This window comes from Helianthus annuus, chromosome 14 (assembly GCF_002127325.2).
Source record: "Helianthus annuus cultivar XRQ/B chromosome 14, HanXRQr2.0-SUNRISE, whole genome shotgun sequence".
NCBI classification, from domain to species: domain Eukaryota; kingdom Viridiplantae; phylum Streptophyta; class Magnoliopsida; order Asterales; family Asteraceae; genus Helianthus; species Helianthus annuus.
Window position 1 is genome coordinate 31169709 of NC_035446.2, and position 144179 is coordinate 31313887.

A 144179-nucleotide genomic window follows, 5' to 3' on the forward strand; every position below is an offset into this window, starting at 1 on the left:
TAATTAAGTCTGCCTAAATAAAGAATCTTAATGGTGAGACCTAGCCTGGTGTCATTATAAGACCCGGCCAAGATGGTGAGACCTGAGTAAAAGGTTCAGCTTCCTGTTAACCTCTGTAAACATGTTAACATTCTTGGCAGATGTGATTCGTTAAAATCATACGCATCATTCTTATATAAGAATCCTTCAAAGGATTCCAAGACCTAAGTTAATGATTTATAAATCATGGGTTAAATCATCCATTAGTGATGTAGTGCCTACGGGCCATACTTATTGTCATATAAGACAACAGACAGTTGTAGTCTATGACTCCCTGTCAGAAAAGGTAAAAGAACTATGGTTCAAACCATCATGCCTTGATTCTCTGAAATGCTGGCTAATAATATATAAAACGTCCATGTGACTAGGCTTTTGTGCCACTAACAATATTGTTTGTAATTAGGATAGGTTATGTTCAAAATCCTAAATAGAAGTGAGTAACAAATTAACCAAATATGGTCTATGTTTACCATGGTTAATGAATTGCCATAAAAGACAATTCCATCATAAACTCCTAAATAAAATTCTGTCATATTCCTTGTAGCAGATCAAGATCTCGATGGCTGACCCAAATGGAGTTAATAGTCAATCAAAGGAGGATGAAAATGATAACGCCCAAATTAATATAACGGGCGCTGAATTGAAAGCTTTAGTAGACGACGCTGTCAAGGCGGCCTTAGATCGACAATATGAGGAGTATAGCGAGTCTCGAAGCAGGACCCGATCTGCACCACACTCTAAACCAAAAACCCATTCTGAGCATCACAGCAAACCACCCTCGACCCAGTCTAAGCCTAAGAAAGATGACGATCGACACTCATCAAATGAGAATAGTGTCCGGCCTAAGAAGAAAGTGTCCAATGATGCACCTCGCGCCAAGGGTTGCACGTATAAATATTTTGTTTCCTGCAAACTCCGAGATTTTACTGGGGAAAAGGGCGCGGTGGATTGCATGACCTGGCTGGACGAAATGGACACAGTTGTGGACATTAGTGGTTGCGCTGAGAGGGATGTGGTGAAGTTTGTATCCCAATCATTTAAGGGTGAAGCCTTAGCGTGGTGGAGATCATTGGTTCAAGCCTCAGGGAAGGCTGTTTTGTATAGCATGTCATGGGAGGAATTTATTGCTCTCATTAAGGAAAACTACTGCCCTCAGCACGAGGTTGAAAAGATAGAATCTGATTTCTTATCATTGGTCATGAAGAACCTGGATTGCCAGGCATACCTCACAAGTTTCAATACCTTGTCAAGATTGGTTTTGTACCTTGTGACCCCGAAACCTAAACGGATCGCGCGTTTCATCGAGGGTCTGGCCCCGGAGATCAAAGCTAGCGTGAAGGCTTCTAGGCCTGCTACATTTAGATCCGTGGCGGATATATCTCTGTCTCTCACACTAGATGCAGTGAGGCAGAGATCTCTGAGAAATGCTGACGGTGAGAAGAGGAAACGTGAAGATGATGATTCACGTAGGTCAAGCAAGAAGCACCGGGGGTATCGTGACCACAAGAAGGGATCAGAGACCAAGAAGAATGATCGACAGTCGGGCGATAGGCCCAAGTGCAATGTTTGCAAGAAGCACCACTTCGGAAAGTGCAGATATGAGCAGAAATCCCAGCCGAAGGCATGTGGGATTTGCAAGTCCTCTGAACATAGGACTCTTGAGTGCAAGAAACTCAAAGATGCAACTTGCTATAGTTGCAACGAAAATGGGCACATCAAGACTAACTGCCCGAAGATAGTGAAGAAGGCTGAAGAAGGGAAAAAGACCAATGCGAGGGTCTTTCAGATGAATGTTCAAGAGGCTATCCAGAACGACAACGTCATAACCGGTACGTTTCTTATCAATGATGTATTCGCAAGAGTATTATTTGAATATGGAGCAGATAAATCCTTCGTGGATAATAAGTTTTGTGAGTGGTTAAAATTGCCTGTTAAAACCTTGAATGTGAAATATGAAGTAGAACTAGCTGATGGGACTATGGGAAAAGTCTCAACTGTTTTAGATGGATGTGTTATATCCATTAGGAATCACTCATTTCCTTTATCCCTGTTACCCTTTAAACTAGCTGGTTTCGACGTAGTATTGGGTATGGATTGGTTATCGCATAACCAAGCCCAAATTATGTGCAACAAGAAGCAAGTGGTAATCAAGACTCCGTCTGGAGAACCACTTACCATTCAGGGAGATACTCGGCATGGATTGCCTGCACAAGTATCTATGCTAAAGGCATCCAGATGTTTGAAGAAAGGATGTGTCATTTATATGGCACAGGTGACATCGGTGAGGAGAAACCCAAGATTGAAGACATCCCAGTCATCTCTGACTATCCTGAAGTTTTCCCGGAAGAACTGCCTGGTTTGCCACCAGATAGGCAAGTGGAATTCAATATCGACATCATTCCAGGAGCCGCGCCTTTTGCAAGAGCACCTTATAGATTGGCACCCACGGAAATGAAAGAATTAAGGACGCAGCTAGATGATCTGCTAGCCAAAGGTTTTGTTAGACCAAGTTCATCTCCTTGGGGAGCACCAATCCTGTTCGTCAAGAAGAAAGATGGTTCGATGCGTCTATGCATCGGTTACCGTGAGCTGAATAAAGTTACAATCAAGAATAGGTATCCTTTGCCCAGGATCGATGATCTGTTCGATCAGTTGCAAGGAGCGAGCTACTTTTCCAAGATTGACCTAAGGTCAGGCTACCATCAATTGAAGATCAAGGACGAAGATGTGCACAAGACTGCATTTAGGACTCGTTATGGTCATTTCGAGTTCCTAGTGATGCCTTTCGGGCTCACTAATGCACCTGCCGCATTCATGGATCTCATGAATCGCGTTTGTAAGCCTTATTTGGATAAATTTGTCATTGTCTTCATCGATGACATCCTCATCTACTAAAAAAGTCAAACTGACCACGAGAAGCATCTTCGATGTATTCTTAAACTACTTCATCAAGAAAAGCTTTACGCCAAATTCTCTAAATGTGAATTTTGGCTACGAGAAGTCCAATTCCTTAGACATGTAGTCAGTGAGCGTGGTATCCAAGTGGATCCCGCCAAGGTTGAAGCCGTCATGAATTGGCAGGAGCCAAAGACGCCTACGGAGATTCGTAGTTTCCTAGGTCTAGCGGGATACTAAAGACGCTTCATCGAAAATTTCTCAAGGATTGTTGCACCCCTAACTTCTTTGACTAGAAAGAATATAAATTTAATTGGGCCCTAAGCAGCAAGAAGCTTTTGATATCCTCAAACAGAAGCTAAGCAATGCTCCTGTGTTGACATTTCCAGAAGGAATGGAAGAATTCGTAGTGTATTGTGACGCATCGCACACCGGGATGGAGTGTGTGCTTATACAGAAGGGCAAGGTGATTGCCTATGCTTCACGACAATTAAAGGTGCATGAAAAGAATTACACCACCCATGACTTGGAGTTGGGTGCCGTTGTATTTGCACTAAAGCTTTGGAGGCATTACTTATATGGCATTAAATTTATGATCTATTCTGATCACAAAAGCCTTCAGCATCTGTTCAATCAGAAAGATTTGAATATGAGGCAGCGATGTTGGATGGAAACTCTGAACGATTATGACTGTGAAATAAGATACCATCCAGGCAAGGCCAACGTAGTCGCAGATGCCTTGAGCAGAAAAGAAAGAGTGAAACCAATAAGGATCAATGCCAAGAGCATTGAAATCAAGAACAGTCTGAATGAACGATTGTTAGCTGCACAGAAGGAAGCTGTGTTAGAAGCTAACTATCCTAACGAAAAGCTAGGAGTAACTGAAGAGCAGTTATCCTATGGCAAAGACGGAATTCTGAGATTAAATGGAAGGATATGGGTTCCTGTTTATGGAGGTCTCCGAGACGTTATCCTTCAGGAAGCCCACAGTTCCTGATATTCCGTTCATCCTAGAGCTGATAAGATGTACCAGGACTTGAAGGCAAACTTTTCGTGGATAGGCTTGAAAAAGTCTATAGCCACCTACGTAGCAAAGTGTTTGACTTGTGCGCAAGTAAAAGCTGAACATCAAAAGCCGTCGGGCTTGCTACAACAGCCTGAACTTCCCGAGTGGAAATGGGAAATGGTGACGATGGATTTCATCACCAAGTTACCAAAGACAAAGAAGGGAAACGATACAATATGGGTAATAGTTGATAGACTGACTAAGTTAGCACATTTCCTACCCATAGAGGAGACTCATAGCTCCGATATACTAGCCCAGTTGTTTGTAGATAAGACTGTAGCCCTTCATGGCGTGCCTGTGTCTATCATCTCTGATAGAGATACCAGATACACATCACACTTTTGGAAAAGTTTTCAACAATCTTTGGGCACACGTTTGAATTTCAGTACGGCTTACCACCCTCAGACAGATGGACAGAGTGAGCGTACAATCCAAACGTTGGAAGACATGCTTCGTGCATGTGCGATCGACTTAGGTGGTAGTTGGGATAACCACCTACCATTGGTTGAGTTCTCCTATAACAATAGCTACCATACGAGCATTAAGGCTGCACCTTTTGAAGCCCTATATGGTAGAAAGTGTAGAACGCCCGTTTGTTGGGCAGAAGTTGGGGATGTCCAGATGACAGGACCTGATATAATATTTGAAACAACGGACAAGATTGTCCAAATTCGCGATCGATTGAAAGCTGCCCGAGATAGGCAGAAAAGCTACGCAGATTTGAAGCGTAAGCCTTTCAATTTCGAAGTAGGAGACAAGGTACTGCTTAAGGTATCACCCTGGAAGGGGGTGATGCGATTCGGTAAGAAAGGCAAGTTAAGCCCGAGATATATTGGACCCTTCGAGGTAATCGAACGTGTCAGATCGGTTGCCTACAAATTAAACTTATCGGAAGAGCTCAGTGGTATCCACAATGTGTTCCACATCTGTAACCTGAAGAAGTGTTTCGCTGACGAATCACTGGTTATACCGCACACAGATGTACACATCAATGAAAGCTTAAAATTTGTTGAAAAACCTGTGTCGATCGAGGATCAACAGGTTAAGAAACTTCGCAGGAAGTATATACCGATTGTGAAGGTAAAATGGGATGCCCGTAGAGGTCCCGAGTACACATGGGAGGTAGAGTCCACGATGAAAGAAAAGTACCCTCATTTATTTCAATAAATCTCAAGGTCGAGATTTCTTTTAAGGGGGTGAGGATGTAACACCTCAAAATTTTTGCGTCCAATAATGTATTGACACGTGTCATAGGTTTACACGTGGTAATAAATACTAAAGAAGGACTAAAGTGGACAAACATTGAAAGTATGTGAATCCGAGGGTTCAAAATGTCAACGAGGGATAAATATACTGTACAGTAACCTTAAATAATGCTCGTACCTTCAAACGAATAAATCATGGATCGTACGGAACGAAATGTGGAAGAAAGTGAGAGATTACAAACTACAGGGGTTAAATGTGCCAACATGTTTAAGTTATACTTCTGAGTGACCCTTTAACAAAACCCGAGACTTCGTAACAGTAAATTACGCTCACTAGAATATACGATATAAATTTCGCAACGTTCCGTTTTAAAACGAGAAAGTTATGATTAAATTCGTATGCGAGGGGTTAAAAGCGTCAACCTTGAAAGTTAGGACTTTTCGGGTAATAATAAGTTAACCGAGGATTTAACGGCGAGGGTAAAAGTCACGAGGCCCTTAGACGTAAATTAATGAGGCCCAAAACGCAAAGTTACCCCTTCGAATCGCCAAAGGCCAACAGTAATAATTGAAAAGATTTGAAAAATCTTACTTTTAGGTCTCAGGCGGGCCGCTTAAAGGTTACAAAGGACCTTACGCGGGCCGCATTGACAGTAGAAGATATGGGCCTGTCAGAAGGATTCTGGCGGGCCGCGTAAACGTTGAGTGATCCTTTACGTGGGCCGCGTCAATGCCCCAGATGCAGAAAAGTCGGACAGAAGCATTGTTGAGTGTTTTAACCGACTTATTGAGCAATAATGAGAGCATGGGCGCCCCCTAAACGTCCCCTAGCACTCAGGGACAGTTGTTGATCATCCAAGAACACTTGTAGGCCTTGTTGTGATGATCTTATGCATCCTAAACTACTATAAAAGGCCATGATGTGCATCAATGTTCTTCACACCTCAAACTGCTTTCTTGATCACTTCTGGAAGCTCAAGGACTCTCTCTACTCATCCCTGGTCGTGCATAGGACTCTGTAAGTGTGCTCCACCCTTCTTGGTTAAGTTTTTGCTTAGATTTAGCTTAAAAGTCAATCTGTCATAACTAACGATTGACTTAACGATAAATCACAAATGGTCCAGTGATTTGTCGAATCAAAGGTAGTTACATGTTGGTAATTATGTGGGCATTAAACCCTTAAAAGGGCACCCTCTGATTCCCACTCTAACTAGTCCAAATGTCGGGTCAAGGTTGCTTAGAAAAAGTCAACAGAATGATAACTTTCGATTTTATGCATAATCAGTAATGTAGATGGCGTGTAACCTGTTTTAACACTCATACAACATGATAATAAGTATTATAAGTGGTCTAAGCTTGTTTGATCCGACCATTTACTGTTTTGACCCGGTTCGGAACCGAAAGTCGCAAAACTTTGACTTTTGCTTTGACTTCAGTTCTGACCCGTTATGGTATGATTTAGATATGCCTTAGGACTCTCTTAGGACCAGGTTACATGATGGTATAACCCTCTGTGACCGGTTCGTTGTTTGTCCGAGTCTTTTGCACATTTCCGTTAATTGCTTAAAAGTTGACCATAACGCCCTTTTTACTTTAAAACGAGAATTTTGGACATTTGAAAGGAAAATAACCTTAGTTACTGATTTCTAAGCATGTCCCTAAAATTTCATGTCAAACCGAGGTCTAGAATAAGAGTTATGCTAAATAGCGCAATTACGAAAACTTTAGTAATTAAACGGCGCAATTAGCATAAAGCCTATCTAAACCCAAAATTCGACACCAAACCTTTTACACACTGATGTAAAATAATATTTAGGGATTTTTAAAGATTTTTAATTATTTTTAACCTGCTCATAACCTACGGTTATGGCATTGATTCGGTAAATACCGAATATACCCTTTTCGAACATAAAATGAGTTCTACAAGGTATTTTGACCCGAATCCAGTTGCTACTGATTTTAAATAATAAATAGAGTGTTTCGGACTTTATAAACTGTTCGGAAAACTCAGATTTCCTGAAGAACTCGGAAACCTCTTTTATAATCTTTAAAATAACCGAAATACCCCTACGGGGCGTATATTGGAATTAAACTCGTTATGGGCATATGGGAAGGTATCCTACTGATACCACAACCTTTTTAGAGCATGTTAACTTGGGAAACCTGTGTAGGACACTTACGGTTACCGTTACGCATTTTACGCGTCCGGTTCGGTTTATGTAACCAATTTACATAAACTAGCCGAAACGGGTCAAACCTTATCGTTTTTACTTCAAAATCCAGAGTGTGGTTATATTACCCATATAAAACAAGTCTTCAAACTTGTTGGGTCCAAACCACATTCCATTCCCGGTTTTCGCCTTTCACGCGATTAAACCGTATTTATCCTTCGAAACTGACCGGTCTAAGCCAAGGCTAAATTAAAGACCCGTTAGGATTCTAATAGGTTGTATAAACCTTCGTTCCAGAATAGGAGTGTAACAACTCTCACTAAAATTAATACTTAGTATGATAATTATCCAATAAGGAAACCCTAATTGAGACACCCAAGTAATTCTGCATAAATCCTAAAATTTCCAGAACAATCGGAATCAGGATCAGGGCCCCTAAAACCCAGTGGGGTAAACCCTAGTGAACGATTATCTACATAACGTGTTGTCAAATTCAAATTTGGAGAAATTATCAACTCAGCTAGGCTAGTCCCGAACGTGGCTACCCTATAGTAAATAGGTATCCCTTACGGACCGTAAGGGAATAGTCTTACGGTCCGTAAGCATGTCCAATTTTTGTGTATAAATAACAGACTTTGGCAATCAAATTTGGGCTCTGAAACGACGAACAAAGTCGAAACATACACTGAGATAAGCTCTGTTTACCACAATTAACACACACGAATCATTAATCGACGCCGCGAAACAGGGTAATAACTCGATCGTTATTACGATTCAACGTCCGATCGATTATAACTATCCAAAGATTATTTGAGCGCTGCTCAAATTGAGTTATACTTTGTTATTCATCGTGATTTCGACTTGAATGTTTGAGTGCTGTCCGAACTCGGGCTATACTCTGTCATTCGTTGTGAATCCGCTGAATTGTTAAGTATTGCACTTGTAAATCGTTGTGAGGGTTTTATCTCGTGATTATCGTTAAAATTGAATTGAGTTAATACACTAATACGCGTTCCATTGTATCTAGAAATTAGAACTCGTAAGCAAGGAGCTGCTAGAGTACTTAATAGCTAAGTAAACTTAATAGTTAAATAAACTTAGCAGCTAGGTTAGCTGAGTAGATTAATTAATCTATTAATTAAGTTAAGTATAATTAATTAATCAAGATTAATTAAGTTAATCAAGATTAATTAAGTTAATCAAGATTAATTAAGCTAAGCAGGAGTAATTAAGATTAAGCAAGATTAATTAAGCCAAGTAAGATTAATTAATCAGCTAAGTAAGATTTATTAAAAACCTAAATAAATAAATATATATATATATATAAAATAGATAATATCAAAGGAAGATGCTAGGAAGGTGTAAGAGGATAGATATCTGTTGTTAGGATCTGAGTTTCTTTTTTATTGTATTTTGTGTTTGAAGTTAAGATGAAAATGGATGAGTTGTGCAGCGGAATTAAAATGAAAACAAACTTTGCATACAATCAAATGAGAGTAATACTTTAATTAAACATCTTTTACACAATGAACCGAATGATTGAATTTAATTTCAACAACGATTACAAAGATAGATGTATGAATGCAAACTCCCCCTCAGCCCGAGCTCAGTAGTTTGTTCGTGCAAAGAAGACGAATGATGTAAAGAGCTAATAGAACAGTACAAAGTACTGAACTATTTATAGGCACTTGCAAACTACTGAGCATCTTTGCTGACGTCACCATGAAAGTGACATCTAACCTCCTAACAAACTCTAACCTCTGATCTATACAGACACTGCTTGTGTTAACTACTGCTAATACATTCTATTACAAAACAGACTTTAGTACAGCTGCTGCAACCTTCTACTGCTGTGAACCCAGCAGCACTTGTCCGGATCAGCAGTGCTTGACTCAAGGCAGTAGATTGAATCAGCAGGACTTTAGTCTTCCATCAGATCTTTAGTTGAGCAGCAGTTATGAGTCAGCAGTTTGGTAAGATCAGCAGATAAGAGGTCATCAGTAGTTGTAATCACTTTCAAGGGGAGAGATTTGTATATCAGCATCTGCTTATTCAGAATCCACTGTTCTGATCCAGTTTTGGCTTTAATTATCTGTTCCTCTGATAGGGTTCAATCCCAACAATCTCCCCCTGGAACAGATAATGCCAAAACCCTTCATTATTTGTGGATATTTTATTGCCTCATTAACAGCTCCCTTATCTGACCTTTAAATTGTAATTCAAAGTCAAGGGCATCCGTATCTTCATCATCCCTGCTAAGTGGAAGATCAAGGAGATCCTGCAAATCTTCAAGACTCAGGCCAAGAGCTTGTTCCCTTGATATTTTCTCCACTTCTCCACCAGACCTGAGCAAAGTCAATACGCAGGTCTGTTTGTCAGTTGCCCACTTTTGTATTTTTGAGCCTGGTGGGTTTCTTGGGAGATGTTTATTTGCAGAAGTATTTGGTGAGGCTGGCCTGTTCATCACTGGCTGAGCAGTGGTAGCAGAGTTTTCCTGTTGAAGTTCTTCTTTCAACGTTCTTAACAAGCCTTCATTTAAAACAGCATTTCCAGCAAGAATTTCTTGAACAGTTTCAGCTCCTAACTGGCTTTGTGTCCTTCTTTTGTAGATGGCATTACCAGCTGGAGCAGTGGCTCTCCTGATTTGCAGCTTTGATGGTCCTTTTGAAACCGCTGCTTCAGGGTAGTCAGGTTTTTGAGGAATTTTGGGATCTTTCTTTCTTAATTCCTCCAACCTTTTGTAGGTTGACCTGACCACATCTTCTTTCCATCTAGCAACTTGTCTCTTGGTGCCAAATTCAGCAACAACCAATTCTTCTTTCATTCTTTTTAGTTCCAACTGCTTTTCAGGTACATTCTTTTTGAACCTTGCTCAATCAGGAGGAGTGTGAGTGACTTTCCTTTTTATCATATCTTGAATTCTGGCTGCTTCAGCTTCAAGCTCTAGAACAGTCCACTCTTTGTACATGTGTCTCTCTCCTTTGTATTTCTTGTAAAACATAATGCTTTCAATGTAGTCTTTCTTCAAAGTTTCAGCTGCTCTTTCTGAAATTTGTTGACTGACATTCTTTGCAAAACATTCTAGGGAAATAGTTTGTGTGAGCAGATATTGGTAGTATCATGATACTTCTTTGTCAGATTTCCCTTGTGTGTTTCTTTTCGAGATATCCTCTGCTTGCTTGGCCTTTATCTTCAAATATTCTTCAATGTTTTTGGGCCAGGGATATCCTTTGATTGAAGGCAAACTCCTTTTGGCAGGGTCATCCTCAGTATAGAAGGATTTTATCTCTTCTCTGACAGCTTCTAGTTCAAGAGGAAATTGAACACCTGCAGGAGGTAAGGGTTTGTGCATTGGAACTGAAGAAAGTGGAACTGGTTTTGGTATATTGACAAGAGCTAAAGGTTTTGAAGATGTTGGGGATGGTGAAGTGACATCATCTTTAGGAATTAGCCATCTCCTCTTTATTTGAGGAGGGACTGATGATGTTTTGGATGGAAAGGTGGTTGTGGTGGCAGTGGTTTGTGATAGACTAACAGTTGTTAAAACAACTGGTGTTCCAACTACTCTTGTCTTTACAGCAGAAGTTATAACAACTGCTGTCTTCAGCCTTTTGACAGGAGGTGATTGTGATTTTGGTGGTGATGGAGGTAAAGCAGTGGATGTAGTGTGTGTTGAGGTGGTGTGTGTTGTAGTGGGAACAGATGTTGAAACTACTGAAGTACCAACAGCAGCTGATACACCAGGAGTTACAACAGCTATTTTAGGTGGTGGTTTTTGAGCAGACTTTGAACGTCTGACCGGAATGGATTTGGGTAGCCTTACTTTTCTAGTAGGCTTCTTCTTTTCATCAATGAGATTTTCATCATCTCTTGACCCTGAAGTACCATGATCCGGATAATCCACCCTGGCTTTCTTTTTGGCCTCTCTATCCCTTTTTACACATGCAAGTGCTTCTGCAAGTGCATTTGTAGTCACATCAATTTTCTTACTCCCATCTGGCAAAGGAATCTGTTTGGTCATATTGGAATTTTCTGGTGCGAGGTAGAGACCATCTGTTATTCCTTTCCTTCTCTATTCCTGAATTTTCTCCCCCTTTTTGGCATTATCTTCGGGGAGTTGATCAATGAAGAACACTGGTGGAGGAGCAGTGCCAGTGGAGTGCAAGATCTGAGTTTTGAGAGCCTTTAGATCAGCCTGAGTGTCTTTGTACCTAGACTCCATAGCATTTCTCATTTGTTGAACATGGTTTTCATGTTGCTGATCTGCTATTTGTGCTTGATGATGGAGAAAAGGTTGAAATAGATTCCAGAGCTCATTTGTAGCAGGTGCCTGTTGGGGAGCAGGTGCTTGAGGTGGAACAGCAGTGTATTGTACCTTTTGTACTTGTAACAACTGTTGTAGCATATCTTTGAGTTCTACAACAGAGTTATCAAGTTTTTCAACACGAGCCGTCAATTTCTGGTACTTTAAACCATCACCCAATTTAATGGGATAATCTGATTTCCCACTAACAGTGGTTTTATCAGTGGTAGAAGTAGGGAGTTTACTCCAAACCTTAACCACTGATGTCCCTTTTTCTTGGTACTGGGGTCTTCTTCCTTCAACACTTGACAACCTTTTGATGTTGCCAGTAGGATAAATAAATCCACTGGTGGTTGGCAGAGGTGCTATAAAAGGAATTGCCTCCAAGGAAGTCTTATTGATGTAACCACTGTCCAACTGTAAACCTGTAGGTTCAACAGTTGTAGTGGCTGCTTCACTTGGATTACCACAAAGAGTTACTTGTAACTCAATGGGTGTAACCTCCTCAGGTTGTGTTGGTGGGATAGCAATGAATGATACAACAGGCTCAGTCATTTGTTGAGGTATATTCTCATTAACAGGTGAATGAGAAGGACTGAGTAATGCCTGCTTCAAATCAATTGCATCCAACAGTAGTTGTGTTTTTGGTGGAATTGAGGATGTGATGGTGGGTGTAGGAAGCGAATTTGCTCCGGGCATTGAGCTGTGGATGATGGAAACGAGTGTATCCAGAGCATCATAATGTGGTGGCCCTTTGTGTACAACCTGTTCTTTTTGTGAAGAAGCAGGAGGAGTTATGGTTATGGGTTGAGATATTTGTACCAACTGCTGTGAGGAAGAAGCAGCAGCGGTTTCTTGTGACATTTGTGTTGTCACAGGCATTAACTCTGGTATCTCATCCTCCAGAGTTGCCATTTTGATTGGTTTGGGGGGTTTTTGATTTTTCTTTTTGTAAAGCTTTTTGGGTTTTGTAGGTGTAGGTTTCAAAACAGTTGGTCTGCTGCTTTGATCACCTAGAGCAGTAGGCTCAGCAGCAGATACCTGAGGAGCAGTGGTTGCTGCTAAATTCTGCTCAGGTACCCCTGCTTGTGTTTTGCAAGGTGCTAACATTCGTGAAAAAGTTTCAGATGTTAGGCAGTTTATTGCAGTTATTTCACCTTGGTTTATTAAAGCTAAATCATCCTTACTGAATTTCTTTTGAAAATAATAGCTTAAAAACCTTGGGAATAGTAAGAATGATTTGCTTTCAACATTATTAACCAAATCTTTAAATATTTCTCGAGAATAATTATAATTTTCTTCTTGAAGAATTGCATATCCCAGATTTTGAATCTTTATAGGGATCTCATTAAAAGAAGTGGTTTTGTTTGAAACACATAGGAGGAGGGTATGAAATAGAAATCTTGGTGCAGGAGGAAAATAACCTTTTTCTAAGGTTAGTTTCTTCATCATTGTGGCTTCATACCCTCTTTCAATGATGTCAATGTGCAACTCGTTTTTAGTGAAGGAAGTTTTACCTGCCTGGTCATCGAGTTGAAAGACTTCGGAGATGGATTGTGATGTAATGTGAACAGCTTTACCTTTCATGGAAGATTGGATTGCAGTTGCAATGTCTCCTTGTTTTTCAAGGGTTGCATTCTTCCAAAATTCCCTTCGGGTCGCCAAGTAGATGGGTGCGTCGGCGGTGAGCAAAGTTTTGTACTTTGATTTTGCCATGATGGTGATAATGGAATCGAAAACATCTGTGGTTCCTGGTTTTGTGAGAAGACCCAGGAGATTGTGAGATTTTTTGAATGGAATTTCAGTGGTAGTTGCCTTTTGAGAGGCCGTTTTCGATGATTTTGATGTGGGTTTTGCAGAGAGCTTCGATTTTGTCATTTTTGAAACGAAACGATCGAAGAAATTTGTGAGAAATGAGAAGAAAAACTGCTTTGAGAAGAGAATTTTTAAGAATTCAATTCGACAGTAAAACCCTGTTTTGATGGTGAGTGGGGATGTTATAGGAAAGAGAATGAATGCTGACGTGGCAGCCGTTACAAAAGGTCTGACTGCTATGTACTGCCCACGTGACAACCACTGGTGAAAATGAAGGACAGTACTTTTGGTGAAAGCAACTGATGAAAGCAGTGGAAAGGGGGCAGTGGATGATTTTCACTATCAGTGGATAGCATATCAGTGGATAAGACACTGCTTTTGAACAACAGTGGTTATCAAGGAATGAGAGAACAGAGGTTGCCTTTCAGCAGTGGGCAGACTTTTTGAAGTAGAGCAGACTTTTGAACAATCAGTGGTTATGGCAGACTTTTAAGGATTTTAATGAAATTTTCATTTTTAAGCTATTTTTAAGGATGGATTTTTGATTTTCTGAAAACATTTTGTTGCTTTTATTCATAGAAAAACAAGATGCTGCTTGTTATTCCATGTTTAGCATCCCAATTCTGGAGACTAAGCTTTCAAAAGTGGCTATATCAAGTGCTTTTGTGAGCACATCTGCCAGCTGGTCTTTAGTTGGGACATGATGCAGAGAAATCAAACCTTTTTCATAGCAATCCCTCACAAAGTGATGTCTAATGTCGATGTGCTTTGTGGTAGAATGGGAAACTGGATTTTTGATGATATTTTCTGCTGCCTGGCTGTCCAACATGAGTGGTGTCTTTAAGGCAGTGATACCAAAATCCAGTAACTATTTTGAAGCCACAGGAGTTGGGCTGTACAGCTTGCAGCAGCAATGTATTCAGCCTCAGCAGTCGATGTTGAAACTGCTGCTTGCTTTTTGCTTTGCCAAGAGACTAAGCAATCACCTAGAAACTGGCACCCTCCAGAAGTGGACTTCCTTGTGGTGTGACATCCAGCAAAGTCACTGTCTGAAAAACCTGAAAGCTTGATATTCCCATTAGCTGGATACCAGATACCAAGTGTGGGAGCACCTTTTATGTATCTGAGAATCCTTTTTACAGCAATGAGATTTGATTTTCTGGGAGCTGATTGACTTCTTGCACAGACACATGTTGCAAACATGATGTCTGGTCTAGATGCAGTTAGGTACAATAAGGACCCAATCATGCTTCTATAGAGTGTTTGGTCAATCAGCTCATCCTTTTCATCAGACATGACCAGCTTATTTGTGGCCATGGGTCTGCTGCATGGTTTACAATCATTCATATCAAATTTGGTTAAAAGTTCTTTAGCATATCTGCTTTGATGAATGAAAGTTCCATTTTGCAATTGCTATACTTGGAGACCAAGAAAGCATTGCAGCTCACCCATTGCACTCATTTCAAACTCAGCTGTCATGAGTTCACTAAACTCTTCACACATTTTGGTACATGTGCTTCCAAAAATAATGTCATCCACATAAATTTGGATAATCATTAAATCTTTCCCTCTCCATTTAAGAAACAGTGTTTTATCAATGGTACCTCTTTTGAAACCATTTGAGAGTAGAAAGTTGGAAAGAGTTTCATACCAGGCTCTAGGTGCTTGTTTCAGGCCATACAAGGCTTTGTTTAGCCTGTAGACATGATCAGGATAAAATGGATCCTCAAAGCCTGGAGGTTGACATACATATACCTCTTCTTGCAATGTACCATAGAGGAAAGCACTTTTGATATCCATCTGAAACACCTTCATGTTGTGGTTGACAGCAAAGGCCAGGAACAGTCTGATAGCTTCCAATCTTACAACAGGGGCGAATGTTTCATCATAATCAATCCCCTCTTCCTGTCTGTAACCTTGAACCACAAGCCTGGCTTTGTTCTTGACAACAATGCCCCTTTCATCTGTTTTGTTCTTGAAGACACACTTTGTGCCAATGGGACTAACCTCTTTTGGCAGTGGTACAAGCTCCCATACTTGTTGTCTTTTAAACTGTTGGAGCTCCTCTTGCATGGCTTCTACCCAGCTGTTGTCTTTCAGTGCCTCTTGGTACTTGACTGGCTGATGAAGTGATAGAAAACCAGCAAAAAGACAAATGTTTTGGGTTTGGCTTCTTGTGAGCACCCCTTCATTGATGTTGCCAATAATTTGATCAGGTGGATGAGATCTCAAGAAGATTAAATCTCCTTGGTATGGTATGATGGCATTTGTTGGTGAAGGCTGCAAATGTGTATCATCTGATGACTTTTTGAAGCCACTACTGGTGACTTTGATGACCCAGCAGTGGCTTCAAAAGGTGGTGGAATGGGTGGTAATGGAGTGGACCACTGCTGACTTTTATCCACTGTTTGAGGACTTTTCTCAGCAGTGTTTGAGGATGTGGAAGCACTGGGAGATGGGCTACTTTGGTCAACAACTGTTGAGGTAGCAGTGGTTGAGCTTTGGCAGATGTTTTGAACAACTGATGTTTTTCCCTTTGTGGCAGACCTTTGAGGGATGATGACTTCATACCCATAGTCTGGTGTTGTATCCTCTGATGGACCTGCACTGTTAGTCTTGACAGCAGTATTTTCAAAAGTGAATTTTTCAAGATCAAACAGTTCAGCAGGATTTGCTGGGATTTTCATTGATGAAAGTTCATTGAACTTTACATCCAAAGTCTCCTCCACTACATTGGTCCGTGCATTGAACACTTTGTAGGCCTTGGCAGTGGTTGAGTATCCCAGAAAATAACCACAATCAATTTTGGCTGCAAATTTTGAAATGGAATCTTTTAAATTCAAAATAAAGCATGGGCAGCCAAATACCTTGAAGTATGAGATCAGTGGTTTGATTTTATACAGAATTTCATAGGCAGTCTTTTTTTGCCTGGGGTTTATTAAAACTTTGTTCTGGACATAGAAAGCAGTGTTTACTGCCTATGCCCAGAAAGTTAATGGCAAACCTGAATCTGCAAGCATGGTTCTGGCAGCCTCAATCAAAGTTCTGTTCTTTCTTTCAACAACCCCATTTTGCTCTGGTGTTCTAGGGATGCTGTATTGCCTTACAATCCCTTTCTTCACACAGAAGGCATCCAACTCCCTATTTTTAAATTCTGTGCCATTGTCACTCCTAAAGCTTTTCACTGGAAGGTCAAATTGCTTTTAAACCTGTGTCACAAAGTCTTGCAAAATGCATGCAGTTTCATCTTTAGAGTGCAAAAAGAAAGTCCATGTAAACCTAGAGAAGTCATCAACTATAACCAAACAATATCTTTTCTTTTTAAGGCTCATGACTTGAACTGGGCCAAACAAATCCATGTGTAGCATTTGCAAACACTGGTTTGTTTTGGACTCTTCAATGAACTTGTAAGAACTTTTATGCTGTTTTCCTTTTAAACAGGAAATGCAATGTTCAGGACATGAAAACAATTTTTGTGGTAGGCCTCTCACCAAACCATTTTTTGAAATTTCTGTTATTGTCTTAAGATTTGTGTGCCCCAGTCTTTTGTGCCAAAGTTCTGTCTCTTTGTTAGAGGCAGCTAAGAACAGACAGGCATCAGCTCTGGGACACTCTTTTGACATGTCAACAACATAAACTTGCCACTTCTTTGAGAAACAAGTTTAGTTTGACCATTTTTTATTATTGCTTCAATCTTTTTGACCATTTCTGGTCCAACAATCCTACAACAATCTTTTGTGAAGAATGACCCAAACCCTTTGTCACTCATTTGAGATACACTCAGAAGGTTGAATTTTAGATTGTCTATTAGATTGACATTTTCAAATTTTACATTGCCAGATTGCACTGTTCCAGACCCCAAAACCTTCCCTTTATTATTATTTCCAAAGGATATATCACCCCCACCATGGATTTTAAAGTCTTTGAGGAGGGCTTTACATCCTGTCATGTGCCTGGAGCCTCCACTATCTACATACCAAAGACTATCAAAGCATGCAGAAGCTCCCTGCACATGAAGTAAAAGGATTAGTTCATTAAGGACTCCAAAGCCAACAGGGCTTTGGATGGAGTCTCAACAATGTCTGGTATGGATGCAGTGTGATGGACAGTGGTTAAGTCAGGGGTTTGGACAGTTTTAGTACTGTTCCTTGCTAACCACTGTTGAGGGTCTTGCCCAATCACCTGCTGGTAACCGAAAGGATGCCTATTCACTCTGGGTTTAGAGGGCTTTTTGTAGACCTCATAAACGTGTGGAATCCTTTGGTAAGATTGTTTTTCCTTGCCTTTTCTGAACTGATTGGCAGGAGGTGCATCAGTAACCTGAACATCTCTTTTAACAGATGTTTGGTTCAGCTGTTTTGTGACAGCTGTTTGAACTGGCACAAACAGTGGTTGTTTCTTTGTGAACTTGACAGATAGTGATGATGCTGATGAACTCAAGGATGTTTTAGCCATGTATTCATTCTTCTTTTCATTGAAGTTTTTGAGATACACACATGCCTGAGTTTTATGGTTTGTTTTACCACAAACACTGCAACTTTCAGCTGAAGTAGTGACACTTGTTTTGGTTAAATCGTAAGCTTTTAAGTGGAAACAATCTTTTGTTAGATGGTTCCTCTTCTCACAGAATTCCCAAAACAAGTTATCGATTTTTTCTTTCTTCTTCCTCTTTTCAGACTCCTTTGTAGCAGAGGTTTTAACCACTGCTGGGATGTCCTTAAGAGGTGTTGGACCGTTCTTTGACCCGAAAAGTCAGTCAGAGTAGCTCATCCTCACATATAAAGGCGGAATCAGAATATGCAAGGTTATAACAGCTTGTACTATTAATTTCCTGGCTTTTATTAGCTTTCTGAAGATATTTTGACAGAGTTTCGGCTCTAAGCACCAACACACATCTATGGTCCGCTCAGATGACCACACTATTTATAGACATCCTGGTTCGCTCATATGACATGCCATATGAGCGGACCTGATACAACTTGACTAAAAAGCGGACCAGCTAAGACCAAATAAGCGGACCACTATGCAACATGACTAATAAGCGAACCGACTTCTATTTTACATAATATTTACATTTTGTCCCCCTGTTGACCAATTTTGACTTCAGACTTCTTGTAGACGCAGTCAACAGACATTCCGTGTATCAACAGACTCCCCCTTGGATGTTGACGTAGTCTTTATCAGTCTTCAGTTCCATAGTCTTCAGTCTTAGACTTTTTCTCAACTCTGTCTATTCTCACAAGCATTCTTCTCAGGTTTCAGGATTGTCTCCTAGCTCTAACTTCAAGCTTCCCATTAGCTGTTGATCCAGACTCCCCCTTTCACAGACTCCCCCTCTCAGTATGCTGGGATCTGAGGTATCTGGTTCAAGCTTTGACAGTTTGCCTCCGTGAGAATAATGAAGTCTCCAAACCTGTTACTCAACCAATAACGTTACAATCTATCTCTTCTAACAATAAAACTCACACTTAATCAGTTATAACATCCACTCAAGTATTCAGGTTCAAGTTAATGACCCTGATCACCTGATTAATCTACCAAGTTCAATTTAATGACCCTGGTTGATCTTATTGACGAATCAAACTGATTTAGTAAAATCATTTTTAAATTTTTTTTTTAAATAACAAGTATCAAGTTAATGAACTTGTTTGTGACTTTGAAAACACTCAATCTTCCAACAATGTAAGCTCTCCTCATTCTTCAGCTCAGAATCTCCTGCATCTGCTTCATCTTTCTAGAATCCGATAATCAACTTTCCACTCTGGTTTGTCTAAAATAAAACAGAAATGTAAAATCTTTTTGGATTTTAATGTGATCTAAACTAAGAAATGAAATACAGAAAACTTAATTGCAGAAAGTAAACTATTTACAGGTTTATTTTTGGCGAGCGTGTCAGGGAATCATATCAGCTTTTCAGACAGATTACAAGTACCGTTAAGCTACATTTCATACTCAGACTTAAACAATTCACCTCGATTGTCGATATACTGATCCATTTTAAATTCTCACACAAACTTCAATCTATTCAGGATACCATTTAAGTGTTTTAAGAACTTAGATCAATTCATGTGTCCCACCTCTTGAATATACTCCCGTATCCAGAATCTCAATATTCAGTCTTACAGGTATCCACACTACAATGATGTCTGTACATAAATTAGAGGTTAAATGCGAGAACTGAGGGATCTCAGGTCAGAACTTCCGTTCAGCAGAGAGATATCAGCTTCGACTTAGCAGTGTGTCCCCTTTAGAGGATCTTTTCAGCTACAACAGATGATTATCAATTTTATTGTCTAATCAGCTGAGGGCTTTATGCTATATTTCAAGCATTTTGGATAAAGTATTAGCCAAGGACTAGGTCAGAACTACCGTTCAGCAGAAGTCCCGGAATAATACCCCAGACATCATAGAGTACAAACACCTAGTATATCAGAATACGAGACCTTTCAAACGAGATTTCAGGGGTTACCTATATATCCAAGTAGTGTTCCCCACGAATTTCGCAAGTTTGAAATTTTTAGGTTTATATCCCGAATAAATCTACTAAATGTACGAAAACCTATCGACACATCGTTAGTGAGACTGTTTAACTCATTTTGACTTTCCAAATCTTTAGCATACTGTAATTGTCTAGCCGATGTACAATCATTTTCCCTATAAACACAAGCTCTTTTTCAATTTTATCATGTTTTTGGATTTTTGCATTTTTTACTGTTTTTGTATTTTTCTGAAAAAAAACTATGTACAACTATCTATCTCCCCCTAAATACCAAAACATGTAAAAAACCGACAAACCATCGCAGATTGTTTCTCATCTTCATCCGCAACAGTACCCTCATCAACGCTCACAACCCCATCCGACACCGAAAGCAATTTCATACCATGAAGTTTTAACAAATATTGAAACCGATTTTTATCAAAAGCTTTGGTATGCAAATCAGCTTTTTGTTCGTCAGTGTGGATTTTCTCAATTCGTATCACCTTTTTCTCGAAGCAATCGCGAATAAAGTGATGACGAATTTCGATATGTTTAGTTTTAGCGTGATGTACTGGATTTTTAGTTATATTAATTGCGGCCTCATTATCAACAAACAGAGGTGTGTTAAGAAACTGCAAACCGTAGTCGCGCATCTGTTGTTGTATCCACAGGATCTGAGAGCAGCAACTGCTAGCAGAAACATACTCCGCTTCACATGTAGATAGCGCCACAGATGTTTGTTTCTTACACTGCCAGGTAACCAATCTCGGACCAAAGAACTGGCATCCTGCAGTTGTTGATTTCGCGTTGACTTTGCAGCATCCGAAATCCGAATCGGAATACCCTTCCAGCGTAAAATCGCCTTTTCTAGGATACCATAACCCCAATGACGGAGTACCTTTCAGGTAACGTAATATCCTCTTGACAATAATCATGTGCGATGCTCTCGGGTTAGACTGAAATCTTGCTGCGAGGCACGTTGGGTACATGATGTCAGGACGTGAAGCAGTCAGATACATCAAAGAACCTATCATGGAACGGTAAAACGTTTCATCAGCCCTGTCTCCGGTGAGATCTGGGTGAATCCCATGATTAGGCGCAAGTGGGGTAGCAGCTAGAGTAGAACTTGACATTCCAAATTTCTCTAGAATATCATGCACGTACTTCGTTTGATGAATGAAAATTCCCTCAGGAAGTTGTTCAACTTGTAGACCCAAAAAGAATTTCATCTCCCCCATTGATGACATTTCGAATTTCTACTTCATCACCTGTTCGAAATCTTTGCACAATTTCTCATTCGTTGATCCAAAAATTATATCATCCACATAAATTTGTACTATCAGAAGATGACCATCAACGACTTTAGTGAAGAGAGTGGCATCCATTTTTCCACGTATAAACTGGTTAGCGAGTAGGTGTTGAGACAAAGTCTCGTACCAGGCCCTCAGCGCCTGATGTAGACCATACAACACTTTATCCAGCAAATAAACTTTGTTCTTGTGGATTGGGTCAGTAAAGCCCGGCGGCTGACCAACATAGACCTCCTCTTTGACCTTCCCATAAAGAAACGCTGATTAAACATCTAACTGATATACTTTGAAATTCTTCCAAGACGCAAATGCTAGGAAAATTCTGATAGCCTCTAGCCGTGCGACAGAAGCATAGACTTCGGTAAAATCAATCCCCTCCTGTTGACTAAAGCCCTGAACAAGGAGTCGAGCTTTGTTCCTTACAACCACTCCTCTATCGTCCCTCTTACATTTGAAAACCCATTTTGTATTGATTTTCCTTTGACCATCCGGCAAATCAACTAACTTCCACACCCCCAACTTTTCAAACTGACTTAATTCTTCTTGCATCGCTATGACCCAAGAGTCTTCAGTAAGCGCCTCTTTGTAAGTTCTCGGTTCGACCTGCGAGATAAAACAACTTAATGAAAATTCAGTTTGTAAAGGTGCTACTGTAGAATAAAAACATGTTAAGCCCTGGTCAATTTGACGTCTCGTGCGAACGCCCGATTGCAATTCTCCTATAATCAACTCCTCTGGATGATAGGAAAGAGTTCGCGGCATCACTTCGCTTGGAACTTCTACATTTCCCTCCAGATTAGTAACATTTTGCTCTGCATCTTGTTCACCAACTTGGTTTGTTTGACTTGATAACTGGATCTGCTCCCCCTCAAGGTCTGAGTCACCATGGTCAAAAATTGGCATATTTTCAGCTTCTTGATCATCATTCACCTCCGATTGATTTCCAGGAGCAACTTCATCATCATGCTCACCAGCATTACTAGGACCTGCTTCATCGTCATTTGAAGTCTCCCTAGGTCGTCTAGAATACTCTGCTGGGAACCTGAGCGTCGATTCATACTCTCGCAAAATATCCAGCTCATCAAAGAAATCTTCTTCTTCCTCTGATTCTTCTCTTATGTCAAACGAATCCCAAAGTTTGTCATAATGATAACGCCATGAATCACCAGGATTCTGTGGCGGCATAGTGTAACCTTGACATTCAACATTCGTTGCATTAATAATCCGCTTCTCGCTTGGAACAAAGACACGCCGTGTAGGACTTGAATATCCAACAAAGATTCCCTCAATGTTCTTTGAACCAAACTTGCCATTAGGCTCTATCACCGTACAGGGTGACCCAAACGGTTCAACATACTTCAAATTCGGCTTGCGTTTATTGAGTAGCTCAAAACACGTCTTGTTGAACTTCTTTACAGTAAGAACTCTGTTGAGAGTATAGCGTGCAGCAGAAACAGCTTCAGCCCAGAAATTTATTGGTAATTTAGAATCTGCAAGCATCGTTCTGGCTGTCTCGGTTAGCGTCCAGTTTTTGCGTTCTGCTGCTGAGTGTACGGAGCACTAAACTCATGCAGTATACCTCTTTCGTCATAAAATTCTTCCATCTTACTGTTTTTGAACTCAGTACCATTATCACTGCGAATTCTACAGATCGACCTCTGGTACAGATTCTCAATTTTCTTAAACAACGACATCAAACTATCAAAAGTCTCATCTTTTGATTTCAAAAACATCACCCAAGAAAATCTGGAATAATCATCAGTCACGACCAAACAGTAGGAATCTCCTGTTATACTCTTGACATTCACTGGACCAAACAAATCCATGTGAAGTCGTTCCAAAGGTCTTGAAACTGAATTGACTTGCTTTGTAGGGTGTGACTTTTTCTTCTGTTTGCCTTTGACACAACTTATGCACTCCCCTTCCAGATGAAAACCTTTAATATTCACTCCAGTGACCAAGTCGTTATGCACTAAGTGATTCATTTTCCTTAGGTGAAGATGCCCCATCTTTCGGTGCCATAACCTTGACTCTTTCTCCGTTGCTCTGGACACAAAACAGTGAGCTTGACCCGTGGTTGTAGTAGCGACGCTCATGTCCAACACATACAGATCGTTGACTCTTGGTGCCCTCATGATGATCCACTCTTTAGGTATCACAAATCCCGGTTTCAAGATCAAACATTCTTTGTCGGTGAAATGAGTAGTATACATCCTGTCACAGATCTGGGAGATACTCAGCAGGTTGTTCTCCAGCTCAGCGATGTAGTTAACTCTCTCAAATGTTACGATGCCATTCGATAACGTTCCTTCACCTATGATCCTTCCTCCTTGATTACCCGCAAAACCCACATAACCACCGTTAATGTTATTCACATCATACAGCAATGCGGTCTTCCCTGTCATATGCCTTGATGCTCCACTATCCATTATCCACCTGGATACCAGTTTTGGAAGATCCTGCACATAACAAATCATCATTTAAACAACTTCAAGAAATATGCTGATTCATGCTTCACGAACCAGGAAGCTCCGGCAATTCATACTGTTTAGTCAAACATGGAGTCCACCCAGGCCTCATCAGCCTTAGGTGCAACCTTGACTCTTGCAATTTGAATTTTGAAATTTTCAGCCTTGAGAGGCGGAAAATTTGCATCATAATCAACAATAATTGGCTCTTCAGCCTTTTTCTCTTCAGAATTTGAGACTATCTTCTCAACTTTTGATTCAATTTTTGGTTTCCACACCTGTTGAGTTACTGCAACCCTTTTGTAAAATTTATCATTTTTAGTTACCGACTTTTCTACGGGTTCAGTTTTTACGTTTAAGTTGTCAATTTTAACATTTTTCTTCTCAACAACTTTCTTCTCAACATATATCGGTGCTTTACCCTTCACATCAACCTTCTTTTGTTGAACCTTCACAGCTTCAGTCTTAGGCTTCACATATGTACACTTTCGTGCAATATGACCAACCTGTTCACATCTAAAACAAGTACGAGTATCAACTACCCGACTCGTGCCTTCAGACTGAGCCTGTGAAGCTCTCTTCTCAAAAAATTCTTTGTTCGATTTTGAAAAAATTTCATTTTCTTCATCAGCAAGTGAACTTGAACTGTTCACAAACTTTTTCTTATCAACAAACCTCTTGTGTGAAACATTCTTTTTCTGATACGGTTTACCCCTCTGATAACCACCCGACCAGTTATTTCTGTTGCTATTGTAAAAACGCGGTGGATAACCAGTTTTCTTGTTGTAAACCCTGTCTTTCTTTCGATTCAAATTGTTCACTGCTGACAACTCGACTCTCAATCGGAAACTCTGAATCCGAAAACAACTTATCCGAACCCATCATCTTGTACATGACAAGGTTTGATTCTTCATCTAAGTTGTTCTTGGACTTTTGTTTCGGAATGTATTTATCCAAGAAACACCCATCCTCCTCAGAAGTGTCACAATCCGGTTTAAGCACTTTGTCTACCACACTCTTCACCACATCAATTTGGACACCCTCGTCATTGGAAGATGTGAACGTGACATCAATGTTTTCAGGAAGTTTAACATCAATTTCTTCCTCAATTTCCACCAAACTAGACTGCTTTTTCGTGTAATTGTCTAAAATTGGCGGTGGAACTTTGTGATATCCTACACCTGTGCCATCAGAAAACACATCCTCGCCAGCTTTGTTTTTCCCTATAGGTTTGGGAACAATATGCTGCAAAACAAAGCTTGCTGAACTATAGCTGTTTAACTTCAATTGAATTCTTTCGTTTTCAATTTCAACTTCTTGAACTTTAAGTTTCAGTTTAGCAATTTCATCCAATTGGTTGTTAATTGACTCTTCTTTTAATCTCATAACAGCTCTCAGATGTTCATTTTCTTTAAACGTTTTGCCATTTCGATCATCACTGTCTTTCACAACAGTTTTAAGTTTTTCAAACTTTTCTGAAATCTGACGGTTTTCCAGAATTAACTTTTCATTTTCAGTTTTAACTTTTTCACATTCAGTAGTTAATTCATTGATTCGTTCAGTTGAAACTTTTACATTTGTGTCATGATCGAGAATCTGATCCTCAACATTTTTAACTTTCGTTGTCAGATTCTTGATTTTTTCATTGTTAAGGTATGTGACAGTGCTACAAAAATTGCATTGTTTAGTGCGATTTTTGTAGTCAGCATTTCCATCAAACTTGTTACCTGATGAATTTGTTGACACACTTTGACTGACCGGCCCCTTAGACTTAGTAACAGAATTAGGGTCTACCTCAAGTGCTTTCGCAGCCAGCACCTTGTCAGCCATCTTTCCCAGGTTCTCAACCGTCAACTCCTGCGTAGTATCGATCAAGCCTGTGTCAACCTTCTTTTCTTTCTCTATCTCTTCTTTTTCTTTCATCTCTTTCTCTTCTTTCTCCTTTCTCTCTCTCTCCTTTTCTTCTTCAATCATCTTCTCAGTTGGCGTTCCCCACCACTTGTGCTGCCAGTATTCATCTTCTTCTTTGTACTCCTTGATGATGGCTTCAATATCTAGCGTTTTTTTCATCAATTGCGATGTTGCCATACCTATCAAGGTAGGACTCTCTATCTGGATCCCATCTATTTGCTCTTCTCGCTTCCAAATAGATACCAGAAAGTCTGATAATCTTGGTTTCAGCATTCATCTTCCGGTATTTATACTTCTGTTCCTCTGTACGATTATCTTTCCACGGAATGGGTTCATCATTTCTTGCCATGAATGCGTAACCCACCGCATCTTCCTCTGGTAAAACTTCCTTACTCCAATCGTACCCCTCATCGTCGTAAATCACAGCCAGAGCCCTTGATTTGTCTCTGTTATCTTCAGACTGCTTCAATCTGGGCGGCTCAGATTTATTTTGATGGTAGATTGCCTTTTTGTAATAATCATCTCTAAACGGATTCTCTGACCCATCAGCATACGCGTTTCTACATTCACGCTTGAAGTGACCATTCTGCTTACATTTAAAGCACGTCACCTTTGATTTATCGAACCCCAACTTTGTAGACGGACCACCAATTGTTTTTCTCCCGGTAATTTCCATGAAACGCTGAGCACGTCGAACAACACTTGCCATCGCCCAACGAATGTCGATCAGCTCCATTTCTTCGGGGTCTATCTGATCGTAATCTTCTTTCGTCAGATTTGTGTTCCCGATCTTACCAGCTACCAACCCTTCATAAGACTCTAGCACAGATGCCAAAAAGACCATCTGTTGCTTAGCCGACTCCTCATCAAAATTCTGTGCGTTCTTCAAATCTATCGCAATATTGCAAGAAAACTTCGCATCAGAACGGTTTGCAGAAGACGTAGATCCACTATGATAACCACTGTGACTTCCGCTGCTTGAACTGCTTTGACTTTCTTTATTTGCTGAAGATACATTCTCAGCTGAAAATGCAGTCTTTGGAGAAGTAGCTTTTGGCATCATGCTTTTTGGATAATAAAGATCCAAATTCTGCTGAGAAGACGAGTGATTAACTTTGTAAGTTTTCTTCAGTTCCAGCTCGTGACTTTCAAGTCTCTCAATCACCAAATCTGGAGTCAAATATTTAGGAGCAATAGTGTTCTTCAACATAAGTGCATAATATCTCCAATCAACTTCATCTGGTAATGAATCGAACAGTTTATCAACTAGTTCTTCATCAGAAAACTTGATATTATGTCTTGCTAACTCTAGTTTCAGATGACCGAACCTCTCTATCATTTTACACACCGATTCATTCTTTAGACAACCAAAAAGATCAAATTCTTTTCTAAGAAGCTTTCGTTTATTCTTTACAATCTCTTTGCTTCCAAGACACTTCTTTCCGAGTTTATCCCACAAATCTTTAGCATTTGAATAATCTATCAGTGAAATGATGTCTTCCCGCACTGATTGAAACAATAATGCCACACACTTTTGCTTGGCCACAAAATTCTCAATCTCTTCAGCCGATCTCAATGCTGCACCATTCTCCTTTTCCTCAGTGTAACCATTCTTCATACTCTTCCAACTGCGAAAAACGAATTCCATCAACCAGTCTTCGAACTTTGTTGCCCACCTGCTGTAATCTTCTATAGCCATCAGCTTAGGAGGTTTGTTGAATGTTCCAAATGCGCTTTCGGACTCCCAAGCTTCCTTCTTTCTTTCTTTAGGTGGACTTTTGTCTACATTGCTTGAAGAAGTATCATTGTTTCCCGAACCACCCGTGAATGCATACATGTCGCTGAAAGGGTTCATGAAAATATCATCCATTTTGATCGTTCCTACAAAATCAACCAACACTTAGAAAAATTTTCGAGATTTTTGAAAAAACAGAACCACAAAAGCGGACCAATCTGTACTCGTGACAGATAAGCGGACCAAACAGGTTCAGATAAGCGAACCAGCAATGTCCGTTCGAGCGGACCAGACAGAAACTGTACTAAAAAGCAAACCCAACTATGTCCGTTCGAGCGGACCAGAAAGTGTCCGAAAAAGCGATCCAAACAGGCACTTCGAGCGAACCTGATCACTAATGTACGAAAAAGCGGACCACTTTGTTCGAATACGCGAACCACTGTTTTTAGCCGGTTTTAACCATTTTTAGTTCGAATTTCACTCTAAAACTTTCTAGGGTTTGTTATTAGTGTGTTTTACACGTTATACTCAAATTTCAGACAATTTCAACCGTAGGAACCACTGAAAACGGAAAAAGTATGAGAAAAAATGAGTAGAAGATAGAGATTTCTGCAGATATAAGCTGTAGTAGTATGAACTCCTCGTCCTGAGCTCTGATACCACTTGTTGGACCGTTCTTTGACCCGAAAAGTCAGTCAGAGTAGCTCATCCTCACATATAAAGGCGGAATCAGAATATGCAAGGTTATAACAGCTTGTACTATTAATTTCCTGGCTTTTATTAGCTTTCTGAAGATATTTTGACAGAGTTTCGGCTCCAAGCACCAACACACATCTATGGTCCGCTCAGATGACCACACTATTTATAGACATCCTGGTTCGCTCATATGACATGCCATATGAGCGGACCTGATACAACTTGACTAAAAAGCGGACCAGCTAAGACCAAATAAGCGGACCACTATGCAACATGACTAATAAGCGAACTGACTTCTATTTTACATAATATTTACATTTTTCCCCATGTTGACCAATTTTGACTTCAGACTTCTTGTAGACGCAGTCAACAGACATTCCGTGTATCAACAAGAGGAATGACTTTAGCTTTTGGAGCCTTAACACCATCAGTTGATGTAAAGTCCATTGGCTTGAAATTTTCAAGAATATCACACTCATCAGAGCATTTTGGTTTGAATTGATGATTTTCAATCTCCTCAAAAGCAGAGGGGCCCATTGGTCTGTCAAGTGTGATTTTGTTACCAAGTTTGTCAGTGATTTTCACTTCTTGGCCATTCTTGTTTGTGGGGATGTACTCAACAGTTACATCAGTGGTTGAAACAGATTTTTCAAAAGCAGTGTTTTCATCATCATGTTTTCTATAACCAACCCCAAATTTCACATTGCTTTTTATCTGTTTCTCAAGCATAACCTCATACCCTTTGCATGATTCCACCCATTTCTCACATGTGATCTGGGTGGATTCTAACTCCTTTTTGCAAACTTGGGATTTTTCTACCATAGTTTGGAGTTGGGTTTTGGTTATGCTTTGCTCTTCTTTCATGCTGCTAATCTCTTTCTCTTTTTCAGCCAATTTGTTTTTAAGTTCTTTTAAAGATCTTTCAAATTTGACTTCATCAGTTAAGATTTTGTTCCTAAGGTTTTCATTCACCTCTTTGATGTTAGCAAAAGCAATAATGCAATTGTCAGAACATAGTTTTTCTAGAACTTGAGGTGATACCTTGGCAGCAGCCATCATTGCACAATCACACTGAGTATTCTCTTCATCACCAGCTCTCTCTTCTTTTTCACCTGCCTTTTCTTCTTTCTTATCTTCTTCAGACCATAGATCTGTCAGTGGTTCAATCAGGGTACCTGAACTTTCTTCCAACAGTACTTCATTAGCCACAGCAGTAACCACTGCTTCAATCACCTCATCCACTGTTTCAGAGACCAGCTGTTTCTCTTCAGATTAAACACCCTCCTGTATTGACTCTAATGCCATCAAACAAAATTCATCATGAGAAGAAACATTAGAATCATAGAGTGCAAAGTTTTCATCACTAAGGTCTTCAGGCATACTGCTCCAGTCAACAAACTCTTGAGTAAAGAAACTTTGTTGATCTGGTTGTGTTGCTACTGGAGCAGTGGTTTGTGGTGCAGGTTGCACTTGTTCCTGGGGAGCAGGGGTTTGAACATATTGAATCTGTGGAGCAGCTGTTTAGACATAATGCACTGGCACAGGAGCAACAGCATAGTGAGCAGTGTTCACATGTGCTGCTGGGGCATATTGGGCATAGTGCACAGTGTTTTGATTTTGAGGTCTAGGATTTGAACTAGGGTGAGTGATTATGGGACCAGTTGTTTGACTCCTACACTCTCTAGCAAAATGTCCTAACCTGTTACACTTATAGCACTTGATTTTCGATTTATCCAACCCAACCCTTAGATTCCCATGCAACCCTGGGAATTTTCGCCCTGTTCTTTTATAAAACTTGCTAGTTCTAACACTTAGCAAGGCCAGTTGATGCAAGATGTCCATTTCCTCTAGATCAGTGGGGTCAAAATGCTGTAAATCATTTAGTTCAAAGCTTAAATTGTCTGACATCTGCTTTTCATTTGCAGTGAATGCATAACCTATAGAGTGAGGATCAGGGTTGTTAAAATTTGCACCAGCAGTTATGTCAATGAAGTGATCATAACCCTAATCCTTACCACTACCACCAGATTCTTCTTGACCCAGAAGAGCAGTGTTACCGAATGAATAATCATCAACGGTTTTCCCTGACTCTTGTAACTTCCTTTTCTGGTTCAACTCCCTTTCGTAGGTCAGGAGTCGACCATGGAGTTGGGTCAAGGTCAGATCCTTGAACTCAGGTGAATTTCGGGTGACAAACGCTATTGTGTCCCATTTATCTGGCAGTGACCTGAGGAACCTGCTGTTTTGAGTTGAGTTTGTAAAAGTGGTTTTAACAAGCCTCAGTTCACTGATGAGACAACTGAACCGCTCAAATTGTTGCGTCAGTGATTCACCTTTAACATGACAAAATGTTTCATACTGTTGGTTCAGGATTTCCCTATTGTTTTCTATGACCTGTTCGGTACCTCCAAACTGTTCCTTAAGCACGTCCCACAACTCTTTGGCATTGTCACAATGTAACAATCCAGCATATATTTCGTTGGGCAGCGCTGATGCTATGATACTAAATGCTTTAGCATCTAGTTCAAACTTTTGATAATCCGTTTCAGTATAATTTTCAATAGGTTTTGGAACTTGTTTTTTAGCATCTTCAGCGCTTGGCACTGTAGGAACATGAGGACCAAAGATGACAGACTTCCAACAACCTGTGCTTTGTTGAGCGAGGATGTGACCCATCCTCCTCTGCTAGATGTTGTACTCATTTCTTTTTAGCATAGGTGGTTTAAAGAGAGAACCAATGTTGTTTTTATCGTCTTAAGATTGTGACGTCATTCTTGTTGTTTTACAGGTACTGAGAAATCAACTTTAGTGGTGATTAATCCTTACTCTGTTTTTCAACGACGAACAAACGATCAGTATCAACTGTTTTGAGCTGAACTATTTACGTCAAAATGATTGTTAAATCAAATTTGATTGTCCAAGCTCTGATACCAATTGTTAGGATCTGAGTTTCTTTTTGATTGTATTTTGTGTTTGAAGTTAAGATGAAAATGGATGAGTTGTGCAGCGGAATTAAAATGAAAACAAACCTTGCATACAATCAAATGAGAGTAATACTTTAATCAAACATCTTTTACACAATGAACCGAATGATTGAATCTAATTTCAACAACGATTACAAAGATAGATGTATGAATGCAAACTCCCCCTCAGCCCGAGCTCAGTAGTTTGTTCGTGCAAAGAAGACGAATGATGTAAAGAGCTAATAGAACAGTACAAAGTACTGAACTATTTATAGGCACTTGCAAACTACTGAGCATCTTTGCTGACGTCACCATGAAAGTGACATCTAACCTCCTAACAAACTCTAACCTCTGATCTATACAGACACTGCTTGTGTTAACTACTGCTAATACATTCTATTACAAAACAGACTTTAGAACAGCTGCTGCAACCTTCTACTGCTGTGAACCCAGCAGCACTTGTCCGGATCAGCAGTGCTTGACTCAAGGCAGTAGATTGAAACAGCAGGACTTTAGTCTTCCATCAGATCTTTAGTTGAGCAGCAGTTATGAGTCAGCAGTTTGTTAAGATCAGCAGATAGGAGGTCATCAGTAGTTGTAATCACTTTCAAGGGGAGAGATTTGTATATCAGCATCTGCTTATTGAGAATCCACTGTTCTGATCCAGTTTTGGCTTTAATTATCTGTTCCTCTGATAGGGTTCAATCCCAACATCTGTGGATAGGAAGCTTCCTAGAAGATGTATAAGTAACTTCCTAGAAAAGCTATAGGAAACTTCCTAGAAGTTAGATACTTCTTACCTATAAATAGAAAGCTTAGGAATTCATTTCCTTTGTTAATTTCTTCTATTCTTCTTTCTATACGTTGGTGTTCTAACCAATAATCACCAAAGCGATGTCCTGTCCGATCGATTCAGGAACCATCTAACGAATGCCGAAGTGTTGTGCTTTGTGAATTTCGTTAAACGGAATCCAAAGTACTATACTTTGTGAGTTCATTAAATGGATACCAAAGTACTGTCTGAATAAGACTATACTTTGTGAAATTCGTTAAGGTTCGAATCTCGTGACTACCATTAAGGTTTGATTTGGGTTTTACACAAATACGTATTCCATTCTGTTAAACTATGTGTTTAACTACCAAGAATACTCCCAACTACACACTTACAATCAAACAAACTATTAAATCATCAGAAGATCCAGAATAATAAAGTGCATGCTTAATTATCGTAAGAAGTAGAATCAAGAAGCTTGTTAACTCAATCTTGCATGCTTATAAAGTGAGTCATTCTCTTTTTTAACTGTTTTACAAAACTCCAAGTTATTTTTCAAAGTTATAATTACAGGGATTAAGTCTTTGTAATCACCAAATTACAGCCGGTATGTGCGGTTTTGTATACATTACTTGATAATCGTCACTATTGGACAACGAGTTAGCCAATGAGTGATATGACCATAGTCACAGACACCATCGGGCAAAGAGGGTACCAATGGATGTTCGAGTGACAAGTACTGTGGGTAGTTGGTTGATAATCAGAAACATTGTAATCGCTCTTAGTACTGTAAATTATAACAAAGTTGTAATTGCAGTGATTGAGTCTTTGCCAATCTTAAAGAAGCAAATGTAAAAACTCTCAATGCTGTAAATTATAACAAATATGTTTTTGTATAAACCTGAATGAACTCACTCAGTATTTGCCGCTGACAAAACCTTTTTAAAACGCGTTTCAGGTAATTACAGTAGATTGGAGTAAAAGATGGATATGGCACTGAAAGGCATCAAGAAGTGGCTTATTTTATTAATTAAATCAAATTAAGAAATATTATTTTATGTAAATCAAATTTATCTTTATTAAAGCTACCATTATAAAACATGGAATTTATTCCATCTATTTAAATAAAAATCCGGTGTTTTCTAAACTCTGATATTTTTCCTAACTCACGGTCCTGATGAAATTTCCGCTGCAATGTTTTTCAAAAATAACCACCGGTACCACGGGACTGCTCGCGGCTCTCGATTCCGGCCAGGGTGGGTCGGGGGTCGTGACAGTAAAGGTGGTATCAGAGCTAAGCCACTGCTTTAAGCCTATAAGTGTTGCGATAATAATACTTAAGCTTAAATAAAAGAGTTAGGAGATTGCTATTAACTGGTAGCACATCTGATAGCATTTAGACTTGAACATAAGAAAATATGCCTTAGTATAAGCTAAGCCACTTGTTTAAAGCGATTAGGTGTTCTAATAATACCTAAGTTTAAACGGAGAGTTAGGAACTTAATATTATCTGATAGTACTCCGGATGATATTTAAACTGCCTTAATATAAGCTTCAAAAATAAAATTACTTATATAAGTATAATGTAATGGGTATTAGTATTCCATAAGAATGACGATTAGCAGGCAATACCACTTAACTGCTATTTATTCTTGCTTATTGATATTACTTGGTCTAGAATAAGATATGTTATGGGAATACAAATTTTCTTGATTCTGGATAAAAGCCCTAATAAAAGAGGCACTTTTAAAAAGATACTATTTATGGGAAATAGAATATTTTCTCCGGCAAAACTGGGTATAGAGTAACAGACTCTCCAGCTTGTCCGGATATACTGAGATTACCTCTCCGACGCGAACCGGATAAGACGGGGTAAATAATATGTCAAAACAGTGACAAGATTTCCCTAAATAATATCATGACCTTATATCTGACTTGTTTTTGGAAATATGAATTTGTTAAATACATTGACCATATAGATGGTATGTATATCACAGCATGTGAAATATATGATTATATAGATATATATAAGGAATTCCAAAAGTCAGTTAGGAATAAATCATAAGCATATGTGTCTAGATTTCTTTATCAGGAATCTCTTTTCCGATATCAAACGTTATTTCGTTTGATCATCTACCTCGTAACTCGTGCAATAAGAACCCATTAAGTTGGGATACCATCAAAAATATAAGAATTTCCAATACGTTATCATAAATCATTAACGTTAGTAAAAAGCATGTAAAAGTTGTGCTAATGCACAAGAAAACACATAAAACTTAAATTATACATCCACAGACGTTAAAGTATGTCACACACGACTTTCAAGGCAAGACCTTTGTAAAATATAATTGGGCACGATGACACCAATACTAATTCCGCCAGTAGAAAAACTACTAATCAAAATGAAGCACTTTGCCATATGATTTTAGAACCGACATAAATCTCGCTGAGGTACGTTGTAACAAGATTTCACAATTATCGGTGCACAGTATAATCAGAGTCATAATTATTATCACTGCAAAAGGAGTCATATACCTTTGCAAATTCTCTATTTTATTTTATTCAACATTTCCTGGTAATGTCACTTAATAAACATTCCAGATAGAGTTTTTATTTCTTCTCGTTGAAATTCTGACTTCTGCATATAATAAGTTGACTTTCGCATTTCTACTTCCTCTAATAGTCATCCTATCATGAGGATTTCTTTCATAGTAGCGAATATTGATCTATTTCATTTCTTGATAAATCCACACGTTACACATGCTCTGTTTGTTGCGAGTATGATTCGCTTGCTTTATGAAGACCACTGGAGGGCCTCATTCGACTTATCAAAACTCAAATATCATTTCGTTATACTTGATCTTTGCATTGTAAAACTGCGTTTTTACAAAGCAATGACTCTTTAATATCGAATCAATGAATTTCTTGAAAAACTCGATTTTCTTTTGAAGGGTATACATGGTTTCTGTTGTGATCATGTCCGAACTTCCTTACTCAAACTCGTTTTATCCAAACCCAGTTAACTTGCTCGCAGTACGTATTCAATTCAAGATCCCATATGATATTTTTAAGCCATCATAATCCCAACAAGCACTTCGATTCTCGTGAACTATGAAATGCTTTCTTGGCCTTCGACTTCACTAAATTATTTCTTTGATTACGATCACCTTGTGGTGACATTTTCACAAAATTTGAAGATTGCGCTAATCTCGTTTAAATTTATGACTAGTTATTATTATTTATTTTTGGTAAATATTTGTAATAAAATATTAATAATAGTGGTGTTAATATTATTTTTAGGTATTAGGGTTATTATCAAGGACAGGTATTGGGTAGCCTAGCCTTAGTTAGGCATGGACTGATCACCTATTCTTAAACAAGGCAGCACTAACCAATATCCAACCATGATAATAACTATTTAATGTATATAAATTAAGTCATCATACTTATTTAGTAAATTTCAATTATATATAAAAATATTTTTATATTATATATATATATATATATATAAATATATATACTTTGTACTGTAAAGAGAAGACATATTTTCATAAAACAATTAAAGGAACGAATAAAATTATCTAAATAATTGTCTAAGTATTCATGAACAAGACATATTATAAATAAATGTTCATCTTGATTAATATTTCACAACTATTAAATACTTATAGAAATATTCTTTTATAATATATATATATATATATATATATATATATATATATATATATTAAAATATCAAATGTTATTTATGCAAGCCAATATTTAAGTATGCTTGATATTAAAATAAACATTTATTATTTTACTTTTATGATTTAAAATACCCTATTATAAAATCTTATAGTTAAACATACTTGATTTTAAAAAAAAAATGATAATCGTGAGTTCTAGGATGTTGGGTAAACCTATTTATAGAACATATATCATTATTTTGTCAAAAATTACCACGGGTTTTGATATTTTAAACCTATCTATATTTATTTATTATTCTACTTTATGATAACATAAAAGGAAATTAATAAATCAAAATATCACCTATCTTTAATCAACCATTTTGATTAAAATCATCTGAATACAATTATGTATTAAGACAAAAATACACTAACTTTATTGTCTTTTCATGTATTCTTACAATAAACCCATCTCAGCAAATTGATTTTCTCATATCATAATTCAATATTTGACAAATCATTTTCATGTTTTCATTTCATTTTGAACCTGTCAATCTTAAATTTTCCTTAGGTACCAATCAAGGTAAGTTTTCTTCTGACAAAGAATTTTATTAATTCCAAAAAGTTCTTCACAGTCATTTTAAAAATCTATTGATCATATATCTTTTGGCTTGAACATAATCACCTTGAAAACTATATCATTTCATCAGAATGTCTCATCTTTTGAAATATCTAGATTCGCTTCCTTGAAACTTTCAGTTAATTTCAAAAACGGTAAATTTATTATTAAGTTCTTTCAATCATAACAATACCTTGCAGTATCCATATACATTTGTAGCCTGTGCTAATAATAAACCCTATTCATACGTCATTCGTTTGATTTGTCATATTCTTGGTACAATTATGTACTCAGATTACGATACACTAAATTCTATTGTCCAGTACCATTTAAATAAACAATATTGATTTTCGGATAATCATTAAAAAATCATTTTCCATACTTCTATTCACAAATAGATATTTATCAATTCGGAATCTCCCTCAATTGATCAATGTAAGTTCATTTCGGATTTTGAATCCAATTGTTTCTATAAATCACTTTTATTTTCAAAATTATACCCCTCAAAATATCTTTTGATTCCATTCCACGATACATTTTTTTCTCTTAATTAAAAAGAAGAAACATAACCCCAAGAAAATATCATAGTCCAAATCTCGAAGACGAGATTTTTATTAAAGTGGGGAGGATGTAACAACTCTCACTAAAATTAATACTTAGTATGATAATTATCCAATAAGGAAACCCTAATTGAGACACCCAAGTAATTCTGCATAAATCCTAAAATTTCCAGAACAATCGGAATCAGGATCAGGGCCCCTAAAACCCAGTGGGGTAAACCCTAGTGAACGATTATCTACATAACGTGTTGTCAAATTCGAATTTGGAGAAATTATCAACTCAGCTAGGCTAGTCCCGAACGTGGCTACCCTATAGTAAATAGGTATCCCTTACGGACCGTAAGGGAATAGTCTTACGGTCCGTAAGCATGTCCAATTTTTGTGTATAAATAGCAAACTTTGGCAATCAAATTTGGGCTCTGAAACGACGAACAAAGTCGAAACATACACTGAGATAAGCTCTGTTTACCACAATTAACACACACGAATCACTAATTGACGCCGCGGAACAGGGTAATAACTCGATCGCTATTACGATTCAACGTCCGATCGATTATAACTATCCAATGATTATTTGAGTGCTGCTCAAATTGAGTTATACTTTGTTATTCATTGTGATTTCGACTTGAATGTTTGAGTGTTGTCCGAACTCGGGCTATACTCTGTCATTCGTTGTGAATTCGCTGAATTGTTAAGTATTGCACTTGTAAATCGTTGTGAGGGTTTTATCTCGTGATTATCGTTAAAATTGAATTGAGTTAATACACTAATACGCGTTCCATTGTATCTAGAAATTAGAACTCGTAAGCAAGGAGCTGCTAGAGTACTTAATAGCTAAGTAAACTTAATAGTTAAATAAACTTAGCAGCTAGGTTAGCTGAGTAGATTAATTAATCTATTAATTAAGTTAAGTATAATTAATTAATCAAGATTAATTAAGTTAATCAAGATTAATTAAGCTAAGCAGGATTAATTAAGATTAAGCAAGATTAATTAAGCCAAGTAAGATTAATTAATCAGCTAAGTAAGATTTATTAAAAACCTAAATAAATAGATATATATATATATAATGTAAGTATCTATAGAAAACCCACTTTAATTTAGAAAACCCGAGAAACTCAAAGCTCCCGATGTTTTTTTTTCTTGAAAAAATTGACACATATTATATACATGTTTTTAAGGGTTTTAGGCAAAAAAAATCAAAAAAGCGCCGAGTAGATATTTTTAAAAAAAATAAACAAGTTTTGGTGTAACACATGTTACAAATATGTCAGATGAATGTAACATGTGTTACACCAAAACTTGTTTATTTTTTTTTTAAATATCTACTAGGTGTTTTTTTTATTTTTTTTGCCCAAAATCCTTAAAAACATGTATATAACATGTGTAAATTTTTTCAAGAAAAAAAAACATCGGGAGCTTTGAGTTTCCCGGGTTTTCTAAATTAAAGTGGGTTTTCTATACATCCTTCCCCTATATATATATATATATATATATATATATATATATATATATATATATATAATAGATAATATCAAAGGAAGATGCTAGGAAGGTGTAAGAGGATAGATATCTGTGGATAGGAAGCTTCCTAGAAGATGTATAAGTAACTTCCTAGAAAAGCTATAGGAAACTTCCTAGAAGTTACATACTTCTTACCTATAAATAGAAAGCTTAGGAATTCATTTCCTGTCACACCCCCAAAATCCACCCGCGGAATACCACCGCTTGGGAGCGTGACTGACCAGGATCAAGCCATCAATCATATCAAACATAGCATTTAATATAAAAGTAATTAACGTAAGTCTCCATGACATGATTGATGTTTCAAAACCAAATACTGTTTTAAGTAGCGGAAGCAATGTAAAGTAAACCCAAATAAAGTTATAAGTTCAATAATGTTCATGATCCATCTGCCACAACGACCTGCTCCTTCCTTGTGCAAGCTCCATAAATTACCTAAGGTCCTGCAAGGCATGCAGCAAATAATCAACAAACTAGTTGAGCGAGTTCACAGAAAGTAAGTTCATAATGTAATGCATAAGTATAGCTAGTGGGGGCTTCCCATACTAGTGTGTAATAAAGGTGGGGGCTTCCCATGTTTATCTTGGCTAATGAGGGCTTCTCATTAACGGTACTTACTAGACTAACTTCCGACCATGTGTTCTTCTTTACCGAGAACAGGAAAACGTACAGGGTCACGTAGGCTTTACGTGACGTGCCCTTCCCCGAGGACAGTGGTACGCGTGGGGGCTACGTAGGCTTTACGCAGCGTGGCCTTCCGACCTGGAAGCCAGTAGATGGTATTGGGTTACGTAGGCTTTACGTAACGTGTCCTCCCGACCCGGGAGACATATGGCAAATGTACTGGGTTACGTAGGCTTTACGTAACGTGTCCTGACTATCCTGAGGACGATGGTCTATAGTCTGGTATATGCGTAAGTACGAGTAATTCCTTTTACAATAACATATCCAACCCAATTCCCAACCCGGGAATCCCATGCCTTGGCTGTGTGAACTCACCTTGGTTTGCTCGGCAGATACACAGAAAGTACAAGTAGCAAGTAAATGGTCAACCGCGTCCGGTTACAAGTAACGAGATGTGATCCGAACAAGAAGGGTGATCGGATGGCCTTGTGCCGTCGGTTCCTAAACAAGCCGAGAGAGAGAGCAAAGCTTCTAGGGTTTGTGTGTGTTTGTGATTTCCAAAAGTGGTAAAACAAAACCCCTAACTCGGTTTTGTGTTGCGAGTGGGGAGTGGGCCGAGCCCAACTCGGGTATCAAGTGGAGTCCGATTTCAAGGTGGCCCAAACGAGCTTGTATGACCGGTTTGCTTTGTGCAATCGGTTTTAGTGTGTGGTTTGGGTTCGGCTCCATTAACATACAAATATATCACACAATACTCATCACGACATCACATAAATCACGTAATATTCATTAGCTCAAAATGTCACATAAACACGTAACGTTACATCAAGCAAGCCTAAAGTTCGAGTTGTCACATTATCCCCAACTAATTGGAAATTTCGTCCCGAAATTTGGTATGCACTCACTGAGGAAGCTAGGTAAACTGTACTGTTCACTGATTTTCCTGGGGTGTCACATCCTCCCCCCGTTGATCTGGAATTTCGTCCCGAAATTCCGAAGTAGTAGCTTCAGCCTCAGTAGTGGTTGCCTTGTTCCCGAATAACTGGGGGTACTTTTCTGTCATCCTGTCTTCGCGCTCCCAGGTGTACTCTGGGCCACGTTTGGAGTTCCAACGAACTCGGACAAGAGGGATTCTCTTGTGTTTGAGGACCTTCACATCCCGGTCCGTGATTTCCACTGGTTCCTCGACGAACTGCAACCGCTCGTCGATAGTAAGTTCCTTAAAAGGAATGATGAGGTTTTCATCTGATAGGCACTTCTTTAGGTTCGATACGTGAAAGACATTGTGAACTGCCCCGAGTTCAGCTGGTAGTTTCAACTTGTAGGATACTTTGCCAATCTTTTCTATGATTTCAAATGGTCCGACGTATCGCGGATTCAGTTTGCCCCGTTTGCCAAAACGAACCACACCCTTCCAGGGTGAGACTTTCAATAAAACCCGGTCCCCGACCTCAAATTCCAATGGCTTTCTACGCTTATCCGCGTAGGCTTTCTGACGGTCGCGTGCTGCCGCCATGCGTTGTCGTATCTGTGCAATCTTTTCTGTGGCGTCCACTACAATCTCTGGACCCGTGATCTGACTATCCCCCACCTCTGCCCAACAGAGAGGTGACCGGCATTTACGCCCGTACAATGCCTCGAATGGAGCGGCTTGAATGCTGGTATGGTAACTGTTATTGTATGAGAACTCCACTAAAGGGAGATGCTTTTCCCAGCCATTGCCGAAATCGATAACGCATGCCCGAAGCATGTCTTCAAGAGTCTGGATCGTTCGCTCAGACTGTCCATCCGTCTGAGGATGATACGCTGTGCTCATGTCTAATCGTGAGCCGAAAGATTTGTGCATCGCTTGCCAAAGTTCTGACGTGAATCGTGCATCGCGATCCGAAATGATCGATGTGGGCACCCCGTGCCTCGAGACAACTTCCTTAAGATAGACGTCTGCGAGTGTGGAGAACTTGTCCGTTTCCTTAATTGGCAGGAAATGTGCAGACTTGGTGAGTCGATCAACTATGACCCATATTGTATCGTTCCCACGCTGGGATCTAGGTAAACCCGTAACAAAATCCATGGAAATTTCTTCCCATTTCCACTGAGGTATCTTAGGCTGCTGAAGTAGGCCAGCTGGTTTCTGATATTCGACCTTGACTCTCGCACAGGTCAAGCATTTTCCAACGTACGTAGCAATGTGGGCCTTCATACTAGGCCACCAATAGGTAGTGCTGATATCGTGGTACATTTTATCCGACCCTGGATGTACCGAGTAGCGAGACTTGTGTGCTTCATCCATTACAAGTTCGCGTAAACCGCCGTAAAGTGGGACCCAAATCCGGCCCGTTACATAGTAGGCACCGTCTGCCTTCTGTTCCATTTGCTGTCGTGAGCCGCGTAAGGCTTCAGCCTTGACGTTTTCGGGCTTCAGTGCTTCTGTCTGAGCATTTCGTATCTGTGCTGGAAGGCTAGACTGAATCGTAAGCTGTAGCGCTCGCACGCGCTTCGGTAAAGTGTCCTTTCGACTAAGGGCATCAGCCACAACATTGGCTTTGCCTGGATGATACTTGATAGCGCATTCGTAGTCATTAAGTAACTCAACCCATCGTCGTTGACGCATATTCAAATCCTTCTGCTTAAGAATATGCTCGAGACTCCTGTGATCGGTGTAAATCGTGCACCTGGTACCGTACAGGTAGTGTCGCCATATCTTAAGCGCAAAAACAACAGCTCCCAGCTCTAAATCGTGCGTCGTGTAGTTGCGTTCATGAACCTTGAGTTGACGAGAGGCGTAAGCGATAACCTTGTCGCGCTGCATTAATACACATCCTAATCCCCGAATGGTTGCATCACAATATACTACGAAGTCTTCTGTGCCCTCTGGCAATGAGAGGATAGGTGCACTGCAGAGTCTATCCTTTAGGTGCTGAAAAGCAGTCTCCTGGGGCTCTCCCCAGCGATAGGTAACACCCTTCTGTGTCAGTAGCGTAAGCGGCTGAGCAATCTTCGAAAAGTCTCTAATAAACCGTCTGTAGTAACCTGCCAGACCCAAGAATTGGCGTATCTCTGTCGGTGTACGCGGTGCAGGCCAGTTCCTGATCGAATCTACCTTGGATGGATCGACATGAATCCCATCCTTGTTTACCACGTGGCCTAAGAAGTGGACTTCACGAAGCCAGAAGTCGCATTTAGAAAGCTTGGCGTACAACTGTTCCTTCCGAAGGAGTTCCAAAATCAGGCGAAGATGTTGCTCGTGTTCCTCCTGACTCTTGGAGTAGATCAGGATGTCGTCGATGAAAACAATGACGAACTTGTCGAGATAGGGTTTGCACACCCTGTTCATAAGGTCCATAAATACAGCAGGCGCGTTCGTTAACCCGAATGGCATGACAAGAAACTCGTAGTGACCGTAACGAGTTCTGAAAGCTGTCTTGGAGACGTCCTCATCCCGGACTCTCAGCTGATGATAACCAGACCTCAAGTCTATCTTCGAGTAGTAACACGACCCTTGCAACTGGTCGAATAAGTCGTCAATGCGCGGAAGAGGATAACGGTTCTTCACCGTCACCTTGTTGAGTTCACGGTAGTCGATGCACATCCTGAACGTACCGTCTTTCTTCTTCACGAAAAGCACTGGAGCTCCCCAAGGCGAAGAGCTTGGTCGTATGAAACCCTTTTCCAAGAGTTCCTGCAGTTGCTTTGACAGTTCCTCCAATTCCGATGGAGCTAGACGATATGGTGCGCGAGCTATGGGTGCTGCTCCTGGAGCGAGCTCGATTTGAAATTCGACCTGACGATGAGGCGGTAAGCCAGGTAAGTCTTCAGGAAACACCTGAGGGTAATCACGTACAATTGGAATATCCTCCAATTTCTTTTCCTTTGCTGATGCGTCTGTAACGAGAGCCAGAATGGCTGCGTGACCTTTACGTAAGCACTTCTGAGCCTTCAAGAAAGAGATGATGCCAACCACAGCACCACTCTTGTCACCTTGAACTTCTAGAGGTTCCTGACCCGGACGAGGAATGCGAATAACCTTTTCGCTGCATAAGATTTCTGCCTGGTGTTGGGAAAGCCAATCCATCCCAATCACGGCGTCGAAGCTACCCAAAACTATGGGAATGAGATCAATGGAGAAGGCTTGACCAGCTAGGATAAGATTACAACCCTGAACTACGTGCGTGGCTTCTAAACTTTTACCGTTAGCTAACTCTACTACATGTTTGGTGGGTAAAAGTGTTGGTGCACGTTTTAGCAGTTGACACATTTTCACAGACATATAGCTTGTATCCGCACCCGAATCAAATAAAACAGTAACGTAAATATTGTCGAGGAGAAACTTACCCATAACCACGTTGGGATCGTTCACTGCGTCGCCTCGACCTAGTACAAATGCACGACCACGAGCTTCATTGCCGTTGTTGTTGTTGTTTCCACCGTTGTTGTTCCCGTTGCCCTGGTTATTATTATTGTTGCGGTTCTGGTTCAATTGAGGGCAATCGCGTTTGAAATGACCTTCAGCCCCACACTGGAAACACCCCCGGTTTCCACGCTGTGGCTGCTGCTGCTGCTGCTGGTTCTGTGGAGCTGGTTGCTGAGGCTGCTGATTCTGATTCGCAGGCCGTGGACTCCTACAGTCTTTGGCCTCATGACCCATCTTTAGACACCTTTGGCAACGACCCTTGTTACATGGGCCGTGGTGATGCCTGTTGCAGTTGTGGCACCTGGGTTGACTACCCTGATATCTCCTCTGTCTGTGACCACTAGAGGATTGCTGACTGGGACTCTGATAGTGATCGATCTTCTGCTGCTGAGCTTGTGGCTGAACAGATGCTGAACCTTTGCTGGAATCCCCATCCCATTTTCTTTTACTGTCACCAGATGTAGCAGGAGTAACTGAGGTGGTGACGTTAGCAGTAGCATTAACATGCTTGGGCAGTTTATTCTGATCCACTACCTGATCAGTGATACGGTGAGCAAGGCGCTGGATTTCCTGGATGTTTTCGAGATTGGCCGATGTCACGTGGCTCTGAATTTCTGGCGCCAATCCCTTGAGATACAACTCAATGCGCTTGTATGGAGGGTCCACCATAGTTGGGCACAGAACGGCCAGCTCATTAGACCGTTTAGTATACGCCTCGATTTCCGATCCAACCATTTTCAAATTATAGAGCTCATCCTCCAACTTATGAATATCCTCACGTGTACAGTACTCACGCTTGATGAGTTCCTTGAAATCGTTCCATGGGGTGGCGTTAGCAGCTGCCAACCCTAAGATTTGAACTTGGGCGTTCCACCAAGTTAGTGCTATCCCTTCCAAAGTACCGGTGGCAAACTTAACCTTGCGAGCCTCAGGGCACTCGCACATTTCGAATACTGATTCTAACTTCTCGAACCAGTGGAGGAGTCCAACCGCTCCTTCGGTGCCGCTGAAAGAGTTTGGACGACAGTCCATGAAATTCTTGAATGTGCAGACAGGCTGCTGCGCGTGTTGACCTGCTTGAGCTGCTGCAACTGCCGCAGCAACTTGGGCTTGAACAAGAGCCTCTAGCTGGGCTTGTGTCATGTTGATTCGTCCAGACATGATCTTCATAGTAACAAGTAGCATACGTAAGAATGGTTTACGAGTAGGGCGATGACAGAAAAGTGTAGGCATATAGGTGTTCTCATGAAATCAAAGCATGTGTATCTAAGCGTAATGCGAGCAAAGTTCTAAGCAGTTCTAGCAAACAGGCAATAAACATAAACCTTATTACCTAAGATGTCGAGTCTTGCACGTGGAGCGAAGCGTCGTTGTGGATCGTTGAGAGCACTGTTCTGGTTATAGTCCGGTTTTAATAAAAACGTTTTCCCATACTAAAACCGAGTTCTCTATAACCAATGGCTCTGATACCAATCTGTCACACCCCCAAAATCCACCCGCGGAATACCACCGCTTGGGAGCGTGACTGACCAGGATCAAGCCATCAATCATATCAAACATAGCATTTAATATAAAAGTAATTAACGTAAGTCTCCATGACATGATTGATGTTTCAAAACCAAATACTGTTTTAAGTAGCGGAAGCAATGTAAAGTAAACCCAAATAAAGTTATAAGTTCAATAATGTTCATGATCCATCTGCCACAACGACCTGCTCCTTCCTTGTGCAAGCTCCATAAATTACCTAAGGTCCTGCAAGGCATGCAGCAAATAATCAACAAACTAGTTGAGCGAGTTCACAGAAAGTAAGTTCATAATGTAATGCATAAGTATAGCTAGTGGGGGCTTCCCATACTAGTGTGTAATAAAGGTGGGGGCTTCCCATGTTTATCTTGGCTAATGAGGGCTTCTCATTAACGGTACTTACTAGACTAACTTCCGACCATGTGTTCTTCTTTACCGAGAACAGGAAAACGTACAGGGTCACGTAGGCTTTACGTGACGTGCCCTTCCCCGAGGACAGTGGTACGCGTGGGGGCTACGTAGGCTTTACGCAGCGTGGCCTTCCGACCTGGAAGCCAGTAGATGGTATTGGGTTACGTAGGCTTTACGTAACGTGTCCTCCCGACCCGGGAGACATATGGCAAATGTACTGGGTTACGTAGGCTTTACGTAACGTGTCCTGACTATCCTGAGGACGATGGTCTATAGTCTGGTATATGCGTAAGTACGAGTAATTCCTTTTACAATAACATATCCAACCCAATTCCCAACCCGGGAATCCCATGCCTTGGCTGTGTGAACTCACCTTGGTTTGCTCGGCAGATACACAGAAAGTACAAGTAGCAAGTAAATGGTCAACCGCGTCCGGTTACAAGTAACGAGATGTGATCCGAACAAGAAGGGTGATCGGATGGCCTTGTGCCGTCGGTTCCTAAACAAGCCGAGAGAGAGAGCAAAGCTTCTAGGGTTTGTGTGTGTTTGTGATTTCCAAAAGTGGTAAAACAAAACCCCTAACTCGGTTTTGTGTTGCGAGTGGGGAGTGGGCCGAGCCCAACTCGGGTATCAAGTGGAGTCCGATTTCAAGGTGGCCCAAACGAGCTTGTATGACCGGTTTGCTTTGTGCAATCGGTTTTAGTGTGTGGTTTGGGTTCGGCTCCATTAACATACAAATATATCACACAATACTCATCACGACATCACATAAATCACGTAATATTCATTAGCTCAAAATGTCACATAAACACGTAACGTTACATCAAGCAAGCCTAAAGTTCGAGTTGTCACATTTCCTTTGTTCATTTCTTCTATTCTTCTTTCTATATGTTGGTGTTCTAACCAATAATCACCAAAGCGATGTCCTGTCCGATCGATTCAGGAACCATCTAACAAATGCCGAAGTGTTGTGCTTTGTGAATTTCGTTAAACGGAATCCAAAGTACTATACTTTGTGAGTTCATTAAATGGATACCAAAGTACTGTCTGAATAAGACTATACTTTGTGAAATTCGTTAAGGTTCGAATCTCGTGACTACCGTTAAGGTTTGATTTGGGTTTTACACAAATACGTATTCCATTCTGTTAAACTATGTGTTTAACTACCAAGAATACTCCCAACTACACACTTACAATCAAACAAACTATTAAATCATCAGAAGATCCAGAATAATAAAGTGCATGCTTAATTATCGGAAGAAGTAGAATCAAGAAGCTAGTTAACTCAATCTTGCATGCTTATAAAGTGAGTCATTCTCTTTTTTAACTGTTTTACAAAACTCCAAGTTATTTTTCAAAGTTATAATTACAGGGATTAAGTCTTTGTAATCACCAAATTACAGCCGGTATGTGCGGTTTTGTATACATTACTTGATAACCGTCACTATTGGACAACGAGTTAGCCAATGAGTGATATGACCATAGTCACAGACACCATCGGGCAAAGAGGCTACCGATGGATGTTCGAGTGACAAGTACTGTGGGTAGTTGGTTGATAATTAGAAACATTGTAATTGCAGTGATCGAGTCTTTGCCAATCTTAAAGAAGCAAATGTAAAAACTCTCAATGCTGTAAATTACAACAAATATGTTTTTGTATAAACCTGAATGAACTCACTCAGTATTTCCCGCTGACAAAACCTTTTTAAAACGCGTTTCAGGTAATTACAGTAGATTGTTGTAAAAGATGGATACGGCACTGAAAGGCATCAAGAAGTGGCTTATTTTATTAATTAAATCAAATTAAGAAATATTGTTTTATGTAAATCAAATTTATCTTTATTAAAGCTACCATTATAAAACATGGAATTTATTCCATCTATTTAAATAAAAATCCGGTGTTTTCTAAACTCTGATATTTTTCCTAACTCACGGTCCTGATGAAATTTCCGCTGCAATGTTTTTCAAAAATAACCACCGGTACCACGGGACTGCTCGCGGCTCCCGATTCCGGCCAGGGTGGGTCGGGGGTCGTGACAAGGAGACTAGTAAAAGATACTTGCATTTGTTTATTGAGGTTATTACTTGCTCAGGAAAATACTTTTGACTTATTTTCCGTTATACGGGCTTGGGTTACGGTATATAAAATACCGCTTGGTCGGGCAATTGACCCTAACTCATTAGCAGTTAGGTACAATCAATGTGACCCGTTTAAAAATTGGTTTTGTTGGCTTTACGCCTTTGGGAGCTGATGAAACACCGATTAACACAAGGTTTATCGATGGGGTTATTTCGTCTATGGGGTTCAACCTCTTTTCTTGCTCGTATCGATGGCTTGAGATCTGCAAAACAGTAAACACCGTCAGTCTCGTTAAGAGGGGGAGAAAGGGGATTTCCCTCTTAACCAGGCTCCAGCGTGAGAATAAGTACAGTTCTGAGAGAAATAAACAGTGTGCGTATAGAGTGAGTATGGAGAGTAAGATCCTGAACCTGAATGATGAAGGGTCCTATTTATAGCCGGAGGGTGAAGAAGGAAGGAGCAGTTGTGCCAGCTGTGGGCGCGTGCCAGCTGTCCGACCAAGGGGAATATCCTCTTGGTCTGCTCTGTCACGGCAGGTGTAGTGGTACACGTGGCGTTCTTACATTTGCCCACGCTGGATACCTCGTACTGGCGTTGTCAGCTCTGCTCCCGGATTTGTCGCAGGCCTATGTGGCGTTCTGCGAGTGGTGACACGTGTTGTCCTTTATGTCGGATAGAGCATCTTTGGCGCCAGCTGCGAGTCTTCCAGAAGTTTCTAGAAGCTTCTGGATTGCTTCGCTGATATGGACGCTTTGTATGCTCAAAAGTGGTGTGGTCCCTGCCATGTAGGCAGGGAATTGGGACCATACCTCTTCAAGTCCCCCCAGTCCAGTGTGCCTTCTAGTTGAGTTGATCGTCTAGGAGGGATTCTGGACTTGTGAGAGTAGTGGGTTTTTGCGGCGCGTGGAGTTTTTTGGCCCTCTATAAAAAATGAGCCTAGTGGACGTATGGCGCATGGGTCTTGGCATTTTGAAAAAATGAGCCAAGTGGACGCACGGCGCGTGGGTCTTGGCACTTTGTAAAAAATGAGCCAAGTGGACGCACGACGCGTGGGTCTTGGCATTTTGTAAAAAATGAGCCAAGTGGACGCACGGCGCGTGGGTCTTGGCACTTTGTAAAAAATGAGCCAAGTGGACGCACGGCGCGTGGGTCTTGGCACTTTGTAAAAAATGAGCCAAGTGGACGCACGGCGCATGGGTCTTGGCACTTTGTAAAAAATGAGCCGAGTGGACGCACGGCGCGTGGGTCTTGGCATTTTGTAAAAAATGAGCCAAGTGGACGCACGGCGCGTGGGTCTTGGCACTTTGTAAAAAATGAGCCAAGTGGACGCACGGCGCGTGGGTCTTGGCACTTTGTAAAAAATGAGCCAAATGGACGCATGGCGCATGAGTTTTGGCTCCTTTGTTGTTTCCTTCTGATGGAAGCTTGGTGGGCCTGGGGGAGTGTTTGGTGTGATTGTCTGACATCCCTGTCTTATCGGAGGTGAACAGTTGCTTTTGCAGTTACTTTCTGTCACGTCAGCCGGTTCTGTTGCCCATGTTTCCCGAAAAAAGAGCCGACGTCTTCTCTCTCTTCTGACGTGTCACTCCTTTATTGGTTCCTTTTTCTGTATTCTGACGGTCCACTACCCATCGCATTAAATGCGATGGGTATAAATAGGAGGCGGTTTCTCATTCTTCTTCACTTTTTCAAATTTCAAGTGTTTTTCCCTTCTATCTTCTCCCTTCATTCTTCGTTGTTTCGATAGTTTTCTTTGAGTTCTTATTTCCGTCTTCTCCGTATTTGCACCATGTCTGGTACGAATCCCACCCAACGGAAAAGAAAATATAAGGGGAGGGCTCCTCCCGGTCCTGACCAGGCGGTCATTTGTTGGAAAGAGGAGGAGTTCATGAACCTGGTGAAGGGTATGGGTTTCCGTCCCGAGTGGGGAGCCCAATATCCTCCCGTCGGTTCTACTGCTTTGGACGCCCCTCCGGGCCATATCACTTTGTATGCTGCGTTTTTTCGGGAAGGTAGTTTCAGATTACCTATTACAAAGTTTACTGCTGCTGTGTTGAGGGGCTATGGGCTTCATATTTCACAGCTTAATGCTATTGGGCTTCCACGCATTACTCACTTTGAGTATGTCTGTAGGGCTTACCGTATTGAGCCTACGTTTCAGATGTTCAATGTGTTTTATAGTGTTACGTATGCTAGCGGTTTCTATTCGTTTCAAGCACGATCAGGTGTTGCTTCGGTGTGCTCCGTGCCTTTGAAGAGTCTTCATGACTGGAAACAGAAATTTTTCTATATCCGTCGTGGTGTAATCCCGATAGATATGCCTTATCGGCAGGTGAGCCAAGGGATTCCAAGGGTAGATGTTATGGAGGATTATGGTGCTCAGGATTGGTATAAGAAGATAACCCACAAGGCGACTGCCATTTCTCAGTTGGAGGAGATGGCCTTGGTTGGTGCTGGGATGAGTTTGTTGTGGGTGCCCAAGAATCCATTGGGTCAGCCCGTATACAGCTATCAGGGCAAATGTATGTTTCTTTCATAAGATACCGCTGAGTTATTATCCCTTATGTTTGTTATGCGTTCTTATCTACTTGTCCTTTTGTAGTTGGTTACAGCTTGTTGAATGTCTTGGACCCTAAGGCGGCGGGTGCCATGGTTGAAGCTATTCAAGCGGAAGGGAACCCGACGTGGTTAGACCAAATCCGGGGTCGTTTTTTGCATCCAACTGATGAGAGCTTGAGTAGATATGCCGGCGAGGTTCTAGGTGAAGATGTTTGGAATGACCCTGTCGACCCGGGTTGAGAGGGAGTCATTGTCCTTTCAAGTGGAAGTTCTGACCAAAACCTTGAAGATCTAACCTCTCGTTGCGCGCGTGCAGGTACCGCGCAGGGTGATGCTGCTGAACCCGTGCATGAGGTTGTCGGTGATGATGATGATGTAGAGGTGCCTGTTGATTCGTCTGCTCAGTTGGAGTCGAGGAAGAAGACGAGAACTGGTAAGTCTGGGAGGAAAGAGGGGAAGGCTGAGGGTAAAGCTGCTGGTTCTTCTCGTAAGCAACCCTCTATACTTCCTTGTCTAGATTATGTGGTAGTTTCTGACACGTTGTCTGGCCTAGGGGTTGGTGAGAGAAGTCGAGAATCGGGTCCTGATGACAGTGCTACTCTGACTGAGCACATGAGGAAAAAAAGCCATCGAGGATCACAAGCGCAAGCTTGATGAGCAGTCCGCTGCTCTTTTTGCTGCTAAAAAAGCGAAACTTCATAAGGAGGCCCCCCTAGCACCTTCTGAATCTGAGATTGATCTTGGTGTTTTTAGTGGAGGTCGTGGGAATCTTTTGGAGGAGCTATATGCTGCATCTGCCCCTCCTACTGGTAATTGGCCTTTAATTGCATATTGTTTTTTCGTTTTCTTCGAGTTGTTCTTAATTCTTGTTCCATGACAGCAGTCAAGATTGGTAAGAAGCCTCGTGTGGCAGATATTTCTCAGATCACGCCGCCCACTTCCCCACCGTCGAGGACGGTTGGTCTGACCCCTCCTCATGATGATGTTGAAGCGGATAAAAAGGGGGGAGAAGGAGTTACTGAAGTTGTGGGTGAAGGTGGTGGTGATGCTGGAGCTGTTGGTGGTGATGCTGGAGCTGTTAAGGGTAAGGGTGTTGAGGTGGAGGGGGAATCTAGTGAAACTACTCCTCACCAAACCATTTATACTAAGCGTCCTCCTGGTGGAGGTGGGGCTACTTCTGGTGTTGTGCGCAGCCCGCAATTTGAGCATAACCCTGCTGATTCTTGGGGTAATCCTGCTTGCGACGACCTACCACACGCCCCTCGCTGGAACCTTACTCAGGGTTCCAGGATGGATGATGTGAATAACTGCCATGAATTTTTTGCTATGTCTCTTCCCCCTGCTGAGAGGATGTTCCAGAAAAACCGCAATCGATTTGCTTTGTTGGACGACCATGTTCGTGCCGGGGTTAATTTCTTTGCTACTTCTCAAGAAATTCTTCGTGAGTGGCGGTCAATGGGGGAAGAGACTCTTGAGTTTGAGGAGTCAAAGAAGTTGTTTGCTGAAGAGAGGGAGAGATTTAATGCGGAGAAGAAAGGTTTGCAGTGGAGGGTTGCTGATGCTGAACAGAAGCTTGAAGAGCAAAAACAGTTGAATGATCAGAAACAGAAAGATTGGGAAGCCGCGTGCGCGCGCACGAATGTTGAGATGCAATCTCAGCGTGATGCGATCGTGCGGTTATCCGGTGAAAAAACAGAACTTGCTAAAGAGGCACAGCAGGCGCGTGTTGCATCCGAAAAGAAAGAGAAAGAGTATGTTGATCGCATTGATAAGTTAGAGGTTCTTGTCCAGCAGAAAGTGGCTGAGTGTGAGGCCGCGCAGCGCCTTCTTGCTGAAAAGGCTGCTGAATGTCAAGCAGCAGAACTCCTTGCTGAGGAAACGTCTGCTGACACCAGATGGTTGCTTTCTCGTGGTGTTCCCTTGGTAATTTCCTTTGCTCTTTCATCTTCTTTTATTTTCGTGATCTTTTATTTGGTTGTCTCTTTTTTTTGTGTAGCTTGCTGACCGCATTTTGAATTCGCCTGAACTCGCCACGTATATGTTCGAATTGGGTGGAGCGGGGTATAATAGTGGTCATAAGTTTGGGTACGCTGAAGGCAAGGCTGCAGTTATCAACAAGGAAAAAGATTATCATTTTGAGTTGTATAAGGAAGATTGTGACGGTGCTTATGCTGCTAAGTGCAAGGCGTTTTCAACCCTTGACTTTGCTGTCGTCCGGGCGGCACAGAAGTTATCCCAGAAACCAGATGGAGTTGCTCTTCTGAAGAAAGCCCTTGGAGATGATGCCGATGCGGCAGGAGGTGCTGGCACCAGTCAACCTTGATGGAAGAATTCTGGCCTGTGCGCCGTGTATGGCCTTTGATGGGTCTGTAATGTTGACTGTTTTAGACAATTTATCTTTGTTTACCTTTTGTGGATATGTGCACTTGATCTTCTTTGTTTGATGCGTATTTTATCGCTTGCTTGTGTTTATGCGAATTTTGTTTTCGTCATAATATGTGCATGTTTAATTACTTTGATTAGGTGTCACGAATGAATTATGGCGCTGACAGGTGATGTTGTGTTTCTACAACGTTTTATTCTGTCGCTTGAATGCGCGTGTTTACGTGTGACTTACGAAGTGATCGAGTTGCAGGTTATTGTGTGAGCTCAGCTGTGTTCAGCCTTGGGAGCATTACAATGTTTAGTTACCTTGCTATCGATTTTTTCGTGTTTATGTGGGCACGAAGTTTTATTTTGGCGTTTTGTAGGCTTTGGTTGTGTTTCTGACCTGGCTGTGCACTTAGCTGTGACGAGCCTTGGAGGTCTACAACGTTTCCTATGGTCGAGCCATTGATGTTTTCGTGTACGCCCAAAGTAATAAATGCAGTTGTGACAAGAAATTTGCATAAAATAAAGGTAGCCAAACACTTCTTGTATTATAGTAAATGTGTTGGCAGTTCGCCCTTTACGATTACATAGTTGTTTTACATGTAGCACTTTCGGAGTTGTTGAGCATTCCAGGTTCGTGGAACCTCTTTGTTGTTGATGGTACGCAATTTGTAAGCTCCCTTGCCGAGTACTGCATCGATTACGTATGGGCCTTCCCATTTGGGAGCCAGTTTTCCGGGCTTTTCTGCGTTGGAAGCTTCATTGTCCCTTAGGACATAGTCTCCCGGGTTAAAAGTGCAGACTCGGACTCTGGAGTTGTAATATTTTTCTAGCTTCGTTTTGTATTTGGCCTCGTTGATTGCTGCCATCTCTCTCCGTTCTTCTAGGAGGTCCAGGTTGATCCTCCTTTCTTCTTCATTGTTGATTAAGTTCATTGAGAGCATTCGCGGAGATGGTAGCCCGATTTCTGCTGGGATGACTGCCTCGGACCCATAGACTAGGCTGAACGGTGTTTCGCCGTTGCTTGTCTTCGGTATTGTCCTATGGGCCCACAATATGCTGGGCAGTTCGTCTACCCATCCTCTTCTCTTTTCGCCTAACCTTGCCTTGATACCATCAACGATACTTTTGTTGACTGCCTCTACTTGACCATTCCCTTGCGGGTGCGCAACCGAAGAGAAGGTATGCTCGACATGTAGTTCTTTGAACCATCGTTCGAGGTCGTCTGCTGCGAAGTTAGTTCCGTTATCGGTGATGATTCTGAGAGGTAGGCCAAAGCGGCATATGATTTGCTCCCATATGAATCGCTTGACGACTGCCGATGTGGTTGATGCAAGTGCTTTTGCCTCCACCCATTTGGTGAAATAGTCGACTACGACTATTATAAATTTGACTGCCCCTGGTGCTTCCGGGAAAGGACCTACCATGTCTATGCCCCATTGTTGAAAAGGCCATGCGGTTGTGACTGGTACTAGTTCATTTTTGGGGCGCATGGTCTTGGGCGCATGTCTCTGACAGCCACTGCACTTCCTCAATTCTTTCACGGCATCGAGATGCATCCCGGGCCAGTAGTATCCGGCATTCATCACTTTTGCCACCACCATTCGAGGCCCGGCATGAATACCACAAATTCCTTCATGCACTTCCCGGATTAGGTAATTTGCGTCGTCGGCGTCAACACATCTCAGCAGCGGGCCGAGATACGACTTTCGGTACAGTATCCCATCTGCCATCTGATAGTGTTCTGATTTGTATTGGATCTTTCGCGCCTCGGCTTTGTTTTCGGGAAGTATCCCTGACTGCAAGTACATGATTATCGGTGTCATCCAGGACGTTGTTCCTGTCTGGATGACACTTACTTCTCTGAGTGGAACGGATGGGTTGCTCAAAACCTCCATGCGCACATCCTTTGCTAGGTGCTGGAAGCTTGTTGATGCGAGCTTACTCAACGCGTCTGCCGGCTTGTTCTCGCTTCTGTTTATGTGGTGCACTTTGTAACAGTAGAAGGTTTGTAGCAAGGTTTTTGCTTGGCTGAGGTAGAGTGCCATGACATCCCCCTTGGCTTCGTATTGGCCGTTTATTTGCCCTGCTAAAAGCATGGAGTCCACATGCGCTTTGATGTGTCGGACCCCCATTTTGATTGCCAATCGTAAGCCAGCCAGGAAAGCTTCATACTTTGCTTCGTTGTTTGTGCTTTTAAAATCCAGGCGTATGGCGTACGTGAACTCGTGTTTATCGGGTCTTACCAGCCTTAGCCCTGCGCCTGCTCCGTCTTCGTTAGATGCTCCATCGGTATATAACAACCATGGCTTTTCTGTTTGCTCTTTCTCAACCTTTTCCATGGCTTTGCACTCTCTTTCTTTGTCATCTGGAACTTCTGTCATAAAATCTGCCAAGACTTGGCCTTTGATTGATGGTCGTGGTCTGAAAACCACGTTGTGACCTCCCAGTTCTATTGCCTATTTGGCTAGCCTTCCTGATACTTCTGGCCTTGCAAGGATGTTGCCGATGTTGTAGTTTGTTAGCACGTGGATGACGTGATTGGCAAAGTATCTGCGCAGCCGCCTTGAAGGATGAATTAGTGCAAGGACTAACTTCTCCATGATTGCATATCGGGTTTCTGGATCGGTCAAGGTTCGCGACACGTAGTAAACTGGTGTTTGGACACCTTGACGATCGACAAGCAGCACAGCTCCGACTGCCCTATCGGAAGCTGAAAGGTAAAGTACCAAAGGTTCTCCTTTGTTTGGTGCGGTTAGGGTTGGCAGTTTGATGAGGCAATCTTTCATCTCGCGGAACGCATTCTCTGCTTCCGGAGTCCATTGGAACTGGCTTTTCTTCATACAATTGCGCAAGGTTTTGATGAACGGAAAGGATTTTGCAGCGTGATTAGCTAGGAAACGGTTGAGCGCGGCTAGTCGTCCTGCTAACTTTTGCATGTCTTTGATGTTTGATGGTGAGGGCATCCTTTCTATAGCTTGGACTTTTTCCGGATTCACCTTAAAGCCATCTTTTGTGACGATGAAGCCTAAGAACTTTCCTTCTTCCATTCCGAATGAGCACTTTGCTGGGTTCAGCTTGATACTTACGCTGCGTAGCGTGTTGAAGGTCTTTTGGATGTTGACCAGCATCGTGCCTTCTTCTTTGCTCATAATCACCAGGTCATCCATGTAGACTTCTATGTACTTGCCAATGGCGTCACTGAATGTTTCGTTCATCAATCTTTGGTAGGTTGCGCCCGCATTCTTCAAGCCAAAAGGCATCTTGGTGTAGCAATACAGCCCTGTTGGCGTGCGGAATGCCATCTTATCTTCATCTTGGACAGCCATTTGAACTTGGTGATACCCCTTGTAGCAATCAAGAAAGCATTTCCACCTGAATGTTGCCAAAGAATCGATTTTCTCGTCTATGTCTGGTAAGGCGTAGCAGTCGCGCGGGCATGCCTTGTTTAAGTCTTTGTAGTCGACGCACATTCTCCAGCTGCTGTTTGGTTTCTTTACCATCACTGGGCTTGCTACCCAAGTTTGGTATCTGACTTCTCTGATGATGCCTGCATTTAGTAGTTCTAGTACTTGCTCTTTCATGGCGTCATGCTTTATATCACCCAGGTGGCGTTTGGCGTGCACCACTGGTTTTGCGTCTTCTGAGACGTTCAGACGGTGCTCTGCAATGTGCCATGGAACACCAACCATGTCAGCTGGTGTCCAGGCGAACACGTCCATATTCTCATGTAACAACTTCTTGAGCGCTGCGCGTGTTAGATCGGACATCGCTGGTCCCAGGGTAACTGTTTGTTCTGCGTGAGCGCTGTTCAACACCCATTTTTCTGCCTCTGCGCGTGGCGCTGGTTTACTTGCTTTTGTAGGCCTCATTTCATCTGTTGCTAAGACTTCCTTGGTTGCATATATCAGTGCGATGCCTGTTTCCGTTGGGAATCCGATGGCCGAGTGTGGTGCAGAGCAAATCATGCTGAAGTCTCCCTGTGATTCTCTTCCTAGGAGAATGTCGTGCCGTGAGTGTGTAGGCAGCACCATGAAAGTGACTTCTTCTGTTCTTGAATTTCGTCCGTCCGAGAGTAACACCGGGAATGATATCTGTCCCAGGGGAAAGACGGCCTCGTTGCAGAAACCAGTTAGTGGGTAGTCTACTGGCTCCAAGCGCACCTTGTCCTCCTGGTCAAATTGATTGAAGCATTGTTCGTATATGATGTCCGCGGTGCTCCCCGAATCGATGAAGATGTAGTCTGTCTGGTAATGACCAATCACTCCTGGGATGACTATTGGTCGTTTTCCCTTGGGCCTCCTCTAACAACTGGGAAGATGACTTGCTTCTCGCGCCACGAATCATCTTGTGTACGCTTGTTTTAATTTTTCTTTGGTCTTCGTGGGCCTCCCTGCACCATGTGGGTCTCCAACTTCCTGAGTTTTTTGTTATCCGGCCCTTCGTCTCTTCTTTGGATTTGGCGGTAGTCGCGCTTTCCGCCTTTGACCAGGTGAGTGAGCTTTCCATCCCTTAGGGCTCTTTCAATTTCTTGCTTCAGGCTGAAACAGTCGTCGGTGAGGTGACCCGTATCCTTATGGAATTCACAGTAGAGATTGGGATCTTGACCCCTTTTGTTGCGCATCTGTAGGGGTGGTTTGAATTGGTGGTTTTCAGTGGCCAAGACTTCCGACGGGGTCTTGGTTAATGGCGTCCACTGTTTCTCTCTGTTTTCTCTCTTTATTTCTTTTCTGTGTGCTATCTGATTGATTGTGTGTCGCGCATCTTCTCTTGGTGGGCTTCTTTCTCTATGACTGGAAGGCCTCCATGACTGGCCTCTGCTTTTTCTGCCATGTCGGTCATTAGAGTTATGTGCGCGTTGACGGTGGTCATCACAGGTCAACTGTTTGTCTGTCTGTGCTATTGTCTTGGCGGCCTCAATGAAAGTTTCCCAATCTTTGGGTCCTCCGTTTCTACCTTTCACACGCTTGATCAGGTCGTCACACTTGACTGCCCTCATGAAGTGCGCGCACATCATTTTTTCTCCCACATCCCCAATCTCCAAGCATTCTTTGTTATATCTTGTGATAAAATCTTCCACGCTTTCGTGGTCTCGGCGCCATATGTTTAGACAATCTGATGGGTCTCTGTCGTGCCTCCGCTGTTGAGAGAAGTGTGCCAAGAACTTCTCTCTGAAGTCAACCCATGATTTAATTTTTCCTGCTGGTAAGCTGTCGAACCAGACGCGCGCTGCGCCCACGAACGTTTGTGCGAACAGGTGGCACCAAGTTGGTAGGTTCCACCCACCTGTTGCTCCTGCGCCTTTGAAGACCTGGAGGTGATCGTCTGGATCTGTCAGTCCATTGTATTTGCCAACGTTGTGCGGCAGCTTGGTTTTGTCTATGGCAGCTGTGGCAATCTCCCTGATGAATTTCGAATCTTCGGCCATGTCGTCTGGACGATAGCTTAAGGTATAGTCGTGCTCTGCCTTTGGGTTGTACCCTGCGCGCTTTGCGGGCTTGTATGCTTCATGCTCTGGATGAAGTCTGCTAAACACTGAGGTTTCCCCTTTGTATGTTGGGTCGTTTTCTTCTTCATCCCATTCTGTGTTCATATTGCCCGCGCCTAAACGAGCCTGGATCGATTTTCTTAGCACATTGGGGTTTTGCACAAAGTTGCTTTCTGTTTCACCATAGGTATCGCGCGTGTCGTGCGCGCTTGGTCTTCTCACATTTTGAACTGGTCCTCTCTCCGGACGTAGGTTCCACGCGTTAGTCTGCTGAGTTGTATGTGTACTCAGAGACCTTGGTGGTGGAGTTACAAATGCTGACTGGTTAGCTTGTGCCTGGAGTAGGGCTTGCTGTGCGCTGAGTTGCGTATAAACGAGGTTTATGGACGCCATCTGTTCGGCATACCAGGAAGCGAGAGTTTTTCCTTCGGGTAGCCCTAAAAGTGCGGAGTAATTGAGTTGTGCTTGTTCCGATGGAGCTGAGGGGCCAGCTCCATGGCTTGGTGTCAACATTGGTGGTTTGAGTGGTGTCTGTTGCAACACCACGGTCGGAGTTTGGAATGCGGCTCCGTTCGTGGTTTGAGTGATGATCCATGCTGGTGGGGTTTGGAAAGTGGGTCCAGTTGTGGTTTGGCTAACAACCCTGGATACACACCCAAAGATAGGAGGAAAATCGTTGTTCAGTTGTCCCTCTTGGATGGTTTCGTTCCTTTAACCCCTTTGGACGTGTGCTGTGTCCGAAACGAGTTTGAAGGAAGAAACTTCTCCGTCGACTGGGTGTGAGGGATTTTGTTCGGCCATTTTGACGAGTGTTTTTCAATAGAGAAAAGAGATGAGGTTGGTTTTGCAAAAAAGCGGATGGCGCCAATGATGAAACACCGATTAACACAAGGTTTATCGATGGGGTTATTTCGTCTATGGGGTTCAACCTCTTTTCTTGCTCGTATCGATGGCTTGAGATCTGCAAAACAGTAAACACCGTCAGTCTCGTTAAGAGGGGGAGAAAGGGGATTTCCCTCTTAATCGGGCTCCGGCATGAGAATAAGTACTGTTCTGAGAGAAATAAACAGTGTGTGTATAGAGTGAGTATGGAGAGTAAGATCCTGAACCTGAATGATTAAGGGTCCTATTTATAGCCGGAGGGTGAAGACGGAAGGAGCAGCTGTGCCAGCTGTGGGCGCGTGCCAGCTGTCCGACCAAGGGGAATATCCTCTTGGCCTGCTCTGTCATGGCAGGTGTAGTGGTACACGTGGCGTTCTTACATTTGCCCACGCTGGATACCTCGTACTGGCGTTGTCAGCTCTGCTCCCTGATTTGTCGCAGGCCTATGTGGCGTTCTGCGAGTGGTGACACGTGTTGTCCTTTATGTCGGATAGAGCATCTTTGGCGCCAGCTGCGAGTCTTCCAGAAGTTTCTAGAAGCTTCTGGATTGCTTCGCTGATATGGACGCCTTGTATGCTCAAAGGTGGTGTGGTCCCTGCCATGTAGGCAGGGAATTGGGACCATACCTCTTCAGGAGCTTAATGACCATGTCCCGGATATCCTTGGCATCATTTTACGAAATGGCCACGACCTTGACACGCGGGTGTAGGCGTACACCCGACAATGTGTCTATATTTATAACCGTTGGTTTTCCCGCCACGGCTTTATGCCTTGTGGCGCGTCTATTAATCTTAAACCCGGCACGACCCGGGCGACTGAACGCATAGTGAACATGTAATTCTTTTACAAGATTAAATTGATTAAGTATCCCAAGTTATAAAGAGTTTGTGCCTTGTGCATTCAAATCAATTTTATTAAACCTTTTTACAAAAGTGTCGGTTGAATGTATTTACTAGTGTAAACTGACGTATTTTCCTCAAAAAGATTAAATGTAGGTCCTACACGAAATAGGCTGGCTACTCCTTAGCATCGTTAGAGTCTCGCAAGCTTGGGATGCCACTATCTGTTGAACAATATTTCTTTTTTATTTTGATCACCTGTGGATTTATTTCGACTGCTTGTGATACTTGGATATTACATCGATGGTTGAAATATATCTATCTTTATGCTTCCGCTGTGCATTTAAATATTGTGTGGTTTGACTATATTGCTGCCAACTACGTCACGGTAATCCCCCACCGGGCCCACCGGCGAAACGTGTGGAAATTGGGGTGTGACAATTCTTCTGCCACTTGTACCTTTTGTACTCTCTGAAGTGGCCCTGGGCCGTAACTCCTGCGCGACCCTTGTTGTGCACGTAACTAGCTTGCGCCGGGTTGTAGGAGATGAAGACTCTTATTCAGAACACTAAGTGTGAAACTGATGTTATCTCTTGCTTGGACCTCGCGCGAGGTCTATAGAATGATCAGTTCAACTGAGTAAGGAGTATAGTACAGCGCGCGACCTGAATGATCTGCGCGGCTTTTTGGGACGATACCCCTTTAGTTTCAAACAGTGAAATTAACACTACAAAACTCGGTGCAGGCCGGGCTCTTAAAACTCGAACGTAAACTGTGAGCGAAAACTCGATGGGGGCCGCACTCTTAAAGTCCAAATCGGTGGAGGCCAGGCTCTTAAAAGTCCAATATTTTACACTACAAAAATACTTTTTTTTTTCCGGTAAAATTTAACACTGTGAGCGAAAAACCGGCGGGGGCCAGGGCACTCCCTGGCCCCAAAGAAGCTTAGCTAGTGGTTTCAAGCGTGTGGTGATTTGGAGGCGGTGAATGCTCGAAGATGCTTACATGGAGCAAATGCGGAATCTGAATTTGAATGTTCAATTCTTATTCAGTCTTTAATCTTGTCCATGTACTCGAAATATGGAACTGTCGAGGAAACTTATTTGTCGAATCATGGATGACGTTTATTGGTGTTTGTGGTAAGCCGGTTACACCTAAGTTTTCAAAAAACGAATGTAAAACCGATTTAATTTCCTAACAATATGCGAACCAAACAACCCTTACCGCCACTTTCAAAACTAAAGTTAAGAAGCTTTTTATTTGATTCCATGTGACGTTATTTTGGTCAACCCGTTACACCTAAAGTTTTTTTTTTTTTTTTTCTTTTTTTTTTTTTTTGAACGGCAAATTTGGATCACTGACATACCACTGGAGTATCATCGTGCCACCAGCAGAACCACCCGATCATATCCATCTCCACTAGGCAATAATGGCTATACACCAATTCAGGAGGAAACCAAATAAATATGAGAAAAACCCCCTTTGTGGGAATCGAATCTATGACCTAATGGTCATAAGCCTTATCCCACCACCAAAATACCACTAGGTTATAATGCCATGGGTTACACCTAAAGTTTAAATATGAAAGTAAAAGCAAGATCTTTTTAGCCTGATATGTGCTCTAGTCAGTTCAGAAGCATATTACTTCTTATTTTTATTTGTTAGTTAGTTTCCTATTTTTATGTTTTTATTGTTTAGTGTTTCCTTCAATTAATTTACATAGTGGGTGGAAAGGTATTCCCATGACCATATCCACGTACTGGTGCATGCATTTTGTAAATCTATTTAAGTAGTGTTTTTCCATGAATGAAAAATATTACTAAGTCTCAAATTCTCTCTAAATTTCATCTAGTTTCCGTCTTGTTTCTTTTGAGTTTAATCCACTCACGGATTATTTATCACAAATCCGATTGGTACATATCAATTGGTATCAGAGCGGTCTTGATCCCCATCAATGGACACTCTTGAAGTGAAGGCTACATTTAGTCGGATTGAGTCGACTCTTTTAGAGATGATCAATCTTCCAAAAATGGAGTCCCAAAGATGGGCAACCTACAGCCACACCGCTTCCGCCGCGACACCACCACTTGCCTCACTACCACCGAAACAAGCTTCCGCCACTGCACCACTTATCCTGTCACTCGCTTCTGCCGCAACACCACCAGCCGTGTCACCCGTTCCCACCACACCACCACAAACCGCTACCCAACCGCAACCAACAGTCCCTACACCAACACCAAGACAAGCTCCTTCTGTTGTACCGACACTAGCTGTGAAACGGGCATCATTACCCACACCGTCTGCAGCGAAAGCAACCCCAAACCTTGACTGGCGCCCATCGTGGGGCTTCACTAAAACTGCTCCGAATGCTGCTGGGAGAACCGAGTGGCGGCCACCGTGGTGCACCGCTAATGATCCGACTTAATCCTTGAGGACAAGGATGATTTAAGGGGGGTGGAATGATATGTGCTCTAGTCACGTTCAGAAGCATATTACTTCTTAATTTTATTTGTTAGTTAGTTTCCTATTTTTATGTTTTTATTGTTTAGTGTTTCCTTCAATTAAGGTAGATAGTGGGTGGAAAGGTATTCCCATGACCATATCCACGTACTGGTGCATGCATTTTGTAAATCTATTTAAGTAGTGTTTTTCCATGAATGAAAAATATTACTAAGTCTCAAATTCTCTCTAAATTTCATCTAGTTTCCGTCTTGTTTCTTTTGAGTTTAATCCACTCACGGATTATTTATCACAAATCCGATTGATACATATCATAGCCTAATAAGTATTAGCATAAAAGATACCACATAATATTCGTCACTACACTTTCCTCACCACCATATAACAAATTAATTAACGTTCAACTAAAAGTAGGTACCATTTCGTTTCAAACATAAGCAGGTACCACAAGTTCGCAAGCTATTTTAAAAGGAAACTGTTATGCTAAAAAATTCTTGTAAGACCAAAACCAATTATGAATGACAACAGTAAGCGAATGTAACATACTAACATCCATCCCCACACACCAACCAATATTATCCACTTTATTCACAAAGAGCTCACGGATTTATTTCTTTTCACCCAAGTGGAAACTTCCAAGAGGTGACCCATCCAGGGTTGCTCCACCCTTGGTCTTAATAAGCATGAGGTTCTTCGAGACGTTTTAAGTCTAGACATGGCGTGAGGTGAGAGCTTCATGTACCTGAGGTGTTGCTCTATGTACAAGCAAATAAGCTTTATATATATCTAAAAGTCGCGTCTCTCTCATCCGTTTTACATATCAATATTTTATTTATCAAGTAAACCATATATTGTAGGAAATAAGTTTGCTTTTTATTAAAAATATTAATAAAATAAATAATAATGAGACCTCTTTATTTGTGGGAAATTCTACTAGTACAATACCGGTTACATAAACTAAATAAACAAATGTAAAAATACAATTTAGTTAGTTATACCAATCTTGATTCAAGTCCACGTATTTGGAAAACTTCAACCGCACCTTCTTGTGCGATCCTTCTTGGCTGCAATAATGAACAAATTGATGTTGACGGTTGTGGCTGATGCACATGTTCAACACGCTTCCCTTACAACAGATTCCGCGCCTCCTCTCAAACGGTTCCGTCTCCCATAGTACAACAACCGGAACAGTATGTGTACTGTCGGAGATGGCATCGCGCCGGAGATAGCATCGGGTATCATAGTGTTCTAATTTATGTGGGAAAATAAATAAATATAAGTTGGTGATGGTGGAAGAATTAGAGAGTACTCCTCTCTAAATTGTATAAAACTTTTCTCTAGTATATCTCTTTCATCTCATTTTTCTCTAAATTTTTTTTTCTCATCCACCAAAGAGTCATAAGTTACTTTTATACTCAAAACTAAAACTTCATATTTAACTAGGTTTTTTACCCGCCGCGCGTTGCGGCGGCGTAAAAACACGGCGTAGAAACTTAAGTAAACCTGAAAATGTGAAAAATAGCTCGGCGAATGCACATGGATAGATAAGGTCCACACCTGGCTACTAAACTAACATATCATATATATCATAGCATTAGTCACATTGCCTAGCCTACATATCAAAGATGTACAAAACAGTTTAGAGTTGTCTACAACTTAGCATACTAACACCTAGTGTGTTATGTGGATAAGTTGTACAAAAGTTGTGTATCTATGTAAGCTTCATGCATCTGATCAAAATGTTTGCTGTTGGTAAATCAGTCCTCGTGCGCTTTTTTGGCGCACTGAGTTGATTCTGTGAGTAATAAATAACAACAAGATGACATTAGTAACAGAGGTTTTATTTCATTATTATTTGACTAAATATTAGATATAATGTAACTTACCTCCTGACCCATAGTCACATCGCCTAACCTGTACATCAAGGATGTATATAACGTTGCTATACAAAATGTTGTTCTTCGACTTTATCAAGTATCGTAATGCAACTATTCCGTGTGTTTAGTGCCAAAGAGCCTATTATAGGTATTTAAGTGATTATAGTTTTCTTGTAATCAACTTCTAAAAAAAATTAGCAGTTAAGTTAAGAAGTTATAGTTGTAGTACATAAATTAAAATTAAAATTGATTAATTATAAAGCATCTATGCAAAAACCGGATAGTGTACATGGTTCATGGTTTTCCAACTGCACATGGTTTTGGAAATTTGTGAACTACATGGTTATGACTTGTATAGATATACCTCCATTTCTACCAACAACTGTCCTCCATTTTTACCTTTTTTCTTGTTTCCTTTTCATTCATTCAATTTAATATAACATAAACAAAATTTAAAATGACATACATACGATTTTAGAGTAAACCTACTATACACTAATATTCACCATCTCTCGTTCCATATTTCCGTGCTGATTTTTTTTATTATATCCTTTTGTAAATCAAGAATCCCAAAAGAGTATTTTACAGTCATAAAAATCCATTATAATTAAAATTAGTTAAATACCATTAAGAACACTAATATGAATCAATGAAAATGTAAGTTATATAATCAATTAAATCTTAAAAAAATGTTATAATCATCTCTAAGAATGTTAAAAAAGAATTCCGTAAACATAATTGGTTTCTATTTTTGGTAAGTCGGATTTAATAACCAACTTAAACTCATAATCAGATTTGAATGAATGACTCCTTTGGATAATAACACCAAAACCACCACCACCGTGAGAACCTCAACCACCACCATAAAAATATGAAAACATAAAAACAATCGACTCAGATCTATAGATCATCATCATCATCGCAAAAGAAAGAGACTCAGATTCAAACATTCTCATTGTCATCTTTAACAAAGCACGACTCAGTGACGCTACGGCTGCAACCGGAGTTGCCATGCCATGTAGCGCGCGGGCCACCATCATCACCGGCTAAAACACTCGCATGCACCAAGTGTCCAAAACGGGTTCATCACCACCGGCCGATGGCTTGGCCGACCACCACACTGGAATCTAATGCTTTAGAGAAAGAGAGTGGGTGTGACTTTTTAAACACAACCCAAACCACAACCACAAAAACGACACACGGTTCTCTCTTAAACAACAATGCACCCCAAACTTGCAAATTTATAATGGTTCGTTACAGTCGGCCTAGTGCTTCACCCACCTTCATCACCACCGGCCGACGACTTCTCAAACCGTAACAAACAAAAACCGTCGGGCAAAGAAAATGGGTGTAAAGATTGGCAAGTAACTCTAGGTGTATGTCGACACCAAGACCAAGAAGGACGACGGGGAGATCGGCGGTGAAAGCCACTATCACCGGTAACAATGGTGGTCATGTTTCTAGAGAGAAATAAGAATCTGGAAGTTAAGAGAGAGAGAGGAGTGTTAAAAGGAAAATGTGTTGACTTTTAACCCAAACCATAAATGATAAAACCATAAAACTACAAAACATCTACAAGATGTAAGATACACGTGTCAACCAAAAGACCAAACTTGCCCATGGTTTCTTGTAAGACACACGTGTCAATCAAAAGACAAAACCAACCCGTGGTTTCTTAAACTGGTTTTCAAAGTACACTTAATTAAAGACAAAGTACAAACTCTGAAGCACAACTGATGTTGCTAATTTATAATAGTTAATTTCTATTGTTTAAAGATAATTATAACCATAAAAACTTTCATTATGAGTCTAGTAATATATTATGAGTCAAAAGGATTAATTTACATTCATGACATGTTAATGTCATATTAAATAAAATAATAAGACAGAGAAAAACTTACATCATGACTCTTGAATAGAGATGAAAAGTCATAAAACCACCAATTTATGACAAAGATGAATTTATACTAGAGTGACCAAAGTTTAGAAATATTCACTTCAATCACCAACTTCGAGCATCGATATTGTATTCATTTTAGCTCTATTTTGGACATAGTTTGATTCATTATTATGATGCTCTCACAACATAGAACACAAACCCATGAATTATTATTTATACAACACATATATAAATATAATTATTGATGTCCAAAATATTTAGTGAAAACTCAGTTTCACTAAAATTTCCAACAATCCCCCACATAAATGGAGATCGACTAAAACACACAAAATTCCCCGATGAAACCTCGACAGTAGAGTATTGCAGGATAGGTAGGTTTTGCCTTTGAACCTTCCTTTGTGAAGCACACTTAGTCTACTAGGGTTTTGTAGACGTGATATCCTTGAACAACCCCCATTTGTGTAAACGACAATATACATTCACACAATATTTTCCCTAGCCGGGCCATCCCCTCATTATCGTGTCCTATTATGGTCCTGGAACACTAGCCTGGTTCTGGGAGAGCTGTAGGATTGCACACCCAACAATGTCATTCGAAGCGACTCTACTTTTCTCTCACATAGGTGATTCCTTTGAATCATTAAAAGCATTATGGCTTACTATGATTTTCACAAATCAATTAGCCATATATTATGCTTAGCCTCACAACAATGTCACTGAATATTATAGGAATGGACTAGGATGTATTTAAACACCCTTTTATAGTTTTAGGGGGATATATAAACACATACACTAGCTTATACATAAACATATATATTAGCTATGCCCCCACAGTGACTACCCTTCGGTTCATGATTAAGTTGTCCTATTGAACCTAGATCTTGGGATCTCCAGTCAGCTAGGTTAGGTTTCCCTCATGTCCCTTTTCCATGGGCTTTAGTCTCATTCCACAACTTGATCTTTTATCAACCCACTGGTTGTTGGATCCAAAATTATTTATTGACTTCGCTAAGTCAACGATGATAATTTAAATTGAGATCAGTTGTTCTAACGTGTTCTTCAATCGCTGGTCAGTTTTGCCTTTAGTCGATTCGTAAGACTTATAACTTGTGACCACAACTTGGATCTAGTTATTTACGTTGTCTTTAAAATGACATGAAACTCAATTCATGGCTATGTTGGTGCAGTCATCTGTCGTCTTCGTCTGATGTCGAGTCTCAGTCTCGGAGTGGATTTGATCAAGCATGACATCACAAAACAAGATAATGAATCCTGGCCATTTGAAGCAAGCGTGGCCGTTTGGAACAAGCCTTTCCGTTTGAGATAGTTGATCGTTTGAATGTGATGTTGTGACCGTTTGAGGCCTTCCGTTTGAGTGATGCATGACCATTTGAGCATGTTCAAACGGTCAGGTCATGCACTATATATATCATTCAAACGATGTCATTTGTAACGATTCGGAAATTTGATACCGAGGTGCTACCGGTATTTCCTCTCATTGTAAACGTTGTTTATTGAATGAAAAAGAGGATTAAAGTGATTTTCTAGCTGTTTTCATGTTCGTTTCTTAGTTTCCGCCTCTGAAACGGATTAGAACTCTTCCAAACGACTCATTCAGGTCGCGAATCCGATCCTACAATTGGTATCAGAGCTCAGGACGAGGAGTTCTTGCCATATTCAGCTTGGAAATCTAATTTTCTACACCTTCTGTTCAAAGCCGATACTTTCCACGGTCAAAATCAGCTCAAAACTTCACACTGTGTTCGGAATTGTTTACTGACAAAGCCTTGAAAGTTTCAGACTGAAAATCGAAGTAAAATGGATAAAAACTGCCTGTCCGTTTGAAAATGTTCGAAAATTTGCTGACGTCATGAGACCTATCGTTTGAAACCAGATCAATCGTTTGAACTGATCGTTTGAAGACAGTTCCTATCGTTTGAAATCGTCCAATCGTTTGAAGTATCGTTTGAGATTAGAACCTATCGTTTGAAACCAGATCTGTACCTTTGAAAGACATTCTGTCGTTTGAAATAACATCAGACCGTTTGAAAACTTCTTGACCGTTTGAGATAAGATCCAGTCGTTTGAGTTTTGTCTGACCGTTTGAAGTTTTGTTCGTTTGAGAAATTTTTCTGTTTATCATGGATTCTGAGTTTTATAACGCTTTTGCAACACCGATGTCAGTGACTCAAAGTGCTATAATTGAAAATGAAACCGGAACATCTCAGAAACCACCCAAACTCATGGATATTGATGACTATAACGTGTGGTCTGAACGTTTTGGAAATTGGGTCGAGGCTTATCATCTAGATGCGTGGGAACACACGGAAGAGCCATATGTTAGACCAGTTAAAAATGGTGTGCAGCAAACAATTCGAGAAATGAGTACAGATGACAAAAAGAAATACCGAGATGAAAAACTCATGGTGAGTCTGCTTCAGCAAGCAATAAAAGAAGACATTCTGATCTTTCTTCAACATGATGGAACTGCATATTCAATATGGTCAGAATTGGAAGCAAATTTTATTGGAAGTGATGATATGCTTAAGAATAAGAAATCTCTCATGAAGAAAGAATTCGATTTGTTTCGTGGTTTAAAATCTGAAAACACCAAGCAGATTATTGATAGATATTGTAACTTGGTGAGAAATATGACAAAACTTGGTATTAAGAAAGATACTGATGAATTAGTTGAAAAACTTGCAGATGCGCTTCCACACGAAACATGGGGAACATTTCTGATGATGCTAAGATCTAACAGAAAAGATTACAAAGCTATGACATTGGGAGATTTTATCAAGCATCTGGAAGCTCAGGAGATGGAGCAGAGGAAGATCGCTAGGATGAAAAACTATGATGGAGAACAGGATATCAGTTTGTACTACAAAAGTGGTGCTACTGATTCTACAAAGTATTCTCCAAAGATCGAAACTGCTTACAGTGTTAAAGATTCTCCTGAGAAGAAGGCATCTCAAGGATCAAACAGCACATGATTTTCATCATATGATCCTAACATCTCTGTAACAAAGAATGGTAGAAAACTTTAGTGTAACATTGTGTTAAGCCTTGAAAATGATCAAGACTACACTGAAGAAATTGCAAAAAATCAAATGTCTTTGTTAGGGATGATTTTAGAGTCTTATAGTTGCTTTGTTGCAGGAAAGATCGGAAATCCAATGCTCACGAAAGAGGATTACGATCAAATCGATGCTGAGGAAATGGAATTGATGGATATCAAATGGTGTATGGCGAGTGTGATGAGACGTGCTGAAAAATTTAAACAAATTACAGGTCGTGATGATTTTCGTGATGCAAACGTTTCAGCTTTGGGTTTTGATAAGTCTAAAGTTACGTGTTTTCGTTGCAGGGAGAATGGGCATTTCAAGAGGGAGTGCAAAAACCGTGAAGCTACCGGAGCCCAGAACCCTTTTGGAAATAACGACTATCACAAGAAGGCCATCTATCATCAAATCACACCACCAGCACAACAACAGGCACAAACAGCTAATGAGAGAGATGTGGTTGATAGAAAGGCATGTGTTGTTAGTAAGGAAAAATATGATAATTTTACCTGGGAAAAGTATCTTCCGAAAGACAACAAAGTGTGTTTGGTTGAACAAGATGATGAAAAGTTGGCTGAAGGTTTTACTTGGGATGATTTTTGTCCAGATAAAGATCTCATGGCCAAAGAGATGTCCAAAAACACTTCTCATGCTTTCTTTGCTAATGCTTATGATTTAAAATGTGCAGAAAGGTGCAGAAAAGTCATGGAAGCTGCTGAAGAAAGACGAAGGAAGAACAAAGAAGAAGAAGAAGAGGAAGAGAGATTGAAAGCCAAAGCAAAAGCTGAGAAGAAGAGAAGAGCTGAGTTCTTACAATCAAGCAGAATTGTCAAAGAGGTTCCTGAATTTGAAGTGAAAATTGATGCAGAACAAGTTGAAGTTCCAGAAAAATGCATGAACTGTGATTCACTGATCAAACAAAACAATGAGTTGTTGCACAATATTCACAAGTTAAAAGAATCGTATGATACAATGAACAGAGAGATCAACAAATATACTGATTCGAGTGGTGAACAAGCAGTGGCGATGAACACATTGAAAGTAGCATATCTTAGACAGCTTGATGATGCGAACTTTCATATTAAGAAGTGTGCAGATCTAGAGTTGGAGTTAGCAACGCAAAAGATAGAAACTGAGAAAGTTAAAAAGTTATTAGATAGCTACTCATGTTCTTCTTTTGTTGTTGACAGGATTTATCAAGTCGTGGAGAATTTGAAGACGTTTGAGGAAGTGAAGACGTCTGAAGAAGAGAAATCTGTGACAAAAGATGAAGAAAAAATGAAGACTTCTGGTAAGAAATCAAGTGTGGTCTATAACAGATGTCCGCCCCTGGTCGAAAATGGATATTCACCTCGAAATCCAAATTCTGAAAGAGTCAATAACGCAATCAATTTACAATGGGAGTCTGGGCCGTCGGATAACTTGCTAGAAAGTATTGATGTCACGTATACGTCATCAGACACTGATCATGAGTCAAAGTTGATAAAAAGTGTGGTAGATCAGGTGTTAGATAAAGATGACTGTGAGGAGTCAAAACTGGAGTCCAAACCCGAGTCAAAGTCTGGGTCAAATATGTCAAAGCCGACAAATAAAAAGGACAAACGGGTTTATGATAACGAGTTTTTACTTTCGAAATCTAATTTGAATGATGAATCATTCAAAGTAGTATATACTTTGAAAGGTTCTGACAAATTATATTCTGACGAGAGTTTTCCAATAAGAAGTGTCAGATTTGAAATGATTCAAAAGGTTTTCAAAATAATAGAAATTAATATTTCTGAAATAAAAGATTTAAATCTTTTCGAAAAACCTAAAAAATACACTTCAAGAGTTCAACAAAGAATTAACAAGAAAATGGGTTACAATTGTGGTTATAGTTTCCAAAAGAAACCAAACCATAATCGTAATTTCAAAAAGAAAGGTCTTGGTTTTGTTCCACCGAAAAACTATAAAAATGAAAAAGTTTATAAACCAAAAACTGTGTTTGTTTCAGGGAAAACGTCAGAGGATGAGAAAGAACAATCATTCAGAAAGCAGACGAATCAGGAATTCCTTGCCAAGAAGCAAGAAGAACTAAAGAAGAATGAAGTTCCAAAGAAAATTGAAAAGAGAACCTGTTTTCAATGCAAAATTGCTGGTCATGTGGCAAAGGATTGTCCGAAAACATTCAAGCCAAAACAGGAAATCTCTAGTAAAATGAAAGAGAAGATTGTCGAGAAGACTGAACTGTCAACCCGGAAGTTTACTGGCTTTGAAAATTCAACTTTTGAGAAAGGAGAAAGTTCAAAGAGTGCTTCAAAAAGGAAAGATAATATGCCAAATCAAAAATGGGTTGTGAAAGGTTCAGGTAATAGTTCTGGTGATGAATCTGATTCCATAAAATCAGAGGAGCCACGTGTTGAGAAAAAAGTTGAAAGATCAGTTCCAACTATGAATGATGAAAATTTTCCACCGTTGCGTGTTGAAAATTTTATGAAGAAAGTTGGAAAAGTTGAAATTTCAAATCAATTTTATTCTGACAAGAAGAAATTTGATGTTGAAAAGACTTTCAACGGAAATGTGAAACGTATCTTTGGATAAATGGTCAACGGTAAGGCCAAAAGTATCGAAGATTTTTATGCTTCCAAAGGACGTGTTTACAAGTCTGTTGAAAGAAAAGATGAAAAAGATGTTGTTACACCCAAGGAAGGTCAGGCTTGGGTGGATATATTTTTCAAAGAATAAAAACCTGACATGCCGGAGATCCCAAGTTGGTAATCGTGGATCATGAATCGGCATCCTTCTAAATCTGTGTTTGAGAAATTGCAGGACTTGCCGGAACTCCCAGGTTTGTAAGCGTGGAGTAGGAATCGGCACCTTGAGAATTCAACCAACTGATGATAATTGGTTGAAAAACAGGTTTGAGTTGTATGTTGGTGATTGTTATAAGTGATTCAGAATTTGAACTAGGTTGATCTTGCAAGTGGTTGAATCAAGGTCATTAAATTGAACTTGATTTAACTATCATTCACAAGATTGGTAAGACAATATGATGAACCACAACTCCGAACTTGTTATTGATAAATCTACAAGTGGTAAAATCAACAAAACTTATTTTCCGGAAAAAACATTCTGATTAAAACAAACTTAAGTGTTTTGAAATCATTATGGGAAAATGGTTTGTTGAGAGGAGGAGTTCTGATTGTTTAAGCCAAACGGATGGAGAATTGAAGTGATTCGATATCAGTTGTCATGTTCTGTACAGTTTGTTTTCAATTTTCATTAGATGTATTTGAATTTTAGGGGGAGTAAGAATTTTTAGAAAATCCAAAAACATCAGAAAATTTGAAAAAGTCAAAAACATGATAAAACTGAAAAATGAGTTTTTGTTGCTTAAAAGAGGAAATGATAGTACATCAGTGGACTATCACGACACGCTAAAGAAATGTATAGTCAAAAATGTGATAAACAATCTTACTGTGGATGTGTCAGTAGGTTTTCCGCACATTTAGTAAACTGTAACGAGATATAAACCTAAAATCAAACTTGCTTATTCTGTGGGTTAACAAAACTGCTTGGATATATAGGTAACCCCTGAAATCTTGTTTGAAAGGTCCCGTATTCTGAGATACTAGGTCTTTATACTCAGTGATATCTGGGGTATTATCCCGGGACTTCTGCTGTATGGAAATACTGACCTAGTCCCCGGATAATGCTTTCTGCAAAAAGCTTTGAAATATAAGCTCGCCCTCAGCAAGCTGATGAAACAATAAAATTGATAGTCGCTGCTGTTGTAACAAAAGATCCTCTAAAGAGGACCCACCAAAAGTCGAAGCCGTCATCTCTCTGCGTATACGGAAGTATCGACCTGAGCTCTCACGGCCCTCGCACATAACCCTTTTACAGATATCAGCTGTGGTATACTCACCTGTAAGACTGAATATTGGGATCTGGATACGGGAGTATATTCGAGTAGTGGGACACACGGATAAGTTTAAGTATCTAAGAAACTAATTGCATATCTCGAAACAGTTGAAAACTGTGTGAAAATTTAAGAGGACAAACATACTGACAATCTAGGTAAATTGTTTAGAACTGAGTATGTTTAAAGCTTAATGGTGTTAGTGATTTGTCACAAAACTGATATGATCCTCTTATACAAACTCACAAAAATATTGTTTGTAAATATTTCGTTTTTGCATTTACTTCTATTTAAAAATTCAAAAAGATTTTTGGTGTGTTTTAGCATAAATTTTGAAAATTCAAAAAGATTTTCGACAACTGATATTGAAAAGCAGATTTTCAAAATTCTTAGTGCTAAACATGATGAGCAATATTTGAGGGGGAGTGTTTGTTTGGAATTTAATGTTTTCATAATCTAATCCTAAAATGGTTAATCAGGTTGGAAGATCTGTAATTGTTTTGAAAGAAAGTCTGATTTAGTGTGAGTGTTTATGAGTGAGATAAATGTGAAAAAGTTTACTTTGAGGTAGAGTTTTTGCAGGATAAGATGAAAAGTTGCTAGTCGGAAAGCCAGACAACGATCCTAAAGCTGATGATGCTGATGATCTGAAGAAATGCCAGCATATCGCAAGGGGGAGTCTGAAGACCTGCAAGAATAGACTGAGAGTGAAGCTCAAAAACAGATCAAGACTGAAGATTGTGAAGACTCGACACTTCAGACTCGTCAACATCTGAGGGGGAGTCTGTTGGTGCAGTCATCTGTCGTCTTCGTCTGATGTCGAGTCTCAGTCTCGGAGTGGATTTGATCAAGCATGACATCACAAAACAAGATAATGAATCCTGGCCGTTTGAAGCAAGCGTGGCCGTTTGGAACAAGCCTTTCCGTTTGAGATAGTTGATCGTTTGAATGTGATGTTGTGACCGTTTGAGGCCTTCCGTTTGAGTGATGCATGACCGTTTGAGCATGTTCAAACGGTCAGGTCATGCACGATATATATCATTCAAACGATGTCATTTGTAACGATTCGGAAATTTGATACCGAGGTGCTGCCGGTATTTCCTCTCATTGTAAACGTTGTTTATTGAATGAAAAAGAGGATTAAAGTGATTTTCTAGCTATTTTCAAGTTCGTTTCTTAGTTTCCGCCTCTGAAACGGATTAGAACTCTTCCAAACGACTCATTCAGGTCGCGAATCTGATCCTACAGGCTAAATACGTTTCCATTATGCCTTTGGTATGTCATAACTGAAATCTTACTAGATTTGAATCAAACCAATTGACATTCAAGTCTAATAAACTCGATTGACTCCATATAACCATTGTGTACTCCACATGGTCATGTGTTTGCAATATTTATTTGGATTGCTAAAATTATTATTGTCAAACCTCCCACATTCAAATGCAAGACACCCCCACATTTAAGTGTAATCGGATGGCATCTAAATGGGGTGATGAAAGGTTCTCCCTCTCATTTCGAGTTTGAGAAAACTTCTCAACTACCAATTCTGCATACCCTAAAGGGTTTGTTTCTTAAATGGTTCTCCCCCCCCCCCCCCACATTGCTTGCATTTTAATTAAGTTTGAGTAATATTACTCTTGATGACTTTTTAGACCCGCATGATAGGATAAAAGTTCCCATATCTTTTTGTCAATACAGTCGTCCAATTATATTACTCTACTCAGATTAATATTGCTCATAAGAGCTTCTGAGCTATATCAGGTTCTTCACATATGAAACGGATAGAATCATTATCAATGATCTATTTATTCAGTCCTCCCAAGTTATCCCCTTGGACTAAAAAGAAGTTATATTTATAGTTTTGTTTTAGCACAAAATCCGTTCTTATGTCATCACATATTTTGAATGTTTAAAGTTAATTTAATCTCCGTCGAGCATATAATTTTAACAAGTATTAGTCTAGCATGCTTTAGACCACAGTACTCTAGCATGTGAACAGAAGATACATCATTCTGATTCTTCACAGCCTTAAGAGATAACGCACTATCTCTTCCGAACATTCGTTTCTTAGTTTAGACACAATAATGAAATTTTATTTCACCATTCCAAAACCATCAGTTTTAGGAAGGCCTCAAAACCATAGTTAACTCCATCAATTAGGATCATAACTCTTTTGCCTTTTTATCTCCAAGGCTTCACCATTGACTTCCTAAAGACATAAACATAAGTCTTTGTGACAACCGGTGATTTACGGCTCCTGATTACGTAATTTACAGGTGATTAATGCGATAATAAATAGTGTTTACAGCACAAATTAACTTAATTAGGCCTTTGGAGTGCCCAGGAACGTTTATTCAATTGTACAGTGTGCGTATGGTGATTTACGGGAAACCTGCTGAACATTACGTGACTACGACGGATACCGACATTATTTTTACACAAAATATTATTTTACTAAGCTACGGTGATTACGGTTTTAAAAACGTGTCTCGTAGAAATTACGGGCCACTTACACATGAAATGGGCTTGTGGGCCTTAGGCCCAAGCCCAAAACCCACAAGCCTAAACCTACACATAATATATTAAATCTTATCAAGATCCTAAAGATCTCTATAAAATCTGCTGAGAATCTCTATAAAATCTAGGCTAAATCTATACAAGATTTACATAGATACATAAATCTCCACAAATCTTATTAAATCTACACAAGATATTACAAGATCTCATCAAACATCTTTATAAAAGGGTCATGGTGCATACATTCTACACACAAAAAAATGCCTTCCTCCTGTATCTTTTTGTCTTCATATCCTTCTCAATATATTCAAGAACAAAGCCAAACATCCTCTCTCGGTTATACTCACAGACACAACACAAATTGAAATCTACTCCCTTATCTCCCTCACATACACATCCTGCCACCAACCTCATCCCTTACCCCTCTCCCTCTCCCTTCTCGGCGAAGACCAGGCTGGCGGAGCTCCGGCTGGTCAGGCAGTCCGGCGAAAACAACAGGGAACCGGCGGCTACCGGTGGTTCTCTCCGACGAGCGAGACCCCCCACCCCCGATCTGCGTATTTCCGACACCCCACACCCCATATCTTTATACCACCCCTTCGATCTACAAAACGGAAGACCACCACCACCGTCCGGTGGTGGTGCGGCGATGAAGACAAAGACGGGAGAGAGAGAGAGACTGAGACGAGAGAAAGAGATGTGGCGGAGAGGCAGCGGCGCAGCCGCTCTCGGCGGCGGCGGAGGTGGTGACGGTTTTCTTTCCCGGTAAGCCAAGAGTTTCATTTCTCTGTCCAACTCAGATTCTGATTTTGATTTGGTTTTTGGTTCAAGCTTCTCGGGTCAGCAGGTTCGGGTCAGGCATGGTCAACGGCTAGGTCAACTATGGTCAACGACTTCGGTTCAAAATTTTGGTTCAGATGGGTTCGGGTCAGCAGTTTTGGCGAGTCCGGTTCAGTCAAATTGGTCAGCTTTAGAAGCAGTTCGGGTCAACTCGGTTAACTCGGTGAGTCTGACCTGGTCAACTCGGTTAGCCCTGGTCAACACAGCGAGTTGACTCAGTCAACTCAACCGGTCAACTTAGATGACTTGGTCAACTCAGTCAATGTTCAACGCGAAGATGGGTAAAGTCTAACGACACGTTTAATATTTACGTTTTTATATATATTTTTAATCTTACGTTATATCGAGCTCAAACCGAACGGATTGGTATTTAGTTTATATTACGTCGCCTTTGCAAGAGTTATTTATATTGATTATTGAACATTGGTTGAATTTTGAAATTATAACGACAACCTATGTTGTCGGGGGCGTCCAAAAACAGAGGAAACTCTGCCCGTTTTTCGAGAAAATCTGTAAAATAAAACTAACGTGTTCTATTATAAAATGGGAACTAAAGGATTCGAATAAATTTTATAAATCGGATACGAAGCATACTCAATCTCGACGATTCTTTTATAAAGGTGAATGTAGTCTACATCAGACATCAACACATTTCGGATTCTTTTATTGAAATTAATATAGCTATTATATTACTTTAGACATGAAAGTTCGACAAGTCCTTATAAAATCAATGTAATGATTTATATTGTTTCAAATGTCGACTAATACGACTTCTTTTCATAAAAATAAATACATTGTATATTTATTTCAACAAACAAACGACACGACAATATTAAACGACACGAATTCGTTTTATAAAAATAAATATAGCTTATATATTTATTTTAAACATTGTACCTCATGAGCTCTTTTATAAAATAGATATAGTTTATCTATTCCTTACAAACGTTCAACAACTCGATCATACTTTTGTAAAATAAATATAACTTTTTTTAATTTCAAAACGCCTAAACGGTACACTATAAATCATATATATCGAGTATGATAAGTTATTCTACATAACGTGGTTGAATTCGTTGTTTAATATTTGCAATGTGTTACAGTGCGGAAGCATGTATCTATATCGTGTTCGGTCCTTCGTCGAGCTTGATCGTCTTCCGGCATCCAAAATGTACCTACATTTCATAAACACGAAATGCTTTAGTCTTACGGGCTTTAAAACGTGTCCAAACGAGTCCGGGAAACCATTGATTCCAAAAACAAAAAAATTTGAAAATGACCTCCACCGTAACTTACGGTGGCACCATAAGTTACGTTGGCCTCTGTAATAAAATTTTCCTACCGTACTACAGTAGGCAACCACCGTAAATAATTCAGCTCCACCGTAACTTACGGTGGCACCGTAAGTTACGGTGGCCCCTGCATTCAGCCTTTCCATTTTGCCGTAATTGACACGAAATCTTTATCTTTAAATTCGCTTGTCCGTTTGACCTACCATTTCTTCCTACATATTTGTAATTTGATTCTCCATCATATGGAGTTAAAGTCCGACATCCGGCTTAATAAATTTTGAGACTTTTATGCATTCGGCTTATTACCTTTTTACAAGATTTTGACCCGTCTACGCTTAAATGCATATTTTGACCCGTTAGAGAGGATTTAATCATTTAAGTTTAAATCTCACTCTCTACTTTCACATGTCACTTTTCTACATTAAGGTATTCACATATCTTCCACCAAATTTACGCGTACCTGGCGCATGTCAAAGTATTGACCCGTTTTAATACCTTGCCTTAATAATTTGCTGATTCATAGCCACGTAAATTCCATAAGCCGTTTTACCCTGTGAGCATTAGACTCGACATGCACTTGTTAGTCGTTATTCGTCAAATGGTGTTAACATTACCATTTGACCTGTTTAGTCTAAGCGACCAAACATTTTGCACTTATATTTGAATGGTATTTATTTACCATTTCATTATTTAACCCATTTCGCCCCTTTTTGCCATTAAACATGGTTTTTTTTTTATCCTTTTATTCGTCCCGACCCGTATCATTTCGTGTCGGAACCCATATTTTGGATATAACCTTGGTCGTGTTTATAATCTATAAAGTAAATACGTATCCTAAAAAAAAGTGTAAGCTTTACTTACCTCGCGTCCGCGCAAACATTCTTCGCATCCATGATCCGTTTGACCCGTTCCTTTTCAAGCTCCCACCTAGCTTGTTTAGAGTCAACTATATCATAACATCCATAAGATGGTTAGATTGGTCATTCTATATAATGGCCATCACCCTATGGACCCCCCTTTTTTTTACACACTTATCAATCAAAGCATGCCATATATTCAACAACTAGTTTCATACCATAATTATTTTCATTCACTAACCGTTTGACCCGTTAGTGAAATTACTTATATAACAAGTTAGTAAGTGATTTTAAACACTTTAAGCATGTCCCATAAAGTGCTATTTGTTCCTAACAATAAATACCTCATGACTAAACAAGTATACGCAATCATATGCCTTTTCCGGATTAATAATAACATTATTAATGTGCAGCGATTTTTCTATTCAGCTGCTGTAATCGACCATTATGACCCATTTAAATCCGAACAAGATTAACATGTTCAAAAATGGATCGTAGAACACTTCAATACCTTCGCAAGCATATAAGGTACACCTTCTAACGAATTTTCTATGATTTTATATGATTTTTATAAAATCAGCACAACAACTATATTTTCATTTTTCAATCAGCTTTTAAGTTTTCTGAACAGCAGTTTTAATCATATTTTTGACCTCTTTAACAACCACATTTGTTTCTTATGATTGAAAACAGTAAAAATTTACTTCATAAGCTTTCCGAAAAGGTATAGAACACCCAAATCGGATAAACGGTTGATTTTATATGATTTTTTTAAGATTAGTCAAAATCCATATAAAAAGCTACGGAAATCATGTTTAGGTTCCTTTCAAATTCGACCCAAACCATCAAATGCAACCTATTTCCATGGCTATAACCCTTATTAAACTATTGGTAATGGTTAGAAACCTATAACACAGTGATTGTAGGCTAAGAGATGTCAAAAATATCATCTATTTCAGCACTTTAGTTTTCATTTAGGCATTTTAACAAACACCTAGTGTGCAAGATTCGTATACTTCTTTTGTCAAGTTCTTGATTAACTTCCAACCAAGCTTCAAGCATCAATTTCAAGCCCTTATGTCTAGTGTTTATAAGTTACAACTAGAACTTGCATTACTTACCTAATGTTCATCTATTTTAACACTATAATTCTAGTGTTCATCCCATATTCATAAAACCCACTTAGCACCTACATAACTAGTTAACCAAATCACTAATTTATGGTGCTAAATTAGCGAGTTTACATCTAGGGTTTGTTTTCAAGAAATCATACAACACTAATTCAGCCATAGCCTCTCTAATCCATACATAATTCGTGATTATGAGGATTACTCAAATTTTACAACTTCACAAATCATCAAATTTTTACATACCTTATGATCCCCACGACTAGGCGATCACGAATTTGTAATCATGCAGACGATTCGGGCTTGATTTGAGCTTCGATTTGGAGGATTTGTTGAACTAGGGTTTGAGCTCTCCTGGCTCCTTCTTCTGATCGCATACGTACACACATGTATGTGTTTTTTTTTTATTTAAGTGTTTTAATAAAACACTTCTCTAGTTGCCCATGTTTAGCCCCTCAAGTTTAGAGATTGATAAATGAAACTATAACCCATAGTTTATTATTTAGTTACTCATTACTAACTAGGTTAATTTTACCTAGTTAACTTAGTGGGTTCCGGGGGTTAAAACTCGTTTTATTTTAAGTCCCGTTAAATCGGGCCTTTTATCCATTCTATTTTCCTGGAAGCTCTTATTCACTTTTAATTAATATTAGGATTATTCACTTGATTCCTAATATTTTCTGGTTTACTTTTACCGCTAACGGTACTTTCCCCGTCTTTTGTATTAACGGGGTTTAATTTCCAAACCTGTTTTCGAGGTGTTACAAGTCTACCCCCCTTAAAGAGGTTTCGTCCTCGAAACCTTTTCTTGCTTAATTCATCGAGTTCAAACTCAATGCATTTGATCCGAGAAATCTTTTAAACGTTACTTTTACTTTGACCAATTGTTAGTATTACCAGAAAAGTATGGCAATATCCTTTTGGTTACTAATTGTCTACGTATCTCATACTACATAGTGCAATCTTGAAATAACCTAACCTCGTTATTTCCACTAGTCCAGTTAACTTAGCGATATTCATCGCTTTCATATACTATCAAATTATTTATGAATCCGTCGTTTTGACCAGCTTAAAGGTCCTTGGTGAAATCTTTCACTTTTAGCAACTATTCTTTTGTTCATGAACTTATAGCTTTATGATCCCTCAAATAAGTGATCAATATTTTCTGTTAGTGAGGTCTCATGGGCCGTCACTTTATCTCTTGGATCTATATACCTTTGTTGTTTACTTGACCGAGTCGCCAAACGTTGGCCACTTAGTCACACAGGTTTATAGATTATGTTTATTCTACATTACTCTTCGTAGTGAATAACATGTTAAACAATTTCTTAATTTGGGTTTCGACCTTAACCGATCTCACTAACTAGACTTATCAGTCCAGTTACTTTGTACCCATCACTCGGGTCATAATATGATTACTTCACATTACTTCTCTTGACCGTAATCGCGTCACGTCATGTTTAGGTCTATTCGAACCTTTCTTTTCAAATGTATCGTCTTGCACTTATCAGTGTCAAGACTTATATCTTTCATGCCTATTACATATTCGTCTATCAGAATTCATATTCGTAAAAACGTAATTTCTTGCAAAAACCGGAGTTTTCGTTTAGCATTTTCCTTTTAACTTTTGTCAATTATCCATATCAAGGAAATTGATAACTCATAATTTATTGTTTTCCGTTCTTACTTTATGCGGGGAATCGTAACAAATTCCCTCACCTTACACTATTGACCCGTAGGTTCCTTCACTTAACCTCGTAGGCTATTTCCTTATGTTTTCACCTCTTTAAGGTGAGACCCTTATGATCCTTTTGCTTTAATTCATATCCCGCAGGTTATGATGAACCCGTAGATCATCTTTTATTCAAGTCTTCATTCAAATATGTATACATTTATATACGCATATGGCATTAAGGCACCCCCTCTTATGTTTTAGAATTATTCACTTTTACTTTTTGGATTTCGTTTGACCTTGACCGTAGTCTAAGGCTACATTGTTTTCTTTCGAATTATCCTTCCGACTCCTTGACTTCTAACGTCAATTACACGTCGGTTTGCCCTACACTTACTGTTAACCGGTTCTTACCTATACTTCTTTACGTCCCATTACCCGGGTTCTTTTATTCTAATGTTTTAACACCTTTAACTCCTTTACATAGGTTTACTAATATTTCGCATTTTTTTTATTTCGATTCGCGCTTACTTACTTTAGCAAGAGTCATCTTTTTTTAAATTTTGTTTGACTTGTTCGTGTGAAAATTTCATCACTTATAAATGTCAAACTTCAATCTTTGTTTGACCCGTTCAACTTTAAAATAGTTGAGCGTAATTCATCAAAATTTCTATTTGCCGTTATCTTATCGTCCTTTGGTCATGACCCAAAACCCGAGTCTTTTGACTTTCCATGCGCGTTCCTGTTTCTCAGTCTACGCATGTGTTTAAATCCTTACCCACCAACCGGGTATTTTATCGAAGTCGTTATTATTGCAACCCTTACGGTATGCATTATGACTTCATTTCGCTTTTATATTCCTACTTTGTTCTCAAATTTGGTGTTTTACAAAATCGGCCCGTTAAGAGTCTTATTTGCATTCTTCGGGTTCGAGTGTAAGTACACTACCTCCCAATGCATATCTTGATCATTTTACATGTTTATATTCTTTGGGTTCGAGTGTAAGTACACCCCCTCCCAATACATGTCTACATCATTTTACATGTTTGCATTTTCCGGGTTCGAGTGTAAGTACACCCCCTCCCAATACATGTCTACATCATTTTACATATTTGCATTTTCCGGGTTCGAGTGTAAATACACCCCTCCCAATACGTATTCTGATTATCTTACGTGTTTCTTTGTCCCTTCACTCGGGCTCATTATCTTAATGTAATACGCTTCCGTCACTCGGCTGTGCGTTTACATTATTATCAAATTTTTTGCTCACTTGATTCTTTTGGGTACTTTTTAATTTGTCCCTTTTACCCCGTCCTTACTACATCAGATATAATGTGTCCGCTATAAGAAACTCATGGTATCATATGCCACTACTTACTTGATCAGAGTAAGCGATTATATGCTAAATCGGTTCAAGGCTTGATCAACATCCGGTAAGAATTTATTTAAAGCAAATTAAATTTAAAAATATTAAAAAGGGTAACGATTTATTGTGTATGGGAGGAGTATAGTGATATACTCGAACCCGGGAAGTACACTTAGTATAAATGATAAGGCAAAGTTATATACTTGGCCGAATAATGAGTACGAAGTCTCATGTAAAGGCATGAGAGTGATTGAACAAGATTATTTATCGAATCATTTTAACATTTCAATAAGAAGATGTCGGGAGGTGCTAGTGACAATGTTTTATCCCTCACTACCGACGAGTTGAAAGAGAAGATTGCCGAGGAAGTCGGAAGGGCCATCGAAGTTAGCCTACCAAGATTTGTGGAAAGAATGCAAAACACCTTACTTTCGACTATGGAGGAAAGAACTGGTGAATTAAGAGAAGACCTTACCAGTGATAGAGGCAAGGCTAAAGAAAATAAAGGTTGTTCTTACAACAAGTTTATGGTGTGTAAGCCCCCGATTTTCAATGGAGAGGTAGATCCAATTGCTTGTCAAAGGTGGATAAGCGATATTGAGGGTGTTTTCGAACGAACGCATTGTGATGAAAGTGATTTCGTGGCTTATGGAACTGGCCAACTTAGAGGCCAAGCCAAGGATTGGTGGGACAACCTCAGAAACGAAAGGGGTGTTGAAGCAATAAGGGCAATGACTTGGGAAGATTTCAAAGCACCATTCCTCAAACATCATAGCCCCAAGGCAGTGATAAATAAGATAAAGGAGGAATTCATGCAATTGAGGCAAAAAGGTGAAACCGTTGATAAAATTACGGGGATGTTCATGGATAAGCTCAAGTTTTGTGATGACTTGGTCAAAACTGAAGAACAGAAAATTTATTATTATCACACCATGCTTAGGGCTGAATATAGGGAGTTCATGACCCCCTCACATTATGAAAGCCTCACCGATATAATCAATGCGGCACGGGAACGCGAGATTGAACTAAAAAGGCAAGTTGAAAGAGGTGAGAGAAGGGCCTTGGATGAAAACCCGAGTCCCGCAAAGAAGCCAAAGGTAGCTGAATCTTCGAAGAAAGGAAGTGCAAAAGGAGGTTCTCCGAGTTGCAAAACATGTGGACGCGCTCATAAGGGTGAATGCTACTTCAAGAATAAACCTTGTGTGGCATGTGGCAAGATAGGGCATGGGGTTGCAAATTGCCCAGACAAAGTAACGGTATGCTATAAATGTTACCAACCGGGTCATAAAAAGTCAGAATGTCCGGAATTGGTGGGAAAGAAAGAGAGTGCCGACTCTAGGGATGAAACCCCAAAAGCTAAGGCAAGGTCGTTCCAAATCACTGCTGCTGAAGCAAAAATGGAACCCGACGTGGTTACAGGTATATTTACTGTAAATTCGATCCTTGCACGTGTTTTATTTGATACAGGTGCGAATAAGTCTTTTGTTTCACATAGATTTATTCAAAACCCCTTGTTTACACTAACGAAATTACCTATGCCAATGGAAGTAGAAGTAGGTAATAACAAAAGTTTTCTTGTTTGTGATGTATGTCGGGAATGCAAATTGAATATCGATGGCGAGGAATATTCCATTGATTTAATACCCATGTCCATGGGTGAATTTCAAGTGGTCGTCGGAATGGATTGGCTATCCCGCTACCATGCTAAGGTGATATGCTTACGTAAGGAGATACACCTAACGTCTCCGAGCGGAAGGCGTGTCATCATCTATGGGGAGAAGGCTTGTAATCCCATGATATGCTCGATGGTAGAAGCCCGCAAGTTTATACTACACGGGTGTAAGGCATATTTAACTTACGTACGTGACGTCGAAAAAGAAACGCCAAGGATTGAAGACGTACCTGTGGTGCGTGAATTTGAAGATGTCTTTCCCGAGGATCTTCCGGGAATGCCACCAGAGCACGAAATAGAGTTCGGGATTGAGCTGACCCCGGGTGCTAAACCAGTTGCTAAGACACCTTATAGATTAGCACCGTCAGAACTGCAAGAATTAATGTCTCAGTTACAAGATTTACTTGAAAAGGGATTCATCCGGCCTAGCGTGTCTCCTTGGGGAGCTCCCGTGCTATTTGTAAAGAATAAGGACGGGAGCATACGGATGTGTATTGATTACCGGGAGTTAAACAAACTCACGGTAAAGAATCGATACCCACTTCCGAGAATCGACGACTTATTCGATCAATTACAAGGCGCTAGCTGGTTTTCAAAAATCGATTTGAGATCAGGTTACCACCAATTAAGGGTAAAGGAAAATGATGTACCAAAGACGGCATTCCGAACACGATACGGACATTTCGAATTTCTCATGATGTCTTTCGGATTAACGAATGCGCCCGCGGCTTTCATGGACCTCATGAACCGGGTTTGCAAGCCGATGCTCGATAAATCGGTGATTGTTTTTATAGACGACATCCTCGTTTATTCAAGAAACGAGGCGGAGCACGCTAACCATTTACGAGAAGTATTGGAGGTGTTAAGGCGGGAGAGATTATATGCTAAATTCTCAAAATGCGCCTTCTGGTTACGAAAGGTGCAATTCCTAGGGCACGTCATAAGTGCCTAGGGAATATTGGTGGATCCGTCAAAGGTGGAAGCGGTGTCAAAATGGAGCCCTCCAAAGAATTCATCTGAAATTAGAAGTTTCTTGGGGTTGGCAGGTTACTATCGGAGATTCATTCAGGATTTCTCCAAAATCGCAGCGCCGTTGACCAAATTGACCCGCAAGAATGAGAAGTTCGTCTGTGGAAGCGATCAAGAAAAGGCATTTCAGACATTAAAAGAAAAGTTAACCTGTGCACCGGTGTTGACTTTACCGGATGGTACGGAGGATATGGTAGTGTATTCGGACGCATCACATCTAGGCCTTGGGTGCGTGCTAATGCAAAGGGGAAGGGTGATCGCATATGCCTCTAGGCAACTTAAGCTACATGAAACAAAGTACCCGACTCATGATCTTGAGTTGGCGGCCGTGGTCTTTGCCTTGAAAATCTGGAGGCATTATTTGTATGGTGTGAAAAGTACCATTTTCACTGACCATAAGAGTTTGAAGTACTTCTTCGATCAGAAGGAGTTAAACATGAGGCAGAGGCGTTGGTTGGAAGTGGTGAAAGCCTACGACTGCGAGATCCAATATCACCCCGGGAAGGCTAATGTGGTGGCGGATGCCCTTAGCCGAAAGGATGAATGCGCCCCAATTCGGGTAAGGTCTATGCAGTTGGTAGTAACTTCAGGTTTGCTTGAGTAAATCCGAGAAGCCCAAGCCGAAGCGGTAAAGCAAGAAAATTGGAAGAAAGAACGTATAAAAGGGATGGTAAAAGACCTTACGGAAGGAAGTAATGGGATGAAATACCGGAATGATAGGATTTGGGTCCCAAACACATGTGGTGTTAAGAGACTTCTGCTTGACGAGGCTCATAAGTCACGCTATTCGATCCATCCCGGAGCGACTAAGATGTAAAGAGATTTGAAGCAAAACTATTGGTGGCCGGGGATGAAAAGGGATGTGGCTAAATGCGTGGAGAAGTGTTTGACTTGTTTACAAGTCAAAGCGGAGCATCAGAAGCCATACGGCAAGTTGCAACCATTAGATATTCCAGTTTGGAAGTGGGAACAAATTACAATGGACCTGCTAACCAAACTGCCCAGAACTAGCCGTGGTTTTGATGCCATTTGGGTAATTGTGGATAGACTAACCAAAAGTGCCCATTTCATCCCTATCCGAGAAACCTATACGTCAGAGAAGATGTCGGAAGTGTACACTAATGAGATAATAGCACGCCACGGAGTGCCGGTATCCATCGTGTCCGATAGAGATACCCGGTTCACTTCAAATTTTTGGTGTGATTTCCAAAAACAAATGGGAACTAAATTGTTCATTAGCACCGCATACCATCCTCAAACGGATGGTCAAAGTGAAAGAATAATACAAACATTGGGAGATATGTTACGGGCATGCATAATTGACTTCGGGGGTAGTTGGGATGTTCACCTACCGTTGGTTGAATTTTCATATAATAACAGTTACCACGCAAGCATCGGTATGGCTCCGTATGAAATGCTATACGGTAGGAAGTGCCGAACTCCGGTATGTTGGGGTGAGGTTGGTCCGCGTGAACTTGCGCATAAGGATATAGTCGGACTCACGAATCAAAAGATTGACATAGTCCGAGCTCACCTGAGGGCGGCTCAAAATCGACAAAAGGCGTATGCAGACAAACGAAGAAGACCAATTGAGTTTCAAGTTGGTGATAAGGTGATTTTGAAGGTATCACCATGGAAAGGAATTATCCGGTTTAGAAAAAGGGGAAAGTTAAGCCCAAGGTTTATCGGGCCCTTCAGAATCATCGAGCGGGTCGGCAGGGTGGCATACCGTCTCGAACTGCCTGCAGAGTTGAGTGGGATACATAGCACGTTCCATGTATCACATCTCCGGAAATGTCTAGCTGACGAAACCGCGTATATTCACTATGACGACATCGAGGTGGATAACAGTCTCAACTACGCGGTGAGACCAATTGCGATTTTAGACCGTAAGGTAAAAAGCCTGAGAAACAAGATGATTAGTCAAGTAAAGGTCAAATGGGAACACCGAAAAGGATCAGACACCACATGGGAGTCGGAAGAGGAAATGAGACGACTCTACCCTACACTTTTCGGTACGTGTATAAATTTTTATACATAAACAGGTTTCGGGGACGAAACCCTCTTTAAGGAGGGTGGACTTGTAACACCCCAAAATTTTAAGGTTATATTTTTAAATTAAATATCAGTAATAAGTTAAGATAAAAGACTAGGAAAAGATAATCTAGTAAGTTGGTATCTTAACAAAATATGACAAGTGTGATTTAATTTCCCTTTTATAGTTGGTGTATAGTCAAGGGACCAAACTTGTCAATTTTGAAACTCAACTTAATTAACTAGTAAAATAACACACCAAACACACACCTAAGTGTGTGTTTGATCGACCAGAACGCAGGCAACAAGGGGACTTCCCCTCAAACCCTAACATTCACAAAATTCATCAATTGAAGGTTCGAATCAAGTCCGAATTGAAATCGAAATATAGATTTGTGATCACCTTGACTAAGGGATCGTAAGGTATGCAAAATTTCATGATTTGGTTCTACCTTAAATTTTAGATAAATTCATGAGATTCAAATCTGAGCATGCATGATAGTTGTTTTGATTGAAATAGTGTATAGGGATGAACCCTAGTCGATTACTTGTTGAGATTTGGCCTAATTCTTGTAAAGTTCATAATCACCATTAGAGGTGATATGAGGATTTTGTAGAATAGTATGTGAAACTAGGATTATGATGTTATCCTAGTGTAATTCAAGTTCAATGAAATAGGTTCAGAATTTATTGATGTGAAAATTATGTGAAATTGCCTAAATTGATGTTTATCATGGCTAAATGATAAATGTTAAACTTAATTATGAGTTGTAAGAAATCATGCACATAAGATGCTTGATAAAATGCCTAAAAGACATTGATCGACACAAATTATGGTGTTGGTAAAGTAACAAGCTTTATTCATGAGCCGAATGATTCTAATGGTAATTGGCTGGTATGTTTTGGGCAACACGAGCGAGGCGTCGGGAAGTTAAGCCGGTGCGGACGCTCGTTTAAAGGGAAAGCTTTGAGGTACGTGGTTAACGCTACTATAATATTGATGATTTAGTTTTCATTTTTTATTGTTTACTAGTTATGAACAATATAGAGTTGTGTTGGTTTGGTTGCCTAAATGAGGGATTTCATAATGACAAACCAAAACGGGTTAACAACGGTGGGTACAAACCGGGTAACGGAAGTACCTCATCCGTAGACCATGAACCCGTGTGTCGGGTAATGGGAAGAATAATATTAACACGCAAACCGGTAATGGGAGCGTGTGTGTTGAAGCAAGGGATCCAATACGGGTCATACTTGTTGCAAAGAAATGTCCCGTACTGCGCTTTGATGACTTAAAAGTGCAAAAACTGGAATAAACGGGTCAAAACAGCAAAACAGGAAGATATGCAGAAGCTACCGTAAGTTACGATAGCCATCGTAACTTACGGTAGAGGGTGAATGGTTACGGTGATTCTGTACTGATTTACGGCAGAACCACAGGTGCCCAGCGACCACCGTAACTTACGGTGACCACCGTAAGGAACGGTGGAGCCCAGCCAAAATTTTTAAGCTTTGTATAATTTCATATTTCGAATCCGTTTTAAGCGTACTCTTAATTATGTGAAATTTGAAGGATTCTAACATTATTATTTTGTTAATTTTCCAGCTTTCAAGTAAGTCAACCAAGCGGATGATGAACAACACTAGGCTTATGAACCGAACACATTCAAGAAGTAGTTCCGAAAATTTTTGTCTTAGATGATCATTAGTGATAAACTTGTAACACTCTCATATAAAATACACAATATTTTTACCGTCTAAATAAGAAAGTTCATAATCATTTGAAGACAAACATTAATATCAATCCTAGTTTAGCACATAAGTGTTTAAAACCACCAAAACACTAAAAGGATACATAAGTATTCCTTCTATTACAAAATTATCACTAATGATCATCTAAGACAAAAATTTTCGGAACTACTTCTTGAATGTGTTCGGTTCATAAGCCTAGTGTTGATCATCATCCGCTTGGTTGACTTACTTGAAAGCTGGAAAATTAACAAAATAATAATGTTAGAATCCTTCAAATTTCACATAATTAAGAGTACGCTTAAAACGGATTCGAAATATGAAATTATACAAAGCTTAAAAATTTTGGCTGGGCTCCACCGTAACTTACGGTGGTCGCTGGGCACCTGTGGTTCTGCCGTAAATCAGTACAGAATCACCGTAACCATTCACCCTCTATCGTAAGTTACGGTGGCTACCGTAACTTACGGTAGCTTCTGCGTATCTTCCTGTTTTGCTGTTTTGACCCGTTTATTACGGGACATTTCTTTGCAACAAGTATGACCCGTATTGGATCCCTTGCTTCAACACACATGCTCCCACTACCGGTTTGCGTGTTAATATTATTCTTCCCATTACCCGACACACGGGTTTATGGTCTACGGATGAGGTACTTCCGTTACCCGGTTTGTACCCACCATTGTTAACTCGTTTTGGTTTGCCATTATGAAATCCCTCATTTAGGCAACCAAACCAACACAACTCTATATTGTTCATAACTAGTAAACAATCAAAAATGAAAACTAAATCATCAACATTATAGTAGCGTTAACCACGTACCTCAAAGCTTTCCCTTTAAACGAGCGTCCGCACCGGCTTGACTTCCCGACGCCTCGCTCGTGTTGCCTAAAACATACAAGCCAATTACCATTAGAACCATTCGGCTCATGACTAAAGCTTGTTACTTTACCAACACCACAATTTGTGTCGATCAATGTCTTTTAGGCATTTTATCAAGCATCTTATGTGCATGATTTCTTACAACTCATAATTAAGTTTAACATTTATCATTTAGCCATGATAAACATTAATTTAGGCAATTTCACATAATTTTCACATCAATAAATTCTGAACCTATTTCATTGAACTTGAATTACACTAGGATAACATCATAATCCTAGTTTCACATACTATTCTACAAAATCCTCATATCACCTCTAATGGTGATTATGAACTTTACAAGAATTAGGCCAAATCTCAACAAGTAATCGACTAGGGTTCATCCCTATACACTATTTCAATCAAAACAACTATCATGCATGCTTAGATTTGAATCTCATGAATTTATCTAAAATTTAAGGTAGAACCAAATCATGAAATTTTGCATACCTTACAATCCCTTAGTCAAGGTGATCACAAAACTATATTCAGAATTCAATTCGGACTTGATTCGAACCTTCAATTGATGAATTTTGTGAATGTTAGGGTTTGAGGGGAAGTCCCCTTGTTGCCTGTGTTCTGGTCGATCAAACACACACTTAGGTGTGTGTTTAGTGTGTCATTTTTCTAGTTAATTAAGTTGAGTTTCAAAATTGACAAGTTTGGTCCCTTGACTATACACCAACTATAAAAGGGAAATTAAATCACACTTGTCATATTTTGTTAAGATACCAACTTACTAGATTATCTTTTCCTAGTCTTTTATCTTAACTTATTACTGATATTTAATTTAAAAATATAACCTTAAAATTTTGGGGTGTTACAAGTCCACCCTCCTTAAAGAGGGTTTCGTCCCCGAAACCTGTTTATGTATAAAAATTTATACACGTACCGAAAAGTGTAGGGTAGAGTCGTCTCATTTCCTCTTCCGACTCCCATGTGGTGTCTGATCCTTTTCGGTGTTCCCATTTGACCTTTACTTGACTAATCATCTTGTTTCTCAGGCTTTTTACCTTACGGTCTAAAATCGCAATTGGTCTCACCGCGTAGTTGAGACTGTTATCCACCTCGATGTCGTCATAGTGAATATACGCGGTTTCGTCAGCTAGACATTTCCGGAGATGTGATACATGGAACGTGCTATGTATCCCACTCAACTCTGCAGGCAGTTCGAGGCGGAATGCCACCCTGCTGACCCGCTCGATGATTCTGAAGGGCCCGATAAACCTTGGGCTTAACTTTCCCCTTTTTCTAAACCGAATAATTCCTTTCCATGGTGATACCTTCAACATCACCTTATCACCAACTTGAAACTCAATTGGTCTTCTTCGTTTGTCTGCATACGCCTTTTGTCGATTTTGAGCCGCCCTCAGGTGAGCTCGGACTATGTCAATCTTTTGATTCGTGAGCCCGACTATATCCTTATGCGCAAGTTCATGCGGACCAACCTCACCCCAACATACCGGAGTTCGGCACTTCCTACCGTATAGCATTTCATACGGAGCCATACCGATGCTTGCGTGGTAACTGTTATTATATGAAAATTCAACCAACGGTAGGTGAACATCCCAACTACCCCCGAAGTCAATTATGCATGCCCGTAACATATCTCCCAATGTTTGTATTATTCTTTCACTTTGACCATCCGTTTGAGGATGGTACGCGGTGCTAATGAACAATTTAGTTCCCATTTGTTTTTGGAAATCACACCAAAAATTTGAAGTGAACCGGGTATCCCTATCGGACAGATGGATACCGGCACTCCGTGGCGTGCTATTATCTCATTAGTGTACACTTCCGACATCTTCTCTGACGTATAGGTTTCTCGGATAGGGATGAAATGGGCACTTTTGGTTAGTCTATCCACAATTACCCAAATGGCATCAAAACCACGGCTAGTTCTGGGCAGTTTGGTTAGCAAGTCCATTGTAATTTGTTCCCACTTCCAAACTGGAATATCTAATGGTTGCAACTTGCCGTATGGCTTCTGATGCTCCGCTTTGACTTGTAAACAAGTCAAACACTTCTCCACGCATTTAGCCACATCCCTTTTCATCCCCGGCCACCAATAGTTTTGCTTCAAATCTCTATACATCTTAGTCGCTCCGGGATGGATCGAATAGCGTGACTTATGAGCCTCGTCAAGCAGAAGTCTCTTAACACCACATGTGTTTGGGACCCAAATCCTATCATTCCGGTATTTCATCCCATTACTTCCTTCCGTAAGGTCTTTTACCATCCCTTTTATACGTTCTTTCTTCCAATTTTCTTGCTTTACCGCTTCGGCTTCTCGGATTTGCTCAAGCAAACCTGAAGTTACTACCAACTACATAGACCTTACCCGAATTGGGGCGCATTCATCCTTTCGGCTAAGGGCATCCGCCACCACATTAGCCTTCCCGGGGTGATAGTGGATCTCGCAGTCGTAGTCTTTCACCACTTCTAACCAACGCCTCTGCCTCATGTTTAACTCCTTCTGATCGAAGAAGTACTTCAAACTCTTATGGTTAGTGAAAATGGTACTTTTCACACCATACAAGTAATGCCTCCAGATTTTCAAGGCAAAGACCACGGCCGCCAACTCAAGATCATGGGTCGGGTACTTCTTTTCATGTAGCTTAAGTTGCCTAGAGGCATATGCGATCACCCTTCCCCTTTGCATTAGCACGCACCCAAGGCCTAGGTGTGATGCGTCCGAATACACTACCATATCCTCCGTACCATCCGGTAAAGTCAACACCGGTGCACAGGTTAACTTTTCTTTTAATGTCTGAAATGCCTCTTCTTGATCGCTTCCCCAGACGAACTTCTCATTCTTGCGGGTCAATTTGGTCAACGGCGCTGCAATTTTGGAGAAATCCTGAATGAATCTCTGATAGTAACCTGCCAACCCCAAGAAACTTCTAATTTCGGATGAATTCTTTGGAGGGCTCCATTTTGACACCGCTTCCACCTTTGACGGATCCACCAATATTCCCTCGGCACTTATGACGTGCCCTGGGAATTGCACCTTTCGTAACCAGAAGGCGCATTTTGAGAATTTAGCATATAATCTCTCCCGCCTTAACACCTCCAATACTTCTCGTAAATGGTTAGCATGCTCCGCCTCGTTTCTTGAATAAACGAGGATGTCGTCTATAAAAACAATCACCAATTTATCGAGCATCGGCTTGCAAACCCGGTTCATGAGGTCCATGAAAGCCGCGGGCGCATTCGTTAATCCGTAAGACATCACGAGAAGTTCGAAATGTCCGTATCGTGTTCGGAATGCCGTTTTTGGTACATCATTTTCCTTTACCCTTAATTGGTGGTAACCCGATCCCAAATCGATTTTTGAAAACCAGCTAGCGCCTTGTAATTGATCGAATAAGTCGTCGATTCTCGGAAGTGGGTATCGATTCTTTACCGTGAGTTTGTTTAACTCCCGGTAATCAATACACATCCGCATGCTCCCGTCCTTCTTCTTTACAAATAGCACGGGAGCTCCCCAAGGAGACACGCTAGGCCGGATGAATCCCTTTTCAAGTAAATCTTGTAACTGAGACATTAATTCTTGCAGTTCTGACGGTGCTAATCTATAAGGTGTCTTAGCAACTGGTTTAGCACCCGGGGTCAGCTCAATCCCGAACTCTATTTCGCACTCTGGTGGCATTCCCGGAAGATCCTCGGGAAAGACATCTTCAAATTCACGCACCACAGGTACGTCTTCAATCCTTGGCGTTTCTTTTTCGACGTCACGTACGTAAGTTAAATATGCCTTACACCCGTGTAGTATAAACTTGCGGGCTTCTACCATCGAGCATATCATGGGATTACAAGCCTTCTCCCCATAGATGATGACACGCCTTCCGCTCGGAGACGTTAGGTGTATCTCCTTACGTAAGCATATCACCTTAGCATGGTAGCGGGATAGCCAATCCATTCCGACGACCACTTGAAATTCACCCATGGACATGGGTATTAAATCAATGGAGTATTCCTCGCCATCGATATTCAATTTGCATTCCCGACATACATCACAAACAAGAAAACTTTTGTTATTACCTACTTCTACTTCCATTGGCATAGGTAATTTCGTTAGTGTAAACAAGGGGTTTTGAATAAATCTATGTGAAACAAAAGACTTATTCGCACCTGTATCAAATAAAACACGTGCAAGGATCGAATTTACAGTAAATATACCTGTAACCACGTCGGGTTCCATTTTTGCTTCAGCAGCAGTGATTTGGAACGACCTTGCCTTAGCTTTTGGGGTTTCATCCCTAGAGTCGGCACTCTCTTTCTTTCCCACCAATTCCGGACATTCTGACTTTTTATGACCCGGTTGGTAACATTTATAGCATACCGTTACTTTGTCTGGGCAATTTGCAACCCCATGCCCTATCTTGCCACATGCCACACAAGGTTTGTTCTTGAAGTAGCATTCACCCTTATGAGCGCGTCCACATGTTTTGCAACTCGGAGAACCTCCTTTTGCACTTCCTTTCTTCGAAGATTCAGCTACCTTTGGCTTCTTTGCGGGACTCGGGTTTTCATCCAAGGCCCTTCTCTCACCTCTTTCAACTTGCCTTTTTAGTTCAATCTCGCGTTCCCGTGCCGCATTGATTATATCGGTGAGGATTTCATAATGTGAGGGGGTCATGAACTCCCTATATTCAGCCCTAAGCATGGTGTGATAATAATAAATTTTCTGTTCTTCAGTTTTGACCAAGTCATCACAAAACTTGAGTTTATCCATGAACATCCCCGTAATTTTATCAACGGTTTCACCTTTTTGCCTCAATTGCATGAATTCCTCCTTTATCTTATTTATCACTGCCTTGGGGCTATGATGTTTGAGGAATGGTGCTTTGAAATCTTCCCAAGTCATTGCCCTTATTGCTTCAACACCCCTTTCGTTTCTGAGGTTGTCCCACCAATCCTTGGCTTGGCCTCTAAGTTGGCCAGTTCCATAAGCCACGAAATCACTTTCATCACAATGCGTTCGTTCGAAAACACCCTCAATATCGCTTATCCACCTTTGACAAGCAATTGGATCTACCTCTCCATTGAAAATCGGGGGCTTACACACCATAAACTTGTTGTAAGAACAACCTTTCTTTTCTTTAGCCTTGCCTCTATCACTGGTAAGGTCTTCTCTTAATTCACCAATTCTTTCCTCCATAGTCGAAAGTAAGGTGTTTTGCATTCTTTCCACAAATCTTGGTAGGCTAACTTCGATGGCACTTCCGACTTCCTCGGCAATCTTCTCTTTCAACTCGTCGGTAGTGAGGGATAGAACATTGTCACTAGCACCTCCCGACATCTTCTTACTGAAATGTTAAAATGATTCGATAAATAATCTTGTTCAATCACTCTCATGCCTTTACATGAGACTTCGTACTCATTATTCGGCCAAGTATATAACTTTGCCTTATCATTTATACTAAGTGTACTTCCCGGGTTCGAGTATATCACTATACTCCTCCCATACACAATAAATCGTTACCCTTTTTAATATTTTTAAATTTAATTTGCTTTAAATAAATTCTTACCGGATGTTGATCAAGCCTTGAACCGAACACAATTCTCTTTAACCTTAGCTCTGAGTACCAACTTGTAACACTATCATATAAAATACACAATATTTTTACCGACTAAATAAGAAAGTTCATAATCATTTGAAGACAAACATTAATATTAATCCTAGTTTAGCACATAAGTTTTTAAAACCACCAAAACACTAAAAGGATACATAAGTATTCCTTCTATTACAAAATTATCACTAATGATCATCTAAGACAAAAATTTTCGGAACTACTTCTTGAATGTGTTCGGTTCATAAGCCTAGTGTTGATCATCATCCGCTTGGTTGACTTACTTGAAAGCTGGAAAATTAACAAAATAATAATGTTAGAATCCTTCAAATTTCACATAATTAAGAGTACGCTTAAAACGGATTCGAAATATGAAATTATACAAAGCTTAAAAATTTTGGCTGGGCTCCACCGTAACTTACGGTGGTCACCGTAAGTTACGGTGGTCGCTGGGCACCTGTGGTTCTGCCGTAAATCAGTACAGAATCACCGTAACCATTCACCCTCTACGTAAGTTACGGTGGCTACCGTAACTTACGGTAGCTTCTGCGTATCTTCCTGTTTTGCTGTTTTGACCCGTTTATTCCAGTTTTTGCACTTTTAAGTCATCAAAGCGCAGTACGGGACATTTCTTTGCAACAAGTATGACCCGTATTGGATCCCTTGCTTCAACACACACGCTCCCATTACCGGTTTGCGTGTTAATATTATTCTTCTCATTACCCGACACACGGGTTTAGGGTCTACGGATGAGGTACTTCCGTTACCCGGTTTGTACCCACCATTGTTAACCCGTTTTGGTTTGCCATTATGAAATCCCTCATTTAGGCAACCAAACCAACACCACTCTATATTGTTCATAACTAGTAAACAATCAAAAATGAAAACTAAATTATCAATATTATAGTAGCGTTAACCACGTACCTCAAAGCTTTCCCTTTAAACGAGCGTCCGCACCGGCTTGACTTCCCGACGCCTCGCTCGTGTTGCCTAAAACATACAAGCCAATTACCATTAGAACCATTCGGCTCATGACTAAAGCTTGTTACTTTACCAACACCACAATTTGTGTCGATCAATGTCTTTTAGGCATTTTATCAAGCATCTTATGTGCATGATTTCTTACAACTCATAATTAAGTTTAACATTTATCATTTAGCCATGATAAACATCAATTTAGGCAATTTCACATAATTTTCACATCAATAAATTCTGAACCTATTTCATTGAACTTGAATTACACTAGGATAACATCATAATCCTAGTTTCACATACTATTCTACAAAATCCTCATATCACCTCTAATGGTGATTATGAACTTTACAAGAATTAGGCCAAATCTCAACAAGTAATCGACTAGGGTTCATCCCTATACACTATTTCAATCAAAACAACTATCATGCATGCTCAGATTTGAATCTCATGAATTTATCTAAAATTTAAGGTAGAACCAAATCATGAAATTTTGCATACCTTACGATCCCTTAGTCAAGGTGATCACAAATCTATATTTCGATTTCAATTCGGACTTGATTCGAACCTTCAATTGATGAATTTTGTGAATGTTAGGGTTTGAGGGGAAGTCCCCTTGTTGCCTGCGTTCTGGTCGATCAAACACACACTTAGGTGTGTGTTTGGTGTGTTATTTTACTAGTTAATTAAGTTGAGTTTCAAAATTGACAAGTTTGGTCCCTTGACTATACACCAACTATAAAAGGGAAATTAAATCACACTTGTCATATTTTGTTAAGATACCAACTTACTAGATTATCTTTTCCTAGTCTTTTATCTTAACTTATTACTGATATTTAATTTAAAAATATAACCTTAAAATTTTGGGGTGTTACAAGTTTGTTACATGATATTTTCATACAAATATTTGTTACATACACAACGACTTCTTGGGACGACAAGCGATCTTAACGATATATTTATATATTTTGATATAAATATTTATTTACTTTCAAATATCTCGAGAATCGAGTCTTTTCAAGACTTGTTAGATATTATCAACGATAAGCGATACTTATCAAATATGACCTAATCGTTTCCATTGACTTAACAACTTAATTGTCGAATCGTTCGGTCAATGATTCGGTAGAGCTCGATGACACGTAGTTTAGTTACTGCGTTTATTTAGAAACTTATAAGATATTCCGTGTTAGGAATATTGTAGAATGCACGCTAGCGAATCTCGTCTTGGAAACGACATCACGAAGTCGTATTTAGCTAGCTTTGCACAAGACAATTCAGGTGAGTTCATAACCCCACCTTTTTACGGTTTTACATTCTTGTAAATGTTTCCGGGGTGGAAAGACATGCAAGTTTTGCAAAAATAAACAACTTTGCGATGAACGAAAACTCATATTTTTAAGACATGTTACGAACGGATTTCGAGGAACTCAAATGGTTTACGAATAAATCATATTAAATATACCGGTTTTTCAAACAAATGCGTATTATCGAAAAGTGAATGATTATCATGACTAGGGATGGGATCGTCTAGTTATAATAAGGGGGATGGGTTGGCCTGCGTTTGAGAAATGGGACACCCAGGGAGTAAATGTTACAAAAGGATTACATACAATTACAATTGGTATGGTTAGCTAAGGAAGGGTACACTTAGATCATGTGAAGGGTGGGTACAACACTTAAGGCCATTAATCCTCGTCGTAGGACCGAGGGACATGAGTGATAGATCTATTTGGGTGTAGCGAGCCCACACCCATGGGGATCAGGGTGGCCCATAGTGGTGACTATGTCTTCCAGCCGGAAGCCCGATACAAATTTGCTAGGTTTGAGTTTTCCTGCATCACTTCACACATACCATTGGCTTTGCAAACCATTGGTGATCTCTGTTTCTTCCTTGTTGCTTTCATACCGGGGTTTTACAAATTACATACCATGTTTTATACAAATTCAAGGCATAGGATTATGCGGGCATGAAGTCAAAGTCAGGGTGGGCATTGACGGTTATACAAACTTTACAAAGACAGGAGTTTACAAATATATGATTTTACGAACATAATGCGTTACAAATACAAAGTTTCCATATAACTTGACAAGAAAACGATTTCTAAATTGGTTTTCTCAATAATATTTCACAAACCGGTTATCAAAAAGATTTATTTCGAATCTTTTACAAACAAACTATGAACTCGCTCAACTTTATGTTGATTTTTCGCATGTTTCTTTCTCAGGTTACTTTTCAAAGTTGTGGCACAGTTGGAATAGGAGAACCATTGAGGATTCGAGTACTTAGTGGGCGTTCAATTTTCTAGAAGTCTTGGCTTATTTACTTCCGCTGTGCAATGAAGATACCAGTCCAGTCACGCCAGCTCTGATAATTTCGGGGTGTGACAGATTGGTATCAGAGCTATAGGTTACAGCGAATAGGGTTTTCTGTAGGAATACCTAGGCTCTAACCTCAATTTTCTCTGGGACTCAGACTATTGAGAGTTTGAATACGTACAGAACGCCTAAGACTTGAATATGGTCTCCAACCGTTGCTGAAAAACAATGTGTCAAAATTTTGTTTACCAACATACGCTAAAGTGGTGTTTTACACGTGGTACACAAAACTCTGAGAGATTGGGGAGTTAGTCGGAGAGACTAGCTGGGGCTGTCTGAGAGACTGGGTAGTTTGAGAGACTAGTTGGGACAGTTTGAGAGACTAGGGAGTTTAGTTTGAGAAACTGGGGAGTTCAGTCTGAGAGAGTGGGTGTTTCAGTCTGAGAGACTGGGTGTTTCAGTATGAGAGACTGGGTGTTTCAGTCTCAGAGACTGGGTGTTTAGTCTAGGAGGCTAGGTAGTTTAGTCTAGGAGACTGGGTGTTTAGTCTGGGAGACTGGTTGGTTTAGTCTGGGAGACCGGTGGGTTAGTCTGGGAGACTAGGAAGGATAGAAAGTTTCATGAAAAATAATCTGAATACATGATTACATGATAAATTACATTTGTTTGCATACACTAAGTGTTAGTGATTACTATGGATGTACATGCTATGACTATTATGTATCGACACACATGTCGCCTTCCTCAGAGGACAAGTTGTTAGATGATTGACGACCCTATGGCTACCGCCACATATAATGAGACTGCACCTGCGCCGGGGATATTTGCGTCAGACACTGAGAATGATCCTGATATGATGACCGAGGCAAGGCCTTTGAAAATAAATGATGGCGCAATTCGACGATGCTAGATTCCTTTCAGCAGGAGAACTATCAATCAGGAAGCGGCGGTTTGGCACGCGGTCCAGCAACAACACGAATCAATCCAAGGAGAAGATGTATGTCTCCGCATCCCCCTATTTCAGTTAACGACAAATAGGCTATGTTCGACATTCCATGGTAATGTCAACTAACAACCGGTCATCACATGAAACCCCAGGTAAAGTCCTTAAATTTCTTTTATTGAAATTCCGACTTTTGCATCTAGTGAGTAGATTTTCACATTTCTACTCCTCTTAATGGTCATTGTATCACGATCATTACTTTCATTTTAGCGAACACTAATTGCTTCATTTCTTGAAAATTTATATGTTACGCATGCATCGTTTGTTACGCATGTGGTTTCGTTGCGAATAAGCGTTTCATCAAAGTTCAAATATTATTTCGCTAAATCTAATTATCGAATTGTGATTCGAATGACCCGCATTATTGTAACTGTTGGCTCCTTTGTTATCCAGTCAACACGTTTTCTTGAAATTCATTCTCTTTTCAAGATACATACATGGTTTTTCGTTGTGACCATGCAAAAAGATTCTTGTCGATACATGTATTTATTGTCGGCTTGCGCCGAAATCAAATTCAATTGTTTGAACTTGTCCATTACACATATTCAATTCAGGACATCATATGATGTATTGGGAGCATCATATTCAAAATTCATTTTAACAAGTGTTTCATTTGTTCTGAGTCGAAGTAAACTTGTTTGGCATTCGACTCCATTAAGTCATTTGTTGATTTCGACACCTTGTGGCGGTGTTTTCACTTATTTGAAGCTTGCGCTAGTCTTGTTTACACATATCATACACGGATTTAAATTATTTATTTATTGATTTGTTTTAAATCCGCATTGAATTATCATATTAAAGCAGTCTTAACACAATCGTGTGTTAAGACAATGGTACACAAATTCATTTTTTTATATATTTCGGTGTACCTCTTAACGGTTCTTTCAACATAGATCGAAAGTTTTGCGATATTCATTGCTTCTTCATCTTCGATCGAAAACATTATTTCTTTGATGGTCCATTTTCAATTGAAAATCTTTTGATGTTTGTTGGAACAAACATTCATGTTTACTTCATTGCACTTTCATTTGACTTCAAACACGGTGAAATTGTCAGATCACCGCTATCATTGAATTATTTAAATCGATACGACACCTTGTGGTGTCGGTGTAAACTTGTAGCTTGGGCTAATCAAGATCGAGCGTTTCACACAAAACACAAGTGGTACTTGTTCGATTACCGCTATATTTGAATTGTTTCATTCATTACGACACCTTGTGGCGTCGATATAACTTGCAGCTTGTGCTGATCACGATCGAGCATTTCATGCAAACTAGTACATTTGAGATTGTTGATTCTAAGTTCATCCAGTGGATGTTGTTGCCTTTAGAACTCATTTACTTATTGTGAACGTTCACATGGAATTCGATTGGTCGAAGTTCCTGTTCATTGTTGGATCCCTGTTAACTTAGTCACATTAGTGACTGTACCTATACGTCTTGTTTTCTTTGACATCATTTTTTGAAACACATTTCTTTTAAACCATTGGGTTCTTATTGTTAAGGAATGTCATTAAATTCACATGATTCGAATAAGTCTTGTTTCGATTACGCGGTCATTCACTTTGTTATTATTCGGACTTACATGCGAACAACACAATTTGATGAGATAACACAGTCTAAATTTCGAGGACGAAATTTCTGTAACAGGGGGAGAATGTGACAACCGGTGATTTACGGCTCCTAATTACATAATTTACAGGTGATTAACGCGATAATAAATAGTGTTTACAGCGCAAATTAACTTAATTAGGCCTTTGGAGTGCCCAGGAACGTTTATTCAACTGTACAGTGCACGCATGGTGATTTACGGGAAACCTGCTGAATATTACGCGACTACGACGAATACCGTCATTATTTTTACACAAAATATTATTTTACTAGGCTACGGTGATTTCGGTTTTAAAAACGTGTCTCGTATAAATTACGGGCCACTTACACATGAAATGGGCTTGTGGGCCCTGGGCCCAAGCCCAAAACCCACAAGCCTAAACCTACACATAATATATTAAATCTTATCAAGATCTTAAAGATCTACTAAGAATCTCTATAAAATCTAGGCTAAATCTATACAAGATTTACATAGATTTATAAAATCTCCACAAATCTTATTAATCTACACAAGATATTACAAGATCTCATCAAACATCTTTATAAAAGGGTCATGGCGCATACATTCTACACACACAAAAAAAATGCCTTCCTCCTCTATCTTTTTGTCTGCATATCCTTCTCAATATATTCAAGAACAAAGCCAAACATCCTCTCTCGGTTATACTCATAGACACAGCACAAATTGAAATCTACTACCTTATCTCCCTCACATACACATCCTGCCACCAACCTCATCCCTTACCCTCTCCCTTTCCCTTCTCGGCGAAGACCAGGCCGGCGGAGCTCCGGCTGGTCAGGCAGTCCGGCGACAACCACAGGGAACCGGCGGCTGTCGGTGGTTCTCTCCGACGAGCGAGACCCCCCCTCCGATCTGCTTATTTCTGACACCCCACACCCCATATCTTTATACCCCCTTCGATCGATAAAACGGAAGACCACCACCATCGTCCGGTGGTGGTGCGGTGACGAAGACAGAGACGGGAGAGAGAGAGAGACTGAGAAGAGAGAAAGAGATGTGGCGGAGAGGCAGCGGCGCCGCCGCTCTCGGCGACGGCGGTGGTGGTGACGGTTTTCTTTCCCGGTAAGCCAAGAGTTTCATTTCTCTGTCCAACTCAGATTCTGATTTTGATTTGGTTTTTGGTTCAAGCTTCTCGGGTCAGCAGGTTCGGGTCAGGCATTGTCAACGGCTCGGTCAATTATGGTTAACGACTTCGGTTTGAAGTTTTGGTTCAGATGGGTTCGGGTCAGCAGTTTTGGCGAGTCCGGTTGAGTCAGATTGGTCAGCTTCAGAAGCAGTTCGGGTCAACTCGGTTAACTCGGCGAGTCAGACCTGGTCAACTCAGTTAGCCCTGGTCAACACAGCGAGTTGACTCAGTCAACTCAACCGGTCAACTCAGTTGACTCGGTCAACTCAGTCAATGTTCGACGCGAAGATGGGTAAAGTCTAACGACACGTTTAATATATACGTTTTTATATATATTTTTAATCTTACGTTATATCGAGCTCAAACGAACGGATTGGTATTTAGTTTATATTACGTCGCCTTTCCAAGAGTTATTTATATTGATTATTGAACATTGGTTAAATTTTGAAATTATAACGACAACCTACGTTGTCGGGGGCGTCCAAAAACAGAGGAAACTCTGCCCGTTTTTCGAGAAAATCTGTAAAATAAAACTAACGTGTTCTATTATAAAATGGGAACTAAAGGATTCGAATAAATTTTATAAACCGGATACGAAGCATACTCAATCTCGACGATTCTTTTATAAAGGTGAATGTAGACTACATCGGACATCAACACATTTCGGATTCTTTTGTTGAAATTAATATAGCTATTATATTACTTTAAACTTGAAAGTTCGACAAGTCTTTATAAAATCAATGTAATGATTTATATCGTTTCAAATGTCGACTAATACGACTTCTTTTCATAAAAATAAATACATTGTATATTTATTTCAACAAACAAACGACACGACAATTGTTTACTAAAATAAATATAGTGTATATATTTGTTTGAAATATTAAACGACACGAATTCGTTTTATAAAAATAAATATAGCTTATATATTTATTTTAAACATCGTACCTCACGAGCTCTTTTATAAAATACATATAGTTTATCTATTCCTTACAAACGTTCAACAACTCGATCATACTTTTGTAAAATAAATATAACTTTTTTTTATTTCAAAACGCCTAAATGGCACACTATAAATCATATATATCGAGTACGAGTTTGTTACATGATATTTTCATACAAATATTTGTTACATACACAAGGACTTCTCGGGACGACAAGCGATCTTAACGATATATTTATATATTTTGATATAAATATGTATTTACTTTCAAATATCTCAAGAATCGACTGTTTTCAAGACTTGTTAGTTATTATCAACGATAAGCGATACTTATCAAATATGACCTAATCGTTTCCATTGACTTAACAACTTAACTGTCGAATCGTTCGGTCAACGATTCGGTAGAGCTCGATGGCACGTAGTTTAGTTCTTGCGTTTATTTAGAAACTTATAAGATATTCCGTGTTAGGAATATTGTAGAATGCACGCTAGCGAATCTCGTCTTGGAAACGACATCGCGAAGTCGTATTTAGCTAGCTTTGCACAAGACAATTCAAGTGAGTTCATAACCCCACCTTTTTACGGTTTTACATTCTTGTAAATGTTTTCGGGGTGGAAAGACATGCAAGTTTTGCAAAAATAAACAACTTTGCGATGAACGAAAATTCATATTTTTAAGACATGTTACAAAGGATTTCGAGGAACTCAAATGGTTTACGAATAAACCATATTAAATATACCTGTTTGTCAAACAAATGCGTATTATCGAAAAGTGAATGATTTTCATGACTAGGGATGGGATCGTCTAGTTATAATAAGGGGGCTGGGTTGGTCTGCGTTTGAGAAACGGGACACCTAGGGAGTAAATGTTACAAAAGGATTACATACAATTACCATTGGTATGGTTAGCTAAGGAAGGGTACACTTAGATCATGTGAAGGGTGGGTACAACACTTAAGGCCATTAATCCTCGTCGTAGGACCGAGGGACATGAGTGATAGATCTATTTGGGTGTAGCGAGCCCACACCCATGGGGACCAGGGTGCCCCATAGTGGTGACTATGTCTTCCAGCCGGAAGCCCGGTACAAATTTGCTAGGTTTGAGTTTTCCTGCATCACTTCACACATACCATTGGCTTTGCAAACCATTGGTGATCTCTTTTTTTTCCTTGTTGCTTTCGTACTGGGGTTTTACAAATTACATACCATGTTTTATACAAATTCAAGGCATAGGATTATGCGGGCATGAAGTCAAAGTCAGGGTGGGCATTGACGGTTATACAAATTGACGGTTATACAAACTTTACAAAGACAGGAGTTTAGCGTTACAAATACAAAGTGTCCATATAACTTGACAAGAAAACAATTTCTAAATTCGTTTTCTCAATAATATTTCACAAACTGGTTATCAAAAAGATTTATTTCGAATCTTTTACAAACAAACTATGAACTCGCTCAACTTTATGTTGATTTTTCGCATGTTTCTTTCTCAGGTTACTTTTCAAAGTTATGGCACGGTTGGAATAGGAGAACCATTGAGGATTCGAGTACTTAGTGGGCGTTCAATTTTCTAGAAGTCTTGGCTTATTTGCTTCCGCTGTGCAATGAAGATACCAGTCCAGTCACGCCAGCTCTGATAATTTCGGGGTGTGACAGTCTTAATCGAAGTCACTTTGATGAAAGATCTTTGTATAAAATCACTCGAGTCTTGAGATATAGTCAATTAGATTGACTCTCAACAACAAGACATTCACGTATGCCTATAGTGATATATACATTTACGTTGTTGTTTCATTAATACCATGTATTGGGATACTCTCTCAAATTGAGGACCAAGCCTCCACATAGTTTAAACAACATTGATGGTGGTAGAAGCATCTACAACTCCATCACTATTGTAGATTTCCATTATAAATTTGCTAAATTTATGAAAATCATTTACAATAATAACATATATTTCTTTCATATGTTATATTCTTTGAAAACTTACACGTGCATTTCCATGTTGATGCTCTCAACATTAGATGACATATCTCGTTTACGTGCATTTCATCTCAAACCATTCACCACGTTTCTTACGACGCCGTTATGCATTTGATGTTTGATTTGTGACTTATTACATAAGTCATGATCACAACCCGCTCGTTGTGTTTGTGTAAATTACTTTTTACACTTTGTATCAAAATGTATATCCTTTTGACAAATTATTAGTAGTCCAAAATAAATATTTATCTTTTATTATATTTTAATCCATTTGTTTATGTAAAATAAACCCAGACGGAAGTCCACCATTTTAAATAAAATAAAAAGAGAACATATATAATAACGGATACACCATTATTCCTAAGGTCAAAGATCCTATTTCTCTCAACAATTATAGACTTATCAATTTGGTTGGAGTTATCAGCAAAGCCCCTTCGCAAGTCCTAGCTAACAGAATGAGGAAGGTGATGGATGGCATTATTTCGGTCTCTCAATCCGCTTTTCTAACAGGTAGGTTTATTTTGGATGGCCCTCTCATCATTAATGAGCTAATCTCTTGGATCAAAAAGAAGAAATCGAAGGCTTTCTTCCTTAAGATTGACTTTGAAAAGGCTTACGGCAACGTTAGCTGGAAATTCGTAGTCAACATTCTTCATCAAATGGGATTTCCGAGTAAATGGTGTAGTTGGATCCTAGGTATTCTCAAGTCAGCCAGATCGTCAGTTTTGGTAAACGGGGCCCCTACCTTTCAATTTAAGTGTGAAAAAGGAATGAGGCAAGGTGACCCCCTTTCTTCATTCCTATTCCTAGTGGTAATGGAGGCTCTATCCTGCATGTTCAACTTAGCTAGGGAAGCGGGGGCTGTTAAGGGGATCTCCACTCCATATTAATGGTCCTACCATTACCCACTTGCTTTATGCAGACGACGCCTTAGTCGCAGGGGAATGGTCTAAGGAAGAGGTGGTGAACGTGGTGAGAATTCTTCGATGTTTCTATGTTTGTTCGGGCCTTAAAATTAATCTAGAGAAGTCCAATTTATATGGCATTGGAGTAGGTTCGGAGGATATAGGTGTTATGGCTAATGAGGTTGGATGTAAGCCGATGTTCCTCCCTTTAAGTATCTAGGTCTCGTTGTGGGAGCTAATATGAACCGGATCAGTAACTGGCAACCGGTTTACGACACTTTCAGAAATCAGTTAGACAAGTGGAAGTCCCACCTTTTGTCGATTGGGGGTAGAGTCATCATTATCAAATCGGTTATGGAAAGTTTACCGACATATTACTTCTCGCTTTATAAAGCCTCGAAGAAAGTGATTATGGACCTGGAAGCTATGATTAAAAGGTTCATGTGGGGAGGCACAACAAGGGAGAATAAAATGCATTGGGTGGCATGGGACCGAGTATCGCGTCACAAAAAAGAGGGAGGTCTCGGTTTAAATAAGCTTAGCGAGGTTAATACTTCTCTTTTGATCAAATGGGGTTGGTGATTCAAGACGAAGATGAACAACCTTTGGAGGAAAGTCATAGATTCTATACACTTTTCAAGGGTGGGTGGGAGTATATTCCATTTAAAAAAACATTGTCTGGGAAAGTGGAACAAAATAGCTAAAATTTGCATTCAAACTAAGGTTGGAGCGCGTCCCATTCGAAACTTTTTTAAAGGAGTTATCGGTAACGGCAAGGAGGTAAGCTTTTGGCTCGATCCGTGGATCTCTAACGATCCTCTTAATGAGTTATATCCTGATCTGTTCAGCTTAGAGTCCAATAAAAAATGTAAGGTGGAAGATAGGATCTCGATCAATGAGGATGGGTCTGATCTGACGTGGGAATGGAGGGCTCCGATTTCAAATGTGGAAAATTGGAACAGCTTGCAACAGTTGTCGCAGTTGCTGGATTCTATGCGGCTGTCGGAAACACCCGATAGGTGGGAATGGATGGCTGGTTCGTCTGGAGCTTTTTCGGTGAAAGAAGCAAAACGCCTCTTATATTCCGATCTCGATGCAGTCAACGGTTATATTATGGAGTGGTGCCAATGGACTCCAGCAAAATGTAACATTCATGCTTGGCGTATGGAGATGGACAAGATCCCGACTGGTGTCACGCTAAGGAGAAGGAATATCCAAATCGAAGATCCTTTGTGTCCTTTTTGCAGGTCAGAAGACGAAACCTCGGAGCATATTTTTATTTCATGTATCATTGCCTCGACTGTTTGGAATGGAGTTAGCTCGTGGTGCAAAATTCCTAACATTTTCGCTTTCTCGATTAAAGATCTTCTAGAATATCACTCGGTTCTAAGGGTTTCGGAAATAAAGAAGGTAGCGGTCAAAGGCATCATCATTATCGTGTGTGTTGGAGTTTATGGCGGGCCAGGAACAACCTTAAATTCTCTAACAAGCCGGTTAAAATTGATTCTATTATGAGTGAGGTTAAAGCTTTAAGTTTTCTATGGTTTTCGAATAGATCGAAGTTCAAAGGGATAGAGTGGAGAGATTGGTGCACATTTGTAAATATGTAATTTTTGTTGCTGTTTCTTTTAGCCGTCCCGGTTTGGGTCGGTAGCATGGGCGGACCTACTTTATGGGGTGGGTGGGCGGCCGCACCCCTTGAATAAAAAAAAAAAAATATTTAGTGGTATTTTTCGTGAAAAATCTCAACCGCACCCCTTGGAAATTTTCGTCCGCACCCCTTAGAAAAAAAATGTTAGGAATTTATATAAAAAAAATTGTGAACACAGATTGAAACCCGATCAAATTATGTAGCAAGTTAGCCTACTAACCCCTTTAATAAAACTTAAATTCAATCCATCAAGCTCAATAACTTAATACCCATTCAAGCCCCATTCCAACTACTAGTTTTAGATAAGTTTTTTTGTTCTTTTATTTGATGATTAAGAGAAATACAAGTAGGGATGATTTGAATGTTGATGCCTTTTTGTTTGTTAATGTGATAGGAAGTTAGGAACTAGGGTTTGATTTGTTTGTTTGTGATTACTTGTTTTACATGACCCGACCCGACCCGCTATGAACCGATTTTTTTATATAGCTAGGGGTCCAAAATCTTTATAAAATTTCCGCACCACCAGGAAAAAAATCCTGGATCCGCCACTGGTCGGTAGTATGGTTAATGAAGTTTACTCTTAAAAAAAATGATAATAAAATAAAACTGATAGATATAGGTTGATTGATATCATATCATTATTATTCCTACCACTATAAAGAAATGTAATGTCCACCAAAGATTTATTGTTATAAGAGTGAAAGTTTATGATAATAAAATTGAAATGATGATGCTTTCTCATTACTTAATATATGTTGTGAGTCATGTTTATTTACTAAGGTGGGTTTCTAAATATTTGTAGATATTTAACACCAAGCATGCAGGTAAAGAAGCTGGTAACTAGAGTTGCAAGCAAGGAGCCATGTATTTTGTAGATGAAGATGGGTGTAGGAGGTCTAGAAGCTGTTAGGGGGTAAACACCGTATTACTACTGGCAAGAGGTTATTAGTTGTCTATTCCGGTTAGGTTAGACCGACACAATCTCTACCTAGTTCAACTTTATTATAATTTTATTACTTAACCTTAAAAACACATGATTGGTAATGGGTACAATAAAAGTATAAAAATAAGCCACTCGTCATATAAAAAAAATAGTAGGCTATCCTACAATCATAAAAGTAAAAAAAAAAAAAAAAAAAAAAAAACAAGCCACTCGTTTCTCGTGATATAAAAATTAATAGTAGGTTATCCGTACTTTAATGGCGTATTTTGAACAATCCGATTAAAGTCACCATTAAACCCACGAATATGTGTGGTCGGTTCGTACATTGCAGAGACATATAAAGGGAATGGGTGACAAAAGCAAGGCAATAGATTGAGTTTTATAGTGTGAATTTTGCGAGATTTGGCTTGTGACTTCCTCGCCTAGTTTACTAGTGATGACGAGGGTAGCTCAAGACAAAATAAAATGACTAAAATACTTGAGTATTTAAAGGGTTAAAGGGTTCGAAGGTTAAAAAGTCGTGGGGGTGAAGTAAAGCAGTGTGAGAACAGTAAATTGTCACATCTCCGAATCACTGCACCAACCCACTAGCCGCAAAAGCAACGCAGGTCCGCAGAGCACACTCTATTATCCAGGGGTCAAAAGGCTTTAACCCCCGAAAGGGTAAGCCCCTCACTGCAAACAGGGTTACTAGTCAAATGCATTCCTCTGTGGGAGATGCCATCTCCTATATATGTGACACTTCATTTACTTCCTAAGACATTCGAGACCAGCCTTGATTTCCTGAAATCCCTGGCCATACATCATCAGTACTTGCTTCTTGCAAGATACTTTCTTTCACTTCAAACACACACATTCTGTTTGCTCCTTCATCCAAACCTGAGCACATTTCAGGAGAGGATCCATAGCAAACAACAAGAACAAACTAGTGAACCTCCTTCCACGTCTTGCAAACGTGGGGGGACCCCACGACCTGCGTTAGGCAAAGTTGAACCCTTCAACCCTTTTGCCTAACCAGCCAAGCTACTATCTCTGGTCTAATATTTGTTGCATCAACAAGTTGGCTCCCACCGTGGGGCTACGCCACTAATTTTCTCCAAACAGACCTAGTAGTGTAGCTCCATTCTCTTAAAATTGCCATGTCCGAAAGTGGATCTCTCGGAGAAGTTAATCAGGTTCCTAACACCTCCACTCCAGGTGCCAGTCAAGCCCATGCGGCTACACATGCTTCCTTCTCAACACAAGGAAGCACCCCTGAGTTTCTAACTTTCAGTACACCTACTCCGTCCAGATCAGGGGTTCCTTCCCCTAATGTTGGCGTCACTAGTGCTCTGTCACATGTCGAGCTTACCCCGGAGGGGGTCGCCAACAATTTCCTTGAGTTGAGGTCTCTCCTCAACCAATATGTGAGTAGAGAAAGGGACAAGGGAGTAAGGATCCGTCTAGAGTATGATGAACCAGAGCCGACGTTGTCTCCTGGACCTCCTATTCCTCCCTTTGCATCTAGGGATGAGGCAGGATCCAGCAATCCTCCAAATCCTAACACGTATCTGTCAGCAAGACCAAATCCTACAGTATACCCTCTCTTTTCGTCTCAACCTGCCGCAAGCGGTGCTCCACTAGGCCATGAGCTGACCCTTGATCAGCTCCTGCAGTCCCCAGTAGTGAGCCTTCCACCCTCAACGACAACTTCATGGGAACAAGCCTTGTCGGTACTCCCTCTAGCACGAAGTGCCGTTATGAGCACTCCCTTGGGAATCAACTGTTATGTTGCACCTGGAAGCCTTCAAGGCTTCAACCTAATGCCTCAGATGATGACCCAGATGATGGCCAACTTCCCGTGGCAACACTTCATCAATCAAGTGCTAGCCCCTCAAGGGAACAACAATGGTAACAACAATGTGGGTGCAAGGGTTGAAGAAGATTTGGCCAAGCCTTATAAACCGAGCAACCTTTCATGCTTTTCACAGCAGATAGCCGATTATGACTTCCAGACAAAAATCAAGATGCCGGCCTACATCAGAACATATGATGGGACAGAAGATCTTGAAGACCATCTTCAGATCTTTACAGGTGCCGCAAGAATGGAGAAATGGTCGAACGCTGAATGTTGCTTGATGTTCATGCAAACCCTTGTGGGATCAGCAAGAATCTGGTTCAATGACTTACCTGCTCGAAGCATTCAAAGCTTCAATAATCTTAGCAAGGGGTTCTTAGCCAATTTCTCCCAACAAAGGCGGTATGTCAAAGATGCTAGAGTGATCTTCCAAATCAAGCAAAGAGATGACGAAAGCCTTCGAGAATTCATAGAAAGATACAAGAAGAAAGGCCTAACTTATGTGGGGGCAGACGAGAAAATGAGGGTGGCCGGTTTTATGAACGCCATTACATCCAAATACCTCACAAGGGATTTCAACAAATCTCTCCCCAAGATCTTGGAAGAAGCTCTTGAAAGGGCAGAGGCCCACATTCGAGGAGAATAGGCAGTAGATATCAAAGAACAAAGGAAGAGAGGGTCCAGCTGGCGAGGTAACAGCCCAGTCAAAAAGAGAGTAAACTTTAACTCCTATCACAGACGCCAAAAAGGTTCAGACCATCGAAGGTCTGAAGGTCGCAACCCTTCGAAGAGGGAAAAAGGCATGAGTTTCACCCTCTCACCAAGACTCCTCAAGAAATCCTGGCAACCGAAGAAGTTAAGCAAAACTTTCGGCCTCCTAGGCCTCTCCCCAAAAGCAGAAAGAATGAAAACTCCACAAAATACTGTGAATTCCATGAAGAAAAAGGTCACCATACCAACGATTGCTTCCAGCTTAAGAAAAGGATTGAAGAAGCTGTTAAGTCCGGAGAACTTGCTCATTTGGTAAAAGGAGTAAGGGACAAAATGGCTGAAGGTAAAGGCAAGGAAGTCAATATGGTGAATTTTGATGGAAAGGTTCCATACAAGAGGCAACGGTTGGAAGCTTGGGAGCTTCAGTGTGTTTGCTTTCCCCCAACAGAAAAAGACCCTCTTTCAAACCCCGTTGTGGTAGAAGCAACTGTGGGAACATTACAAACAAATAGGGCATACATAGACACTAGGGCAGCTACTGAAATCATGTTCGAAAAGTTCTTCAGCCGCTTGAGCAATGAAGAACGTTCAAGGCTTCAACCCTCTGGGACCTCCATAAAAGGTATTGCAGATATACCCCTTAAACCTTTAGGGCAACTGACGCTTAATGTCCATTTCAGCGAAGGTCAGAAAGAAAGAACTCAGCCACTCACCTTTGTGGTTATCAATATTCCCTCAAACTATGACGTGATCATTAGGAGGCCAGGACAGTGTGCATTTTATATGGCTGTGTCCGTTGGCCATGGCACTGTCAAGTTTCCCACGGAAAGAGGAATAGCAACCCTTCAACCTTCCCAGAAAGCCTACATGGTTGAAGGCGAAAGTTCCAAAAGCGAAGAAGACAAGCAAAGGCTAATCATAAATCCTAAGTACCCTGAACAGAGAATAAGGGTCAATCCAAGCCTTGCACAAGAAACCCTCTCATATCTCGAAAAGTTGTTAACACACTACAGCGATGTCTTCGCTTGGTGTCCAGAGGATATGACAGGGATCCCTCGGAACATTACTGAGCATGAGATGTAACATTCCTATTTTTATATAAGAATTTTAGGTTTGGTTAAATTTATTAACTACTAGTAATCAGTAACTAGTTTATTTTTAATATAAATATTCAACCCAAATAGTTTTAAACACTATTTTATATAGTGGTTGAATTATTATACCAATTAATTGACTTATGTATGGGTGACCTATCTAATAAAAATAAAAGTTTATAAAAACTTATATTATTAGACAGATAGCTTACAGGTAAGCTAATTATTAGAAATATGAAGTACCTGGACAGGCCCAGGAACCGTCTAATAAGTAAATTATAAAAATAACATTTTATTTGAACCTACTCTGTTTTTAATGAAACTTAGACCCAAATGTAGACAAAAATATACTTGTTCCAAAGACATATTCATTATTTTATAAAACGTCATATTTTAGAAGTTATACGCGCCAAAAAAGTGAACCAATTAAATTAATTATAATAATATAATAATAATAAAAGTTAACTCATTCAATTGAAATTGAATTTGTAATTTGAATGTATACATATGCTATGAAATGAGAATATAACTAATAATTTTACATTTGAATACATAATGTACATGTACAGCTCATTCGTGAGCTTCAAAAAGAAAATAAATAAAATAAATAAATAAAACTAACACCTGTGTACGTGTGCATAGAGAAAACCAAGGCAAATAAAAATCTAAAACTTGAGGGATACGTGTCCTAAGCAGCGTGAGCTTCAAGCCAAACCATTTTAGTATAAATACAGACAACCTCACAATTCACAAATTGCTCAATTCATTTCTTTTCTTTTACCTATATGTCGCCTCCCCTTTTTGTCTATTCATATATATATTTATTTATTATTATTATTTACACTATAATAATAATAATAATAAAGCCATGCTCTGTTTTAAGTATTTTAACACCCGATCACCGCTACCCTTTCCGATTGATCTGGAACCCATAACTCATGTCAGGGCTCTGCCCGACTAAGTTCGTTGGGATTCTATCTCGGGTCTTCGGGACAAGGTTGAATTAGGGGTACTATACTTAACACGAGTGCATTATATTAAAAGTTATACCCAAAATTTATACCAGGAGTCTTTCTAGTTAAACCCTAAAGTTACACAGTGGGTCCATTCTCTTTTCTCACTATTTTATTTTCTTTTTGTAATTTACCCAAAACTATTATTTATTATTCTATTCTCATCAAAAGTCATATCTACTATTTTATTTACTCAATAGGAAACCCTAATTGAGACACCCAAGTAATCCTACACAACTCCTAAAATTCCAGAACAATCAGAATCAGGATCAGGGCCCCTAAAACTCAGGGGGGGGGGGGTATTCCCCACTTGACGATTATCCTTATATTTGCTGTCTAAATTGAAATTATTCGTTCCATCGACTCAGCTAGCCTACTCCCACACGCGGCAAACCTATGGTCATTACGTGTCCCTTACGGACCGTAAGGGATAAGTCTTACGGTCCGTAAGCCTGTCAAATTTCGTGTATAAATAGCAGGCATCGGCACTTGCAGTCTGCTGTTCATTCGACGATTAAATTCCGATTATACACCAAGTTATCGTCCAAATACTCTAAAAACACACACGCGAATCACTAATTAGTATAGCAGGGTGCTGCTACGACACAGGGTATTAACTCGATCGCTATTACGATTCATTTTCCGACCGATCAATATATCCAATGGATGTTTAAGTGCCACCCACATTAGGGTTATACTTTGTCGTTCGTCGTTAAATCGATGGATGTTTAAGTATCGCACTTTGTCGTTCGTTGTGAGAATTTGATCTCGTGAGTTATCGTAATTGTTGTATTAAGTTACCTACCTAGTTCGTATGCACTAGGTTACAAGGCTAAATCAATAGGCTAAGCTCTGCCTGTATAAATCTGCAATATATCAAGGCTTATCTGTAGACTAAATTTGGCTGTATGAATCTGCATGTTTATAATGTGAGTCATTCTCTTTTTATCAATTGTTTTACAATACTCCAAATTATTTTCAGAATTATAAATTACAGTGATTAAGTTTATGTAATCACCAAATTACAGCCAGTATGTGGGGTATTGTGCACATTACTACTGTTTTAATCACATTAGGTGGGCGAACCTAAAATTAAGTGATATACGTCATTCATTGGGGCAGCCAATGGTGATATGACCACAGTCACAGATCCGGTCGAGTGACAAATACTGTGGGTAGTTGGTAGATACCAGAAACATATGTAAAAACTCTTAATACTGTAAATTATAACCAATGCATCATTTTGGTAAACTGAATGATTCACTCAGTATTTCCCGCTGACAAAACCTTTTTAAAACGCGTTTCAGGTAATTACAATAGATTGGACTAAGGATTGGATCCGGCACTAAAAGACTTCAAGAAGTGGCTTATTTTATTAATTAAATCAAATTAAGAAACATTGTTTTTATTAAAAGCTACCTTGTAACAATGGAATTTATTCCATCTATTTAAATAAAATCCGGTGTTTCTAAACTCTGATATTTTTCCTAACTCACGGTCCTGATGAAATTTCCGCTGCAATATTTTTTAAAAATAATCACCGGTACCACTGGACTGCTCGCGGCTTCCGATTCCGGCCAGGATGGGGTCGGGGGACGTGACAGTAAAGGTGGTATCAGAGCCTCTACTTTAAGCCAATAAGTGTTGTGATAATAATACTTAAGCTTAAATAAAAGAGTTAGGAGATTGCTATTAACTGGTAGCACATCTGATAGCTTTTAGACTTGAACATAAGAAAAGATGCCTTAGTATAAGCAAAGCCACTTATTTAAACAATTAGATGTTTTAATAATACCTAAATTTAAACGGAGAATTAAATCTGATATCATTCAGGATAATATTTAGACTTGAACTTAAGAATTTTGCCTTAATATAAGCTTCAAGATAAAATTTCTTATATAAAGTATAATGTAAATATTGGTATGTCATAAGAATAACGATTAGCAGGCAATAGCACTTAATTGCTATTTATTCTTGTTTATTGATATTACTTAGTCCAGAATAAAGTTATATATGGAAATATAAATTTCCTTAATTCTGGATAAAAGCCCTAATAAAAGAGGCACTTCTAAAAAAGATACTATTTAGGGGAAATAGAAAATTTTCTCCGGCAAAACTGGGTATAGAGTAGCAGACTCTCCAGCTTGTCCGGATATACTGAGACTACCTCTCCGGCGTGAACCAGATAAGACAAGGTATATAGTATGTCAAACAAGTGACAAAATTTCCCTAAATAATATCATAATATCTGATTTGTTTTTGGAAAAATGAATCTGTTAAATACATTGACCTTATAGAGGGTATGTATATTACAGCATGTGAAATATATGATTATATAGATAGGTATATCTATAAGGAAATCCAAAAACCATAAGGATTGACAATTTGAAATAAAGCACAAGCACCTGTGTCTAGATTTCTTTATCCAAAATTTCTTTTCCAATATCAAACATTATTTTGTTTCATCATTTACCTCGTAACTCGTACAATGAGAACCCTTTAAGTTGAAACACCATCAAAAGTATAAAAATTTCCAAATGCGTTACCATAAACTATTAACGCAAGTATGAAGCATATAAAGTTGTGCTAATGCACAAGAAAACACATGAAACTTAAATTATACGTCCATAAAGGTCAAAGTATATCACATACGACTTCCAAGGCAAGACCTTTGGAAAATATAAATTAGGCACGATGACACCAATGCTAATTCCGTCAGTAGAAAAACTACTAATCACAAAGAAGCACTTTGCCATATGATCCTACAACCGACATAAATCTCGCTGAGGTACGTTGTAACAAGATTTCACAATTATCGGTGCACAGTATAATCAGAGTCATAATTATTATCACGGCAAAAGGAGTCATATACCTTTGCAAAATTCCCTATTTTATTTTATTCAACATTCCCTGGTAATGTCACTTAAACAACAGTTATCACACGAAATTCCCGATAAAGTTTTTATATTTCTTTTCGTTGAAATTCTGACTTCTGCATATAATAAGTTGACTTTTGCATTTCTACTTCCTCTCATCATATCATGAGAATTTCTTTCATAGTAGCAAATATCGATCTATTTCATTTCTTGATAAATCCACACGTTACATATGCTCTGTTTGTTGCGCATATGATTCGCTTGCTTCATGAAGACCACTGGAGGGCTTCATTTCCGATTTATTATTTTTATCATTTCGTTATATTTGATTTTTACTTTAAACCGCATTATTGCAAAACGATAATTCTTTGATATCAAGTCAATGATTTTTGTTAAATAATTGAAGTAAAGAATTTATACTTTTATATATATATGTATATATACATAAATTATGCTGAGGTATACTTTCATTTTAAGTTTATGTTTATCTATTATTAATAATTTTATTATTAGTAATAATATATTAATAATAATAGTGTTAATATTATACTATGGTTATTGTCTAGGGCAGGTATTGAATAGCCTAGCCTTAGTTAGGCATGGACTGGCCACCTATGCTTAAACAAGGCAGCACTAACCAATATCCAACCATGACGATAACGATTTAATATATATAAATTAAGTCGTCATACCTATTTAATTTTAAATATACCTTATACTGTAAAGAGAAAACATATTATTATAAAACAATAACAAGAATTAGAAGGACAAATAAAATTATATAAAATTTTGTATCACATGTTTTGTAGTAACTATTGTCACACCCCTAATTTCCACGTGTCACCGGTGGGCCCGGTGGGGGATTAACGTGACGTAGTTGTTATCATCATAGTCAAACAACATAAATTATAATGCACAGCGGAAGCAAAGATAGATTCATTTCAACTTAAATTATTGTAATATTCGAGTATCACAAAATGTCGAAATAGAATCCACAGGCAGAATCAAATAAAGAGGAAACTTCATTTCAACAGACTTCATGCATCCTAAGCTTGCGAGACTTCTATGGATGCTTAAGGAGTGACCAGCCTATTACACGTAGTACCTGCACTTAGTCTTTTTGGAAAATACGTCAGTTTACACTGGTAAATACGATTTAACTGACTCATTTTGAAAATGTTTAAAAATTGATTTAAATGCTCGTGGCATAAAACTTTTTATAACTTGGGATAATTATTTGCTTAATAATCTTGTAAAAGAATTACATGTTCGTTCTGCGTTCGGTAGCCCGGGTCATGCCGGGTTAAAGATTAATAGACACACCACTTAATATAATTCCGCCGCTAGACTTCTCTCGTACAGACGATTATACATGTTGTACAACACTACGGGTGTACGCCTACACCCGAGTGCTAAGGTCGTGGCCATTCTTTGAATGATGCCAAGGATATCCGGGACATGGTCATTAAGCCCCCAAAGGCGTTAAACAAACAAAACAACATTTTCAAACGGGTTAATTTGACTGCACATAACCAAGACCGGTTAAGGTCAATTCCCCGACCAAGCGGTATTTTATATACCGTACCCCAAGCCCGTATAGGGAAAATAAGTTAAACGTATTTACCTGAGCAAAGTATAAACCAAATATAACGAGTGCACGTAGCTTTTACTGGGCTCCTAGATCTGGAAATTAAGGTTTTAATAACCTATTAGAATCCTAACGGGTCTTAAGCTTAGACCGGTTAGTTTTATATAAAGATTACGGTTTTAAACGCACAATAAGGCGAAGACCGTTTTAGAATGTGGTTTTGTCCCAACAAGCTTGCACACTTGTTTTATATGGGTAACATAATCACATTCTGGATTTTGAGACCAAAAAGATATGGTTTGACCCGTTTCGGCTAAAATGGCCAAACTAGTCACATAAGCCGATCCGAACGCGTATAATGCGTAACGAGTAACCATAAGAGTCAAATACAAGTTTCTGAAGTCAATATGCTTAAAATATGTTGTGATATCAGAATGATACCTTCCATTATGCCCCAAATGATTTTAAACCAAAACTATGCCTCATAAGGGCGTTTTGGTCATTTTATAAGGTGTAAAAGGGTTAAAATGATAACCTGAGTTACAGGTCTGATTCAATTAGTAAATATACTTAATTTACTTAGTTATAACAGTAGGGTATCAAATTTATGTGAAATTTATTATCTTTAACCTTACTATGCACCGTAAGGGCATTTTGGTAATTTCACAAGTGCCTAAAAGGTCAATTCTGGAATTCTGAGTTCAAAACATTTGCCTACTGTTTAAAATATAAAAATTCACTGATTACATCAGTAGGTTCAAACCCTTAAGCTTAATAAGGTTCTAGTGCACACTTATGCGTTAAAAATGCCTAAAAAGGCGATTTAGAGCCATTTCCGGGTTTTCTGTAAAAAGCTGATATTTTTAATATTTCAGAAGGCTCAAAATAATTTATTTATCATAACAAATCAGTAGAAATTGGTTTGAGGTCAAAAGGATTTGTAAAACTCATTTTATGGCTAAAAAGGGTAAAACCGGCATAAACCGAATTAATCCTAGAATACTAAGTTATGCTCAGCCTAAAAATAAATAAAAATCACCAAAAATTCCAAAATATTATTTCATAATAGTGGGTAAAAAGTTTGGTATAAGAATTTGGGTTTTGATAGGCTATACGTAATTTATGCCATTTAATTAGTAAGGAAGCTCTTAATTACGCTATCGAGCATAACTCTTAATCTAGACCTCAAACTGACTTCAAATTTTGGGTGCAAGTTTATAAATCAGTAGCTAAGGTGCCTACCCTTTTATATTTTCAAAAATCACGTTTTAAGGTCAAATGGGCATAATGGTCAACATATAAGCGATTAACGGAAACATGCATGTGAATAGGATATCCAATGAACCAAGTTGTATAATCTCAGAGAGTTATACTAACATGTAAATAGGTTCAAAAGAAGCTCTAAGGCAATCCTAATCTTAGCTTAAACGGGTCAGAACTGAAAGTCAAAGCAGAAGTCAAACTTTGCGACTTTCAGTTCCAAACCGAGCCTAAATTGAAAATTGTCGAGTTGAACATGTTAGAACATGTTCTTACATTAATTACCAAGTTATTTTAATGTTAAAACAGGTTGCATGCATCCTACATTGCTAATTATAAGTTAATTCGGATTTAAGCATTCTGTTGACTTTTTAAAGTTAGCTTTGACTCGACAATTGACATGCTTAGAGTGGGAATCTGAAAATACCCTTTTAAGGGTTTATTACCCACATAATTACCTACTTAAAGGTATCTTAAATTCGTGATTTGACAGAGCACATTTTAATTAATCATGAAGTCAAACCTTAATTACGACGGTTTGACTTTTAGCTAATTAACTAAGCTAAAACAACTTAAAAGAGGTTAAGGACACTTACAAGAGTCCTAAGAAGGATTAGGGATTTAATGAGAGCTTGTTGCTGTCCAAGGAGATTCCAGAGAAGTCTTGAACCAAAGTTGCAAGTGAGCATGTAAAGTGTTCACAACTTCAAGCTCTTATATAGTGAACCTTGAGGTCCAAGATGATGCCAAGATAGTCTAGAGTGGTTACAAGATCATCCCAGGTGTCTCTATGATGCTATATACTGCCTAGCAAGTCCCTGGTTTCGAAAACCATTCATTTAAGTCGGTGTAACAGGCTGAACAGGCAGCTGTCCATTTTCTGCTGCCAGCGACTGCCTTACGGACCGTAAGCTTAAGGTCTTGCGGTCCGTAAGCTCCTCTTGCAGACCATATGCTGAAACAGTTACGGTCCGTAACCGACCCTTGCTGAAATTGTGACACCCCAGGAAAACCATGCAACTTAACTAGCTTCCTCAGTAAGTACGTACCAAATTTCGGGACGAAATTTCTTCTAAGTTGGGGATAATGTGACAACTCGTATTTCGAACCTACTTTTGTGTAACGTTACGTGCTTATGTGAACTACATTAATTGATTTAATGCATGATATGTTATGTGAATGTGTATGTGTTTACATGAACCGAACCGCACAAGACTCACTCGACCGCACAATGCACACAAGCCCGGTTGGGCCGCATTCCTTAAGCTTGAACCGAATGGGCAGCCTAAGTTGGGTTCGGCCCATCCCTCCCTTATCCGATTTACACTTAGAATGTTAGTAACATTCTCACAACTTGCAAAAGATTAGCACACACACAAAACCCTAGGAGCTTTTTCTCTCCCTCACATACCCGACGGCAAGCACACCCGTGCTATCGAAGATCTTTATTCGGATCACCCTCTCCTACTCTTAATCGGTTAGTATTTCACTATTTATGCTTGGTCACATGTTGTTATGATTTCATGATTCGATATAATGGTATGATGAATAATAATGTTTATGTAATGATGTTCTTGTGAACCAGATTTGTACGATGATGTTAATCGGTTATCATGTCTTGTTTTCGGATTTGTTTGCATGATGATTTAGTATTGAATGTTGGTAATCGGCTGTATGTTCATGCACTCGAACCAAGTATGATTTGATAAGTAGTTGTTTATGCTCGAATGTGAATAGAGTTCATGTTAATTAACGAATAGATTGCCCTGTTTGATCGATGGTATGCTAGATGGATAGTTGAAAATTATGTTGATTGATCTGAATTGTGAAACTGCTAAATCTGTTTGCTAATATTACGGAACTGATTGAGCTGCAAACTATGGAAATCAGGAAGTCTGTTACATGCTTAGTCTCGACACAGGTTGCGAGTCGAGAACTCCTAGTCTCGACTCGAGACCTCAACACCGACACAAAACAGCACAACCCGAGACCCCTATTGCGAGTCCTGTTGCGACTCGAGACCTGACTAGAGACCACCCAGTCTCGAGTGATATATGCACTAGTCGAGACCTCGTTGTTGCGACTCGAGACCTCGAAACCAGTACAACTCGAGATCGTTAGTCTCGACTCGAGACCGTGAACACTTGCACATTATTATTGGACTTGCACTGTCAGGAGCCCAACCGATTGGGCCGGATATTTGGACTTGTTTACGTGACTGCTTTTGGACTGCTATGAATACTTGTGTATGCCATGATTTTATTTGCCACAATACGTGTAGAACCTATGTGCTATATTCGAATACGAACCTGACTTATATGATAACCATGCTAGGACGTGGTTGATCACCCTATAGCTTACTCGAACTTTCTGTGTATCTGCCGAGCAAACCAAGGTGAGTTCACACAGCCAAGGCATGGGTTCCCGGGTGGGAATGGGATTGGATGACTTATTGTATATACTCGGATGATAGAACCTAACGACAAGATACGGCTAGACTAGTACCACTTATTGAACTGATCTTCGCACACCTGCCAAGGGTTGGCCGCGATATTATGACTGACTTCGCATACCTGCCCTAGGAAGGCCGCGAACTAAATTTACTAATCTTCGCACACCTGCCTGGGGGCCGCGATACAAATAAACCTAGTCTAGAATACTTTGGGAAAAACATCCCCTAATGTCTTCGCATACCTGCCTGGGAGGCCGCGATGGAAACTGATACGATATATGACATAACGAACGAACATACTACTGCTCATATTATACTATTACTGAACTGTTAACTGTGAACTCGCTCAACTAGTTGTTGACTCTCTGCTGCATGCCTTGCAGGACCTTAGGTACTATTGGAGCTTGCACAAGGAGGAGCAGGTCGTTGTGGGCATGGATCATGAATGCTTGTTAAACATTATGTCATTACACACTTAATACTTATGTTTGGGTTTTTACATTAATGCTTCCGCTACACTTGATTATGTTGGTTTTGATAAACACCTTTCGTATTGATGGATAACTATTACAACTTATTTACATGTTCAATATGATTGGTGGCTTGATCCTGGTCATGTCACGCCTCCAAGCGGTGGTACTCCGCATGTGGATTTTGGGGGTGTGACAGATTGGTATCAGAGCCATTGGTTATAGAGAACTAGGTTTTAATATGGGAAAATGTTTTTATTAAAACCAGACTATAACCAGAACAGTGCTCTCAACGATCCACAACGACGCTTTGCTCCACGTGCAAGACTCGACATCCTAGGTAATATGGTTTATGTTTATTGCCTACTTGCTAGATTGCATAGAACTTTGCTCGTAGTATGCTTAGATACACATGACCCTATTACATGAGAATACTTATGTGCTTACACTCTTCTGTCATCGCACTACTCGCGAACCATTCTCACTTATGCTACTTTTACAATGAAGATCATGTCTGGACGAATCAACATGACACAAGCCCAGTTGACGGCTCTCATTAACGAACAAGTTGCTGCGGCATTTGTAGCCGCACAAGCAGGAGGTATATCCTGTAGTCATAACTCACACTAGGATCTTTAGATCCTACCCTCCTAAACCAACTCTTGTGTTTAACTTTGCCCTATTCGTACATAATAGGTCAACACGCACCGCAACCAGTTTGCACTTTCAAGAACTTCATGGACTGTCGTCCAAGCACCTTTAGTGGCACGGAAGGAGCAGTGGGACTACTCCATTGGTTTGAGAAGCTCGAGTCAGTGTTCGAGATGTGTGAATGCCCTGAGGCTCGCAGGGTCAAGTACGCCACTAGTACGTTGGAAGGAATCGCGCTAACCTGGTGGAATGCGCAAGTTCAGATTCTAGGGTTGGCAGCTGCTAACGCCACACCTTGGAACGATTTTAAGGAACTCATCAAACGTGAATACTGCACGCGGGATGACATCCACAAGTTGGAAGATGAGTTTTACAATCTCAAAATGACGGGGTCAGAGATTGAAGCCTACACGAAACGATCGAACGAACTGGCCATCTTGTGTCCAACCATGGTGGACCCTCCATTCAAGCGTATCGAATTGTACCTCAAGGGTCTAGCCTCAGAGATTCAGAGCCATGTTACATCAGCAAACCTCGACAACATCCAAGACATTCAGCGTCTTGCTCATCGCCTTACGGATCAGGCGGTGGAACAGAACAAGCTGCCCAAACGCATCAGTGCTACCACTACTGCTGTCACTACTTCTGCTACTCCCAGTGACAACAAGAGAAAATGGGAGGGGGATTCCAGCAAGGGATCAGTTTCTGTTCAGTCTCAAGCACAGCAGCGCAAGACAAATGACTACCAGAGTCCGAATCAGCAATCATCAGGCAGTCAGGGTCAGGGTGGATATCGGGGAATTCACCCATGGTGTAGTAGGTGCAACAAACACCACAGTGGAAGATGTCGCAGGGAACGTTGTCAAAGATGCCTCAAGATGGGTTACGAGGCTAAGGATTGTAGAAGCTCACGACCAGCAAATCAGAACCAACAACTCCCACCGCCAGCTCCACAGAACCAGCAGCAGCAGCCACAGCGTGGAAACCGGGGATGTTTCCAGTGTGGGGCTGAAGGCCACTTCAAACGTGATTGCCCTCAGTTGAACCAGAACCAGAATCGCAACAACAACAATAACCAGGGCAATGGGAACAACAACAATGGAGGAAACAACAACAACAACGGCAACGAAGCTCGAGGTCGTGCTTTCGTGCTAGGTCAGGGCGACGCAAGGAATGATCCCAATGTGGTTATGGGTAAGTTTCTTCTCGACGATATTTATGTTACTGTTTTGTTTGATTCGGGTGCTGATACAAGTTACATATCGCTAAAAGTCAGTAAATTGCTAAAACGTGCACCAACACTCTTAACCACCAAACATGTAGTAGAATTAGCAAATGGTAAGAGTCTAGAAGCCACGCAGGTAGTCAGGGGTTGCAATATTGTCTTAGCCGGTCAAGCTTTCTCCATCGACCTTATTCCCATAGTCTTGGGAAGCTTCGATATCGTTATAGGGATGGACTGGTTATCCCAACATCACGAAGAGATCTTTTGCAAAAAGAAGATTGTTCGCATCCCTCGTTCTGGTCAGGAACCTCTCGAAGTTCAAGGCGACAAGAGTGGTGCTGTGGTTGGCATCATCTCCTTCTTGAAGGCTCAGAAGTGTTTACGGAAGGGTCACACCGCTATTTTGGCACTCGTTACTGATGCATCTGCGAAGAAAAAGAAGTTAGAGGACATTCCAGTTGTACGCGACTTCCCTCAGGTGTTTCCTGAAGATTTACCTGGTCTACCGCCTCATCGTCAGGTCGAATTTCAAATCGAGCTCGCTTCAGGAGCAGCACCCATAGCTCAAGCACCGTATCGTTTAGCTCCAACCGAACTGGAAGAACTGTCGAAGCAGCTACAAGAGCTCTTGGAAAAGGGCTTTATTCGTCCAAGCTCATCGCCTTGGGGAGCTCCAGTACTTTTCGTGAAAAAGAAGGATGGCACTTTCAGGATGTGCATCGACTACCGTGAACTCAACAAGGTGACGGTAAAGAACCGTTATCCTCTTCCGCGTATAGACGACTTATTCGACCAGTTGCAGGGGTCGAGTTACTACTCCAAGATAGACTTGAGGTCAGGGTATCATCAACTGAGAGTCCGGGATGAGGACGTCTCCAAAACCGCATTCAGAACTCGCTACGGTCACTACGAGTTTCTAGTCATGCCATTTGGGTTAACGAATGCGCCTGCCGTATTTATGAATTTGATGAACAGGGTGTGCAAGCCGTACTTAGACAAGTATGTGATTGTCTTCATCGACGACATTCTGATTTACTCCAAGAGTCAAGAGGAGCACGAACGGCACCTACGATTGATTTTGGAACTTCTTCGAAAGGAGCAATTGTACGCCAAGTTTTCCAAATGCGACTTCTGGCTTCGTGAAGTCCACTTCTTAGGCCATGTGGTGAACAGGGATGGGATTCATGTCGATCCATCCAAGGTAGATTCGATCAGGAACTGGCCTGCACCGCGTACACCAACTGAAATCCGCCAATTCTTGGGTTTGGCGGGATACTACAGACGGTTTATCAAGGACTTCTCAAAGATTGCTCAGCCGCTTACACTACTGACACAGAAGGGTGTCACCTACCGTTGGGGTAATGCTCAGGAAACTGCTTTTCAGCACTTAAAGGATAGACTTTGCAGTGCACCTATCCTCTCATTGCCAGAGGGCACAGACGACTTCGTGGTTTACTGTGATGCATCCATTCAGGGTCTTGGATGTGTATTAATGCAGCGCGACAAGGTCATTGCTTACGCTTCGCGCCAACTCAAGGTTCACGAATGGAACTACACGACACACGATTTAGAGCTGGGAGCTGTTGTTTTTGCGCTTAAGATATGGCGACACTACCTGTACGGTACCAAGTGCACTATCTACACCGATCACAGGAGTCTCGAGCATATCTTCAAGCAGAAGGAATTGAACATGCGTCAACGTCGATGGGTCGAGTTACTCAACGATTATGAATGCGCCATCAAGTATCATCCAGGCAAGGCCAATGTTGTGGCTGACGCTCTCAGTCGAAAGGACACTCTACCTAGACGCGTACGAGCCTTGCAGCTCACTATTCAGTCCAGTCTTCCTGCACAGATACGAGCTGCTCAGATGGAAGCACTAAAGCCCGGTTGTTTTTGCGCTTAAGATATGGCGACACTACCTGTACGGTACCAAGTGCACTATCTACACCGATCACAGGAGTCTCGAGCATATCTTCAAGCAGAAGGAATTGAACATGCGTCAACGTCGATGGGTCGAGTTACTCAACGATTATGAATGCGCCATCAAGTATCATCCAGGCAAGGCCAATGTTGTGGCTGACGCTCTCAGTCGAAAGGACACTCTACCTAGACGCGTACGAGCCTTGCAGCTCACTATTCAGTCCAGTCTTCCTGCACAGATACGAGCTGCTCAGACTCACTCGACCGCACAATGCACACAAGCCCGGTTGGGCCGCATTCCTTAAGCTTGAACCGAATGGGCAGCCCAAGTTGGGTTCGGCCCATCCCTCCCTTATCCGATTTACACTTAGAATGTTAGTAACATTCTCACAACTTGCAAAAGATTAGCACACACACAAAACCCTAGGAGCTTTTTCTCTCCCTCACATACCCGACGGCAAGCACACCCGTGCTATCGAAGATCTTTATTCGGATCACCCTCTCCTACTCTTAATCGGTTAGTATTTCACTATCTATGCTTGGTCACATGTGGTTATGATTTCATGATTCGATATAATGGTATGATGAATAATAATGTTTATGTAATGATGTTCTTGTGAACCGGATTTATACGATGATGTTAATCGGTTATCATGTCTTGTTTTCGGATTTGTTTGCTTGATGATTTAGTATTGAATGTTGGTAATCGGCTGTATGTTCATGCACTCGAACCAAGTATGATTTGATAAGTAGTTGTTTATACTCGAATGTGAATAGAGTTCATGTTAATTAACGAATAGATTGCCCTGTTTGATCGATGGTATGCTAGATGGATAGTTGAAAATTATGTTGATTGTTCTGAATTGTGAAACTGCTAAATCTGTTTGCTAATATTACGGAACGGATTGAGCTGCAAATTATGGAAATCAGGAAGTCTGTTACATGCTTAGTCTCGACACAGGTTGCGAGTCGAGAACTCCTAGTCTCGACTCGAGACCTCAACACCGACACAAAACAGCACAACCCGAGACCCCTATTGCGAGTCCTGTTGCGACTCGAGACCTGACTCAAGACCACCCAGTCTCGAGTGATATATGCACTAGTCGAGACCTCCTTGTTGCGACTCGAGACCTCGAAACCAGTACAACTCGAGATCGTTAGTCTCGACTCGAGATCGTGAACACTTGCACATTATTATTGGACTTGCACTGTCACGAGCCCAACCGATTGGGCCGGATATTTGGACTTGTTTACGTGACTGCTTTTGGACTGCTATGAATACTTGTGTATGCCATGATTTTATTTGCCACAATACGTGTAGAACCTATATGCTATATTCGAATACGAACCTGACCTGTATGATAACCATGCTAGGACGTGGCTGATCACCCTATAGCTTACTCGAACTTTCTGTGTATCTGCCGAGCAAACCAAGGTGAGTTCACACAGCCAAGGCATGGGTTCCCGGGTGGGAATGGGATTGGATGACTTATTGTATATACTCGGATGATAGAACCTAACGACAAGATACGGCTAGACTAGTACCACTTATTGAACTGATCTTCGCACACCTGCCAAGGGTTGGCCGCGATATTATGACTGACTTCGCATACCTGCCCTAGGAAGGCCGCGAACTAAATTTACTAATCTTCGCACACCTGCCTGGGGGCCGCGATATAAATAAACCTAGTCTAGAATACTTTGGGAAAAACATCCCCTAATGTCTTCGCATACCTGCCTGGGAGGCCGCGATGGAAACTGATACGATATATGACATAACGAACGAACATACTACTGCTCATATTATACTATTACTGAACTGTTAACTGTGAACTCGCTCAACTAGTTGTTGACTCTCTGCTGCATGCCTTGCAGGACCTTAGGTACTATTGGAGCTTGCACAAGGAGGAGCAGGTCGTTGTGGGCATGGATCATGAATGCTTGTTAAACATTATGTCATTACACACTTAATACTTATGTTTGGGTTTTTACATTAATGCTTCCGCTACACTTGATTATGTTGGTTTTGATAAACACCTTTCTTATTGATGGATAACTATTACAACTTATTTACATGTTCAATATGATTGGTGGCTTGATCCTGGTCATGTCACGCCTCCAAGCGGTGGTACTCCGCATGTGGATTTTGGGGGTGTGACAGAAATCGCCCATGTACCCTCCTTACGGACCGTAAGACTAGGGCCTTGCGGTCCGTAACCGGTGATCAGAGGACAAAACTTTTAAAACTTTTAAGTCATGACCATGCAACCAAAACAATTCCGAATTCAGTCCATCTTTTTCAGTTGTGGGGCCATCTGCTCAGCCATTGCATGCTTGGATGGTTCTTCCATGTCCCCTCCTTTATTTGACTTCTTAAGGGACTTGCAAGATGACGGAAATACCAAGAACATGTCTTGGATTCTCATAATAGTTTAATAAGCTACATAACTATTCTTGATTCCCTATTTACAAGGACTTTATTTAGCATTTTCAGTAGTAACAAACCTACTAATCCGATGTCCATAATAAAGATGGAACTTTATTTATTTGGAACAACCGGTTGGCATATAAGATGTTTATCAAACAATTTAAGGGTCTTGGGATTTATGAATTCGGGTCGCTCAGAGGTGTTTTAATAACATGTCGCCCTTTGAGTCGTTCAGAGGTATTTTAATAACATGACGCCCTTTTTATTAAAAATCCTACCATGCATCTTTTTATTTGACCCGGTTTTTCCTGACACGTCTGTCTCTCATGACACGTGTCTTTATTTTAAAGGACAAGAATTTTCGAGGTGTTACATCCTCACCCCCTTAAAAGAAATCTCGACCTCGAGATTTATGGAAATAATTGAGGGTATTTTTCTTTCATCGTGGACTCTAACTCCCACGTATATTCAGGACCTCTGCGGGCATCCCACTTTACCTTGACAATAGGTACAAGCTTTCTTCGAAGCTTTTTCACCTGTCGATCTTCAATCGACACAGGTTTTTCCATAAATTTTAAGCTCTCGTCTATATGCACATCCGTGTGTGGTATGACTAGCGACTCGTCAGCTAGACATTTCTTCAGATTGCAGACGTGGAATACATTATGAATACCATCGAGCTCCTCAAGTAAGTTTAACTTATAAGCCACTGATCCTACACATTCGATGATCTCGAATGGTCCTATATACCTTGGGCTTAACTTACCTTTCTTGCCAAATCGCATCACCCCTTTCCAAGGTGATACTTAGAGCAAAACCTTATCGCCAACCTCAAACTTGAGAGGCTTTCGCCTTTCATCCGCATAGCTCTTCTGCCTGTCTCGAGCAGCTTTCAGACGGTCGCGAATTTGGACAATCTTGTCCGTTGTCTCGAAGACTAAGTCAGGACCTGATAATTGCGTATCTCCCACTTCTGCCCAGCAAATGGGCGTTCTGCACTTTCTACCATATAGTGCTTCAAAAGGCGCAGCCTTAATACTAGTATGGTAGCTATTATTGTAGGAGAACTCGACCAACGGTAAATGCCTGTCCCAACTACCTCCTAGATCGATTACACATGCACGCAGCATGTCTTCCAACGTCTGAATAGTACGCTCACTCTGCCCATCCGTCTGAGGATGGTAAGCCGTACTGAAATTCAATTGAGTGCCCAGAGACTGTTGGAAACTCTTCCAGAAATGAGATGTGTATCTAGTATCTCGATCTGAGATAATAGATACTGGTACGCCATGCAAGGCCACAATCTTATCCACGTACAGTTGGGCTAGCATGTCAGAGCTGAAGGTCTCTCTAATGGGTAGGAAATGTGCTGACTTAGTCATTCTATCAACTATGACCCATATAGTATCATTTCCCTTCGTCGTCTTAGGCAATTTGGTGATGAAGTCCATCGTCACCATTTCCCATTTCCAAGTGGGAATTTCAGGCTGTTGCAGTAAACCTGGCGGCTTCTGATGTTCAGCTTTGACTTTGGCACACGTCAAGCATTTAGCTACATAAGCAGCTATAGACTTTTTCAAGCCTATCCACCAATAATTCGCCTTTAAATCCTGGTACATCTTATCAGCTCCAGGATGGACGGAATACTTGGAACTGTGGGCTTCCTTGAGGATAACATCACGAAGTCCTCCATACCATATTCGTCCATTTAATCTCAACATTCCATCTTTGTCGTAGGACAACTGTTCTTCAGTTACTCCTAATCTCTCCTCAGGATAGTTAGCTTCCAACACAGCTTCCTTTTGTGCGGCTAACAACCTTTCATTCAAACTACTCTTGATTTCAATGCTCTTGGCATTGATCCTTATCGGCTTCACTCTTTCCTTCCTGCTTAAAGCATCTGCGACTACATTGGCCTTGCCTGGATGGTACCTTATTTCACAATCATAATCGTTCAAGGTTTCCATCCATCGTCGCTGCCTCATGTTCAAATCCTTCTGATTGAACAGGTGTTGAAGGCTCTTATGGTCGGAATAGATTACACACTTCGTCCCATACAAATAATGCCTCCAAAGCTTTAGTGCAAATACAACGGCACCCAATTCCAAGTCATGGGTGGTGTAATTTTTCTCGTGCACCTTTAATTGACGTGAAGCGTAGGCTATGACCTTGCCCTTTTACATTAACACACAACCCATTCCGGTGTGTGATGCATCACAATACACCACAAATTCTTCAATGCCTTCAGGTAGAGTCAGCACTGGTGCGTTACTTAACTTCTGCTTTAAGATATCAAAAGATTCTTGCTGCTTAGGCCGCCAATTAAACTTAATGTTCTTACGTGTTAACGACGTCAAGGGTGCAGCAATTCTGGAGAAGTTTTCAATAAAACGCCTATAGTATCCAGCCAAACCTAGGAAGCTACGAATCTCTGAAGGTGTCTTTGGCTCCTGCCAGTTCATGATAGCTTCTATCTTTGCGGGATCCACTTGAATACCACACTCACTCACAACGTGTCTAAGGAACTGGACTTCGCGAAGCCAAAATTCACACTTTGAAAACTTGGCATAGAGCTTCTCTTGATGGAGCAGCTTAAGAATGCACCGAAGGTGCCTCTCATGGTCATCTTGGTTCTTTGAATAGATGAGGATGTCGTCAATGAAGACGATGACAAATTTATCCAGATAAGGCTTGCATACGCGATTCATGAGATCCATGAATGCGGCAGGTGCGTTAGTGAGCCCAAAAGGCATCACTAGGAACTCATAGTGACCATAACGAGTCCTAAACGCGGTCTTATGTACATCCTCCTCCTTAACTTTCAATTGATGATAGCCTGACCTGAGATCTATCTTAGAAAAGTAACTCGCTCCCTGTAGCTTGTCGAATAGATCATCGATTCTTGGCAAAGGATATCTGTTCTTGATAGTAACCTTGTTTAGCTCACGGTAATCAATGCATAAACGCATTGATCCATCCTTCTTTTTAACAAACAAAATTGGCGCTCCCCATGGAGATGAACTAGGTCTAATAAAACCTTTAGCTAGTAAATCATCTAGCTGTGTCCTTAATTCCTTCATCTCTGTTGGTGCTAATCTATATGGTGCTCTGGCTACTGGTGCAGCTCCGGGGATGATGTCAATCTTGAATTCCACCTGCCTGTCTGGTGGCAAACCAGGTAGTTCCTCCGAAAAAACCTCAGGATAGTCAGAAATGACTGGTATATCTTCGATCCTGGGCTTCTTCTCGTCAATGGTTACTTGTGCCATATAAATGACGCAACCCTTACTCGTGCATCCTGATGCCTTAAGCATGGCCACTGGCTCTGGTATTCCGTGTTGAGTATCTCCCTGAATAGTGAGCAGCTCACCAGATGGGGTCTTGATTACTACCTGCTTCTTTTTGCACACTATCTGGGCTTGGTTACGCGATAACTAATCCATTCCTATTACTACATCAAAGCCTGCTAGCTTAAAGGGTAACAAGGACAAAGGAAAAGAGTGGTTCCTAATGGATAGGACACATCCATCTAACACAGTCGAAACTATTTCTATTGTTCCATCAGCTAATTCCACTTCATATTTCATACTTAAAACTTTAACAGGTAATTTCCACAGTTCACAGAACTTATTATCTACAAACGATCTATCCGCCCCAGAGTCAAACAATACCCTTGCGTAGACATCATTAATGAGAAAAGTACCTGTTATGACATTATCGTCCTGAATAGCTTCCTTTGCATCCATGCGGAAGACTCTTGCATTAGTCTTCTTTCCTTCCTCCGTTTTCTTGGCAAGCTTCGGGCAGTTGGGTCTAATATGTCCCTTCTCATTACAATTGTAGCAGGTGGCATCCTTAAGTTTCTTGCAATCTAATGCCTTATGATCCGGGGACTTGCAAATCCCACATAGTTTCTGCTGAGATTGGGATCTAGACTCCTGCCTGCATTTCCCGAAATGGTGCTTTTTACAAACTTTGCACCTAGGCTTTTCACCCGACTGATGATCTCCCTTCTTGGATCCCGACCCTTTCTTGTGGTCGTCATTGCCCTTTCGCTTTTTATCTGAGCGTCGCGAACCATCATCTTCGCGTTTTCGTTTTTCGGCATCTGCAGCTCTCAGGGATCTCTGTCTAACTGCGTCTTGCGTAAGGGACAGAGATATGTCAGCTACTGATCGAAACGTAGTGGGTCGAGAGGCCTTGACGCTCGCTTTAATTTCTGGGGCCAGGCCCCCAATGAAACGGGCTATCCTCTTTGGTTCAGGTGTTACAAGATAGGGGACTAGCCTTGACAAGGTGTTGAAGGTTGTGAGGTACGCCTGGCAGACCAGGTTCTTCATGACTAAGGACAGAAAATCAGATTCTATCCTTTCCACCTCGTGTTGGGGACAGTAATTCTCTTTGATTAGGGCAACAAATTGTTCCCAAGACATGTTGTATAGAGGTATCTTCTCGGTGGCTTGAATCAGCGACTTCCACCATTGAAGTGCATCACCTTTGAAAGATTGTGTCACAAACTTCACAATATCTCTTTCAGCACAGCCACTTATATCCACTACTGTCTCCATCTCATCAAGCCAAGTCATACAGTCCACTGCCCCCTTCTCCCCAGTGAAATCCCGGGGTTTACAAGACACAAAGTATTTATACGTGCAACCCTTGGCACGTGGGGCATCATAAAGCACAATCTTCTTGGAATGATTATCATTTTCATTCGAAGAATGTCTATCATCCTCCTTCTTAGATTCCTCCTTTTTAGACTTGGGTTAGACAGAAGGTGGCTTGCTGTGAGCCTCCGAATGAGTCTTAGACTTATTATGCGGTGTAGACAGGGTTCTACTGTGGGTCCCACTGTACTCACTGTACTGTCTTTCTAATGCCTTTGTAACCGCATCATCTACCAGTGCTTTCAACTCCGCACCAGTTAACTGTATCTTTGCATTATCGTGGTTTTCCACCGGACGACTATTCACTTCATCTGACCCCGCCATGTAGCTTCAATTGCTACATATAACAATAATGGGCAAGGTTTTATTTAACAGGTAATACATTATTTTACGTATCTTATTAACCATGGTCTTAAATAGCCATTGCAGGTTAATTTATTAATCAAATATTAATTCAGGATCTGTATTATAATCCTATATTGTAGTTAAGAATTAACATATAACTTAGTCACAAGGACAGTGTTAGTTTATAACCCGGATTCTTACAGAATCAAGGTATTAGGGTCTGAATCACAGTTCATTACCCTATTCTAGATAGTGAGTTGCAGACTCAAACTGTCTCTTAGTCCCTAGGACACTAATTATTACCCATAGGCACTTCATTCTCAAGGAATGGACATTTACTTACAGGGAATTTTAAGTTAACCCAATTTTCAATGATGGCTTATGTGACTTTTACTGTGTCACAATTTGCCCAGTATGTTAACATACTTACAGATGTTAACAGAATTTGGAATCTTCTAGACAGGTTCTAACATCTTGGCCATGTCTGCGACGACACGTGGCTAGGTCTTACCCCTTAGATTCTCTTTATAACGCAGATCAATCCTAAGTTGAGACGTTAATTATGGACCTGAATCTAATTATGGAGATACCATCTTGTCCTTGTCTTAAAATGACATGTGGCTAGGTCTTGTCCCTTTTTAGATTTTGCCATTTATATTAATGGTAGGTCTTCTTTAATTAGGAAATGTTATTCTCATTTTACCTTTTTATTTTTAAGTTTATTCATATACTTATTTATAACAAAAATCATGAAAATTTTAAATGCAACATTTCACTGAATAAAGATTCAATAGTACAATACTTGCCCTAAATGGGACTTCTACAAATAACATGCCCACGCAGGGGCGAAATACAACTAACAATAAACAAAACAGCAAACAAACCCACGCAGGGGTTAACTGAAAGACATGCCCACACAGGGGCAGAATAAAAAGACAAGCTCGCGCAGGAGCTGAATACAGAAACAACAAGTCCACGCAGGGACTGATTACAACTAAGCAACAAACAACAAGGTCTTCAGTGACCCCTCCTCTTGGACTTCCCCTTTAGCAAGTCTGACAGACCCTTGAAGAAGCCTTGCCACTCTCTGCGGTCTTCTCGAACTTCTTGTTCGACCTGGTTCAATCTATCAATAACCTCCTGCTGACGCTCCGGCGGGATAAGCTGTGGCTGCGGCGGCTGGTACAATGGCTGAGGAGGTGGTGGCTGCTGGAACACATACGGAGGGTACCCGGTAGTCCAAGGACCACCATAGGGCCCTTCAGGGTGTCGAGCGTTGTAATCCCAAGCCTCCTGATATGGGTCCACGTTGGCATAGTTAAAGCTGTTGTGGCCCGGCATTTCAAACGGGTTGTATGCCGCAGAATAAGCAGGAATCAGGTTGTCAAAACCCAACGGAGGCGCCCCAGGCACTGAGTTGACATCTGGAATGGGGTTTGATGGAACCCCCATCTGTGGTTCTTCTTCTTCCTCCTGAAGTGGCGGATAATGGCTGCCACTTGATGGTTGGGGTGTGCTGATACGGACACCCCCTCGCATGGACATCTGTGCGTTCGACTTCCTCCGCCTCGGTGGCTCCGGAGGCGGCTGCTGTTCCACTGGTGGTGGTGGTGGCGGAGTGACTGCCACGAATCGTTGATCCTCAGAAGGATCTTGCTGCTGCTGTTGCTGATACGGGGACGAGTGTTCAGAAGGCGTGAAGTACCAGTCCCACTACTTGAACCTCTCTTGATAACTATCCGGACCGCGGTATGGTGATCCGTGGAAAGATGACCCATCCGAGATTTCGATGGGGTGGTTCGGCGTTCCTGTAGCAGGCTCCATTGGATCAGTATCCTCATCCATGTCATTTTCCCCAGAGAAGTGGTCTTCCGGTCCGAGTGGGTTAAAACCCCCGGGTTCTGGAAAAATGTTGGCCGGGTTGAATCGGCTTTGGAAAACTAGGGTTGGGTCACCAAAGGAATGGTGCGAGTTGGATCTCTGTAATGGTATGAAAGAGGGTGGTTGTTCGTTGGGCTCATTTTACGATTGGGGCCCAAAGGAGTGCTGGTAAGAAGGTGAAGAGCTGAGGGAAACTGACCGTCTCCCGGGTTCAACATAGAGCCTCCACGGCTCTTGTGGACTAGTGCTCATGGTGATGGATGGGGTACGCCAGTGCGAAGGCCCGGCTTCGTGATCGTGACCCGTGACTGGTGCTTTGCCTCGACCGTGAAGAAATCTTGGTGGCATGTTGACCTGCATACAAGTTTTAGATAACAACAACAACATAATAATAAGACCCAAAAATAAAACAAAACAGAGTTTGTCATATGTTCTTTGTCTAGACTCGAAACTCGAAGAATGTTCAATTCGTGCACTGAGACTAAACACAAAAGGCTAGTGTTTAATTCACTCAGTGTTGGCTCTGATACCAACCTGTCACACCCCTAATTTCCACGTGTCACCGGTGGGCCCGATGGGGGATTAACGTGACGTAGTTGTTATCATCATAGTCAAACAACACAAATTATAATGCACAGCGGAAGCAAAGATAGATTCATTTCAACTTAAATTATTGTAATATTCGAGTATCACAAAATGTCGAAATAGAATCCACATGCAGAATCAAATAAAGAGGAAACTTCATTTCAACAGACTTCATGCATCCTAAGCTTGCGAGACTTCTATGGATGCTTAAGGAGTGACCAGCCTATTACGCGTAGTATCTGCACTTAGTCTTTTTGGAAAATACGTCAGTTTACACTGTTAAATACGATTTAACTGACTCATTTTGAAAATGTTTAAAAATTGATTTAAATGCTTGTGGCATAAAACTTTTTATAACTTGGGATAATTATTTGCTTAATAATCTTGTAAAAGAATTACATGTTCGTTCTGCGTTCGGTAGCCCGGGTCATGCCGGGTTAAAGATTAATAGACACACCACTTAATATAATTCCGCCGCGAGACTTCTCTCGTACCGACGATTATACATGTTGTACAACACTACGGGTGTACGCCTACACCCGAGTGCTAAGGTCGTGGCCATTCTTTGAATGATGCCAAGGATATCCGGGACATGGTCATTAAGCTCCCAAAGGCGTTAAACAAATAAAACAGCATTTTCAAACGGGTTAATTTGACTGCACATAACCAAGACCGGTTAAGGTCAATTCCCCGACCAAGCGGTATTTTATATACCGTACCCCAAGCCCGTATAGGGAAAATAAGTTAAACGTATTTACCCGAGCAAAGTATAAACCAAATATAAAGAGTGCACGTAGCTTTTACTGGGCTCCTAGATCTGGAAATTAAGGTTTTAATAACCTATAGAATCCTAACGGGTCTTAAGCTTAGACCGGTTAGTTTTATATAAAGATTACGGTTTTAAACGCACAATAAGGCGAAGACCGTTTTAGAATGTGGTTTTGTCCCAACAAGCTTGCACACTTGTTTTATATGGGTAACATAATCACATTCTGGATTTTGAGACCAAAAAGATATGGTTTGACCCGTTTCGGCTAAAATGGCCAAACTAGTCACATAAGCCGATCCGAACACGTGTAATGCGTAACGAGTAACCATAAGAGTCAAATACAAGTTTCTGAAGTCAATATACTTAAAATATGTTGTGATATCAGAATGATACCTTCCATTATGCCCCAAATGATTTTAAACCAAAATTATGCCTCATAAGGGCGTTTTGGTCATTTTATAAGGTGTAAAAGGGTTAAAATGATAACCTGAGTTACAGGTCTGATTCAATTAGTAAATATACTTAATTTACTAAGTTATAACAGTAGGGTATCAAATTTATGTGAAATTTATTATCTTTAACCTTACTATGCACCGTAAGGGCATTTTGGTAATTTCACAAGTGCCTAAAAGGTCAATTCTGGAATTCTGAGTTCAAAACATTTGCCTACTGTTTAAAATATAAAAATTCACTGATTACATCAGTAGGTTCAAACCCTTAAGCTTAATAAGGTTCTAGTGCACACTTATGCGTTAAAAATGCCTAAAAAGGCGATTTAGAGCCATTTCCGGGTTTTCTTTAAAAAGCTGATATTTTTAATATTCCAGAAGGCTCAAAATAATTTATTTATCATAACAAATCAGTAGAAATTGGTTTGAGGTCAAAAGGATTTGTAAAACTCATTTTATGGCTAAAAAAGGTAAAACCGGCATAAACCGAATTAATCCTAGAATACGAAGTTATGCTCAGCCTAAAAATAAATAAAAATCACCAAAAATTCCAAAATATTATTTCATAACAGTGGGTAAAAAGTTTGGTATAAGAATTTGGGTTTTGATAGGCTATACGTAATTTATGCCATTTAATTAGTAAGGAAGCTCTTAATTACGTTATCGAGCATAACTCTTAATCTAGACCTCAAACTGACTTCAAATTTTGGGTGCAAGTTTATACATCAGTAGCTAAGGTGCCTACCCTTTTATATTTTCAAAAATCACGTTTTAAGGTCAAATGGGCATAATGGTCAACATATAAGCGATTAACGGAAACATGCATGTGAATAGGATATCCAATGAACCAAGTTGTATAATCTTAGAGAGTTATACTAACATGTAAATAGGTTTAAAAGAAGCTCTAAGGCAATCCTAATCTTGGCTTAAACGGGTCAGAACTGAAAGTCAAAGCAGAAGTCAAACTTTGCGACTTTCGGTTCCAAACCGAGCCTAAATTGAAAATTGTCGAGTTGAACATGTTGGAACATGTTCTTACATTAATTACCAAGTTATTTTAATGTTAAAACAGGTTGCATGCATCCTACATTGCTAATTATAAGTTAATTCGGATTTAAGCATTCTGTTGACTTTTTAAAGTTAGCTTTGACTCGACAAGTGACATGCTTAGAGTGGGAATCTGAAAATACCCTTTTAAGGGTTTATTACCCACATAATTACCTACTTAAAGGTATCTTAAATTCGTGATTTGACAGAGCACATTTTAATTAATCATGAAGTCAAACCTTAATTACGACGATTTGACTTTTAGCTAATTAACTAAGCTAAAACAACTTAAAAGAGGTTAAGGACACTTACAAGAGTCCTAAGAAGGATTAGGGATTTAATGAGAGCTTGTTGCTGTCCAAGGAAATTCCAGAGAAGTCTTGAACCAAAGTTGCAAGTGAGCATGTAAAGTGTTCACAACTTCAAGCTCTTATATAGTAAACCTTGAGGTCCAAGATGATGCCAAGATAGTCTAGAGTGGTTACAAGATCATCCCAGGTGTCTCTATGATGCTATATACTGCCTAGCAAGTCCCTTGTTTCGAAAACCATTCATTTAAGTCGGTGTAACAGGCTGAACAGGCAGCTGTCGATTTTCTGCTGCCAGCGACTGCCTTACGGACCGTAAGCTTAAGGCCTTGCGGTCCGTAAGTTCCTCTTGTGGACCGTATGCTGAAACAGTTACGGTCCGTAACCGACCCTTGCTGAAATCGCCCAGGTACCCTCCTTACGGACCGTAAGACTAGGGCCTTGCGGTCCGTAACCGGTGATCAGAGGACAAAACTTTTAAAACTTTTAAGTCATGACCATGCAACCAAAACAATTCCGAATTCAGTCCATCTTTTTCAGTTGTGGGGCCATCTGCTCAGCCATTGCATGCTTGGATGGTTCTTACATGTCCCCTCCTTTATTTGACTTCTTAAGGGACTTGCAAGATGACGGAAATACCAAGAACAGGTCTTGGATTCTCATAATAGTTTAATAAGCTACATAACTATTCTTGATTCCCTATTTACAAGGACTTTATTTAGCATTTTCAGTAGTAACAAACCTACTAATCCGATGTCCATAATAAAGATGGAACTTTATTTATTCGGAACAACCGGTTGGCATATAAGATGTTTATCAAACAATTTAAGGGTCTTGGGATTTATGAATTCGGGTCGCTCGGAGGTGTTTTAATAACATGTCGCCCTTTGAGTCGTTCAGAGGTATTTTAATAACATGACGCCCTTTTTATTAAAAATCCTACCATACATCTTTTTATTTGACCCGGTTTTTCCTGACACGTCTGTCTCTCATGACACGTGTCTTTATTTTAAAGGACAGGAATTTTCGAGGTGTTACAACTATGTACAGTAACGCTCTGACAAGAAAATGACTATATAAAGAATAATATGGTAGTCATCAACTACGTTGGGTTAGGGGAACATGGTAATATATAAGAATAGTCACCGTTTTCACTTATTTACAACATTTGTAAAAACATTCACAACGTTTTATGGTTTCAAAATGAAAATAAGTAATCACATAGAATTAACCCATTAAGTGTTATATATTTACAAAATATTTTACAAATACTTTTGTACAATAAATATTTTACCCCTTTTATTCACAACTTTCATTTAACGTTATAAATAATAGTGATTCTTTTACAAAATCATAAGACTAAAATATTTTGTAAATGTAATAACTTCACTATGGTATTTTGTAATCTATATTACATAGTAAATATAAGTTATTTTACATAGTATAATAAAATACTAAAATAATATTTATTTGAAAGTGGTAACCATTTACATATAGTAAAAATGCGAAACAAATAATATATATTACATTTGCTTTACAAATATAATATAATGATTGGTCATGTCAAAACAACTTGTTCTTATTATATTTCGATCTCTAGGACATAGTATGAAAAGTATGGTCACTAATAGTATACTATCAACTTAGAACTCTAAACCATGATACACTAACTCTATTATCTCTTAGTGTATCTTTGCAATTCACTCATCTCAGCACATCGATTTTTCTCATATCATAATTCAATAGTTGACAAATCATTTTCATGCTTTTATTTTATTTTGAACCCGTCGATTCTAAGTCTTCCTCAGTTGCCAATCAAGTAAGATTTCTTTTGATAAAGAATTTTTATTGATTCCAAAAGTCCTTCACATTCATTTTAAATATCTATCAAATCATATATCTTTTGGCTTCAACCTAGTCACTTTGGAAATTATATTATTTCATCTCATTCGTTTGTTATCAATTTCTTGAGCTAATTCAGTTGAACCATTAAATCCTACTTATTATACAACTCATATTCACAAAATTTGATATTTAAAATTTTGTGTTATCTGCCTTAAATATTGTTTTTATTGACTAAAATATGATATAAGTCTAAAAGAAATATCGTAACCCAAATCTCGAGGACGAGATTTAAAATAAGGTGGGGAGGATGTAACATTCCTATTTTTATATAAGAATTTTAGGTTTGGTTAAATTTATTAACTACTAGTAATTAGTAACTAGTTTATTTTTAATATAAATATTCAACCCAAATAGTTTTAAACACTATTTTATATAGTGGTTGAATTATTATACCAATTAATTGACTTATGTATGGGTGACCTATCTAATAAAAATAAAAGTTTATAAAAACTTATATTATTAGACAGATAGACAGGTAAGCTAATTATTAGAAATATGAAGTACCTGGACAGGCCCAGGAACCGTCTAATAAGGAAATTATAAAAATAACATTTTATTTGAACCTACTCTATTTTTAATGAAACTTAGACCCAAATGTAGACAAAAATATACTTGTTCCAAAGACATATTCATTATTTTATAAAACGTCATATTTTAGAAGTTATACGCGCCAAAGAAGTGAACCAATTAAATTAATTATAATAATATAATAATAATAAAAGTTAACTCATTCAGTTGAAATTGAATTTGTAATTTGAATGTATACATATGCTATGAAATGAGAATAAAACTAATAATTTTACATTTGAATACATAATGTACATGTACAGCTCATTCGTGAGCTTCCAAAAGAAAATAAATAAAATAAATAAATAAAACTAACACCTGTGTACGTGTGCATAGAGAAAACCAAGGCAAATAAAAATCTAAAATTTGAGGGATACGTGTCCTAAGCAGCGTGAGCTTCAAGCCAAACCATTTTAGTATAAATACAGACAACCTCACAATTCACAAATTGCTCAATTCATTTCTTTTCTTTTACCTACATGTCGCCTCTCCTTTTTGTCTATTCATATATATATATTTATTTATTATTATTTACACTATAATAATAATAAAGCCATGCTCTGTTTTAAGTATTTTAACTCCCGATCACCGCTACCCTTTCCGATTGATCTGGAACCCATAACTCATGTCAGGGCTCTGCCCGACTAAGTTCGTTGGGATTCTATCTCGGGACTTCGGGACAAGGTTGAATTAGGGGTACTATACTTAACACGAGTGCATTATATTAAAAGTTATACCCAAAATTTATACCAGGAGTCCTTCTAGTTAAACCCTAAAGTTACACAGTGGGTCCATTCTCTTTTCTCACTATTTTATTTTCTTTTTGTAATTTACCCAAAACTATTATTTATTATTCTATTCTCATCAAAAGTCATATCTACTATTTTATTTACTCAATAGGAAACCCTAATTGAGACACCCAAGTAATCCTACACAACTCCTAAAATTCTAGAACAATCAGAATCAGGATCAGGGCCCCTAAAACTCAGGGGGGGTATTCCCCACTTGACGATTATCCTTATAATTTGCTGTCTAAATTGAAATTATTCGTTCCATCGACTCAGCTAGCCTACTCCCACACGCGGCAAACCTATGGTCATTACGTGTCCCTTACGGACCGTAAGGGATAAGTCTTACGGTCCGTAAGCCTGTCAAATTTCGTGTATAAATAGCAGGCATCGGCACTTGCAGTCTGCTGTTCATTCGACGATTAAATTCCGATTATACACCGAGTTATCGTCCAAATACTCTAAAAACACACACGCGAATCACTAATTAGTATAGCAGGGTGCTGCTACGACACAGGGTATTAACTCGATCGCTATTACGATTCATTTTCCGACCGATCAATATATCCAATGGATGTTTAAGTGCCACCCACATTAGGGTTATACTTTGTCGTTCGTCGTTAAATCGATGGATGTTTAAGTATCACACTTTGTCGTTCGTTGTGAGAATTTGATCTCGTGAGTTATCGTAATTGTTGTATTAAGTTACCTACCTAGTTCGTGTGCACTAGGTTACAAGGCTAAATCAATAGGCTAAGCTCTGCCTGTATAAATCTGCAATATATCAAGGCTTATCTGTAGACTAAACTTTGGCCGTATGAATCTGCATGTTTATAATGTGAGTCATTTTCTTTTTATCGATTGTTTTACAATACTCCAAATTATTTTCAGAATTATAAATTACAGTGATTAAGTTTATGTAATCACCAAATTACAGCCAGTATGTGGGGTATTGTGCACATTACTACTGTTTTAATCACATTAGGTGGGCGAACCTAAAATTAAGTGATATACCAAAAGAACCGGTATTCGCGCATCAGCCAATGGTGATATGACCACAGTCACAGATCCGGTCGAGTGACAAATACTGTGGGTAGTTGGTAGATACCAGAAACATATGTAAAAACTCTTAATACTGTAAATTATAACCAATGCGTCATTTTAGTAAACTGAATGATTCACTCAGTATTTCCCGCTGACAAAACCTTTTTAAAACGCGTTTCAGGTAATTACAATAGATTGGAGTAAGGATTGGATCCGGCACTAAAAGACTTCAAGAAGTGGCTTATTTTATTAATTAAATCAAATTAAGAAACATTGTTTTTATTAAAAGCTACCTTGTAACAATGGAATTTATTCCATTTATTTAAATAAAATCCGGTGTTTCTAAACTCTGATATTTTTCATAACTCACGGTCCTGATGAAATTTCCGCTGCAATATTTTTTAAAAATAATCACCGGTACCACTGGACTGCTCGCGGCTTCCGATTCCGGCCAGGATGGGGTCGGGGGACGTGACAGTTAAGAGTACCACCGGATGCTAAGCCCGTGGTTCAAAAGAAAAGAAGTTTGGCACCCGAGAGAAGTCTGGCTGAATGCCAGGAAGTTGAGAAGCTTGTGTCAGCTAGCATTCTCCGAGAAGTCAAGTACCAATCATGGGTTGCAAACCCAGTTATGGTCAAGAATCCAGACAACTCTTGGAGGATGTGCATAGATTTCAAGGATCTTAACAAGGCCTGTCCCAAGGATTGCTATCCGCTGCCGGAAATTGATATCAAGGTTGACTCCCTCCCCGGCTACCCTTTCAAATGCTTTCTAGATGCTTACAAAGGGTATTATCAAATACTAATGAAAGAAGGAGATGAAGAAAAGACCGCATTTCACACCGATAAGGGAATCTTTTGTTACCAAAAGATGCCTTTCGGTCTCAAGAACGCCGGGGCAACCTACCAATTTCTGGTGGACAAAGCCTTCGCAAGCCAAATTGGTAAAAACATGGAAGCATATGTAGATGACTTAGTGATCAAAAGCAAGACGGAATCTCAAATGCTCGATGACATTCAAGAAACCTTCAAGAACCTAAGAAAGGTTAACATGAAGCTCAACCCTGAAAAATGTTCATTTGGGTTTGAGGAAGGCAAGTTCCTGGGCCATATTGTTGGGAAACAAAGCATCAAGGCCAACCCAAACAAGGTGAAAGCTGTTCTTGAAGCCAAACCACCAAAAACCAAGAAGGAAGTTGAAAGCTTGAATGGGAAGCTTGCAGCCTTGAAGCGTTTTACCTCAAAGTTAGAAGAGAGGTCTCCCTCCTTCTTTAAAATGCTCAAAGGTTGCACTGATAAGAAGGACTTCAAATGGACTGAAGAAGCTAATGCAGCCTTTAACCAAATGAAGCAGCACCTAGCTTCCCTGCCTGACATGGCAGCCCCAGAAACGGGCGAATTGATCTCAGTATACCTTTCAGTTGCCGAAGAAGCAATAAGCGCGGTCCTCACAATCGAACGAGGAAAAACCCAGGTACCCGTCTATTTCTTCAGCAAAACTTTAAAATTGGCTGAAACCAAATACCCTCCTTTAGAGAAACTTGCCCTAGCCCTCGTGCAAACAACTAGAAGGCTTCGAAGGTA

The 144179-nt window shown here is 40.1% G+C and overlaps 5 protein-coding genes and 1 long non-coding RNA gene across 6 annotated transcripts in view; 2 read left to right on the top strand and 4 right to left on the bottom strand.

The window, feature by feature from the left end:
• Positions 1 to 52773: 52773 nt before the first annotated feature.
• On the bottom strand, positions 52774 to 54561 carry LOC110927055. Its single transcript, XM_022170678.1, has 2 exons — positions 53279 to 54561; positions 52774 to 52987 (listed from the first exon to the last, which is right to left on the bottom strand). The coding sequence occupies exons 1-2, from the start codon at positions 54559 to 54561 to the stop codon at positions 52774 to 52776; spliced, it is 1497 nt and encodes a 498-aa protein (XP_022026370.1).
• Positions 54562 to 56540: 1979 nt separating this feature from the next.
• On the bottom strand, positions 56541 to 58058 carry LOC110925627. Its single transcript, XM_022169760.1, has one exon. The coding sequence runs from the start codon at positions 58056 to 58058 to the stop codon at positions 56541 to 56543; it is 1518 nt and encodes a 505-aa protein (XP_022025452.1).
• A 17369-nt stretch (positions 58059 to 75427) lies between these two features.
• On the top strand, positions 75428 to 76335 carry LOC110935026. Its single transcript, XM_022177651.2, has 2 exons — positions 75428 to 75868; positions 75935 to 76335. The coding sequence occupies exons 1-2, from the start codon at positions 75753 to 75755 to the stop codon at positions 76155 to 76157; spliced, it is 339 nt and encodes a 112-aa protein (XP_022033343.1). The 5' UTR covers positions 75428 to 75752; the 3' UTR covers positions 76158 to 76335.
• A 623-nt stretch (positions 76336 to 76958) lies between these two features.
• On the bottom strand, positions 76959 to 79615 carry LOC110943496. Its single transcript, XR_002594921.2, has 4 exons — positions 79466 to 79615; positions 78097 to 78181; positions 77696 to 77786; positions 76959 to 77118 (listed from the first exon to the last, which is right to left on the bottom strand). It is a non-coding gene; the product is annotated as an uncharacterized LOC110943496 (long non-coding RNA).
• Positions 79616 to 93993: 14378 nt separating this feature from the next.
• Positions 93994 to 94964, bottom strand: LOC118486463. The gene is made up of 2 exons (XM_035982937.1): positions 94088 to 94964; positions 93994 to 94043 (listed from the first exon to the last, which is right to left on the bottom strand). Exons 1-2 carry the CDS (start codon positions 94962 to 94964, stop codon positions 93994 to 93996), a joined length of 927 nt encoding a protein of 308 aa, XP_035838830.1.
• Positions 94965 to 143646: 48682 nt separating this feature from the next.
• Positions 143647 to 144179, top strand: part of LOC110924853 — a 1935-nt gene continuing 1402 nt past the window's right edge. Inside the window, exon 1 of the mRNA XM_022169081.1 lies at positions 143647 to 144179. This exon is cut by the window's right edge and continues 914 nt beyond it. Within this exon, the coding sequence (XP_022024773.1) occupies positions 143647 to 144179 (533 nt within the window).

Bases quoted from the DNA above. Each gene is read 5' to 3' on its own strand.
- LOC110927055 (XM_022170678.1), bottom strand. From the start codon at position 54,561: ATGACAGAAGTTCCAGATGACAAAGAAAGAGAGTGCAAAGCCATGGAA. The intron at 52,988-53,278 runs GTTAGGCGAAAA...TTACAACTCCAG, and splicing joins GTTGATGGTATCAAGGCAAG to AGTCCGAGTCTGCACTTTTA.
- LOC110925627 (XM_022169760.1), bottom strand. From the start codon at position 58,058: ATGGCGTCCATAAACCTCGTTTATACGCAACTCAGCGCACAGCAAGCC.
- LOC110935026 (XM_022177651.2), top strand. From the start codon at position 75,753: ATGAAGACAAAGACGGGAGAGAGAGAGAGACTGAGACGAGAGAAAGAG. The intron at 75,869-75,934 runs GTAAGCCAAGAG...TTTTGGTTCAAG, and splicing joins GGTGACGGTTTTCTTTCCCG to CTTCTCGGGTCAGCAGGTTC.
- LOC118486463 (XM_035982937.1), bottom strand. From the start codon at position 94,964: ATGTCGGGAGGTGCTAGTGACAATGTTCTATCCCTCACTACCGACGAG. The intron at 94,044-94,087 runs GTGAATGCTACT...GCATGTGGCAAG, and splicing joins ATGTGGACGCGCTCATAAGG to ATAGGGCATGGGGTTGCAAA.